The following is a 140,831-nucleotide window of genomic DNA, read 5'->3' as shown; positions in this document are numbered from 1 at the left end:
AATCCATTTAGGAGAAAAATACTTCAAAATCCCTTGCAGCAAAACTTACAGCTAACAATAGCAGAGCAATAGAAGCTAACACGGGACATCAGCCATCAGCCAAATAGAAATTGCCAAACATTCCTTAAGAACACAACACCCACATTGCACAAATCCCAGAACTTCAAAGTCACAAAAGTACATAAGAATCCTTCCACTCTCCATCTCCCTCCCTCCCTCCCTCCCCTGTGCCTCACCTCCAGCCATTGCTGCCTTTTTTCATTCCTCCTGGAGGGTGACCCCTCCCCACTGCATTTCTTGCCTGTTTGCTGCTGTCAGCACAGGTGGCTGCCACAACAGTTGTAGATTGGTTCATGGCCTGCCTGCTTCATCTCCTCCTTCTCCTTTCTCTTCGGTGCAGCTAGAGCTGACTCCACTTCCTCCCAAGGTTGCTTCTTTTTCTCTCTCTCCCTTCTCCAAACTGCCTCCTTTTATAGCCTCTCCTGTCTCCACCCCTCTCCTCCTTTCTCATGGGGAAGGGTGAGCCAGTAGTGAGCCTGGGGCCTTTGCAGCTCCAGAGGACCCTCTCACTGTAAGTCCTTGCCCGCACTATAGTGCCTCCCCCACTATACTTGGTTAGGCAGGGCTGTGTACCACCTGTCACTCATTAATGTACCACAAGTGGTATGTGTACCACCAGTTGAAAACCCCTGCCATAGATGGCATTGTAACATCAGGTACCACTTCACATCAGTATAAAAATGAAGGTGAAGGCAGGGTGTTTTTAACAGCCACATCTTCCCTTTCCCTGTTTTATTATTATTTCTTCTGGATTTTTAACTATTTGCTGGATGTATTTTCACATTCAAAAAAATTTATGCTATTTTGTAATCTCCTGTTTTCTGATAAGTATTATCTTAACATGGGTTTGGGAAACAAAGCAGAAGTAGGCAAGCTTTTGATAGCTCAGGCACTGTTTTTAATTTTGTGAGTGGAAAGGTGTCTAGAGATGGCAGAAGAATGGTTCCAAATAGATAATGCTGTATCATAGATATTGATTAATATTTGATTTTTGAGGGAGAGGGAGGCTAGAGGGGATCCTTCCTTCCTTCCTTCCTTCCTTCCTTCCTTCCTTCCTTCCTTCCTTCCTTCCTTCCTTCCTTCCTTTGCCATTTTTGTTGAGTTCCCCTCTGCTAGAAAACAGTGCCTCTGTCTTGGAGAGGGTATAATTGGAGTGTGATCCAGAGGCCTCAAATTGGAGCTTTGAGATCTCAGACAACTTTGAGATGATAAACTGTTCACTCCTGATATAAACAAAAGGGGAAAAAAACAAAAACCAAAATGTCTACTGCTGCTGTTGGAAATAGAACCTCTAGAGGCAGGGGTAGGCAACTTCGGCTCTTTTATGACTCATGGACTTCAACTCCCAGAATTCCTGAGTCTGGGATCGAAATCCATGAGTCATAAAAGAGCCGAGGTTGCCTACCCCTGCTCTAGACACTGTTTCTCAACTTTAAGTATGTTGGCTGGGGAATTCTGGGAGTTGACGTCCATGTATCTTGAATCTGCTGAGGTTGAGAAACACTGCTGTAAATGATACTGTATCTCCACCAGAAGTCAGAAGAGGATCAATTTCACAAAAAGATGTTGCTAAAGTTGGGCCGAAAAAAATGTGTGCAGGTAGGTCAATACACTTTCCCAGTTCCCATCACTTTACAACTTTAACCTCTCCCCCCTCCCCCTCCATTTCTTTAAACAATTAAAAAATTATTTGGTTCCATTTGTACCAATCATTGATATCAGAAAGAAATTGAATTACTGGAGAGATTTCATGAAGAAGAGAGGTTGATTTATTGTGTGGCTTGTGGCAGAAGACTGGTCAGAGACACACATGAAGAGTCAGGGAGTGGGACAGGAAAGCATTCAACTCAACACAAAACACAAGGAAAGAAAGGATGAGATGTAATCAGCAGCCACTTCTGTTGCCAGGGAGATTTTCAGATTGGGCTCCACATGCTGAGTTGATTCCCTTTTACTTCCAGCGACCACCAAGCCTGGTTTTTCCAGCACCCTTTTTGCTGTGGAGGAAAATACACACACGCACACATGCACACATGCACACGCACACACACACACACACACACACACACACATTACAGCGTGTGGTTATTAACAGCAAACATTTTTGCACAATATTCACACAAGAGATGTATAATTTTTGTGTGAAATTCAAACCAAAATTCTAATATATGAATATGCATTTATTCATGAAAGTTGTAGAACAGAAGATGGATTTGCATTTAAGATAATTGCCACACAAGAAAAGTAGAAGAAAAAACACATAAACGAAGAAAAAAAATATTTTGCAATACCTGGCTTCCCTGCCATGTTGAAACAGTAAATACATAAATAATTCAATTTATAAAAATAACTGATCCTTTATCTATATATCCTACTATTATATCTTATATATACTGTACAATAATCGATTTTCATACACTGCACGCACAAATGCAAGCATTCAAGTTTCCATTCTTTCTTTAGCAAAACAGAAGAGTGAAGGGACGGAGGGAGGAGAGGGAGCGAAGAAATAGTTATACTGAAAAGAAAAGGGAAATAAGAGAACAAGAGATGGAGAGGAGGCAAGAGGAATGGGTAAACCCATTTTAGCCATTATACTAAGGGTTAAAATTCACCAGGCAAACTGTGTCTCCCAAATCATTGATGACCACTAATTTGCAAAGAGACTCATATTCAAAATTATGTCTGCTGCCTTTTTCACCTCCACTTATTGGTGCTCACTTTTAATATTTTTTTTTCTTCTCAAAATATAATATTCTCTCATCCATACACAAATACTTGGAAGGGGAAAAACATCTTCCTATTGGATAAATAAAGATAAAGGAGTCCCTGAAGATTTTATTCTGCTAGTCCAGAGGTAGGTAACCTTGGCTCTTTTATGACTCGTGGACTGCAACTCCCAGAATTCCTGAGCCAGCATGGCTCAGCTTGGAAACCTCTCCCTTTTCCCTCAGCATGGCTGGCTCAGGAATTCTGGGAGTTGAAGTCCACGAGTCATAAAAGAGCCAAGGTTACCTACCCCTGTGCTAGTCAATACCAACTAAAGGGGAGCATTGCTCATCTCCATTTCAAGGCCATTGAACCAGCTCTGTCCAAAGACATTTCAGCACTCATGTGGCCAGCATGACATCCCAGAGAGCTGTTACCTTCTCACTGTGGTACCCATTTATCTACTCTCATTTGCATGTTTTCAAACTGCTAGGTTGGTAGGAGCTGGGACAAGGACAGGAGCTCACCCCATCATATGGAGCTCAGGTCTCAAACCTGGACTGCCTGCTTTCCAACCAACAAGCCCAGTATCTTAACTGCTGAGCTATGATAACGCTCTATTAGGTAAATGCAAAAATGCATATATAGTATTTAGTGGAGCTAATAGGGTGTATGACAGGAAAAATGCATTAGAATGGAGTCATCTCTCTTTTTTTAAACAGTAGAATGAAGCAAAATAACTTAATAACTCAAATGCAGCTTCATTCACATCTCCATGATGGGGATCTTGAAATTTAAACACCCATTTTACAAAAATTGAAATATCTGAATTAGAACAAAGTAATCAGTTCATTTTCCCCCCTGAACTTTAGGGCAAACTTTCCTAATTCAGTTTTATTCAATAGGTTGGAGTAAATTAAAGTTTCTCATCCTTGTTGGCATAAAGATGCATGGACTTCAACTCCCAGAATTTTCCAGTCAGCTTGAACCTGACAAGGTTGAGAAACGCTAGACTAAAGTAATACAGTCTTCAGCCAACATTAAGGGGAGGAACAATGTTTATTTAGAGCATCCAGCAATGTGACTTTGGAGGGGTAACCAAAAATACATTTTTTCTCATGCCCAAACAAATCAGAAGGAGGTTGGCAAGATGAGCTGGTAGGAAATTAAGTTTTCCTCCTGAGTTTTGTATAGGTAGCAGTTCTAAAAAGAACTTCATTTCCCACAAGTTTTAGAGTTAATAGGCTCTGTTATGCCTGTTTGTAGCTATGGAAAAAGTGCCATTGATTAGTCAGTAAGAAACATGGAAAGTAAAAAAAAAAAGTAAAAAAACAGAAAGCATAGCAATCAAAGCACATGGTAATCTAGAAATTCTGTAATTGAACAAAGATACACAGTTTATCTTGGGACACAACAGGCAGTGTCTAGTTTGGCTTATCTATTCCTACATTAGAAATATTGGCTTTCCACTGGTGAAAATGTATAAAAATAAGGGGAAGGGAACTTGAGTTAGAGAAGGGGTTGGATTAGTGTTGTTCCCAGTCACACACAGGTTACTCACAACTTCTGGGCGTGGCTGATGCGGCTATACAGAACATTGATCTGGAGGGGGAAGATAAAAATAAATAGAATTGAAATTACGTTAATATGATGTCAGCATCACAGAAGGCTCCATCTTTAAGAATAACTTTGGCTTTTAATGTTCCCTTTTTATATAAGCAACTATAAATAGTTCACCATGCTTACTCAGTAATGTGTCCAAGTAATTCATTTTTTTGACACAGCTTATGACAAATTTAGCTAAGACTGACATTAAGAACAGAAGCTGGATAGATAGTAATATGCTTGCAGATATCAAAAAGATTATTGGTATCATAATGGGCTGGCCAGGAGACAGGATACTTCCATATTTGGATACTTTGGTCCTTCTAGCACATGGACGATGGTGGTCTTGATTGTAGCCTTGACATACAACAGAGAGTAGTACAAGTAATCCTAGCGGTATGACCACAATTGAGTCCACAACAACAAATTTTTGGTGTTAAGTGAAACCTGTCAAGGTTCTGACAAATGTTACTCTTCAAAGAACTTTGAGGCATTGTTTACCTTAAAGAATCTTTATTCAAATAATATGGCATCAGCACATATATAGTTGAAGCCAAAATCTGAATTCCCCTCCCCTAAACACATAGTATCAAAGCACAATTCCCTCCTCCAATTAACAGTCATAAATCACATTCTCCAATTAGTTTGAAATGCAAACCTTCCCTCCAGTTCTGTAACTGCCATTCCTTATCATCTCTTATTTCAAACAACCTTGAAGAATACTCTACTGATGTTGTTATGGATATCTAATCCCCATACACATTCTTCCCCCTCCCCCCCAGCATCATCTAATTCTAACTCTAAAAGTAACACACAGGTTAAAGAGAAAATGGCTGCATCTTCATATATTGTTAAAGCAAGAACATCCGATGTTAGCAGCGTTGACAAAACCTTTGCTAAGTGATTTGTGCCCCATTTTACAACCTTTCTTGTCACAGTTGTTAAATGAATCCCTAAAGTCGTTAAGTTAATAACATGATTGTTAAGTGGATCTGGTTACCCAATGACTTTGCTTGCTAGAAAGTTACAAATGATTCTAGGACACTGTGACCATCATAAATATGAGTCAGTTGCTGAGTATCTGAATTTTGATCATGTGACCATGGGAATAAAGCAATGGTCACAAGTATGAAAAATGGTCATAAGTCACTTTTTTCAGGGCAGTTGTAACTTTGAATGGTCACTAAATGAACTATTGTAAGTCAAGAACTACCTGTAATTAGGTAGCCTGTTTGGCACAAAAGGAAGGCCAGAGTTTGACTTAAAAAATGGTTTTCTTTATGTGACCTCTAATGGAAGAGCTTTAAATCATACTTAATGGGATAAGGAGATTTTAAAAGATATCAATTGATGTAATATTCAGGATTTATATTTATAAGGGAAATAAATTAGTTACTAGAATAATAGTGTTGAATTATAACATAGAAGATGGATTCAGAGGATAAAAGTTATTTTATTAGTAAGCGATGAATAAACTAAGAATTTATTTGAATAAATAATAAGTCTATTTTAGAGATGATAACTATTCTGTAATGAACTAATGGAACTGTGAGCTATCCGAAATTTAAATACATTAAGCCAACTGGAATACTGTAATTGAAACCCGACAAAAGTTAAAAACAGGATTTGAAGGCATATAAATCAAAAGTTGTCGATAAATGTTTCAAATAATTGAGTTATAACTAGCAATGTATTAATCTGAAATTTGGTATAATAATTAAGGGAAACAGAGAGGAAAATTTTGATGATGTAAACAGACATATGTATGGAAAAACGTGTTATTGGATTATGTATTACCCAACCACCAAGTTGCTTCCTTAATACCTAAAGCTTTGTTAAAATGGAAAATTAATAAAACTTGTTTAAAAAAAAAAGAACTACCTGTATTTAGACTCTCTTTTGATTTTCTAAAACAGTTCCTTATTCTACGTGCTCTGTTCTCCAACAGGTCGTGTCTTTCTATATACAGGTAATCCTTGATTTACAACCATTTTTTAGTGACCGTTTGAAATTACAACAGCATAAAAACCCGAAACTTATGACCATTTTTCCTACTTATGACTATTGCAGCATCGCCTGGTCACATGCTTAAAATTCAGATGCTGGGCAACTGATTCATATTTATGACCGTTGTAGTGTGCCAAAGTCGTGTGATCACCTTTTGCAATCTTCTGACAAATAAAGTCAATGGGGAAGTCAGATTCACTTAACAACCATGTTAATTAATTTAACAACTGCAGTAATTCACTTGACACCAATGGCAAGAAAGATCATAAAATGGAGCAAAACTCACTTAACAACTATCTGGCTTAGCAATAGAAATTTTGGGCTCAATTGTGGTTGTTCGTTGAGGACTACTTGTACATCCTTTTATCCTAGAAACGCTCCAGTTACTTTATTCCATGGAAAGAGATTACAGGCAAAGAAGTGACATGTCTGAAACTTCTTACCATTTCAAAATTTCATTACATATATACCAGCACCAAAAAAGAAGATTTTTATAAGCAACAAATATCTTAAATATTTGGGATATTTATATCAGGATACCAGAAGGGTGTGATTAATCACTCTTTAAGAATGATTAACGAAATTTTACATTACGATTAAGAGGCCCAAAACATTGAATCCAGAAGATGCAGCATTGGAGAAAGGTAGAAATTAAAAGATGAGAAAGATTTCCCTTCTCTACCAAGAAATTCTATTAATGTGGGAGAAACTTATAACTTTCTAGCATTTCATGATGCCCCTCTGAAATATGTTGCTTCAGATCGACCAGCTTCTCCAAAACTGGAGGCCCACACTCCTTCCATCCTTCTACCCCCCCCCAACCCATTGTCTTCTTACCTCGTATTTTTGACATCTGAGTTTCTCCATCAGATCAAACTTCTCTGATTCTAGATGATGGATCCAATCATGGAGCTCCTTAGCCTTTTCCCTGGAGACACAGGAAAATGTGATCCTCTGTTATGCCACAGCAGCCTACAGCCTAGATCTCCTACCCACCCCACCCTAGGAAAGCAATCACACAAGAGTTCTCTTCTGGGTCCCACCTCAGCTGTTGCTCGCTTAGGTTATCTATGTTCAAAGGTTTTCGTCGCTCTGTTAAGATCCGGATCTTCATTTCTCGGCCAGTCTGCCGCTTTCCACGCTTTTGCTCTGCCTGAAAAAAATAAAATAACAGAGTAACAAGAGTTGGAAGGGACTTTGGAGGTCTTCTAGTCCAACTCTCTGCTCAAGCAGGAAACCCTGTACCATTTCAGTCAAATGATTGTCCAATCTCTTCTTAAAAACTTCCAGTGTTGGAGCATTCACAACTTCTGGAGGCAGGTTGTTCCACTGATTAATTGTTCTGTCAGGAAATTTCTCCCTAATTCTAGGTTGCTTGTCTCCTTGATTAGTTTTCATCTGTTGCTTCTTGTCCTGCCTTCAGGTGCTTTGGAGAATCGGTTGATGCCTTCTCCTTTGTGGCAGCCCCTGAGATACTGGAATGCTGCTATCATGTCACCCCTAGTCCTTCACTTCATTAAACTAGACACACCCAATTTCTGCAACTGTTCTTCATGTTTTAGCCTCCAGTCCCCTAATCGTCTTTATTGCTCTGCTCTACACTCTTTCTAGAGTCTCAACATCTTTTTTACATTGTAGTGACCAAAACTGGATGCAGTATTCCAGGTGGGACTTTACCAAGGCATTATAAAGTGGTATTAACACTTCACTTGATCTTGATTCTACCCCTCTGAAGAACAAAAAGGAACAAGCCAGAATGGTCCAGAATAATGCCGGGTTGGGTGGAATGCTGGACAGGCTACCTTTTAGTCAAGCAAGCCCCAGGGCCTCTGCCACCAACATCCTGAGGGGAGAGCAAACCAAGGCTAGACATGCACTTCTTCTTTCTCCTTCTACTTGCTGCCAGTGCCTGCCCACGGCTGCTAGTCTATTGTTCAAGATGGTGGTTGGGGCCCCCAATGAACTGAAGCGTAATGTAATCGCTTATGTAGAACTTTCTCTGAGATGCAGCTACTTGCCTTTTTAAAAAAAGATTATTAAATCTCATGTTGACATTCTCTCATAAGCTCATGCCAGAGTAGCCTTAGTACATAAGATCTCAGAAGTACCTTTGCCAAAAGTCACACAAAGGTGTCCATTTCTTGAAATGGTAGTTTACTTCTTAGACACTATTATAATATACATTACGTTGCATTACGTTTTTGTTGGGCACCAGGAGAATAAGATCAGGGTTCTATTCCCCATCGTATCATCTATCAAATCAAAACCACTTGATTATGCCCACCATAACAGCCAGAACATTTTTATGGGATTATATTTTGCAGTAAAGGGTTCACGTGCAGCTTCATCTTGATGCCTCATTCTGAAAGAATAAAATGAAGTTCTCCTCCCAAGTGAAACCACCACAAGCTTACCTTGATTAGGTATCCACCAAAGTGAGCTCCCATGTTGGAGAGCACTTTCTTCTTCTTAGCGTCATCTTCAGCTCTTTTCTTGGCCTCTTCTTCCTCTTTCCTCATCTTTTCTTCCTGCAAGGGAGGACACCATGGAGAACATTATCCCTGCTCCCTCTCGGGAGGAATCCCCAACGTGCCCCTTCTTTATTAAACAGAAAACTATGAAGACTCCAGGCTATGCGAGGATTTCCAAAAATCTTTAGTGTGGCCTTCCAAAACTTTCCTTAAATTGTCAGCAAGTGGGCCAGTCTTAACCCAGCAGATGGGAGAATGGTTTAAGACCAATAGTAACCATATTCACTGAATTGTATTTCATTGGTTTAATTACATTTAAATTAAAATTATATATTCTCCTGCTCTTTTCCATTTTTTAAATCTTATCTCAGTTACTAGATTGTAACAGGACATTGAAAAGCTAAGTGGGGCTCTTGTTTTGAAATGTTGCCATCAAGAATTTCAACTATTGTTGTCTTGTTAGGAATGTTTGAAGAATTTTAGCTTTGTAAATTCACATACAAAATGTCCAGATTCACACAGATTGGAGCACATGAATGTTTTCATATATTTTTGAGTGCAGAGAAGGGCATGCAAGTAGACATACAGGTGTGATACAGATGTCTGTGGGGACAGACTACTTCCTTCCTTCCAAAATAAAAGTGATTGGCCCTACACAAAAATGACAAAGTAAAACTGCAGCAACCAATTTTAAGGCTGTCTCCAACATATGGCACCGCTAAACAGCTGCTGTGGCCTTAGAGCCGTTCAAAACAACAGATTTCTCACAATGCATTTAGTGCAGCATTACGCACTGTAGGAAAACCGAAACAGATTGGGCCACTAAGAATCCACTCAAATGTGTAGCTGGCCCTTCCATTCAAGAGACCTCCACTGCCAGCCGAATACTAGGGAATGCTTCTAAGTTAGCTTTCAGATTCTGTTTCTCCCCTTCATTCAGTGAAATGTCTCATATGCTAAAATTTGTACCTTCTCGCTTCCTGGCTCCATCTTTTTTTTTTTAAAAAAAAAAACCACACACATTGTAAATAGTGAAATAAAAATATCGATAACGGAATAGTGAGGCCGCTTGTTAGAATTTTTGCCAGATTTTAGGTTTGATTCTCCAGGGCACTGAGCCTTGGAGGATAAGACCTCAGATCTCGTAAAAATGCTAGCCAACCCCATAGTTCTTGAGATTGTTCTCCCCATGGGGCAGAGGGAAAGCATGAGCCTCCCAACACACCCGGGGGGGCACACTGTCTCCCCAGCACTCCACTTAACGACTTCATTATTGCAACTGGGAGAGTCAGGATTGTGGTTAACTGAGTGAAGCCCAGTTGTGTTTGTAAGTGGAGGACTACATGTAGAGGTCTAAGAGAGCAACACCAGATCATATGTGTTAAAAAACTTTCAATTTCTTCCCTCACCAACATAAGAAATCTACTACTACAGATCTGGAATTATATTTTCCCATGAATTAATTTCATTTTTAAATCATAAGTAGGTTTCACCATTTTAAACACTAGAGAAAAAAAATAGATTGTCAGAGGAAAATCAGGTTTAGATTTCCGGGGGGTGGGAGTCAGCTGCTGGGAAGCTGGGGGGACCCGTGGCACCCCATAGATCAGGGGTGGGCAACTACGCCCACTTTACGACCCGTGGACACAACACCCAGAATTCTTGAGCCAGAAAAGGGAGAGGGTTGTATGAATGGAGGCAACAGGAAGGGGGGGGGTGTTTTCTTTTCTAATGGCATCCATAATCAATCAATCACTCAAGTCTTTATTACAGTCACAGACTAGGACGGAAAGCGAGCAATAATTTTAAAAGCTTCAAAATACAAGGTAATCCTCTATTGACGACCATGTTATGTGTTACACGTATGTTGTATATAGTATGTTTTAAATGTGTGTTATATATGTGTACACTTTGAGAGGAAGCAACTAAATTTCATTTTTAATGTGTGCCACTGTGCCCACAGGAAAAAATGACAATAAAGGTTATCTATCTATCTATCTATCTATCTATCTATCTATCTATCTATCTATCTATCTATCTATCTATCTAGACTGGTTGATTTTTTATCAAAATTGGATATTCTGATACTTTTTTCCATAGATCAAAAACAAAACCAATATACTACTAACTTTCACTTTACGTTTTCATATCTTATAAAATCAAACTCTTGGCTCCCATTCTAGTGCAGCGTCTTCTAAAGCAGGGGTCCCCAACATGAGTGGCAGTTGGGCACACACGTGCGCACACACAGCTCAACTTGCACGAGCGACAAGCTGGCATGCACCCATGCAACCCAACTTGTGCAAGGGGCAGGCTGGCGTACACACACATGCAAACCGGCCTGCCAATTGCACGGCCTGGTTCCCCTCTCCCCACCCGCCGGGCTGTCAAGCCGTAAAGGTTGGGGGCCACCAAGCCATAAAGTTTGGGGACCACAGTTCTAAAGAACATAAAATTACAGATACCTCCAAGTTTGCTAAGCATCTGGGCCGTACTGTTTAGTTAATACATTTGCATTACATTGTCAAACATGTATTAAAGGCAATTTAAACTCGGAAGACAATCTTTCAAAATCTTTAAAATAATTACTAAAAATCAAACAATTTAAAGTGTTAATTCCTTGTTTTAGGTGTTTCAATAAAATACCTTCCTGGCTATTTTCAGACTTCAGTTAGATCACAATGTCGACTTCTCATGTGATTCAGAGTCAAATTGCAGTTTCTCACTTATTGATCACAAAATATACTTAGCTGATTTAAAAGGAAGCTGAAAATGAAAAGCCTAAATTAATAAATTTAATATCTTAATACCTGTTGAGATTTCAAAGGTTTTACACTGTGGAGTTCTTGGTGTTCTCTGAGCTTGATTGTTTGCTTGTAGACCTCTCATTACCCAACTAGGTGACATCATCAGTGCATCGTCAACAGTTTTATACTCTCTCCTGCTTCATCTTAAACAGGACTCTTCAAACTTGGCCCTTTTATGACTTGTGGACTTCAACTCCCAGAATTCCTCAGCCAGGCATACTGGCTGAGGAATTCTGGGAGTTGAAATCCACAAGTTATAAAAGGGCCACGTTTGAAGACCCTTGTCCTAAAAAAATATGATACTTACAGCAAGCTTGGCCTGCCGCTCCCGTTCTTTCTCAGTGCGGACTCGTTGTTGTTCGGCACGCTCTGCCCTACGATGTTCCTGTCAAAGGACACAAACAATGACTCGGACTCTGTTGCATTCAGTCAGGTGAATTCACCAAAGCCAATTTCAGCCGAGGGCAAGAGGATATATTCCCCACTCTCTTCCTTTCAGAAAATGGCGGGACTCTATTGGCATATGAAAGCACGCTATGTACAGGCGGTCCTCTACTTAAGACTGTAATGGAGCCTGGAATGTCTGTCACAATGGGTCATAAGTCAAGGCATCTACGTGATTGAACTCAATGTTAGAATGTTTTGTGGTGATCATTAAGTGAATGTTTAGGTTCTTTAAGTGAATGTGGTCGTCATTAAGCAAATGTTGTAGTTGTTAAATGAATCAGTGTATTTCTAGGAGCATTTTTGGTGGAAAAAAAGGCCACAAACTGAGGGAAAAAAATCTTACACATCATGGTCATGTGATCGTAGAATGCTGCAAATGGTTGTAAAACTGAATCAGTGTCCTAGTGGTTAAAATGGGGTAATGTCAGTGGTGGGATTCAGCCAGTTCGGACCACTTCGGCAGAACCGGTAGCTAATTTTTTGTTGCCCAGGCTCAGAATGGACTTCCAGAAGCAGCATCCACACAGAGAACCGGTTGTTCACATATTTGAATCCCACCACTGAGTAATGTGACCACATGGGGGTGTACAGCTATCAGAACTCTGAAACCAGGTCATAAATAACTTTTGGGAAGTCTATTGTAACTTCAAATGGTCGCTAAGAGACCAGTTATTAAATAATTATCTATATTTGAGAATTTCTCACATCTAGGTTTTCTGGCATCAAAAGAACATGCTTCACAACATGCCATGGACATATGTTTTTTGGTTTTTGGAGACTTCTATCTGAGAAATGTAATTCCAAATAAATGCAGGTTTTGCTCACCCCATAATTTCAGGAATGATTACACTTAATTATCTGGGAATGCAACTACGGATAGTCCTTGATTTTCAACTATTTGTTTAGCAGCCATTTGAAAATACAACGGCATTGGAAAAAGTGGCTTCTGACTGTTCCTCACACTTATGACCAATGCAACCTCCTCGCGGCCATGTGATCAAAATTTGGGTGCCTGGCAACTAGAACATATTTACGACGGTTGCAATGTTTTGAGGTCATAAGATGGCCGTTTGCAACCTTTTCCAGCTGGCTTCTGACAGCAAAGCCAACGGAAGAAGCTGGATTCGCTTAATGACTATAGATAGTCCTTGACTTATGGCAGTTCGTTTAGTGACCGTTCAAAGTTACAAACAGCACTGAAAAATGTGATTTATGACCATTTTTCACAGTTATGATCTTTGCAGCATCCCCATAGTCCAGTGATCAAAATTCAGACACTTGGCAACTGGTTCATACTTATGACGGTTGCAGTGTCTCAGGGTCATGTGATCTTCTTTTGCAACTTTCTGATAAGCAGAGTCAGTAGGAAAGCCAGATTCACTTAACAACCGTGATTTATCAACTGCAGTGATTCACTTAACAACTATTGCAAGAAAGGTCATAAAATGGGGTAAAACTCTCTTAACAAATGTTTCCCTTAACAGAAAAATTGGGCTCAATTGTGGTCCTAAGGACTACCTGTATGTGATTCACTTAATAATTTGCTTAACAACCATTCAAAAAAGTTGTAAAATCGGTCATGGCTCACTTAACAACCAGTTTGCTTAGCAACAGAAATTCTGGTCCCAGTTGTGGTTGTAAGCCGAGGACTAACTGTATCTTATCTTTTGAATTCAACTTGCATCATGGTGCCTAATCAGCCACCAGGTGGCAGTGAAGAGCAACATTTTGTTCCCTTGGAAAATTTTCAACCAGTGATTTATTCAGACTCTGCAGGTCCAGTTTTAGACTGAGTGCTAGGACTCAAATTATATTTGACTGTTCCCAACTTCCCTGAGTGGAAAGGCAGTTACAAAGACAGTTCTACTTATTATAGTTGGCAGAGATGATGAAAAATTACAATAGAAAAAAAAAAACAAAACAGGAAATTAATCAGGTAATAGAGGTAGTCCTCAACTTACAACAGTTCGTTTAGTGACCATTCAAAGTTACAACAGCATGGAAAAGTGTGTGCAACCTCCTCACTAGCCAAGTCAGTGGGGAAGCCAGATTCACTTAACAAACTGGTTACTAAACTGCAGTGATTCACTTAACCACTGTGGCAAGAAAGGTCGTAAAACGGGGCAAAACTCACTTGACAAATCTTTCACCTAACAACAGAAAGTTTGGGCCCAATTGTGGTCGTAAGTTGAGGAGTACCTGTATACAAACCGAGAATAAATGGAAGAAAATAAATGGAGGCTAAACTGTAAAGGATAAGTGCAGAGATGAAGGCACCTGGCTAGAAACTGGGAGGCTGGGAGTTCTAATCCTGCCTTAAACAGAAAGTCGGTTGAGTGACTTTGGGCCAGTCATTCTCTCTCAACTCTAGGAAGGAGGCAATGGCAAACCTCTTTTGAAAAAAAAAATGATTCTAAGAAAAGTGCAAGGACTAGTCCAGGCAGTTGCCAAAAGTCAATGCTGCTGCTTTGAAGTCACAAATCAACCTAAAATATATTCTAAAAAAGGTTTCATGTAAATGAAAATATAAAAAAACCTACCCAAACGCACAACCCCCTCAACCCCCCCCCCAAAAAAAACACCGGGATAAAACCAGAGACAGTAATATAAGGCCATCTACTATAAACCTATAGAAAGCTTTCCTCCCACTAGCAATGCATTCAAAGAACAATGGCACCAGGAAAGAGAGAGATAAGCACCAAGTTCAGTGATGTGCAGTCTGGTTCACTTAGGGCAGGGGTAGGCAACCTTGGCTCTTTTATGACTCGTGGACTTCAACTCCCAGAATTCCTGAGCCAGCATGGCTCAGCTTGGAAACCTCCCCTTCCCCTCAGCATGGCTGGCTCAGGAATTCTGGGAATTGAAGTCCATGAGTCATAAAAGAGCCACGGTTGCCTACCCCTGATTTAAGGACCCCTCCGGAGTTAGACTGTATGGACCCTTGGGCTTGCCAGTAATTGAGCCATTTGGTGTAGCAGTTCAAGCCCTGGATTAGGAATGGGAGAAACCCCCAAGTGCTTAGCCCTGCTTTAAATAAAGAAGCTAGCTGGGAAATTGATGGTCACAAAATCACATGTAGTACCACTTTATAAATCCTTAGTAAAACTGGATGGAATACTGCATCCAGTTTTGGTCACCCCCTTGCAAAAAAGATGTTGAGACTTTGGAAAAAGTGCAAAGAAGAACAACTAGGATGATTAAGGGCCTGGAGACAAAAACATACAAAGAGAGGTTGCAGGAATTGGGAATGGCTAGTCTAGAGAAAAGAAGGACTAAGGGGGACATGATAGCAGTATTCCAGTATTTGAGGGGCTGCCCCAAAGAAGTGGGGGGGGGCTTATTTTCCAAAGCACCAGAAGGCAAGAAAAGAAACAATGAATGGAAACTAATCAAGGAGAGAAGCAACCTGGAATTAAAGAGAAACTTCCTAACAGTGAGAACAATTAACTAGTGGAACAAGCTTGTCTTCAGAAGTTGTGGGTGCTTCATCACTGGAGGTTTTTAAGAAGAGACTGGACCTGTCTGAAATGGTAGGGTCTCCTGCTTGAGCAGGGGGTTGGACTGGAAGACCTCCAAGGTCCCTTCCAGCACTATTCTGATTGATTGATTGACTAACTTGCTTTAAAGTACTCTGTGCTGCCTAGCCAAAAACGGAGGAAGGGAAGAAGGAAAGTCTGGTCAAAGGGAAGATTGAAACAATGGCAACAGGCAACCGAGATAGGGGTATTGGTGATGTAACAAGAGCTGGAAATGAACCAGCCACAGGGGAGGAGAAAGGAGGAAGATCGGGCTGGATTCTGGAAAGACCAGATAGGAAAAGGAAGTAGGAAGACTGGAGCTAGTTAGGAAGGAAGGAGTTAGGAAGTTTGCAGTGGGCTGCTGCGAATTATGGGTGGAAGGTTAAGAAGGGTGAGAGGATCCACTGGAAAAGGAGCAAAGAAAACTGAGTGGGGGGGGGAGGTGTCTTAGGGGACAGTATAAATTTGAGGGTTGTGTATGCAGGTAGTCCTCAACTTACAACCACTTGTTTAGTGACCTTCAAAGTTACATCAGCCCTGAAAAAAGTGGCTTATGATTGTTTTTCAGACTTATGACCATTGCAGCATCCCCATGATCCCGTGATCAAAAATCAGATGCTTGGCAACTGACACGTATTTATGACAGCTGCACTGCCCCAGGGTCATGGGAACCCCCATTTGTGACCTCCCCAGCTAGATTCCAACAAGCAGAGACAATGGAGGAAGCCAGATTCACTTTATGACTTCATAACTTCATGATTCACTTAACAACTGCAGAGATGTGTTTAAACGGCTGTGGAAAAAAAGGCCATAAAATGAGGCACAGCTCACCTCACAACTGCCTTGCTTAGCCTGTCATTGGTATAAAAGAGCCAATTTGGTGTAGTGGTTAAAGACATCAGGTTGTAAACTGGAAGACCATGTCCAGCTTAAGCACAAAGCCAGCTGGGTGATCTTAGGCCAGCCATTGTGCCTTAGCCCTAGGGCAGGGATAGGCAATCTTGGCTCTTTTATGACTCGTGGACTTCAACTCCCAGAATTCCTGAGCTAGTCATGCTGAGGGGAAAGAGAGAGGTTTCCATGCTGAGCCATGTTGGCTCAGGAATTCTAGGAGTTGAAGTCCACAAGTCATAAAAAAGCCAAGGTTGCCTACCCCTGCCCTAGAGAGAAGCGACAGCAAGCCTCCTCTGAAAATCTTGCCAAAAAAGCTGGCCATGTCCACATGGATGCCGGATCTTAACATTGACTCAAACACGGAAAACATAAAAGCTAACCTCACCCTGGAAGATCCTGTACCCTACGAGGTTAAATAAATAAAAGAATCAGGCTGGGATTATAATTCATGTAGCAATAGCTTTGTTAGCTTTTAAGGTGCCACAAGGCTTCTTCTTGCATAAATTAATGTGCCTTCGGTTCAATCTGTCTGCCAATATTTGATTTCTTTAATGCAAATTCAATACGTGATGTGCAAACACAGCTGGGATAGAGGCACATTTGGCAGGTGTGTGTGCGTGTGTGTGTGCGTGTGTGTGTGTGTGTCACACTTATGTGTCCATGGAGGGCCAGCCATGGAGGAACTCCAGGGGGTCGCACAGCTGTGCTGGGGATGCTGGAGTTAAGTAGGAGCAACATTATCATGGCACTGAATTGTCCCATTCTGTTCTAGAGGCCTATCTTCACTTGGAACTGGTTGGTTAAACTTCAGAGCCTAAAGGGTGCAGACAAGGAGTCCCGGGAGCTTGCTGGATCAGCTTCAAAGAGAATAGAAGCTTCAACACTCCGGGAATCACAGTCTCTAGGACTATCATCCCTAGATGCCCTTGCCTCTATCTTGGCTTTAAGCCTATCGAAGAGATGGATTAAGGGGACAGATGATAACTGTCTTCCAGTGCTTAGAAAAATGCTGCTACTGTCACAGAAAAGAGGGGATTGACTTATTCTCCAAGAAGCAAGAAGCAATGGGGGGAAGCTTGTTAAAGAGAAGTAAGGAGAAATGTTCTGACAGTGAGAACAGTTAATCAGTGGAATGCTCCATCACTGGAGGTTTTCAAAAATAGACTGGACAACCAGGATGGTATAAAATCACCTGCCTTGAGCAAGGGGTTGGACTAGAAGACCTCTGATATCCCTTCCAGCCCTATGAGTTTATGTTCTATGTTCTGCTTCCCCCTCCCCTTTCAAGGACTGGTCCAGCAGGCCATTACACCACCCTGCCCCGGGGCCTGCTGAAACAGTCAAGTCCTCAGGGCTTTGCAGAACCATGGTGGAGTCAGACTGTATGGACTACGAAGTTATGATAGTCTTAGAAAAAGTGAGTTATTATGACCCATCCTCGAAGTTATGACCATAGCATCATCCCTGTGATGGTGTGATCATAATTCAGGTGCTTAGCACTGAATTGCTCCCATTTATGAAGGTTGCAGCATCTTCTGGTCACATGATCGTGATTTGACACCTCTCCAGCCTCCTTCCAAAATGCAAAGTCAACTGGGGAACCCAAGTTGCTTAACAAATGCATGCTTCACTTAACAACATAAGACTTGCTTAACAAATGCGATAAAAATGGTAGTAAAGTCAAGTCTGGTCATGTAATGACTCGCTTAATGACACATCATTTCGTAACCAAAATTCTAGTCTCGGCTGTGGTCATAAATCAAAACTACCTGTACTTTTGTATGTATATAATTCTGTAACATATATATTTGGCCTGAGAGTGTAGATGTGAATATTCATGTATGAAAGAGCAAGGTTTGACAAGGAAATTACAGTAAACAATTGCAAATTTTACATAAATGATGAAAAGCTGGAGTACGTAGGCAGGATTAAGTTTTTATTCAAGAAAATTATGGATAGAGAAATTGAAAGATGTACAAACCCTGGTCAAAGAATAATGGATGATACATGATCTGTGTGAGCTGTGCTTATTTCTCAAACAATTATAAGGTGCTTCTTCCACTTTTTTACATGGAAGTACAAGGTGAACATATCAGGAGAAGTAGAAAAGAAAGCTGGCGTGGAGTTCTTAAGAGGTATGTGAAGTAGAACAAGAAGTAAAGTGAAGAATGAATAGGTGCTGAATTAACGTGGACTGGACAGAAAAATATCCAGTCCATATTAGTACAGAAAAAAATGAATATGAAAGAACTGTACTGATGTGGTTTGGTCACATAAAGACAATGAATAAGATTCAGATTGCAAACCAAGTACATGAAAGAACAGCAAATAGATTTTTTAAAAAAGGGAAGACTGAGAAAGTCATGACTGGATAAAATGATTTCATATTTATTAACACAAAAGATGAATTTAAAGAACAAAAGACAGTGTATAAATTGGAGCATAGATATGGTGGAAACAGGGATGATTTGCAAGGAGGGAATATTATGGTATTATGCAAAATCTTTTCACAGTTTGGATAATACTGATACAGTTTGTGTCTGCCTGTCTGTCTGACATATTTTAAGGCAGTGTTTCCCAACCTTGGCAACTTTAAGATAAGTGGACTTCAGCTCCCAGAATCCTCCAGTCAAGCATGGTCTCTAGACAAGACAGGAAGCTCTGGAAGACCGGTCTTTGGGTTTCTTTTGCTTACTCCTTGAAATATTTGCCAACTGCCAAGAAACCATTCAGAATTTTATCTAGTGGTAGGCAGCCCAGAAAAATCACCACTTTAGCATCAAGCGACACACAAAACTGTGCTGGCTAGAACTCACAATCCTTGACATGAGGCCCACAAGTTCTTCCTCTTCTTTTTTCCTCTGCTCAAAATGTACGTCAATGAGAGTTTGCAGTTCCAGGAGATCTTTCTCCATACGCTTGCGGTGGATGTCCTGTTTACCATTATCAGAAAGAAAAAGAGATTATAAATAGTGAAAAGTATACCCTTCTAATATTTCTGAAAGATATTGCTGCCTGTTTATGCTTGCCAAACTACTCCATCTGAAAGAATGACGTTCATTGGCAATAGTTGTAGATATGAAGGACTATGGAGAATGCCCATAAGCACACAAACGCATGTAAAAAAGATTATAATGATTAAGAAAATACTCACATCAAAATCCACTCTCTCTCCCTCGGGGATTTTTGGAGGAGCTAACTGTGGAACCATTGGCCTTTGTTTGAGAGAGCACAGACCAAGAAAGAAGAATATTGTTAAACTGAAGTGTTCTTTTGGGTATCAATCCCACCTCCCCAACTATAAAATCTTTAAATAAATTCTTTCTCAACAATTGTATTATATTGATTGGTGAACAGAATCAAGACAAGTTGAATTATATTGAACACAATCAAGGCAGGTTTTACAAAAAAGATACAACTATGCTTATTACAGGTGGTCTTCAGCTTAGCAACCATTTGTTTAGCGGCCATCTGAAGTTACAAGAGCGCAGAAAAAAAGTAATTTGTGACTGTTGTTCACACTCAGGACCATTGCGGTATCCCCATGGTCATGTGATCAAAATTCAGGTGCCTGGCAACTGGCATGTATTTATGCCAGTTGCAGCTGTTCCAGAGTCATGGGATCACCATTGTAACAAATGGTTGCAAGTGCTGTAATCACAACTTCTGATTGTAAGATAACACCACAGAGGAAAAGTGGGATTCCACTGTAGAAAGACATAGGAGTTGAGAAAGGTGGAGAAAAATGATTGCAAGTCTAATGGAGTGTAACCACTTACTCTTCCCCCTTCTTACCTTGGTCTGGGACGTTCTTCCTCTGTGAGAAACAGAAGATAGAAAGACAATTATTAGATGCAGAGAAAGAAGAAAACTTTGGATTGCGAAAGACTTGTCAGAGGTGATGCAGGAAACTGAAGGAAACTGAATTATGCATAACCCTAACAAGGGATAACATTCATTTCTACACATTTGTAAGTTAAGCGGCTGGTGATGTTGAATTTTCCTAGCTAGACCTATATTTCGATAAAGTGACTTTTCTGCATTGGTCTGAATTGTAGGGGTGTTCTGGTAACTGCTGAGATGTGTTTTATACCTGGGCTGGATAGGCAGTCTTCATATTATTGTCATCATCTGCTGGGCTTCTAATCTGGGCACCCAGTATTTTGACCAGTGCTAGGGTGGACAACCTATCACCTTCCAATTGTTGCAACAACACCTGTAAGCCCGAATAGGACAACGTGCCACCGCCAACTCACCACAACCAACTCACTGCAGCCCACTCACCCACGGCCAATTTGGCATGAGACATTTCAACAAATACAAAAGTTATACTAATTTCAATGGAACCATGGCCAATAATAATAAAATAAAAATAAATGTCAATCCAGAAATACAAGCATTACAATAATTTTGACAAAAATGAGGTTACCAATAACAAAAGTAACTGAATGAAACAATTAATACAGTGTTGACTTGTCCCATGGTGGGTTCTCCTGAACTGACTACAGCGAGTTGTCCGGTGGCAAGCTGGCCTTGGCCAGATGGCCCTGACAAGTTGTCCTAAAATCCCAGTAAGCCAGGACAGTGGTGAGGGTTACTGGAACTTATAGTTTAATGCAACCGGAGAGATCAAAATTGTCATCATCATTGGCCTTCTATAGGGCTGCTTACTTAAAGGGAAATTGTTCTGCCGTTTAAATTGCTACTGATATTTAACCTCTCTTTGCCTATAGCTCCCTCCTCTGTCCCCAAAAGTGGTTTGAAAACTCTGATTTGAAAACTGAGCCTAGAGATGAGCTGTAAATCTAACCCAAACCACAGAAGTTACTACATGGAGATAGATAGGTACCAAACAAAATACAGTTTTCATGATCTGACATTGGTTTGATCACAGCCATGTCTATAGGTACTGAAAAATATCTACTACCACCACTTGGGCTTTGATATGTTGCTTCCCTTATAGACATGGGAGGGTAATGCATGTTCTCAGATATATAGATACATAGTGAGAACACACTGCTACACACTACATGCATGTATCCAGAACATACATAGCACACAGACAGCATCAGAGGAGCACAGATGTATCTCTATAAAATATATCTTCCAGGCCTGTTCTTTTAGAAACCTGCATAAATCCTTTTCTTTTGGGGGTGTGGATGGGTGGGGAGGAGGAAATACAGGTAGTCCTTGACTTACAATCATTTTTTAGTGACCATTTAAAGTTATAACAGCACTGAAAAAAGTGACTTGTGACCATTTTTCACGCAACCGTTGCAACACCCCCTCTGTCATGTAATCAAGATTCAGACACTTGGCAGCTGGAATATATTTGTGATGTTTGCAGTAACATGGGGTCACGTGATGACCTTTTGTGACCTTCTGTCAAGCAAAGTCAATGGGGAAGCCAGATCATTTAACAACAGTGTTATTAACAACTGCAGTGATTCACTTAAGAACTATGGCAAGAAAGGTTGTAAAATGTACTGGAAAGGTGGTAAAATGTACTTTGCTTAGTACTGGAAATTTTGGGCTTAGTTGTGGTCATACGTCGAGGACTACCTGTACCTTGGAGGAGATGGAGTAAGAGCAGTGAGTGCATCTTTGGTGGACAAGGCCAAGAAGCCAATGGCTTTAGAATGGGCAGATGAAGGAAACAAGATGGTGGAGAGGAATGACATTTCAAATCCATTTAACACTTTACAATTTTCTTTACTACTGTGAATTCATTCACCCCTACGTCCATTTCTACAAGTCCCATTCTTCCCTCTGCCTCCAGTGCTACTTTCTATATGAGGAACTCTCCCTACTCCCTAGAGGCCACTAGCAATGGCAAATAAATTAGCACATTATAGATTTTGTTAGTTCTTATTTCAAGCAATGACCCCTTATGTAGAATTAAACTAGATTTTTTTCCTGGTATGCAAGCTTTTTACTTACAGGGAGGTGCTTATCTAGGGAGCATTAAAGATGCTGCCCAATCCGCTATGTAGACCTACATGAAGGTGTATAACCTTCTCTTATCACTTGCTTATATAGAGCGGACCACTATTGTTTGTCTCTTGGCTATGCTTGGAGATACTGTATATACTTACAAATAAATTGAGAATTTTAGGTGCCAAAACACACACACACCAAAATTGGGTTTGCCATAACTATAGATGGGTTTATCATTATATATGGTAATATTTTTAAAAAATACCCATATATCTTGCATATACTCATGTATAAGCCCTTCGATAGATAAGCAGATCCTCAATTTTTTAAACAAAATACCAAGAAAAATGGCTAATCCATAGATTGCCCACAGATAAGCCAATTATGAAAATTAAAATATACAAACATTTTCAGGGTTGCCTTATCTCTATGTTGTACATTTTTCAAGGTGTTATGGTTAAAAATTCAAAGGTCAGCCTATCTGCAAAGGGGCTTATATACAAGACTATATGGTACATTAGGACCATAAGTTTCCCAGGACAGGAATGCTACAAATATCAACCACCAATAGTCCCCCAGCCCAAAGCATGGGAAATATAAAGCAAGATTTTTGTTAAGCTCTAGAAAAGTCAGGAATAAAAGAAATCAGTTTTAAACCCAAGAACATGGAAGCCTTGGGTCTCAGCTGTCAAAAAGCAATCAGTATTTGAAGTTGCTTCAGTTGCAGTATCACAGTAAAGTTTGTGACTATGGTACCCTGAATTTGGATCAGCCAAGGAGAGCCCGTCAGCTGGTGCCTTCTATCCAGCCTGTCCGGTACCTGAGACCATGATTCATGGAATGGAGGAAAATGATTGTATCTTGGCCTCCCAAGGAGTTTTTCCCCACCCACCCCCTTCCCAAGAGGGAGTAAATATAGTGAAGGATAAATGTACCTGGCTCAGGAGCCTGGTCAGGTTCTTCGGCTACTGCAAACAACATAAATCGCAGAGACAAGAGGTTGGAAAACAAATATTGGGCAGGGAGAAGAGGAAGTAAGAAGAGAGAAGGAAGTGGTAGAGACCAAATCCAGGAGAAAAAGGAAGAGGTAGTTAGATCAATCCATCTGTAGGCCATTTTCCCCAAACTGGTGCACCCCAAATGGATCAGATTCAAGCTTCCCATTGAATTAAGAGCCAGAAAAGCTGAAGATGATGAAAGCTGGAGTCTGATCCATCTCAAGGACGCCAGGTTGGGAAAGACTTCATTTAAAGATGGATTAGCCGAAGGAAGGAAAGCCATCCATTGTATTATGGATAGAGATTTTACTGGGAGCAATCACGGATATTTTCTTCCCCACCATGACCATCCCTTTTGTTCTTTTACACTCCAAAGGCCTCAGATAAAATGCTGGGACCTTTTTTCGGGGGGGGGAGGGGCAGAATCAAGGAAGTGCTTATAGGAGTCTGAAAATTATGTTATCATTTAAGATAGGGTTTCCCAATCTTGTCAACTTTAAGACATGTGGACTTCAACTCCCAGAATTGGCTGGGGAATTCTGTGAATTGAAGTCCACACATCTTAAAGTTGACAAGGTTGGGAATCCTTGATTTAAGAAATCAAGCTTGTATTTCTTTGCAGATTTCAAATTGTCTGTTTTCAAACTTGACTGCTTTTTCAGGAAACCTTTCCATATCCCTAGTGGGACCAGAATATTATAAAGGAACTTGGACATTGGTTGTGAGCCCATAATTCACTTGGCCAAGGCAATGTGGCGCCATGTTCTGGTGCTGAGGCAATTGAAAAAGCCTTCCAGAACATTAAAAAGCATGACTGTGCTAATTCCACATTATAAAAGGAAAATAGAAGTAACAAACACACTAACTTCCATAACTGATTCCCCACCCCACCCCAGGTTACCCCAACATTCTCAGGACACAACTGCATAAACTTTCACATGTGCTGGACTCACAATCACATAAGCAGCAAATCACACCAGCTGGCTCAGCAAAGACTTTTGAGGAAAGCACATTCCTGAGAAAGGCAGAGCCTTTAAATGTGGGTATATATTTGTGGCTGTGTGTGTGTGTGTTTATGTGTGTATGTGTGTATGCGTATGTGAATGTGAAATGTTGCCTGAAAATTTCCCCAAACTGAATTCATGCTTCTTTTATCTGCTCCTGTCTTGGTGGCAGCTTTGATTTGAGACCATCTTACTTTGAATTAATGCCAGCCAATCAAATATCATACAGCAAAATGTAGCCAATCAGCATTGATTGTGCAATACTGTCACTAAGGGCAAATTGTCCTCCTTCAGAAAAGAGAAGAATAAAAAGATTGATTCAGTAACTTCTTCTCCTTGTTCAGATTGAAGGCATTAATTCGCCCTTTGAGATATTATCATATTACTTTCTACATTTACTTAATGCATTTTTGGATGCCCTCTCAAACATTAAAAAAGGACCCATTCCTTAAGGAATACAACAAATGTTTGTACATTTCTGAGCTCCTCACAGATTGAAAATGTTGTTCATTATTCAAAATGATCCCAGATTGCTCAAAATAACCCAAAGAGCACACTCAGATGTTGTTTCTGGATACCAAAAGGTGAAGAAAGACGTGTTGCAAAATAATCAGATGTTAGAATCTGTTAAATTGAAAGAGAAAAGCAAAAAGCAAAAAAAAAAAAAAAAGAAGAAAAAAAAGAAAGGAAAAATGTTTCAAGGGTAAATCAAACAGCTTCAAGCACATAAGTGAGGGAATACAGATCATAAAAACAATATTGGATTTTAAAATTTGTAGTTGATGGTACTATATTACAACCTTCCTCAATCTGAAAAACCTGGGAGACTGTTGTAATTCCAAATATTCCCCTTCAGTCCCATTGGAATGGAGCCCTATGTTCCAGATCTTATTTACTATGACTCACTCCCTTCAGGAAGAAAGAGAATTGGCAGGAAAAAAAGACCAGTTTAGAATTTGCCACTCCCATTAATGATCCTTATCGTTCCCCAGAATCTCTGTTTCCAGTCACTGGATTCTCTCCAAATAATATGTGACAAAGCCTGACACATCTTGGCACTGCCAGAATAAGGAGAAATTGTTACTTGAACAAATGGGCAACCTGTCTTACTCGGGATGAGATAAAGGCAACCTCAGGGGAATCAGTTGCGAAGGCATGAATGGGACAACCATGACCTGGATGACTGAGAATCTTCATAGATGTTTACTCCATGGTTAAGCACAACTGTGGACCTGATTGTTGTCTCACCTTCTTCTTCTTCTTCTTCTTCTCCAGCAGCATGTTCCTCTTCTTGATGAAAGAAAGAGAGTGAGACAGACATGGGAGATGTTCTTAAATTAGCAGATGAGGAAGAGATTTGGTGATCAACAAATATGGAGTATTTTGAGGTTGCTAATAATTACAACTTGGAAAAGATTTGGAAATAGCTATAGCCTATCCTTTAACACAGGGGCATAATATAGGTAGTTCTTGACTTACAACCATTTGTTTAACGACTGTTCAAAGTTATAACATCACGGAAAAAAGTGACTTATGATCTCATACTTACAAGTGTTGCAATAACCCTATGGTTAAAATTCAAAACTTGGTGTGTGACAATGGGCATATATCGGGGTGGGGAACCTATGGCACGCATGCCAGAGGCAGCACTCAGAGCCCTCTCTATGGACACCCGTGCCATTGCTCCAGCCCCGCCTCCCCCCTCTTCTCACTAGCAGCCCCCCCAGAGGAGAGTCGCCCCCGAGTGCGGCCTGTGCAGAGCAGCACAGCCAAGGACATGGCAGCTGGGCAGCGGGGACAAGACTCCGTCGTCATGCCTTGTTGCACACAGTTGATGCTGCGGGGCATGGGCAGAGAGGGGGCTGCCATGGCACTGCTGGGCTGCCTGGGTGATCTGCAGCAGGCCTTGGAGGCGATGGGTGGCCCTGTGGGCAGGTGTGGGGCGTGGGAACAAAGTGGGGGGGAACAGAGTGGGGGCGGGGCAGGCCCGGGTTTTGGGCACTCGGTCTCTAAAAAGTTCGCCATGACTGGCATATATGAACCATAGTGGTACACTGGTTAGAAAGTAGCATTGCAAGTTAACTCTGCATTCCACTGCCAGGAGTTCGATCCTCACCGGCTCAAGGTTGGGTCAGCCTTTCATCCTTCCGAGGTCAGTAAAATGAGGACCCAGATTGTTGGGGGGGGGGCAATAGGCTGACTCTATAAACCACTCAGAGAAGGCTGTAAACAACTGTGGAGCAGTATATCAGTCTAAGTGCTATTGCTATGTATTTACAACGGTTGCAGCATCCCAGGGTCAGATGATCACCATTTGCAACCTTCCCAGTCAGCTTCCAAAAAGCAAAGTCAATCCGGGAAATCGGATTAATCGAGAACCACATGATTCAATTAATAATTGCCGTGATTCACTTAAAAACCGTGGCAAAAAAGGCTGTAAAATTGGTCCAAGGGTGCTTTTTTTTCAAGGAAATGAAGAAGCTTCTCGGATGAGAAGGGAAACGTCTTCAAGAAAAAACAAAGAAAGTCCAGTTGCCTTTTGAAAAATCACCTTTGGGACACCCATAATCTGGAGGACTGGGAATCCCCATAGATGTTGTAAAGTTGGATGCAACTCACATAATTACTCCCTTGCTTAGCAACAGAAATTCTGATCCCAGTTGCAGTTATAAGTTGAGAACTACTTGTAACTTGCAGGACTACCTGTAACCGTAACATCACGTATGATCACATCGGTCCAAGGGGGAACGTGTGTTGCAAGTGAAACGTTTATCACAGTGGTTCTCAACCTGTGGGTCGGGACCCCATTTGGGGTCGAACGACCATTTCACGGGGGTCGCCAAACCACGCTGTCTGCCATTTTTTTCCCTTTTCCCTAGCTGTCCTACTCCCTGTTATTGGTGGCCACACCCACTTGGGGGTCACCACAACATGGGGAACTGTATTATGGGGTCACGGCATTAGAAAGGTTGAGAACCACTGGTTTATCACGATGTAAGCTTTGCCCCTTTAACTACTTGAATTTGATACTATGTTGCAAACATGAAAGAGCAAAGCTTTAACTGAGACATCACAACACCCATTACTTCCTTTTGGCATCAACATGGTTAGAGGCAGATGCTTAAGCATGAGACCTGTCAAAATCTCAAGGGTGGCCTTGGAACCTTTCCAAATTCACAGCTGCCTGTTAATTTTCAATGTGATAGATCTAGAAAATGTTTGGATGCAATGGAAAACTCTGCATTTAACATACTTAATTTATTTTAATAAGCTTTATATTAACTTAAATTAGATTTTTTGCTCTGGTTTTATTCATTTTCTGGTTTTGACCACTTGTAGGGAGTGTGGTCCTTGTTCCCCAAATGTTATGAACCCTTCTTTTACACTATTTTCTTCCCTGTCAGAGAAATAGAGTTCTTTATTGGTCAAGTGTGATTGGACACACAAGGAATCTGTCTCTGGTGCATAAGCTCTTACGTACATACAGCAACACGTGATAAATCATGATCATAATCATAATACAATCATCATGAATCATAAGACACAACGTTCAGTGATATTCATAAGATACTAAAAAAACAATCAGCATAAATCATGAGGTACAAACAAAAAAGTGATAGTCATAAGATGCTAAAGGAATAGGTAATAGAAAAGATGAGAAGGATAATAGTAATACAGCCCTATTACATGGTTTGATATCCGAGGGCATAAGACAGTGTTGTGGGAATTAGTTGTTTAGCAGAGTGATGGCATGGGGGAAAAAACTATTTTTGTGTCTAGTTGTTTATTTATTTATTTAAATCTGCTATAGATAGATAGATAGATAGATAGATAGATAGATAGATAGATAGATAGATAGAGGGTAAGAAATAAAAAAGATTTCCCTTTTTTCTTTTGCTCTAGCAAGAATGCTTTAAATTTTAAAGGGGTAGAAAAAAAAAAAGCAATATTGTCATGAATGCCTACAAACCAGCAACAGTTTTGCTTTATTTTTATTTATGCATAGGATTTATTAAGGGCAGCCAACTCCATTAAGATGCCAGCACTCTGAAGCTTTTCTCTAAAAGGAGTTGACCTTGTTATATAGCAACAGACAAAAATTCCACGAGGAAAATAAATAAGGAGATATTAAGGCTGGATTTCAGGATGAAAGGAGGTGAGTAAACTGGGCCATTGGTCTTCGTGTGGATATTCATTATTCTAAATTAATAACAATGACAGCTTTTTGATATTTGCTATACCTTTAAGAAAACCAGAGGAAAAACAGACTGTTATTACAACTATGATTTTTTTTTTAAAAAAAAGAAACTTCTAGCATTGGGGGAATGATAATGGGTGGATCAGAAATTTCTTACCTTCCTGCTGCTCCCTGGGAAGTAGAAATCACAGTTGGCAGAGAAAGAGACAAAGAGAATGAGAGAAATGGAGATAAATATGAGTAAATCCTTCATTTATAAAACTGTAGACACATTGACTGTAGATAACTAAAAAATGTTGAAATAACATTAGCACAACAATAGCATTTAGGCTTATATACTGCCCCACAGCGCTTTATAGCACTCTCTTGGTGATTACAATGTAGAAGCGTTGTTTGCATATTGCCCCCAACTATCTGGGTCTTCATTTCACCAACCGCCGAAAGATGCAAGGCTGAGTCAACCTTGAGCCCTGTCAGGATCGAACTCCAGGCCGTGGGCAGAGTTTACCTGCAATGCTGCACTTTAACCACAGCTCCTCTACATCTCATCAACAGAAATAGATATGAAGCTACTTTAATAGGTATAAGCAGTGCTTTTTTTTTATAAAAAAAAAAAAGTGCCGGAACTCTCACATAACTCTCATACAACCCGCCTTGCCTACTCCATAAGGTTCCATCCAAAAAAGATGCCGGAACTCCGTTCTGGGCGTTCTATGAGAAAAAAAGCCCTGGGTATGAGTTCCTCTCAGTTAGGTTATGAATGCAATTTTGTAAAGAGTGGAGAGTTTTAAGAGTTCCTAATCCTTTCAGAGAAGTCCTCCAGGCTGGTTGGAGACACGGGAAGGCTCAGATGTGGGTATCTGTGCAACATATTACAACAGGATTGAAAAAAGTAAATAACGGCCGGTCCTTGCACTTACAACCATTGCACCACCACATGATCACAATTGAGGCACTTGGCAACCAGCGTATATTTATAACAGCTGCAGTGCCCTGAGATCGCACGATTGCCCTTTTCAACCTTCCCAGCTAAATTTCGCCAAGCAAAGTCAATGGGGAAAACTGGATTAGCTTAATGACTGGACGGTTAACTTAAAAACTGGAGTTTTTAACAACTATAGCAAAAATCGTAAATTTAGGCACAATTTGCTTAACAATAGCTCTGCTTAGCAACAGAAATTCTGGTTCCAATTGTCTCGGACCAGCTATAGTTCAATTGTTGAGTCTTGCTTGCCCTATATATTTCTCTTCTATGCACAGCATCTAGCAATGCTCCCCAGAATAAGATGAATATAGATAGGAAGCTGAATGAAATGATGGTGAATGTTTGGGAAGGGAGGTAAAAAAAATGGAATGATATTTTTTTTTCTTTTCTTACATTTCCTTGTTTTGGGTGATAAGTAATTTGTTTAATTTATTTAATTAATTTACTTAAACAAAAAGTAATTTTGTTTAATTCTATAAAAACGTTTGCTGGGTATATATGCTGGAAAAAAATGAATAAGTAAAGCTGATTTCAAGGTCATTTCATTAAATAAACTTTTCAGCTTTTGTATCTACTTCATGTGTTTTTGGACAAATCAACAAGCTATTTGCAATTCATCAACCTGAAACACTAACAAATGCATATTTCAAAGTTTAAAGCTGCAGTTTCCAGTCAGCACACTTTAAAATACGAATCTCATTATTGATTCTGAAGGAGAATCTTATGTAAACTAAGCAAATGCCCCAATTCTTCTAAAAATCCCCAAATCCAATAATAAGCCCATCAGAGAGTGTCATTAATAAATCACAGAAGGAGAATTTATATGGGAGTACTTGAAAATGCCCCAAACTTTGTACATATTTAATTATACATTTGGGATTGGATGTTGATCTACTTACTCCTCATATTCAACTTCTTCATCAGACATGGTGGAAGTTATTAGGTTTTATCTAGAAAGAAATAGATAAGCCAAATGTTGTTGGTTTTTTTTGTTTCTTTTCAGGTAAGAAAGATTGTGGAATTAAATCTCAGATATTAGCTCTGACAAATGTCTATGGAAAGGCTATTAATAAACCACTTTCATTGCTATAATTATAATAATCACAGTCATCTCTATTTTTAGCATTGCTATTATGTTCACTTTAAGCACATTGTCTTAGTTTAAAGCAGACTTAACCACAGCAATAATGAAATAGTTAATAATGGCATGCTTAAACACCCCCCCCCCCCGTGCCTGTTGCTCATTCTAAATCCATGTGGAATCCTTTGGCCTTTTATGGTATGGATTGTAGTCAGAGCCAGTAACCAGACAAAGAAGGACTGTGATCAAAGACAGCAGGCTGTGTGTGTAGGAACAAGGTTAGGGAAGATAATAGTTTCCATCTCAATCTATTTTTAATGTCCCCCATTGCTGAGCTTGCTCAAAAGGGAGTACAAGTCCTTTCCAATGAAGGAACTAGCCAACCTAGAAAAGAGCAACAAAGATGATTAGGGGGGTGGAGGCTAAAACATATAAGGAATGGTTGCTAGAATTGGGTATGTCTAGTTTAATGAAGAGAAGGAGTAAGGGGGACATGATAGCAGTGTTTCAATATCTCAGGGCTGCCACAAAGAAGAGGGAGTCAAGCTATTCTCCAAAGTACCTGAAGGCAGAACAAAAAGCAACGGATGGAAACTAACCAAGGAGAGAAGCTACCTAGAACTAAGGAGAAATTTCCTGACAGTGAGAACAATTAACCAATGGAACAACTTGCCTCCAGAAGTTGTGAATGCTCCAACACTGGAAGTTTTTAAGAAGAGATTGGACAACCATTTGTCCAAGATGGTATAGGGTTTCCTGCCTGAGCAGGGGATTGGACTAGTAGACCTCCAAGGTCCCTTCCAACTCTGTTATTCTGTTATTCTGTAACATGAGCATAAGATTTATGGGAAGAGAAGACCAATATATCTGGAGGAAACCAGATTTTTGTTGGCTATTAGAATAGAATTGGATGCTTCGTAGGAGAGAATCTGGGAATGTAACTCCACCTTTCTTTTTATTGAATGGGGCTATTTTTTTTCATACAAGGCTTCCATTGCCCCTATTTTCATTTATATTTCACCCTTTCTTTACAGCAAAGGCGCATAACCATTTTTGGACCTGGGGCCACATTGAGCTTTTTAGTACAGTTCCAGGTTGGAGGCTAAAGTTCAAAATGAGGACTGACTCAGAACAAAAATAGCATATTTTATTTAAATTGAATGAGAATTTCATTGATATTGTACTTAATAGCTCCCTCTTTGTTGCATTAAAGATTACATTTTAAGAGCAGATTCTGAGCAGAGTTGTTATCTGAGAGAATGTTTGTGATAGAAATGAATGTATTGCCTAGCATATTTCTATTTCAAACAATACCTATTTTGATAACGGAGGTACAATTTAACTACTCACTCTGCTTTCCCCTTTTACCCTGCCAGCAAATGTTTGATGTAGATTAGACAGAAAAATAGGAATTGGCTCAAACCTAGCCAGCAAGTAATGCGGCCATGTTGAAATTTGAACCTGATTTCTTCCTAATAACTAGACTATGATGGCTATGTAGTGGAAAGGTTCCTCTTAGTTTACTTAGCGGAATCACACAATGTTCCATTACAAGATTAAAGGGCTTGTCAACCTGGCTTAATTTTCTTGGCCACCTTCCAACTAATAGCCTATCTTTTTAAACAGGCAAAATTTTAATTCTATTTGGTCTTCACCTTGCAGCCGAAGAAATGCAAGACAAGAGTTTATATCCTAGGCCTGTGGATACTTGGAAAATCCTTTGGAATAAATGATTTGGATCTCACGGAAGTGCAACACATCTACATTTTTTAAATGTGTTGCTATAATGATAGAGACCTGCTGGGTTTTTGCAAAGTGGAAAGCACGTAATGAGGCCTGCAAATCGTTCTTGCAAAGAATATCACTTTTTATACCAGAAAGAATGTACCGGTATACATAAAGAAACTTTTTACCAAATAATTATTGCAAACAAATGTTGCTAATATTGGAATAAAGAAGTATGTACTGTAATGTAAATTGTATCCCAAGTGTAAATATATTGAGAATCCATCCCAGTCTGTGTGGTTCAATTATCATAGATATCAATGACTCCGTAACAAAGTTTTAAATAAAATATAGTGTCTCTATAATATAGCAATATAATATGTAACAACTCTACCTAGAGAATAGACACTATTTATTGTACTAGAGTTAGCAGCTTCTGAACAATATCAAAACTTTTAGCAATATAAAAAAATTAAAATAGAAAAAGATTTAGAATACATACATTTTACTAGGAGGGCCTGAATTTGCTATGATTATCCAGGCAATGTTCACACAACACATCCATCCAAGGTTTACTGGGCTACAGTTTAGTGAGTTAATTGTCTGGGTTCCCATCATAAAGTAACCACTCCAGCTAGATTTTTAAATTCTAGCACCCAGCCACAAATAGCTGGCCCTTATTTAGCTTAATAGCCTAGGCCAGAGGTCTTCAAACTTGGCCCTTTTATGACTTGTGGATTTCAACTCCCAGAATTCCTCAGACAGCGTGCCTGGCTGAGGAATTCTGGGAGTTGAAGTCCACAAGTCATAAAAGGGCCAAGTTTGAAGATCCCTGGCCTAGGCAAATGAGGAACAACTTACGTAAACTTTGGGTCATAAATCTTTGGGTTCGGCAGCAGGGTCATCCAAAAGAAATTTCAACTGAGTATAGTAGGGGCTGAATGTAGTAGAAGAATGAATTTAGAATTTCAGTGTTCCGGTTAGGGCTGTCTTGGGGCCAGGGCAAAAGATCAATACAATACAAATAGGACAGGATTTCAAATGGATATTGGTAACTGCTGCATCTTTCCTTTCTTTGACCCTCTTCCTTGGATGCCCCCAATTACAATCAATAGTTAATAGCCAAGAAAATGAAAATAATAAAAACATTTAGCCAATATATAATTTCCTCATCTAAAAAAAGACAAAAGTTGTCTTTAAGAAAATAGAATGAAATATTGAAAAATCTACTAACTAAAGGACCAATGTTGTACATTTAAGCCCCAGGGAAAACGTTTAGATGGTAAGTTGTCCCTTTTCCAACTGATTATATATAAATAAAATTAAAGTTAAATTAGTTTCAATAGTTTTTTTTTTTAATGATATTGAATTGAAAAGTTGCTGGTTGGCTACCCTTCTGCAGTGTCCCAGGTCTCCTTAAAGAGGATCCATCCACATTCCCTCCTCCCCATTTACTTTGCATCTTAGTTTGTCGTGGAGGTACTGAGCCTGTCTTATATTAAGCTACAATTGTGGAAACCAAAAAAAGATGAAGGTCCAAGGTTAATCCAAAAGCATTATAATTGATCAGGGATTGAAACTTACAAGAGTTGTCCTAGATAGCATTCACACAGGAAATGTCATAAGTTATCTTTATTTGTCTTTTGACAGCTAAGTGATGGTTTGTATTTGCCACCACTCAAACTTCTATGTGCCTTCAGCCTTCAAACTCTGATCTGCCCTACTATTGAGCAAAGTTCTCTCAGTGCCTCGAGGAAGGATCCTACAGATTTTGGATTTGTACAAAAGAGCAGCTGGGGCCATCTTTCTCCACACTTCTCACACACCTTTTTGGACTTCATTTGACACAACCAAAGTGGGCGGGGCATTTTGTGCTCTCATTGGAAGCAGCTGTTGTAAAAGGTCAGACATACTTTGGAAGTGCTATTGTTTCTCAGTTTCCAGTTTGAATCTGCTTCCTCTCTGCTAGATCTTTAAATAACTTTGACCATGCTGGGGTGGCATCTGTATAAGTTCCAATCCAGAAGCATTGTCTCCTACTACTGTTTAGTCAACCCCTAAGATGGGGTTCAATAACTTGCCAAGTGAGTTGAACTATGTAATGGAGGCTTTTCTTAAAATAGTAATAGAATCGTAGAGTTGTAAGGGCTTAAATGGATCCTTGAAAAATCATGTCACATTTCTCTGATGCAGTGTTAAATACATTTTCTTCCTGAACTTAAGGGTGGGGTGGGGACTCTGAATTATTATTTACTTGTCTGGCAAAGGAACTAACAATCCAAATATATGTTGGATTGTCATAATGTATAAATGTAAGCAATTATCTCTCCTGCTGATTTCTTTTCGGACAAAGTTAGCCAAAAACGAAGCGAATTTGATTCTATTTTATAGTGTCTATACAATTCAGGGAATAGAAGGCGTCCAATTCAACTCTTAAACCTAATTTAGGTACACTGCAATGCTGAATTTGGCTTCTGAAAATTCAATGGCCGTCTTTTCCTGTAAATGCATAGATTTGCATCCTTATCTAGAGTAGGGTTCTACAAGAACTTGATGAGGTTAAGTGAGAAAGGGCAAAAAAACAACAATGAATTCACTCAAACACAGCCAATCTTCTACTATGACTTCACGTCTCTCTTTTTTCACCGACAGTCTGAAAAAGTATGAAAACCATGATCGAGAGGTCTTGCTCTCTTTTGCCTAACTACAGAAGAAATATGGCCCATTGATTCCTTCTCCTCTGCTATTTCCTTGTGATGGTGCTTTTATCACTTCCCTAATTTCCAAGTTTAATAGGCTTTCAATCCATGAATTCATTTTGCTGCATATTTTGAGCAAAGTATTTCATACATCACATTCAGATTTACTTTCTGTTTTTAAAATCATGATTCATTGGAACCTTAAAAGGAAGATCTGCACAGAAGGTCAAGCCATACCATGTCTGCCTTAATATATTGCATTACTGCCTGCAAATCAGTCAACCACAACTTGGCTTAGTGGTATATGAGAATCCAGCTATTACCTCGACAATGCCATCATATTAATGCTGAGAAAGGCTAGCTACTTCTCCTCGTGCAATGGAGAGGACTTTGGGGGTCACAAACATCCCCACTGTCACATAGCAACTATTAAGTCCTACAGTTCTGTGGCTAACATTGGCAGAAGATTGTTCAAGGTGTCTAATTAGTAAGCTTTTGCTTCAGCCTATAGTCAAATCCAGTCAATATGCTTAAGTTATGGTTTATATTGTGTAATGAGAAATTAAACATTTAATAAAGCCAAAATTCAATCAACCATGGATGGTATGGAGAGAAAAAAAATCAACCGGAGTTGGGATTCTATACATTCTGAGCTGGGAATGACCCTTATTGGCCTTTAAGTAGATAGACACTTTTCATCAATATGTGGAGATAAGCCTGATGCTAAGACCACTTAACACTTCACATATGAAAATTGAGGGATGTATTTATTTATTTCTTACATTTCTACAGTGCCCATCTCACCAAAGTGGCCCTAGGGAATGCTTCAATTTTTATGAGAAAAATCAGTGACTTAAATCAGTCCCCATGGACAGTAATCTAGCCTCCAAAATGTCATGACTGGGTTCAAACAACAGGGAAAACTAGGCTAAAAATGGAGCGATCGTATTGAAACCTAATTTAAAAAACCCACAATTAACCTTTTGTGTTAATATATATATATAGTGTGTGTGTGTGTGTGTGTGTTTGTGTGTGTGTGTATGGGGCAAATGCACAGAGAAAAAAGATATATATGAAGCACAAATTTCTGAAATTATGCTACTATTGCTCAAAATGTCTTTATGTATTTCAATGATCCTGCACTTTGAAAAAAAAAAGCTGTGCTGCAAAGAGTGTCTAATTTCTGTGCACGGATATTTCTCTGTACATATTCAGAATGACTTTAGTCTTTCATTATTCAGTTTGATTGTCCCCAGGACAATAATGAAAGAAAATCAAGAGGCAAAGAAATTCAGTTTGGAACATAATTCCTAACAAGCTTTGTGGGGGAGATAGGAATTTTAGGATTTTGGGTGGAATTTGAGAAGGAGGTTCAGCTGTGAACTATATTAGGCATTTTAACTGACCTGGACTGTCATTGAATGGAAAAGCACCTGCAGCAAATGTGGAGGCTACACGTTTGACCCCAGGCTCAGTCAAAAGGAATTTTGGGATTGCTGTGATACATTATACAAAAGGTTGAATTTTTGAAGGCCAGCTGTTGCAGTTAGTGCACTAGGCAAAATGAACTCAGGAACTGCAGGTATATGATGATAGTGTTTTTCTGTTTTTTACTGGCTCTTCATTTGTTTCTGGGTTTGATCCAAGCACTGGTTTTAACTTCTAAATCCATGTGTATTTAAAGCCCAGCTCTGCAGTTGGACAACTATGTGCTCCAACTATGTGCTCCAACATGTCCAGTCATAATGCTCTAGTCTAGGAGGTACCACAGTCAGTACCCTACTTGGTATTATTATTTACAGAGACATTTAGTGGAAGGAAGGAAGGAAGGAAGGAAGGAAGGAAGGAAGGAAGGAAGGAAGGAAGGAAGGAAGGAAGGAAGGAAGGAAGGAAGGAAGGAAGGAAGCTGAAGCACCAGCCTCAAGTTTAATGTGTTTTTCAGATAATGCCTTTGGATTTCAGGAAGACCTAGAAGAATTTTGTGGGGGAGGGGGAAACAAATGATGGTTGGTTGCATTCCTGTGGAAGTAGACCATTTGCTCAGGAAAAAAAATGAGATAATGGAAAATATCTTAGGCTGAGACACTGTGGGGAGGCTGTGAAAGCAATAGAAGAGAGAGAGGAAAAATGGGAGACTGAAGGCAGGTCCTTCTGGAAGAAGCATGTCAAGTCATTGATAGAAACTCAAATCTTGATGAGCTCCCTATAAATGAGGTTGGGAAATTCCTCAAACTGGTCCCAGATGAGTATAGAAAATCCATTCCTGAAATCTGCATTGCTCTTTCTTCCTTGATCTTTGTGAGGCTGGACACTAAAAAGCTGGAGAGCAACACCTGTACCAGTTGACTTCTGGTAAAACTGCTTAGGATTGTCCAGCTCTCATGCCAGCCATGTTGGGAGTGCCCATAACATGCTTGCCACATTCCAAGCTTGCCATTGCGCCTATACATTTGAGGGACCTCTTTTTCTAAATCAGGGGTATTCAATCATGCTGGCTGAAGAATTTTGGGAGTTGAAGTCCCCAAGTCTGAAAGCTGCCAATGTTGGACATTCCAGTTCTAAATCGTGGAGAAATTTTATCTGTTCTGTCCAGAAATTTCTCCTTAGTTCTAGTTTGTGTTCTTAGTTCTTGCCTTCACATTTGAGTGAGTTAATGATGAAAAGTCTTTTTCAGTGGCACATTCGTTGGAAACATGTAATGGAAAATACTCCTTAGAAATATGCACCAGGTGCCAAGCATTGTTTTCCTGCTGCCCCAGATTTTTTCACTTCGTTTTAATAATTTAATAAGAGGTTGTTAAGATTTTCCTCTATTTATGTTTTTTTATATATATATTATTGTTAATTATCTTATAATTTGTTTAATTAATGTATTTAGTATTTAGATTTATTCATGGTTTATATTTTTTTTAAGATTGTTTGAAGAAATTTCAATTAAGCCTATGTTCAGCTCTGGGAAGGTCGGGGGAGGGAATGGGAGGGTTGGGGAGGTTTGGGGATGGGTTGTTTTGTTTTTGTAAAATTTCAAAAATTTAATTAAAAAAAAAGATTTTCCTCTTTGACTTTATGGTAGGTGGTTTCCCTAGAGCAAGGCTTTTCAACCAGTGGTATGGGTACCACCTGTGGTACATTGGTACCGGGCAGGTGGTACGCGACCATCCTAGACAGGTGGTAGCGGGGGAGGGGAATGAGCTGAACCGGTGGTAACATCGCATAAGCCTGAGCAAGAGATGGCTGGAGCTGCAGGGCTGTCAGGGCTCAGCGGAAGCACCAAGATCAGGCTTCTTCACAGCTGTCAGGGCTCAGTGGAAGTGCCAGGTGGAGCTCGGCGCTGATCCTGGAACTTCTGAGCCCAGAAGAAGCGCCGATCAGCTGGAATGTTGCAGCATCTCCAGGGACTTGTGATTAACATTCAGATGCTTGGCAACTGATTCATATTTATGACAGTCACAGTGCCCCAGGGTCATGTGAAATGACTAAAACCTGCTGCAACTACCCAGCAAACAGGGGGAATAAAAAACAAACACCCCCCATCCCACCCCTGCTGCCAATTCTCAACTGAAATGCTCACAACAATGACAATCTCGGACAGGAGAAAGAGTGCGGCCAGGCGGGCAGGCAGGTGTCTTGCTTGGCTGTGGCTTTTTTCACTTTTTTCAGTGCCATTATAACATCGAACAGTCACTAAGCGAACTATTGTAAGTCAAGGACTACCTATACTTCATCACTTTTTCTCCTTCTTTTTGGATCATCAAGTTTTTGACACTTTGCTAGGTGACTGGTGGTACTCGGATATTACTATATCCTAAAAGGGTACAATGGGTGAAAAGGTTGAAAAGCCCCGCCCTAGAGCTGTGCTTAGTTATTTCCTGTGTTTCATTCCCTATATTGTTAGATTCAACGTTTAAATCAAATAACCCAATCATCTTTCACTCTCTTCTTAATTAAATGTGCACTTCCTGTAACTGTTGTTAATCATCTTGCATAATAAGTACACATTAGAAGGGCAGAGGTAGAAAAATGAAGGTGAATGTCTGTGCCTGGTCATTCTGTTTCATAGATTCTACATTGTAAACATTCTACACATTTAGTTGAGTAATGGCAGAAAATCCAGATTAATGAGTAGAAGAGACAGAACTGAACACTAAAATCAAATGCAGAGCAGCCAAGTAGCTACCTGTTGGAGAAGGAATGGAGACTGCAGCTGGGTGCTACTTAAATCTGAAAGGAAGGAAGGAAGAGGTCCAAGGTAGCCTAAGGCAATGTCTTGAGCTTATTATAAAGACCCACATTGTCTTTTTTCAAGTCCAAAGTTACATCTTCCCAAACCATCCCAGCATCTGTTCCTTCCAATTAGGTAGAGGTTCCTGCACCCCAAGCATGCAGATCAAATGTCACCCCACACAGGCACCCTAGAGGCATTGATAGGTCCCCACATTCCCCTCTCCATCCTCACCTGGAAGCAGAAAGGTCAAAGATCTCGCTGGCTCTCTGAGCAAGCACTGGCTTCTCCAGGAGCAGGGTAGCATGGCAGGTCGGGAGCCCTTATAATGAGGTAACCAGATACCTCTCTCTCTTCCTCCCCACTGGCCCCACACCCCTTGTGTGGGATGCTGTGATTTGTTGAGAGGAAAATGACAACGGGTGTGAGGTTGATCCCTGCATTCCCGGGACAGAATGTGCAGGATCGTAAAGGAACAAAAGAAGCTCCTGAAAACTGAGATTGTTCGCCTTGGAAGCAGGTGGCGGTAGGGGGGGGGGTGTTAGTTGTCTTCTCCTGCACCTCTATTAGAAACCCTTTTCAAATGCTCCAACATCCAAAGTTCTGCTACTTTTAAACATGGATATATTTACCAAATTTTTCTACCCACAGCTAATCCCCTGTTTAAGCAAGAAATAAGGTTGAGTTCTTAGTAGGGTTCTAGTTTTAATAGTTCTGCTTTTTATTTTCATGTTTTCACTGATGTTTGTTACAAAATACAAAGAAAACCAAAGATAATAAAAAATAGGGGAATGTGAAGAGGAAGGGAAAGGTGGGCAGGTTAAGCAAAAAAAAAAAAAAAAGCAATGACTTCCAACTTTTTTTAGGGCAGTTAAATACAAAATACAGGTAGTCCCACGATTTCACCCAGTGAGTGTTTGAAGTTACAATGGCACTGGAAAAAAAATGACATGACCATTTTTCACACTTATGACCATTGCAGCATCCCCATGGTCACGTGATTTACATTAGGATGCTTGACAACTGACTCACATTTATGACGGTTGCAGTGTTCCGAGGTCACGTGATCACTTTTTGCAATCTTCTGACAAGCAAAATCAATGGGGAAACGAGTTTCATTTAACGTCCGTGTTGCTAATTTAACCACTGCAGTGATTCACTTAACAAATGTGGCTGGAAAAGTCGTAAAATAGGAAAAAACTCACTTAACAAATTCCTCATGTAGCAACATAACTTTTGGGCTCAGTTGTGGTCGTACATTGAGGACTACCCATACAGTTACGACTTCAAAATTTTTTTCTTTCTTTTTCTCTACTTTATATAAGTGTGTGGAGGTTTTTATCTTCTTCTTTAAAACTTTCAATAAGAACTATATATAAGCAATTGATTTATGATGATTATAGATTACATATGGCTTCCAAGACTAATCTGAAGAGAAAAAAAAGGCAGTCTAAAGCTAAGTTCATTTTGCAACGGTCTAGAGGAAGAATAGAATAGAATAGAATAGAATAACAGAGTTGGAAGGGACCTTGTAGATCATCTAGTCCAACCCCCCACCCAAGCAGGAGACTCTCCACCATTTCTGACAGACGACAGTCCAGTCTCTTCTTGAAAGCCTCCAGTGATGAAGCTCCCACAACTTCTGAAGGCAAGCTGTTCCATTGGTTGATTGTTCTCATTGTCAGAAAATTTCTCCTTATTTCTAGGTTGACATATTTCTAGATATGTCAGTGTGTCTGGGAATTCTGGGAGTTGTGACTCAACACATCTGGAAACCACCATAGAGGAAGAAACAGGTAGTTCTCAACTTACAACAGTTACAATGGCACTGAAAAAAGTGACCTTTTTTCGCACTTACAACCAGTGTAGTGATCAACATTCAGATGTTTGATGATGGACACAAATTTATGAGGGTTGCAGGGGCCCAAGGTCACACAATCACCTTTTGCAACCTTCTGACAAGCAAAGTCAATGGGGAAGCCAGATTCACAGAACAACCGTATTACTAACTTAACAGCTGCAGCGATTCACTTAACAACTGTCTCAGCAATAGAATTTTTGGGCTCAGTTGTGGTCATAGGTCAAGGACTACCCATAGCTATAGAACTGGAATAGCTGGGTATATGAATGTTGGTACTTCTGCGTTTCGTATGTTGGTCAACTCAGTAATGTAGAGATATTTTTGTGCACGTTTCTCCAAATATGCACCCTTTTGTTTGAGGATTTGTTGAATGGACCCAGCTTTTGCAAATACTACTGACATAATGAATTATTATAAAAATGTTAATGAATGTATACATATTCTGTGCACATAGTTCTCCATTTTTCTTCAGAAAGTGACAAACAGCACTGCAAAGTGCAGAAATACACACAGGTAGTCCTTGACCTAAAACCAGAATTTTGGCTGCTAATCAAGACAGTTGTTAAGGGAATCATGCTTAATTTTTGCATCCTTTTTTTGCCACAATTGTTAAGCCACAATTGTTGAGGGAATCCACACGGTCATTATGCAAACCTGGCTTCTCCCATTGACTCTGCTTGTCAGAAATTGCTGGGAAAGTTGTGAGTGGTGATCACATGACCCAGCGCACATCCATTAGGTATGAACATCTAGTGGGAACATCATTATGATGGCGGCGGCAGCGGGGTGTATGTGCGGGCTGTTTGATTAATATTTTCAATAACTAGAATTTTCTTTGATGAATGTTTCTGGTTCTTTGAAGTAACAAAGCAGGTTCTCCATGAGGAATGTAGAGTCTGATAAAACTGGTTCAAGCCTGCCAAGAATAAGGATTATCATACATAGACTTGTATTTTAACAACTTTCAAACTCATTATAATGTGAGAAACTCACCTCTTGAATATGACAATGAGCATTAACAAGATCATTCTAAGAATATGACGGGATGCTATGAAATGTTACATGCCACATACTAAAGTTATTGATATATATATTAACTGGACATGACCCAGGGATGTTGCAACCATCATAAATACATGCCGGTTGCCAAATGCCCAAATTTTGATGATGTGACCGTGGGGATGCTGCGACAGTCGTTAATTGCAATACTGATTGTAAATCAGTTTTTTTTCAGTGCCGTTGTAATTTTGAATGGTCGCTAAATGAATGGTTAGGGTTAGGGCCAAGGACTAGAGTTTGAAGGCAAACTGCATAAACAGCTTTTAGCATATTATTAGTGTCTTGGTGTGTTGGCTCTAGCGATGTCCAAAATTGGACACTGAGGTCTAATCCTGGCTAGGATGCAGAGGGGGAAAAAAGAGAACTGTCTGAGGCAGTTTGCTTTCTTTAGCAGTATTCTTGCCTAATATATCACTGCCCTGCTGTGAATTGAAAGCTTATATTCAGAGGCCCTTGCAGGAAAGAGAATTGGCATCAGTGGCAAAGCAAAGAATAGAAATCCAGGCTCTCTACCTCCCACCCATTGTTCCTCTAGTGGGATGCCAACGTAACAAGAGACCTCCCAGCTGTTAGGAGAAAGATAAACTTAGCCTGCTGCATGTGTGAGAGTGTACATGTGTGTGTCAAAGGGAGAGAGATGGATAGGGCTCTGAATTTCTGGAGGTGGGGGGGGAGGCATTTTCTGATTAGAACAATGGCCACCAGGGACCAGTTCTGAGGAGAAATGTTTTTCAGCGGACTGGAGGGGGCGTGGCTTCACGTGCTGCCTACATCCCACGGATGGGGCTTCGCTTATTTGCGTGGCCCAGTTTCTGGCATGCTGCTGTCGGATGCTGGTCCATGGACCGGGGGTTGGGGACCTCTGGATTGAAAGACTGAGCATCCTTGAGATGAAAGGAGTAAGCAACAGTTGCAGATCTCCTTTGCTTTAGTACATGTAGTCCTCGACTTATGGCCACAATTGAGCCCAACATTTCTGTTGCTAAGTGAGACATTTGTTAAGTGAGTTTTGCCCCATTTTGCAACTTTCCTTGCCACAGTTGTTAAACAAATCACTGCAATTACTATGTTAGTAACATAGTTGTTAAATGAACCTGGCTTCCCCATTGATTTTCCATGTCAGAAGGCAACAAAAGGTGACCACGTGACCCTGGGAGACAGCAACCGTCATAAATATGTGTCAGTTGCCAAGTGTCTGGATTCTGATCACATGATCACGGGGCGCTGCAACGGTCATAAGTGTGAGAAAGAGTCATAGGTCACTTTTCTCAGTGCTGTCGTAACTTAGAACAGTCACTAGATGAACTGTTGTAAGTTGAGGACTGCCTGCATTGTTTTGTGTGTCTTCTCAGCTAATCTAGATGAGTTAATGGGATGGTTTTGAATGAGGGATTGGTAGATGATAACCACGGACCTGACAAAAGAGTTAATAGTTGTCCCTTTCTGAATAGAGTTGCCCACAGAGTCCTATGGAGGAAGAGGAAGATGAATGATGTAGAAGGCCTTTAGATGAGGACAGAAAGATACCACTTTGGAATTGGGTCTGTAACCAGGATGCAGTGCCTTGGGCATTGCCATCATTGCAGGATCCAATCTGGCTTAGTCACTGGTACCAGAGGTTTAGACTTCCAAGCTTTTGGACTCATGCTGGAGCCCATCCTGAGGGATCTTCTCTCTGCTGGAGTTTGAAAGATTAAACCTCTGGTTCTGGTGACTGACCCAGATTGGATCCTGCAACATTATTGAAAGGTGTGAAGCCAGTGCTGCTGTGAACAGAGTTATTGTAAGCCAGCTTCCGGTTCTTCACACAGCCACCATGGATGGTTGGGAGACTTGTTCTCTCTCCCCCGTTCAGTTTGGCATCGCCGGGGGGCCCTGAAAAGGGCCAAAAGTCACCCCAAAGAGGCGACCAGCAAGGAGGGGTTTTCGCTGGATCCCGGGAGAGCAGCAACTTTCCCGTCAGACCAGGTGATTCCTCCAAACCGGCGGACAAAAGGACTGGCTATAGAAATATGGCTCATCCCTAGGCTGCAAACAGCTGAAGTCCCACTACCATCTGGCAACTTCAAAGCAGCATGGACAGGACTGGGGAGGTTTGCCTCTCTTACATCCTAACCACTTAATTACCTGCATAAGCTGCTAAAGTACTTTCCCCCCTGTGGTGAGGGAAGGGGGATTCTAGCCCTCCCTCCAGAAACAGCGGCTATCAACCACTTGGGAGTTTAAAACATTGGAAAAATACTGAGATCTTAATTGGAATCCTATTTCCTAAAATTGGTGGATTATAAGATTTGCAACTTTCTGCTCTTATATATATATTTCTTCCTTGATTTTTATTCTAATTACTATTGAAGATTTGGGGGTTTTCCCCCTTAAAATAGAGGGAGGGAAAAACCTAAAAAGATCCAACTAACTCTAAGATGTAACCTGCTATTCTCTAAGAGACTTGTTGACAGCTTTGAAAATAGATAAGATACAAAATAACCTTGAAACACCATCTGTAAAATTCAGCTCAGCTCCCCATTTGGTGGACTTTCTGACTGTCAGTTTCTTTTTCTTGAGTTTAATATATTATAATGGAAGGAAAACAAGAAAGAATTTCTTTTACAGAGGAAGTACAGGAACAAATTCTTTGTATGTTAAAAGTGATGATCCAAACTCTACGTATGCAAGCTCTGGATATATAAACTCAAACTATGACTTCAATCAAAGAATTATCTATACAGAATTCTATAGAGAAAGTGAATCAACCAAATGTTATGACAGAAGACTTAGATACTCAACAAATATAGACAATAGAAAATACAAAAAAGAAATTGATAATAGAGAACAAGGAAAGGACATTTCTTATAAACCAGAAGGAATTTGAAGATAAACAAGAAAAACAGATGAAAGAGAAGATAAATACTTCGGGACAACTGCATCAAACTGGAAAAATAAAGAGACTACCAGCTAAATCAACTAGTCCTCTTAAGAAAACATCAACTGGACATTCTTATCAATATCAAACAATAGCCACAATAATACAAGGAGATATTTTTTTTTGATGATTTAAAGGCAAAAATATGAAAAATGACCTGGCAGAGGAAGAAAGCTAGAATAAGATTGAAAAAGATTGGGGTTCTGATCTATATATGAGATCTAAAATAGAATATATCTAAATAGATAGAATATGTATTCTGAACACAAGACATTGTAACAATTTGAGATAAAGAAAATTTTGGTCATATAAAATCTAGAAATATGTTGAAATAAGAATATTATATTGTCATTAGACGGGTAAGATAGATGGTAGAATTTATATATAAGGTGTGTATTTAAAATATTAGAATGTATGAGCAAATTGGGATAAAGGAATTGTGTTTAATTAAAAATTTGGAAAAATTAAATATTAAATATAATCTGAATGTCTATAAATAATTAGGATTTAAATTGAAGATATTGTTATGAGTTGAGACAAAGGTTAAGTAAAACTTAAAAGTATAAGTACTAATAATTAAATTTGTATATGGGTTTGTGGTATAAATGTTGGTAGTTTATTTTTAATTTTTTTTTCTCTTTCTGGAAAGGAAGGAAGTAGAAGGAAGAAAAAAAAAGAAAAATATTAGCTCCAAACATGAGATAGGAGACTTAGAAATTGGGATCATTGAAAACCTGGAAATGATAAAGATTAAACGTTAAACTTAAAGATCAATGGGAAATTAAAGTTAAGAAAAACTTACTGGGGCAGCCCTCCAAACTGGCGTACGAAAGACTGGGCATAGCAATATGTCTCGACACTAGGCTGCAGACAGCCAAAATCACACTTACCACCAGGCAATTATAAAGCAGCATGGACAAGACTGGGTGAGATTTATCTCTCTTAAATCCTAACTATTTTTTCCTGCATAAGCTGCTTAAAATACTCCCCCCCCCATGGAAAGGGAAGGGAGATTTTATACCTCCCTCTAGAAACAGCGGCAACTAACTATCCAGGGGAGTTTAAAATGTTGCAAGAATAACCTGATCCTAACTGGAATCTTATTTCTTAAAGTTTGTGGCCTAAAAGATTTTCTATTCTTACTGAAGATCTGGGTTTCTACTTACAAAAAAGAAGCAAAACTGAAAAGATTATAAAAACATTGGATTCAAAAGAAAACTTTAAATTAGTTGTGACATCTTTTGGCTAAACCTAATATTACAGTTTATTATTGCTTAAAAGAGACTTGGCCAGCAGCTGAGACAACAGATAACACCTATGTAACCTTGAGACATTAGCTGTGAAGCCGGCTGTGTTCCATACTCAGTGACAAAATTTTTTTTACCATGCATTCTCCGATTGTAAAAATTTTAACCTAATACACTACTAAGAGAATATGGATAAAGATCAGGAACAGATTCTCTTTATGTTGAAAACAATTCATCAAACTATTCTAACAGCTACTGATGAAATAAGAGCTTATCGAAAAGAACAAGATGTCAGTCCAGAGATACGAAAAACTTTGACTACAATTAGAAAATAACTACACAGAATATAAGAGAAAAAATGGAACAATTAAATATTATGACAGAAGACTCAACTGATCAACAAATACAGTCAATGGAAAATCCAGATAAGGGACTAACAATATGGAAAATGGAAAAGACTTTCTATACAAATCAGAAGAAACCTGAGGATTAAGAAGAAGAACAGATTGAAGAGAAGATAAATAGTTCAGGACAACCACGTCAAGATGGAAAAATAGAGAGATGATTTGTTAGTCCTCTCAAAAAAATGGCAACCGGATGGTTCTTTCTATGTCAAACAATATACATAACAATGCAGGGAGATTTATTTGACGATTCAAAAGCACAGACATGGAAGACAATTTGGCAAAGAAAGAAAGCTAGAATAAGACTGAAGAAAATTTGGGTTTTGACTTACTAGGAAGAATTAAAATAGAATATACTCAAATAGATAAGATGTGTATTTTGAATACTAGATATTGTTATGAGTGGAGATAAAGAAAACTTTAGTCATTTAAAACTTGGAAGTAGAAATATTAACAGTTGAATTTGAACAGTGATTTGTGCTTATAAATGTAAAGGTAATTAAGATATATATAAGCCAAAAATTTATCAATGAATGTAATAAATATGTTTTATTTAGTGGTAATAAAAAATATGAGATAGTAGATATTAAGAGAAGAAGAGAGGAAGTATTAAATGTTGAAATAAGAGAAACGTTGGTTACTAAATTTAAGATATTTGGAAATTACTAGAAAACAAGAATTTTATATTGTATTATTAATTGATTGATGTAACATGGTGAGAATTCAAATAGATAAGATGTGTATCCTGAACATTAGATTTTGTGATGAATTGTGATAAAGGGAATTGGGGTTATTTAAAACTTGGAAATTATAAATATTAAACGTTAAATTTAAATATTAACAGGAAACTAAAAATAGGGAAAAACTAATCAGGACATTGATTGTCTAAAAAGATTGAATGTTAAAACAACTAGGATATGTATAAACAAAAAATATTAATAAATATAAGAAGGTTATTTTTATTTAATCGATATAATAAGAATTGTATTAATTTAAATACGAGACAGTAAATACCAAGGGGAAAAGAGAAGAAATATTTAAGGTACTAGTCTGAGATCTGTATTAAAGATATTTGTATGTTATTGAATAATTGACTAACTCAGTTGCCACATTGCTTTTCAAGTATTTAAATGTGAAATTAGAAAAGCAATAAATGTTTTTTTAAAAAATGACAATAAAGGTTATCTTATCTTATCTTATCTTGTTACAAGACTTTCCCTTTGAATACAAAGAATTCTTGAGCAAGCTAAAGTGGGAGAATGATACATTGCAAGTAAATGGAGGATACATTAGCTTTTTGATCAGCATAATTTTAGGTTATCTCCGAACAAAGTACAGAGTGCAAACAAGAAAGAAGGAACAATGGCTGGGTTATACATAAAAGATTATATTTTGATTTCTTCATTCTTCCCTTTTTTTGGCAATAGAATGCTTCTTATTGCTGGACTAATAGTGTATAATCTTCAGGTACTGTCATCAGAGTAAGGACCTTAGCTGATTTATCTTGCTTTCCTGATGCTATAACTGTCACTCCAGAAATTGTGCTAGCAACTATTGATCTTATTAAAGGTATCAAGCAAGCAAATAACATTAATCCTCCAAAGGATAGAGCTATGAGGAACAAAGTCCTTTTCCAATCTCCAAACATTCCTCCAAACCATCCAACGGAATCCATAATTCCATCCCAGGTTTGGACAGGTACATGAGCAAGCTTCCTAATATGGTCTGTGATTTCTTCAATTGCCTTTCCATTATCATCGATCTGGATACAGCAGTTGGTTAAGTTAAATTTTCCTCAGACTCCCCCTTCTTTGCCTAGAAGATAATCTAAAGCTAAACGATTTTGGTAAATAGCAGTTCTCATTTGAGTGTTAGTTTTTGCCAGCAGATTAGAGGCGGAAGAACTTTCTTTTTTAAAAAAATATATTTTATTGATTTTTTAATATAAACACCTTGATATTTGGTAAACAGCATGTTGTCTGGGTTTATATTTACAAAGTAATCACTAATTGTTAGTTTCTACATTCCAAAATCCACATAATAGCTTTGCTTGATTTTCTCTTCTTCCAATAATATTCTCTTTGCAACCTTAAATTAATACAATTCTTATTAATTTGATAAGTAACAATTAAATATAAATTTTTTTCTAAAATTTCTACCAATAATAATCACATCAATATTATGCTTCTTTTCTATCTGGTCATCTTGGTTGCCTCATCATAAATCCTGTTTACAATTCTTATTTAAATTTATTGGATGATTGGATTTATTAAATGGAACATTTAAAGATTAAACATAGATTTAATTATGGGTAAAAAGAATAGAAAAAATTGGAAATAAGTGTATACTAGTTCAAGAAGGATATATATTTTAAGTAGTATATTGTTTTCTTATTTCTTTTCTCCTTTTTTCTCTCACGTCTTTTCTTTTTCTAGGTTTTTCTTTTGTATCTTTGTCTTACTTATTTTTTAAGACATGAAAATAGATTTAAATACTTTAAGGTAATTAATTCTGGGAAAATTTTAACCAGTAGAAATGTTTTGAACATTGTAGGGCGGAAGAAGTTTCATTAGTAATTATTTCCAAAACTGCCTCTAACCTAATGATTTTATTTAACATATAAATCGGGGTTTGATAACCCCAGCTACCATCATTGGCCCATACTGGACCAGCTACCATCATTGGCCCATACTGGACTGCTGGACCATACACCTGAATGATCCTTTCAGGAGGCCACTTTTTATCTCTTTCCCAATGACCTATACCACCAGGTATTTCTTTTTTTGCTCTTCCCAACTCATCATACACTGTGACCCTAAGTTTTTCTCCTTGTTTAAGGAGTAACAAGCTGGGTTTAACGGTTCCCAAAATATAAGCTCCAGTCCAGTTTAAAGGTAGCTGAGTATATGCCCGTCATCCACAAATCCAATACCAATGGTCAGGTGCGATCCATGGAAGGGAAGGATTTCCAGGATCATTCCATATTTGGTACAACAGTTCCTGTGTTGATGAGTTAAAAGGATTAGAACTTGACAAATTTTAGTTAGACCACCAGGAACAATTTGTAGGTTTGGTGTGGTTGCATAACCATTCAGAGTCACAGGCCAATTCTCCCATTAGTTCAAGATATGGGGAGCCAACTGTTCAAACAAAGCACCTTTGTCCTACTACAACACTTTGCAAAACCCATAGTGCTGGTTTTTGCCAGTCCTCCCATGTAAAACTATATGAAGACACGTTGGCAGTGGGTGTTTCTTTAGCTTCCCAAGGCCATTGCTCTCCCCTATTGTTTCCTCCACAAACATAACATTTTGTTACATTTAAGGCTATGCCAGTTCTTTCTGCCAAATCAACGAACAAATTTTTGGTAACTGGAGGTATTTCAATCTTTTGCTTCACAGTCTCCCAAAAGACACTATGAACTTGGTAAATTTTAGGTGGCTCTTGTACACAAACAGTTTTTATAATAATTATCCCATAAGGGTCCCTTCCTTTTCCTGAGATCCCTATTCCAAGAAGCTGAGATTTTGTGGGTGGATCTCTGAAATGTAGGCAAATAGAGGCACAGTCAGTCCTAGAAACACCTTCAGTCATGTTAAACCAAATTTGATCAGAATTAGGGTCAAGAGCAGCTGCAAGAATAGTATTCGCCCAATTTTGGAAAAATGAAAACCTACCATCATACCAGATTATAATTTTGAAAATCTTAGATTGTGCAGAAATGGATAGATTAACATTAGAGATGAAGGAGAAAGAGGATTCAATCTTCTATAAAACTTGGGGAAAATTTTATCAGTGGGTTGAAACATGTTAGAATAAGAAGAGATTTTAGAGCTTTATTATATTAAGTATTAAGCCTGATGATTGGAAATAGTTGCTATGCTATCAACTATGTTAATTATTTAAAGGAATATTACTGTTTTACCAAAAGTCAGTTGTAACTATACCGATTTATTCTTATAAATGTCTAGTATTATATAAACAATAATACTCAATATGAAGACCCGGACGACAGCTTGTTCGCTGAATCACGTATTTACTGTAACTATCCACACCCAGTCCCCTTTATCCCAATTTCCCTGTACCTGCTCTGACCCCACACTTTCCCCACCCATATAAAATCTAATAAAATATATTTTAAAAAAAAAGAGTTAAGGTCAAGAGTGGGACCTTTCTTCATCTTCATGTTAGATTGTACCAATAGACATACCGACTGGGTGAGACTCCAAAAGATCCGGGAGCTGGGCCATCACCTCTGGTGTCATATACATATTTATTTTCAGTAGAATATGACCTTTCCAAACCCAAAGAATCGTAACAGATTCCATAGTTGCCATCTTGTTCCTGTTCTTGATTTATTGCTTTACAATTAAACAGACATTTCTGGACTTTGGTCAAGTATAGTGTGGCTATAAGCCAGCTATTTGACATACTGCTTACCTCCCACATATGCATACACCCATCCTTTAGAGGTATACTTCACTCCCTTTGGAGTGTGACATACCACTTGGTTATTTCTGGAACAGGTGGCATATAGTATTTGGCTACATATACAGATGGATTTTATTCCCTGACAGGTGTAACTGGAATGGTAGACCAGAGTTCTAGTGATGTTGGCTCCTGTACAGGTGATTTTTATACATCTTTGACAGGATAAGTTGTCATCTGAGCTCATGCTTCTCCTTGCTCTATGAGAAACATGAAAATGTAAAGCACACTTGCCTATCCATCACACAGTCAGGTAGAGTGTGGATGGCGCTGTTTTTATACCTCCTGTTCCACACTCGAGGGGAAAGGGGAAGGCAGGTTGCATCTTTAGGAAAGGACAAACTCCTATCCTCAGAGTGCAAGCTGCCATCACACATAGGTATTTGGGTACTTGGACAAACAATCATTAATCGAGGTCTGTTCCCAGCGATTACATTTTCCTGGGTAACATGGATGTGTTTCCTGATTGACCAAACTTCTAGACCAGGGGTAGGCAATCTTGGCTCTTTTATGACTCGTGGACTTCAACTCCCAGAATTCCTGAGCCAGCCATGCTGAGGAAAAAGGGAGAAATTTCCAAGCTAAGCCATGCTGGCTCAGGAATTCTGGGAGTTGAAGTCCATGAGTCATAAAAGAGCCAAGGTTGCCTACCCCTGGTCTAGACCATTCCTCCTTGTTACTATCCATTACATATGAACATTTTCCCTTATAAGTTCTCACTCCCCAAGCTCTTAAAGGAAAATGAGACATGCCAGGTCTCCAAACACCAAGACTGAGAAGACAAAAGACATCGATGGAACCCTTCTCAGGAGTCGGGATGATCAACTTCAGGCTCAAGATCAGAATTTTTCATGCATAAAAAGGGGACTTTATTCCCTTCTAAGCATCAAATGCATAAGAGATCATTACATCAAGTGTATTTGGGCAATCTAATTTAAATCAGATAATATTCCATTTTTGGCCTGGTCCCCATGCCTTCTTTGCATCCTTGGCAGTGCGCGCACACACACACACACACACACACACACACACACACACACACAGAGAGAGAGAGAGAGAGAAAGAGAGAGAGAGAGAGCGAGCGAGAGAGAGACCACTTGTAAAGCCATGACATCAACTCTTTCTAGAATTTCAATATCTTTTTTACATTGTGGGGACCAAAACTGAATGCAGTATTCCAAGTGTGATCTTAACTAAGGCATTATAAAGTGGTATCAACACTTCATGTGATCTTGATTCTATCCCTCTGTTAATGCACCCTTGAACTATGTTGGCTTTTTTGGCAGCTGCAGCACACTGCTGGCTCATATTTATGTGATTGTCCACTAGGACTCTTACAGTTACTAGTTACTACTATTGAGCCAGATACCACCTATACTATACCTGTGCATTTGTTTTTTCTTGCCTAAATGTAGAACCTTACATTTTTCACCATTAAATTTCATTTTGTTAGATAGCACCCAATGTTCAGGTCTGTCAAGATCCTTCTGTATCTTAAGCCTATCTTCTGGAGTGTTGGCTATTCCTGCCAGCTTGGTATCATCTGCATATTTGATGAGTTCTCCATCTATCCCTTCATCCAAATAATTGATGAAGATGTTGAAGAGTACTGGGCCTAAAACAGAGTCTTGGAGAACCCCATTGCTTACTTCCCTCCATGTAAATTCAGTTCCATTGAGGATTACAGGTTGAATGCAGTTGGTCAGCCAATTATGAATCCATCTGGTAGTGTTGCTATCTAACCCACATTTTTCTATCTTATCAAGTAGTAGGTTGGACTTCAGCCTTACTGAAGTCCACATAAATTATATCCATAGCATTCCTCTTATCCACTAATTTTGTCACTTTGCCAAAGAATGCGATACGATTTGTTTGGCATGATCTGCTTTTGACAAACCTATGTTGGCTTTTGATTATGATTTGTTTGCCTCAGGGTGTTCACTTATGTGTTTCTTGATTATCTTTTCTTATTGACGTCAGACTGTTAGGTCCCTAGTTTCTTTTTTTTTTTTGTAATATATTTTATTGATTTTTTTAAAAAAACCATAAATCACTTAATAATTGCAGAACAGTGTGTTGTCTGGGTTACATTTGTAAAACAATCATTAACAACTGATTTCTATAATCCATAATCCACATAATTGTTTTAGTTGATTTCCTCTTTTCCCAAAATATCCTCTTTTGCAAACATTGAGTTAATATATATTCTTACTGTTTTGATAGATAACAATTAAATATATAATTTTTCCCAATATTCCTAAAAATAATAATCACATCAATATAATATTTCTTTTGTATCCAATCATTCTGGTTGCCTTATCTTATATCCTGTTACAGTCCTTATTTTAATTTGTTTCTCCCACCAAATTCTAGGTATTCTCACTGGTTAAGATTTTCTCAAAAATTAATTACATTTAAAAATTTAATTCTATTTTCCCATATGAACTATCTCACACTTTTACATTTCTTAAAGAATAGATAAAACAATGAAAAAAGAAAGAAGTAGAGCAAGAGTAAAGAAACATAAAAAAATAACATACTACTTAAAATATATATCCCTCCTAAGCTAATATATATTTATTTCCTAAATTTCTTATTCTTTTTAACCATAATTAAAAATATGTTTAATCTTTAAACATTCCATTTAATACATCTAGTCATCTAGTGCTTTAACTCTTATTCAAAACATTTTATATCTGTTATAATTTTCTTAAATACAATCACATTTCTTTTATCTAAGTCATTTCAACTTTTTTATCAAGAAAGAGAACAAAAAAAGGAAAAAAGCACACTATATTATTTAGGGAATTCATCCCTCTTGAATGATATATATATATATATGGAAAAGTGTAATGTCAAGGTGTATTCAATTAGACATCTGTCTGAAAAACTTCTTGCATATATATATATATATATTAGAAATAAAAGCAAAAATGCGACTCTTGGGAATATTCATATTGTCCAAATAATAATGATCACCAAGAGAATATCTATCAAAAATAGAATTTAATCCACCGAGCTTTCGTCAAATACACTTGACATCGTCAGGGTTAAAAGGCAAACGCCGGGGGGGGAGTCTTATATACAGTTGTTTAATGCCTGTTTCCGGCTCCTGGAGCACGTCATAGGCCCCAGCTGATCGGGTTGAGTCCTAAGCATACGCCCCACATCAGCATCTGTCCCCGTTCCATTGCTGGTTTGCGTTCGATTATATGTTGCTTCGCTAGCTGTTACCGGGTTGGGGGTCCAGATCCTTTTTCCTTCCCTGCTCATAACCCCTCCACCATCCCACACACAACTTCCCTTTGTGGGTGGGGGTGGGCAATTATCTGCACTGCTTTCAATATCCCTGCAAGCCTCAAGGCTGCTTTGATCTTGTTTTCCTATCCCTCGGGATTGGCATTAAACAACTGTATATAAGACTCCCCCCCGGCGTTTGCCTTTTAACCCTGACGATGTCAAGTGTATTTGACGAAAGCTCGGTGGATTAAATTCTATTTTTGATAGATATTCTCTTGGTGATCATTATTATTTGGACAATATATATATATATATATATATATATATATATATATATATATATATATATATATATATATATAAATGGAATGAATAAAGCGCGTTCACCAGGAGAGTTTAAAGTTAAAATACTTTAATTAAAGTATTTTACTATATTAAAAGGTTGCCAAGCTTTCGTTGGGAAAACTCCCCAACATCTTCAGGGCTGAGAGACCGTTTCTAACAAGGTGATTCAAACGGGTTCCATAGACGTCTGTGCGTCTTGTTAGAAACGGTCTCTCAGCCCTGAAGATGTTGGGGAGTTTTCCCAACGAAAGCTTGGCAACCTTTTAATATAGTAAAATACTTTAATTGAAGTATTTTAACTTTAAACTCTCCTGGTGAACGCGCTTTATTCAGTCCATTTATAATTATGCCCGGGAGTCGCATTTTCACCATCATTATTGAATATATATATATATATATATATATATATATATATATATATATATATATATATATATATATATATATATATTCAATGATGCAATCTTCGATCTCCGGGAAGAGTATACTCCAGTTATTTATTGTTAAAACCACATTTAAAACAATAAAAACAGTTATATACAAAAATTAAAACAACTTAGCTTTCGCTGTTTTAATTTTTGTATATAACTGTTTTTATTGTTTTAAATGTGGTTTTAACAATAAATAACTGGAGTATACTCTTCCCGGAGATCGAAGATTGCATCATTGAACAAATATGCCCGGGATTCGTATTTTTATAACCATTAAGGATATATATATATATATATATATATATATATATATATATATATATATATATATATATATTGATTTTTTAAAACATAAATCACTTAATAATTGGTGAACAGTGTGTTGTTGGGTTACATTTGTAAAACAATCACTAACAATTGATTTCTGTAATCCATAATCCACATAATAGTTTTAGTTGATTTCCTCTTTTCCCAAAATATCCTCTTTTGCAAACATTGAGTTAATACAATTCTTATTGTTGTGATAGATAACAATTAAATATATAATTTTCCCAATATTCCTAAAAATAATAATCACATCAATATAATATTTCTTTTCTATCCAATCATTCTGGTTGCCTTATCATAGATCCTGTACAGTCCTTATTTTAATTTCTTTCTCCCACCAAATTCTAGATATTCTTACTGGTTAAGATTTTCTCAAAAATTGATTACATTTAATTATTTAACTCTATTTTTCCATATGAACCATCTCACACTTTTACATTTCTTTAGAAATAGATAAAACAGTAGAAAAAAAGAAAGAAAAGCAAGGGTAAAGAAGCATAAAAAATAACATACTACTTAAAATATGTATCCCTCCTAAGCTAATATGTATTTATTTCCTAAATTTCTTATTCTTTTTTACCATAATTCAAAATATGTTTAATCTTTAAACATTCCATTTAATACATCTAGTCATTTAGTCCTTTAACTCTTATTCAAAACATTTTATCCGTTATAATTTTCTTAAACTCAATCACATTTAAATATCTAAAACATTTCCTTTATCTAAGTCCTTTTTCTATTACTCATATCAAGGAAGGGAACAAAAAAGGGAAAAAAGCATACTATATTATATTTAGAGAATTCATCCCTTTTAGAGTAACATATATATTCCAAAACTTTTCTATTTCTTTAACCATATTCAAACAAATGTTTCTTTTTTAAGTATTCTTATCTATTTTCAGCTTCCATTTTAGTCTTTTTCTTTTGCCCAGTGTCTTTCTTAATCAATGTATTTTGCCGAATCAAAAAGTTTTTCCATATGTTTGTAAATGTTGCTGTAGATATAAAAAATAAATCAGGAAAAGTGTCTTTGTATCGGACTTCTGCCTTTCCACGTTTGTTGAAAATCTTTTTCTTTTTCTTTCTCTCCGGTTCTCTTATCATTTCCTTTCTCTCCAATGTTCCTGATATCTCTACAGTCCATTTTATCCAATCTGTTTTCATGTCCTCAGATTTATTTTGCAGTGTTAAGAGATACATTGTTTTTTCCAGTTCTTGTGAATATTTCTCACTTGTTGTTGTTGTTGTTAATTGCGAAGTCGTGTCCGACCCATCGCGACCCCATGGACAATGTTCCTCCAGGTCTTCCTGTCCTCTACCATCTTCTGGAGTCCATTTAAATTCACACCTACTGCTTCAGTGACTCCATCCAGCCATCTCATTCTCTGTCGTCCCCTTCTTCTATTGCCCTCAATCTTTCCCAGCATTAGGCTCTTCTCCAGTGAGTCCTTCCTTCTCATTAGGTGGCCAAAGTATTTGAGTTTCAACTTCAGGATCTGGCCTTCTAAAGAGCAGTCGGGGTTGATCTCTTCTAGGACTGACCGGTTTGAACGCCTTGCAGTCCAAGGGACTCGCAGGAGTCTTCTCCAGCACCATAGTTCAAAGGCCTCAATTCTTTTGCGTTCAGCCTTTCTTATGGTCCAACTTTCACAACCATACATTGCAACTGGGAAAACCATGGCCTGGACTATACGCACTTTTGTTGGCAGGGTGATGTCTCTGCTTTTTAGTATGCTGTCTAGATTTGCCATAGCTTTCCTCCCCAGGAGCAAGCGTCTTTTAATTTCTTGGCTGCAGTCCCCATCTGAGGTGATCTTGGAGCCCAGAAAAATAAAATCTGTCACTACCTCCATTTCTTCCCCATCTATTTGCCAGGAATTGAGAGGGCCGGATGCCATGATTTTGGTTTTCTTAATGTTGAGTTTCAAGCCAACTTTTGCACTCTCCTTCTTCACCCGCATCAAGAGGCTCTTTAGTTCCTCTTCACTTTCTGCCATTAGAGTGGTATCATCTGCATATCTTAGGTTGTTGATATTTCTCCCGGCAATCTTAATTCCAACTTTTGATTCATCTAGTCCTGCCTTTCTCATGATGTGCTCTGCATATAAGTTAAATAGGCAGGGCGACAGTATACAGCCTTGCCGGACTCCTTTTCCAATTTTGAACCAATCAGTGGTTCCGTGTTCGGTTCTCACTGTTGCTTCTTGACCCGCATATAGGTTTCTCAAGAAACAAATGAGATGGTCTGGGTTAGGGTATTTCTCTATTTCTCACTAGGGTTAAATAATGTTTCCTTGTTTTGTTAAGTTCTATCTTTAAGTCTCTATTCTCAGTTCTATATCCATTTATCTGTTTTATCTGCTCCTTCTCTGTTGTTGTTTTCTGGAATTTTTTTTGTTGTAGAGTTAACTTGAAAATAGATTGATTTATATTTTCAAAATTGTTTTGATTTCTTTGTGGTTTAAAGTCGTAGTTGTTTGAATTAGTTGCAGTATACTATATATCTCCTCCTGTGACATATTTATGTTTTCTTGATATGTTCTTTCTACATATCTCTGATCCATGATGGCCAAGAATTTGAGTTTTCCTCTTCCTTTCTTTTCTCTGTAAATAGCTTTAGAGTCCCAATTAGGTAGATATTTATAATCCAAATAGTTCAAAAAATATTTTTTTCTGAAATTTATAATTCTCTCTGTGTCTACAGCCCAGATTATTTTCTTTTTTTGTCACAGCTGTTCTTTGTTGTTAAAACTTTGAAGGTCACAAACACAGATTAGGTTTCCCCAGGTTTTGCCAAGTCTTATATTAAAGTCATAGCTGTCATAGTCTTCATCTACTACTAGGTGTTAGCAACTATTTGTTTTTCAATTTCCAAAATAAACAATTATCTTTAAAATGAGAGTCTTGACCATTCAAACAATTTTAGATTTATCCAGATTTAAGTTTTAAAGTTCAGGTTTTATATTTATTTCACTTCCATATATTTTGATCCTCCATAAAAAGATTAATTCGCCGCTTCTGTTAGTATAAAGGTGAGGTGGAAATCCCCCTCCTTCCCTTTCGGAGGTATTTTGCTTCTTGGGGATTTTTTTCCAGGAAATTAAATGTAGAATAGAAAAGAGAACATCAAATTCCTCACCCAGTTTCAAGTACATTGTTCGCAGGTGTGCTGGTTAGTGCTTTTGTACTTCAATTGCTAATAGTTTGGGTTGGTCGATGCAATATGGCCAGCCTTTCTCCTGTCATGTTAGAAGGCTTTCCCCAAGTTGAATGGAATGGCCATTACCATTCCAGAATCGCTGGAGCACCGTTCTTTCTTCGTCGCCTCTCCAGGGCAACTTAGATCTATTTAGGGACCCCAGGCAGGGCAAAATTAGCTGCAGGGATGCGGAGAATCTGCAAGCCTGTAACTGGTTGCTACCGCGCAAAACCAGAAGTTCTGGGTCTCTAGTTTCCTGGATCTATTTTTTCCTTTTTTTTCCAGTACTCTGGTAGTTCCCCACTGCTCCAGGATCTTTGAAAAATATAGTTCAGTGGTTCTGAGATCATGTCTGACAGTTACTTCAGAACCTTGGGGTGTAATCCATCTGGTCCTGGTGATTTGAACTCATCTAAGGTGGACAGGTGCTCACTTACCATTTTCTTGCCTATTTTAGCTTTTATTCCTAATCTGTTTTTTACGGTACTGTTTTTGATAGGTTGGACTGTTGTTGTTTTTTTTTTTGCATAAAGATGGATGCAAAAAAAAAATGAGTTAAGCCATTCTGCTTCCTTCCTTCTTGCCATTTTCTCCCATTAATGGACCAATTGTTTCCTTGATTTTTTTTTCTTGTTTTGAAAGAAAGCTTTTTGTGTTATTTTTGACTTTTGTCAGAAGCCTTAGTTCATTTTGAGCCTTAGCTTTCCTCACCTCATCTTTGCAGGCTCGGGCTATTTGCTGATATTCTGCCTTAATTATGTGTTCATTTTTCACTTTTTATACTTGTCCTTTTTGTCTTTCAATTTATCAGAGTTCTTTATGCAACCATGTTGGTTTCTTTTGACAACTGTTACTTTTCTATTGGTATTGTGCTAGAGTGGGCTTTTATAATCTCACTTTTCAAAGCTTCCCAAGCTTCTTGGCTTGTTTTCCCCTTGAGGATTCTCATCCTTGGAATCCTTCCCAAACTCTCTAAGTTTATTAGCTCTCTTAAAGTCCAAGATTCTAGTTTGACTTTGTTCTATTGCTTGTGCTTGCATAATGTTGTAAGAGATAATTCACTAAATTCTGGAGCTGTTGTGATAATTCATCATCAAAATATTTATCATAAATCCCGGAAAGACTGTCTGGCTCAGGGTTTTTCCCTAATTTGATTTTTTTCTCTCTATAACTTGTGAAATTTCCATCATCGTAATTGGTCTCTCCATAAGACCTCTTTGCATATCTGTAAGATGTGGTAGGTTCTGTTTTTGGAAATAACCTTCTATTCCCCCCCCCAAATGTCAGACCCTTTGTATAAATCAGCATTGTAATGATAAAGGTTTTTTGTATTGCCAAATTATCTGTTATAACTACGTCACTCTCCTAAAGTTTAAAAATCATCTTCGTCTCTCTTTCCTTCTTTAATATCTACTGTATGCCAACCATCTTCCCAGCTTATTTGCATGTTCAGAGTTCCTTTCCTTAAAGAAATTCAATGTGTTCTCCAATTGTCTAACTTTATTCACAGATAATTGCTGTTGAATAAGTTTAATTTCATTTAGAATGTTTATCTTTGTAGATAGAAATTCTTCTTTATTTTTAGTTTCCTGTAAGATCTCATGGATTTTTTCCCCCTGCAAACAGAAGTTTTACAAAGACCTTGAATTTCTAGACAAGGCAGGTGAGCTGTTTACTTTTACTTTTTCAAATGTAGCTGAAACCATAACCATTTATTTAAGCCACAGGCATATTTGCTGACAATATAATCAGATTTAAAGTTGCTGGGAAATGAAGAGAACAATTAGTAATCATGTTACTAATTGCCAGCCAGAACATAAATAAACTTCAGGAAATGCATTAAAAAATGAATTCTCAACTAATTTTGATAACCGCTAAATAGCACTCTTTGTCTGATGATAAGATAAGATAAGGAACAGAGAGGAGAGGAAAGGAGAGGAGAGGAGAGGAGAGGAGAGGAGAGGAGAGGAGAGGAGAGGAGAGGAGAGGAAAGGAAAGGAAAGGAAAGGAAAGGAAGCACTTTGATGGCTTGGAGAGTATTGGGGCTACACATACTTCAAAAATGAGTCAGAAGCCAGCCTTAGAGTTTTGTTATACTATTCACTGAAACAGTTTGGTTCTTTTCAAACCTTTGCATGAACTGAAAAAAAGGTGTAACTCTTCTAAAGTCTGCCCTCCCCTAATTTATAGGGCAACCCATTTCACAGCTATTTCTCTGGGCAGTATACAAATTAAAAACTAACAATTAAAACGATCCAAATAATATATGCCCAAGGTTGCAAACAGAACAGTAGTATTACATGGGTATAATGAGGATTGCCAAAAACTGACAGGGCCACGTCATTCTGGACTAGCTGCAACTTTCAAATGCTGGTCCCATGTAAAGCACATTACAGTAATCCACACAGGTAGTAAATAAAGCAGGGGTCATTGTGAGTGAGGCCTCCTGGTTGAGGAATGGGTACTATTGGTGCATATAAAAGTCCTCCTGGCCATGCCTGGCACCTTCTCTTTGAGCAGCTATTATGAATGCAGGAGGATCCCAAATTGCATTCCCACTCCAGCTGGGAAAGTACAGCCCCACAAAGAATTTAAGATGAAGCATCCCCAAATTGGGGATGGGGTCTTAAAACCCACAGCCACTCAGTCTTGGCAGGATTCAGCCAAAGTCTATTCTTTCCCATCCAGATCGACAGAGTCTCCTGGCATTGGGAAAGAATCTAATGGCATCACTTGGTTAGCCCGTGACAAAGATGTATAGCTGGGTGTCATTGTTATACTGACCATTTTTGACCCACGTCCATGGATGACCTCAACTACAGCTTCATATAGATGATAAATAAGAGGAGGGGAAGAGAGGAGCCCTGAGGCAGAACATAAAGGAGGGACCTCCAGACTTGATCCTTCCCCTCTACCAACACTGACTGGAACCAGCCTGAAAGAAAGGAGGAGAACCATCACTGCACCATGACATCTTCTCCCAATTCCGGGGTCAGCCCAGAAGTATACCATGAAAGCCACTGAGAAATCAAGGAAGGCCAGGATGGATGCAGTGGTCATCAACAAGTAGTATCAATGTTGTTTCAGTAGTATGACCAGGTTTAAATCTAGACATAGAGGGAAACAGGTAATCCACTTGATCCAGAGTCCTTTCAATTTGTAAGCTGGCCACAACAACTTTTCCTAAAAAGGGAAGGTTAGAGGCTGGATGAGATTTGTTCAGATCCATTGGGTCCTGGATTAGCCTTTTGAGGAGAAGGTAGTATTTAGATGGAAGACCATAAAAATGCTCTTAACTATAAGTAGACTGAGAAGTAGAAAACAATCCCAGAAACCCCAAATGAAGAACAGCAGGTAGTAACTCTTCCACACTGAATTCTTTATTGTTTCACATCTATGGACAAATTTTTGCCAGACTGAACACTCCACTGTCTGTATCTACAATATGCTCAGTAAACTCTTAGGGAGGACCTGTCTTCACCCTTTTTTCCCCACACATGTGATAGCTGGGCTAAGCTACCTCTTATCCTCTGGGATGTAGCCCCCCCCCCTTCCTGGGGAATCCACTTTTACTACACTTCATCATAAAAAGAGACAATAAAAACAAAAGGATGTGAAAACAACACAATACAGAATAACTCTTCTGTATAGCATTGTTGCAAGGAAGCAATATTGTATGGCCCCAAAGTCAGTAAAAATAATGTTCAACCCAAAGGGGACTTCTTTAAAATGACTTTGGCCTTATCAGTGTCATTTACCAGTCCACACTTACAATTTCTGGGTGTTTTAGTATATCTAGATTCTATAATAGCAATTTCTGCATGACAAAAAAACAACAACAAAAAAAACAGGATGGTGGCCACACACACATCCAATTGAAGCCCACCTCTTTATACTAGTATGTGAGGTCGACATCCTTACAAAAGGGGAAGGACTTTTCCATGAGTCACAGCTACCTTCTTAATTTTTTGATCTTTTTCACTTATCAATGGGTCAAGCCCAAAAATCAAGAATGACACATGATGATTCTTCCAAGCTGAGTTCTTTATTGTTTCACACCTATCTTGCCTGACTAAGCAACTATCTGCATCTACCATGTACTCTGAGAACTACTAGGAAGACGCTCTAACACCCTCTTTCTCTAACACAAAATATTTTGACTGAGTTGCCTCTTATTCTTCTGGAATGTATGCCTGGGAGTCTATCTTCACACCCCTATTACTACTCATCACAGACTGCTTTCTGAAGCACCTTATCTGCCTTTTTGATATAATTCTAACTGTTCCTCTGCAGACTGCTGAGAAAATAACATTTTAACATCTAGTTTAGAAACAGGAATTGAGGCATCTTGGGCTAACATCTTGCCTTCACATGGTAGGCAATATCTGCTGGAATTGGTTTTCATACATGCCAGCAAAAGAATTTCATATTCATGGTGAAATTGGAAGAAAGCAATCTTGGATAATCCCCCAAAAGATGGTAGATTAAATAAATACCTATCTCCAGGAAAAAGTTCAGGAAATAGAAGAATTTCCTTGGCACAAGAAAGTTTTAGCTCTTTGGAAACTGAGGGTCCTTACTACTCTGCTCTGATGATTTGATCTTAGCCACAGAAATGTGTTCATTTAGTGCCTGCAAAAGTTGTCCTACTTGAAGGAATACTTATTATCGGGTTTAGATGGAACAGAAAATCATGCTTTTAGTCAGTAGAATTTTAATAAAACAATTTGTATTGTCTTTATTGATGTTCGTGTGGTTTTTCTGAGAATATTTCAAGCCAGCCAATATTGACTGATGACCAACCAAATGAAATGTTTGAATTTCTATTTGATTTTTCTTCAGGTTAAATAAAAGCATTGGGGAAGATGTCCAGAACCTTATTGAGGTTAGGGCAATATTTATTTTTTGGCTTAGAGGAATATTTATTCATTAATTTATAGGAGATTATGTCTGTCACATTGCAAGTGATCCATATGTTTTCTATTTGACCAGTGTGGAAGGGGGAAAAAAATACTAGATTTAGGAGTTAGTAGAACAGAAGATATTCTTACTTGTTCTGGATCAAGTTACAGCAAGATCCATGGGAAGAAAATAAAAAAATAATTTGAATATTTATAGGTTCTGCTCAAATAGCTAGGTGCTTTTAAAAGATTGAGTAGAGTTCAATGTTCCCAAGTTAATCTTTCACTATGAGCCACTGAAAAATGTTTGTGTGTTTTTTTTTTTAAATCACAACCGGGAACAAGCTGTTAGGAAAGTGTGAAGGCAAAATTAAATTAGCTGAATGAAAAAGAATGGACATTGTACTTTACAGAGAGAGCAGTGTTGGTTTATGATAGCATACATTAGAAGCAGACGGGTGGCACCTTATGACTAACAATGTCATTAGAAAGTATGTTTTAGTAGCTGCAGCAAATTTAATAAACGGGACAAAGAATACTGAGGATTCACTCAGACCCACAAAGCTTATGATAAATATATCTTGAGAAATTTGAAGCTGATGGTCACGAATATATGAAACCATGGTAGGAAAATGCTGGAGAAAAAGGTAAGGATTATGGGTATGGGGCTGGTGTGTGCATGTGTGTCAATCTGCATGTAGTGTGTCTATGTACCTGTGCCTACGGTGAAGAGATGGTGGACATTAGAGTAACTATAATAGATATCTTGAGATTTCAAAAAGGGGAAAGGAATACAAAGAATGGGACTGTTCAGATTTGCTAGTTAAGGATACCTTAAGTTAAGGCTACTGGAATTGGGTATGTCTAGTTTAATGAAGAGAAGGATGAGGGTGACATGATAGCAGGGTTCCAGTATCTAAGAGGTTGCCACAAAGAAGAGGGAGTCAAGCTATTCTCCAAAGCACCTGAAGGCAGGACAAGAAACAATGGATGGAAACTAATCAAGGAAAGAAGCAACCTAGAACTAAGGAGAAACTTCCTGACAGTTAGAACAATTAATCAGTAAAACAACCTGCCTCCAGAAGCGGTGAATGCTCCAACACTGGAAGTTTTTAAGAAGAGACTGAACAGCTATTTGTCTGAAATGGTATAGGGTTTCCTGCCTCAGCAGAGGTTTGGACTAGATGACCTCCAAGGTCCCTTCCAACTTCTTCTTCTTCTTCTTCTTCTTCTTCTTCTTCTTCTTCTTCTTCTTCTTCTTCTTCTTCTTCTTCTTATTATTATTATTATTATTATTATGGTGGATCATCGCACAGTCAGCCAGATGTTCAGACTGGATTTGGCATTTTGTCTACCTATCGAGTCCTTACCCAGGACCTGGGATAGGCAGATGTGGATGTTTGATGGTAGTACAGGTATCGTCGCAGGATGGAAGCAGTTCCTAATAAGGCCGCCTTTTGCAATTGACTAATAGCGAATTTGTCAATGCCAATGGTGTTCAAGTGGTGCTCCAGTTGTTTTGGGATTGCACCCAAGGAGCCTATTACTATTGGTACTACCCTTGCTTGCTTTTGCCACAGTCTTTCTATTTCGATTTGTAGGTCTTTGTATTTTGTTATCTTCTCCAGTTCTTTCTCGTCTATTCTGCTGTCTCCAGGCACTGCCACGTCCACTATCCAGACTTTTTTGTCTTTCTTATCGACAATTGTTAAGTCTGGGGTGTTATGTTGCAGGTGCTTGTCTGTTTGAATATTATTATTATTATTATTATTATTATTATTATTATTATTATTATTACTATACTACTACTACTACTACTACCACTACTACTACTACTACTACTACTACTACTACTACTACTACTACTGTTACCTGGAAAGCTAAGGATTCATAGTTAGATTCTGAAAAGAAGGATCGAAGCATTTAAAACACCCAGCTATTTCCCCATGAGAAAAGTCTTCATCTCCCAGTTTTGGTGACCTTCTCCTCTCCTTCAGAACCAAACTTCGCTTTCCACTAGAGCGGAAGCCACAAGATGCAATTCCCCCCAGTCCAATAATTGGGCAGACAAGCTGACATAGTGCCACCTGGCCAGAGACAAGGTACATCTGTGGTGTTAAGGAAGAGGAGAAGAAAGCTATGCTTTTGCTTGAAACCCTTTTGGTGAAAGATAAAGGCAAAGTCATGGCAATAGAGCAGGGGTCCTCAAATTGGCCACTTTAGGACCTGTGGACATCAACTCCCAGAATTTATGCTGGGGAATTCTGGAAGTTGAAGTCCACAGGTCTTAAAAATGGCCAGGTTTGAGACCTCTGCAAAAGAGAAAGCCAGGAGAGTTGGGACAAGAAGCAGAAGGAGGAACATTGCCCATGGCACTCTCCAACAAATGAGCCAGACTTCTCATGGGGTGAAAGATTACTAGGTTTTTTAAAATTATTATTATCATCTTCCAAAATAAGAACACTTCCACACCCCAATTTCTATCTGAATAATGGTATGGTCAAGCAATCTTAGCAACCAGCCAGGTGATTTCAAGCAGAACATTAAGATAAGAGATTTTGCTGAATCACAAAATCAGAAGGATACTAACAAACTGCATTAAAAGCTTATGCCTTGTAATCAATGTGTTAGTTATCAGACTCCTTTTGACTGGTGATTCTACAAACTAAATGTTTTAAAAGGCCTTGGTGTCCTCATTTTCTTCCATGGAACTCAGCGTGACACAATTTGGCATCTGGGACAAGCCACATTATACTTATTATTTATTAATAAGGGTGATAGGCTATTCCCAGCCAAGCCCAAAACAGCTGTAGACCTGTTTATGGATAGCATCATGAGCTTTCAGTTCTCTAAGTGGATATAAGTTAAGGTCAAGTTCCCAGCTTGTACTAAGCCATCATGTATTAGGTAAAGGGGCTGTGAAAATTAGCCATGATAATTTATCAGAATAACAGATTTGGAAGGGACCTTGGAGGTCATCTAGTCCAACCCCCTGCTCAGGCAGGAAATCCTGTACCATTTCAGACAAATTGTTGTCCAATCTCTTCTTAAAAACGTCCAGTGTCGACTATTGTTTATGGCAGGATGGGCACTCCATGGCTGATGTCTTATGTAAACTCTTCACATTGCAAGAATACACACTTCAAATTCAGTAGCAACTGGCAAATATTTGACAAAAATTACTTTTTTCCCCTTTCAAAAAGTAAGAATGAAGAGGAAAGACAAAGACAAACGGATCCTCTTTTCACCTTAAAAAAAAAAATCAATTTACCCAAACCAATCCAGGTCTCAAAACATGCAGGTGAAACTTGACCATTTTATACTGTTAAATTTAGCAAGAACTTTGTAGCTATCAGAGGAAGGGAGGCTGAAGGATATGATAAAGCAGACATGTCAAACTCGTGATGTCACATGACGTTGCGCAACGTATTGGGATGGTTTTGCCATTGCCAGCAATGAGGTGGGCGTGGCTTCTGGATGATGTGTCCAGCCCATGGGCTGGCAGTTTGACACCCCTGCCTTCCAGAAGTTTCTCTTTCCCATTTCCACCCTTATACCTAGAAAATGCCCCAAGTGGGCTGGAAAATGTCAGCCCTACCACTTCCTGTGGATACCATCAACATCAAGGTTGTTGTTTGGATGAGCCAGACATCAGTTCTTGAAACTGGAAGTGTTGTCCATCTCTGATGTACGTCCCAACAATCTGCATGTACTTTATTCAATAAACCAGAATGAAAAATTAACAAGGTTAAAATTGTTTTAAACATAATATAGTTTAGTTGTGCAAGTCCATTCTCTTTTCGTTTTAAGCAAATATCATGTTTGAACAAATGGATATTTATTAGAAGTAAATCCCATCAACATTAGTAGGTCTTACTTTTGAATAAATAAGTGTAGACTTGATCTGTCAAGAGTGTCAGTGTGATGTCGCACCTGAGTATTGAATTCAATTTACTTTTTCTTTAGGAATCTCTCTTTTGTTACAATTAAAGGTATATCCAGCCAATCCTCCATATTATATTTCCTCTACATTTTGGGGATCCTTTCTTTGTCCATGGTTTTTCATCTACCTAAGAAGATCTCTTACTACTACACATCCACTGGAACCATATTCAATTCTTCCTTGGTAAAAGAATTTCAATTCCAGCACACCACGCCTAACTATATCTTGTCCACTGAGGCTATAGATGCTGGTATCTGGACAGTGAACTCCATTGGGCGTCTTGGGAACCAGATGGGACAATATGCCACCCTTTATGCCTTAGCTAAGATCAATGGGTTTCAAGCCTACATCCATCCAGAAATGCATTCAGCTTTATCACCAATCTTCAAAATCACTTTGCCTGTGATCTCTGCTGAGGTGTTTAGGAAGATCCAGTGGAAGAAAGTTTATTTGCATGATTGGATGTCAGAGGACTATCGTCACATCGAAGGAAAATATGTCGAATTGGGGGGCTACCCTTGTTCTTACACCTTTTATCACCACCTCCGCCAGGAAATTCTAAAGGAGTTCACTTTCCATGACCACATCAAGAAAGAGGCCAATGACTACCTCCAAATCTTGCGGGCAGAACGCCATAATGTGACGTATGTTGGAGTGCATGTCCGAAGAGGGGATTATGTGAGGGTAATGCCCGAAACCTGGAAAGGTGTGGTGGCTGACAAAGGTTACTTGAAGAAAGCCATGGACTACTTTAGAAAGAAATACCTCAACCCCATCTTTGTGGTCACCAGCAATGGGATGGAGTGGTGCAGGAAGAACATTGATACTTCCAGGGGGGATGTTTATTTTGCTGGGGATGGGAAGGAAAACTATCCAGGAAAGGACTTTGCTCTCCTTGCTCATTGCAACCACACAATCATGACCATTGGGACTTTTGGCATCTGGGCTGCCTATCTAGTAGGTGGGGAGGCTGTTTATTTGGCCAATTATACCCTCCCAAACTCTCCATTTCTCAATGTCTTTAAGCCCTCTGCAGCCTTCTTACCTGAGTGGATTGGAATCCCAGCTGATCTTTCTCCGTTGCTGCCTAAATCAACTGTACAACCCTAAAATCCATAAGAATCTCCCCTCTCATAAGTTTGGGTAGAGCAGGCATGCTCCATGTCCTTTTCTGGAATATTGTCATCTAAGAGGCTCTAGGAAGCTGCTTTTCCATGGTGGTCCCTACCCTATATAACAACAACAACAACAACAATAATAATACATCTAACAATGAATCCTTATCTTTCCAGATGATGATGATGATGATGATGATGATGATGAAAGGGACCGTGGAGGTCTTCTAGTCCAACCTCCTGCTCAGGCAGGAAACCCTATACCATTTCAGACAAATGATTGTCCAGTCTCTTCTTAAAAACTTCCAGTTTTGGAGCATTCACCACTTCTGGAGGCAGGTTGTTCCACTGGTTAATTGTTCTAACTGTCAGGAAGTTTCTCCTTAGTTCTAGGTTGCTTCTCTCCTTGGTTAGTTTCCATCTGTTGCTTCTTGTCCTGCCTTCAAGCGCTTTGGAAAATAGTTTGACTCCCTCTTCTTTGTGGCAAGCCCTGACGTCCTTCCCCCATGAACTGGCAGACTGCTACCCTTTTAGCCTACTGCAGTGTTTCCCAAACTTGACAATTTTAAGGCATGAGGACTTCAACTCCCAGAATTCCACAGCCAGCAACGCTGGCTGTGGAATTCTGGGAGTTGAAGTCCACATGCCTTAAAATTGTCAAGTTTGGGAAACACTGGCCTACTGGAAGGCCATAAAGTGTTGGCTCTTTCCCCTGAGGCACTGGGGCAGACTGCAATGGGAGGTTGTGAATGGTCGCTGGAGCATCCCAGGAGGATGACTGAAGCACTGGATTTTAGTCTGCTTTTTATGGGTTTTATAGTTTTTTGAGGGGTGCTGTTGTTGTGAGCTACCCAGAGCCATACAAATTGGTCAGATAAATAAACTGGAACAAACAGTTGTGACTCACATTTAATCAGATACTACTAAAAAGATGCACTTACGACCAGTCACTTAGTGAAGTAAAGGCAGAATTCTCAAGGGCTATTTATGACTCTGTTACGAAGTTCTGACAGGTACACCCCCTCCCCTTTCCCACGGTCATGTGAACCGCATGTCAGAGGCAACAACCATCCTGCATTTACAGCTGTTTGCCGAATCCCTCAGTCACATGACTGAATTTTACCACATTTTTGCAGAAAATTGGCCAGATTTTTCAAAACTGGCCCATAGCCCTTAATAAAGTGGCTCAATGGGGGTCACTTTACACTTTAACGATGGCATTTACTTTATGGCTCTGGTGCTTGCTTTACAATTGTGACGTTCGTTTTATGACTGCGACAACCGCTACAAAGAAGATCATAAAATCACTTTGGTCCAATGGATGACTCATTTTACAACCACTGTAAGATAAAGTAACTTATGTAACTCTGAGTTCGATGTACAAGAGAGCTTCCTATTTAAATTCCTTATGCTTACTGCTTACTTGAAGCAAAGATCTACATTGTTTTATAAAAATCTCTGCCTAGATCATCCATTATGATTTGTACTATTGTACAGTATATAAATTACTCTTCTTTGTTGGGAAATGAACATTTAATTTTCTATTATCTTAGCCCTTGACTTTGGTTATTTGTTGGAATAAAAGGTTTCAGAATTCATTTAGTCTCTGGACTCAGCTTTCTTTTTTCCACTGAATTATGAAAGAATGGTAATCCCATTTATTTTGAGATTAGTTTCAATACCTGCACTAAATGCTTCAAAACATATACAGATAACATATGCAATAGTTTTGACCCTCTCACTCATAAAAAGTTTGTGTTATAGGATAACATTTTAGAAAAGCTGATAAATTCAGTTTCTTCTTTTTAAGCCAAGCCTCACATAAATATTATTTGGACCAAGTAAATACTGATGAATTAGGTTTAAAAACTTTTATATAACTGGAAGCTGAGATTGATTTATCCTAAGTGTTTCTTGATATTTTATTAAGCCTCTCAAATCTGCTCTATTTATTCTATTTCTCTTGCTATATTTGAGGTAACACACATTAGAGGTTTTGGAGAATGGAAAATGAGGCTTTTAGATGGAGGGATTGGGTGATACTAGTTAATTACTTGAGAAACTTCAAGTGAACGTAAAATTGTTCTGCTTGGATTCCCCAGTAGCAAAATAGATGCTGAATATCAAAAGATAGAGAATGAGAGACTGACGAAAAATGAATAACTTTCCAAGATTTGAATATTTATTTTATTTTATTTATTTATTTATGAGACTTATATACCGCTTTAAGTGCAAGCACTCTCTAAGCGGTGTACACCAGTAAGCAATGTATATATATATTTACATTGCCCCCAACAATCTGGGTCCTCATTTTACCTACCCTGGAAGGATGGAAGGCTGAGTCAACCTTGAGCCGGTGAGATTTGAACCGCTGACCTGCTGAACACAGTCAGCTAAAGTGGCCTGCAGTACTAAACCTAAAATTGTGCAGCATCCATTCTTTTTTCCAGTATTTAACTCACAATAGATGAACATCAACAGCAATTTGTGAGTTTTCCAAAGCAAAATTAATAACTGAAATAACTTTTGTCCAAAATGGAGCTGCTATTATACAAAACCATGTCCTATAATTTTCGTATTCAGTGACACTTCTAACAATCAGCAATCTTTTTTTTTCCTGAAAAAGGGGGCATTAATCTCAACAAAGTCATACTTTATTGAATTAATTCTGATTTTAAATGTAAATAGTCTTTTGTAGACATACAAGTATCAATAGTTGAAGCCTTTACTCTTTTCTTTCCTGTTTTTCTAATCAACTAATTTAGTATAGTATAAGAAACATAGCTTGATACAATAAAACATATTTATTGGCAGTCTCACTTGCAACATATGGGGTATAAGAGAGAGGGAGCATCAGCCTTGTGAGGCAGTCGCTAAAGGAAGCCAACCAGATGAACTAATTCTATTTTATTGCAAGATTGCACTAACAGAATCTCTCATTGCTTAGCTTTACAGATCAAGAAACTAGGAAGGATCCCTTCTGAGATATTTGCCATGCCCACAGATTCTGTTATTATACTCTATAACCGAAAGTAGAATTCCAGTATGAATGAAGGTGAATACAAGTGTCCCAAGATAATGTTGCAGGATCCAATATGGGTCAGTCACCGGGAAAAAGTTTTGTCTTCCGAGCTTTTGGACCCGTGCTGGAGCCCATCCTTTGGGAACTTCTCTCTAACAGAGTGTGTGCTGTTCTGTGTGTGTATTTACAGTGCCTGTTGTAAGTGGCTTTTCAAATATTGATTGGGGTATGTTGATAGCTGGCTTTTAAGTCGTTAACTGTCATTTGCTTGTGCTGCCCAGCCTTGGCCTGACTGACGAGGCTGGTGGCAAATCAGGACTCCTATTGAACAATGAACAAGGACACACATTCAGTTTTGCAGCTACTAAGATTGTTGGATGAGCAAGCACAAAAACAGCCAGGGAAGTGATTGAAGCCTGGAAAACAGGCCCCTCGTCAGTCAACAGGAGTGCTGATTTACCACCAGCCTATCAAAAGTACTTAGAAGGTGAGGGCTGGGCAGCACAAGCAAATGACAGCTAACATACCCCAATCAATGTATAAAAGGCCACTTACAACAGGCACTATAAATACACACTCTGGCTAGAGAGAAGTTCCCTGATGATGGGTTCCAGCATGAGTCCAAAAGCTCAGAAGACAAAGCTTCTTCTGGTCCTGGTGCTGACCCAGAATCCTAGTCTTGTTGTATCTGTTTTCCGACCTGGCCTATTCAAAGAATTGACAGGATTTGCTCTGAAAAACATAAATATAAGCCAAAATCTGAATTTGGGGGATCTATAAGTATTTTAGAGTCAGTGGTAGTAGTAGGTTAAACTAAATGAGATACCAGATGGAGCATTGCAATGAAAGTCTATGGAGATGCTCAATCATCCAGGTCATGGTTGCCCCAAAGCTGTTTTTTTTTTTTTCTCCAAAAAGCAACTGGAAACTGAGTTAGAACTGAAGGAGCTTCTTGAATGAGAAGCGAAATATTTTCAAAGGAAAAAACCAAGGAAGTCCAGTTGTTGGATCAATGTTGCATGTGGGTTCAAAAACAGCATAGCTTGCGCCATGACGCTCTATCAGTCATCTTGTCAGTGCTGATTTCCTTTCCTGAAGATCCCATTCTTGGGACTTGATGTTTCCTTAGACCAAAGACTATGGCCCTTTTATGACTTCTGGGCTTCAGCTCCCAGAATTCCTGAGCCAGTCAGGCTGAGAGCCATAGTTCCCAACCCCTGCCTTAGATAGTTGTGGTGTAAGAGTAGACTTTGGTTTACAGCATGAAAACTGTATGGTAAGATAAAATAAGATAAGATAAGATAACCTTTATTATCATTTTTTTACTATGGGCACAAGGGCACACATCAAAAATGAAATTTAGTTGCCCGCTCTCAAAGTGAAACACATACATGACATACACCTAAACATACTATGAACAACATATGTATAGACCCACATCCCTACACATAAGTAGCAATAAATATTAAACACTGTCCATCTTAAATATATAATGGAAGGAGGAAGCTTAAGAGTTTGCAAGGTTAATGTTGTATGGAATGAAACTCTGGCTGAATCTGGATGTTCTGCTACGGATACCACGAAGCCTTCTCCCAAGGTAATAAGGAAAACAGGTCATGAAGAGGATGTGTAGTGTCCCAAATAATCTTGCGGACCCTGCTCAAGCAACGCTTCTGTGCTCTGTCCGGTGCTATGGGAGGGAGGGAGCTGCCAATGATCTTTTTGGCCATTCTCACCACTCTCTGCACCGCCTTCCTGTCTGAAGCAGTGATGCCTCCAAGGCAGACTGTGATGCTGTATGACATGATGCTCTCGATCATCTCCCTGTAGAAAGTGGTCAGGACAGGGGAAGGAAGATGTGCTTTTCTCATGTGATGCAGAAAATGCAGGCACTGCTGTGCCTGCTTCACCAGTTTCTCACTTTGAGCGACCAAGTCAGCCTACTCGTTAGCTGCATACCCAGGAATTTGATGCTGGTAACCATCTCCACAGGTGAATCATTAATGATCTCTTTGGTTTTTCCGGTATTTAAAATTAGGCTGTTTTCCTTACACCAGTTCACCAACCCCTCAACCTCCTTGCGATAAGCTTCCACCTTGTCATCCTGAATAAGGCCCACTACTGTTGTATCATCTGCGAACTTCACAATATGATTGGTGGCAAACCTAGCACAACAGTTCTTCCTTAAAGTCAACTCCCCCTTCCAGCACTGATGATGTTACTTAGTAGGGTAATGAAACATTTGCAAGAAAACACCCACGTTCAGAGTAACTATCAAAAATGAGGGGGAGGAGCATCCCAAAGAAATGGGACGTTAGTCATAAACGTCAGCAGATCTATTAGCCTGGTGTGCCTTGCCCAAATAAAACCCAAGTTGGAAAAATAGATTAAAATCTCTTTATTCATTTACACAAGTAGAGAGAAGCATTCATGGAAAAGAGGTGGAGATTTATTTTATATACAGTTCAAACATATTGGGATTGGAATGAGTTATTTCATTGGTTAACATATTTACACATGCTGATGTAGCACACATGCTCAGTAACTTTAGTAGCAAGTTAACATTCCATAGTACCTACAATATTCTATATTCATATTAGTATTATGTTAATACTTATCTTCATATTCTGGAGGTGTGGTTCTCACACCTAAAGTTCAAGTTAATATACCGATGGGAGAAAATCCTCATCTTTGGCAAGTTTGAACCAGTTCTTATCAGACTCTATGTTCCTTATCGAGAGCTTGTTTTAGTTATTTCAAAAACATTTTAATCTACTGGTAGCATTAATCAAAGAAACTCCTAGTTACTGAAAATATTAATCAAGGAGGCTCCCCTTGGATGCTACCATCAAAACCAGACCTTTGGGAGCAAAACCTAACAGTAGCTTAATAGCAGCAATACTCGCATAACACTAAGGTTTGTTGAATAATCCACAGTGGCTGGAGAAACATTGATTGCCAAACCTTAAAACAGAAGTGCATAGTCTGAAATATCAATGGAGCAGGCAGTCCAGTAAAATCTCAGATGTGGCTTGTGAGAATCTTGAATCTAGTTCCTCTGTAGTTAATACCTGTTTTTTTTAACGTTTTATCCATGGTTACTTTATCCATCTTTGCTTTCAGGATCAGCACTTTTCTCACTTGGTTTGTTGAACTGCTTGCGTTATGATGCATTTTATTGCACCAGGTTGTTCCTTGCTTTATGGATTTTTTTTAAGAAGCTGTCTCGGGTGATTTTCAAGCTTAAGGACAGCATATAAAATTTCTAATAATAGCTGATGCAACAACATCATAATACCATTGAGTCCATCTAATGCAGGGGTCCGCAACCTGTGGACCATGGTCCAATAGTGGGCCGTGACAGGTTTGCAACCAGGCTGTGGAAACAGCTGGTGAGCGCACAGACATGCATCCTCACTTGCGCAAGCAGTGGGCGAGCACATGTGGGCACTCCATTTAAATGAGTGGCAGGCATTCATGCATGCCGCTTGTACAAATGGAGCTGCATGCATGGTTGCTGGCCGCTTGCGTGGAACCATCCTTTCTTCCCCCCACCCGCTGGTCCGCAGACCCAGAAATGTTGGGGAACTCTGACCTAATGGTTAACTGTGGAATGGTTTTGTGCCTTCTTTTTAATCCTGTTTTGTTTTTCTTTCTTTATGACTCAAGAATATAACTGCCTTTCTATATCAGCTTGTATTTGACCACAGGAAGTTTTTTCCTACAGATTGAGGGAGCTCCAATCAGCTTGGTATTAGGGCAGGATGGTAGATAAGGAAACATCCACTTCATTTATAATCTGTAAGCTCCAGTTAGTTTTATCTTTTTTAAAAAAAAATCTAATCAAGTATCTAAAAATTGTCTGAAAACTTTATAAATATAAAATAGCTCTGTAATATGTTTGAATATTAGTAGCTCACGTTGGTAGTTGGGCTGTTGGTTTGATATCCAAGCTTGGCGATTTGGCTGCAAATATTTTGTCTCCATTTAGGGCAGTGGTTCTCAACCTTTTTAATGCCACGACCCCCAACCGGTCGTAAGTCGAGGACTACTCAACTGGTCGTAAGTCGAGGACTACTCAACTGGTGCAGCACCGTTTGCAGAATGGGACTTTTGGCGGGCTCAGCAGGGCAGAGACAGCCTGGACAATTCCTATTGGCTTTTGAAAGCCAATAGAATTAGACTCTATTCAAGAGAGTCTATTCTATTGGCTTTCAAATGCCAATAGAATAAAAGGGAGTAGCACAGCTAAGGAAAAGGGGGAAAAAATGGCAGACTGCGTTGTTTGGCGACCCCCGTGAAATGGTCGTTCGACCCCAAATGGGGTTCCAACCCACAGGTTGAGAACCACTGATTTAGGGGGACATCTTCAGTGTGCTTTGAATTGTTCTCATCTGTCAGAGCGCTGGCCTTTAAATACCATTTTTGTGTGATGTAAATTGGTGTGTGTGTTATTTGTCCGGATATTGCTGAGTCATGGTGTGGTTTTGGGCTGTTTGATTGGCTGGTGTTGTTGCTGGGCCACAGTATTTGGTGTTTAAGTATCGTCTGTGTGATGTAAATGGTGTTTGTTCATTTGATTGCCTCTGAGTCATGGCCTGGTTTCAGGTTGTTTGGCTGGCTGGCTGTGGTTGTTGAGACGTGGTCCAGTTTCTTGTGGGGGGATTGTGATTTTTGTTGCTGTGTGATGGGGTGCCTGTTCGTTCATTTTAAATGCTGCCAAATATCTGCATTGTTATATAAAAACAGTAAGAGCTTGTCATCTATTGTCCCAAAACACACTGGAATAATACACATGTCTTTGGACAGCAAATTTCAGTTGAATGTTAGAATAAACATTTTTATAGTAATCAGTCAGTTTCCCCCTTTGTTGTTTCTCTTCAAGTAAAGTCTAGGCAGCCATCATTTAAGTATCCTTTAATCTAGATTGCAGCCCTGAGCAAAAGCAAAATAGCCCCTTAACAGCTCTGATTTCACCTGTGCACCTCTGCACTAACCAGGCCTGTAATTTTCATGAAGCCCAATCAGTTGGTTACCCTCAGGAGATGTGATGTTCTCTTGTGTAACTCAAGATGGGTCAATGAACATAAGGAAGGTCAATGTTGGAGTTGAGTGTGGCTTTAACTAGGGTGACCCTTTTCATTCTGAAAGTCACCCAGGAATAGGGAGGAAATTACAGTTGTAGCTGAACTCATAAAGAAAGGTGAGTTTAATTTCCAGAACAAAGCAACAACTGTAATATGGGACATTAGCTAGAATAATTTTCATAGTCTTCTTCAAACGTCTCATAGCTTTCTTCAAGAGTTCAGATGTGAGTTCATTTTAAAAAACTTGGGGGGGGGGAATCTCTTAGATGAAATTGAATGAGAACAGGTAGAGAAAAAATGCAGTATTATTATTTTGCCCAGCACAAAGAACAGTACTATGAGTTTTTAGAAGTTTGATCTAAGCAGACTGGTTAGTATAATTAAACATATTTGATTAGAAGTTTGTCTTTCAAATTGTTCTAGCTCAAAAAGGTGTTATGGAGAGAACAGAAAAGCTCCCTTATTCAATGTTCTGTGTTCTATTCAGAATGTGGGAATGGGAAGGATTTTTTTCAGAGGACTTTTTTTTTTTTACTTAGTCCATTTATTAACGTCATTCTCTTTCCCTCTCTTTCTTCTTTCTTCTTTCTTCCCTCTTCCCTGAACTAAAACTTCTAATACTGCATATAAAAACCCTCCAAAAAATAACGCTGGTTTTTAGATCTGGTACATTCATTCGTTTTCTTATGAAGTATCCTGAATCCTTACAGAATGTCTGAATATGTGTGTAATAGCTTACAAGAAATATGGAAAGCTGTTCCTGGGCCATCAGTCACCAAGATGTAAATCACGGACACGATGAAAAAAATATGCTCTGTAAAGCTACAGATTTTATTATATTTTTCTGTTCTCCATTCAATCATACATGATTCATTGCTCAGCTACACATTTAGGGTTAAATGTATTTATATATTTGAGTTATTTAAAGGCACAGCTTTCTGGTGAGAGCTCAGTGTAGGGCTTTTAAAGACTTGTTATCTGTGCAGAAATTAGATTTGGCATCCCCATGGCTGATTTATTTTTAATGAGCTGTTGAAGTGATATTCTGCTTATAAATCTTTATGTGGCATACATCTGTTTGATATCTAAGACTCCAGATATGCAAATCACTATAAGCCCTGATTCAATTTTTTTTGTTTATTTTATTGAAAACATATTTGTTCTTTTTGGGGCACAGTTTTCAGAAGAAGATATTTTTTAAACATATTCTAGGAGCCGTGGTGGCGCAGTGGTTAGAATGCAGTATTGCAGGCTAACTCTGCCCACAGCCAGGAATTCAATCCTGGCAGCGTTCAAGGTTGACTCAGCCTTTCACCTTTCCTAGGTCAGCAGAGTGAGAATCCAGATTGTTGTTGGGGGCAATATGCTAATGTTTGTAAATTGCTCAGAGAGTGCTGTAAAGCACTATGGAGTGGTATATAAATCTAAATGCTATTGCTATTCTACCACAACAACTTTTTGAGCTGATTTTGGATGAGATAAAGCATGATGCTAATGAGCTACATCTTGTGCTGCTCTGTGTGTCAAACTTTTGTGTCAAAAGATCTCTTGTAAAAGATCTCTTGTAAAATAATGTGGTGCTGGGGTGGAGCCAGCTGTCAGAGTGGGCAGCGGTGTGAATGGTCTCTCTGGCACCGCCAAACGCTCATCCTAGGTCTGTGGGGCTCATCCGAGCTGAAAGAAGCTTCATGGGGGTGACGGAAGGTGTGGGCGATCTGCTGCTCTGCTGTCAGTGGCGACTGGCGAAGGGTAGCAGATAAACCTGGTACCAAGCGGATCGGGAAGAAGACGGCCAAAAATAGCTGCTAAAGCTGACAGCTGGACGGAGTAAGCGAGGAAATAGCGGAAATTAGATTTGACAAAATTGACTTTTTCCCAAAGCTTTGTGAGCAGTTTTCGTAGACGCATCAAAGAGAATGCGGAAAGGGGAAGCCTAGAAAAAGAGAAGCTGAAGGAGTGGAAAGATAGCGGTGAGTGAAAGTGGCAGGAAGAACGCCAGGAAGAGCCTGATGTGGAAGAGCCAGGCTGCACTGATTAAAGACCTAGCATTTTAAAAGCCACACAAAAGGACAGGAATCAACCTTCATTTAAGCTAAGAACCGTGTCTTATGGCCTCTGGCTATTGCCTTTGTCTGCTGAGTGGATTGGCCGATGGAAAGATGTCTGTTCTCTTTCTTTTAGTGGTTTTTTTTTCTTCTCCCAGGAAAGAGATAGAGATTGCATGATAGAAGGAACTGGAACGATATAGAGACTGACAACTTTGGAAAGCGTTGTTGAGGAGATAGCAGGTGACTATATGGACGTATAATATGGTATGGTGTGAGACAGAAGAAAGAAGAAAAGAGAAAGGATATTAAAGAGAGATTGAAGGGTTTATTGGATTATATAAAGAAAAAAGGAAAACACGAGGAAAGCTTAAAGTTAACAGCTGAGATTAAACTATTAGAACCTATACTAGTATTAGTATTATATTGATAGAGTTATATAGATGGAATATACCAGCGATATTGTTGTTGTTTAAACACCTGGAAGGGGAATAATGTAAAGGGGGAGAAAGTGGAAGAACGAAAAGAGGGAAGTGGAAAGTAGATATTTTGGAAGAAGAGTAAGTTGTGGGAAAGTTTATTTAAAATGGCAAGCAATCCAAATTTAGCTAAGATTGGTGGGGGGAAGAAAAACGTAACACAAGGTTCCAGCCCTATGAGCCAAAGATCGTTATATGACATGCTTCAAAGAGATGTTCCAATCCACTTAAAAAATTGCAGGCAATGATGCAGGCAATCCAGGAAGTCATGATGAAGAACCATGAGGAAATCAAAACGGAATTAGAAGTAGTTAGGAATGTTACTGGAGAAATGAGAGAGAAGATTCAGGCAGTGGATGGAAGATTTGAAGCTTTTCAGCAGCAAATCACAAAAAATGAACAGAAGTTGCTGGCAGTAGAGCAAAGATTGGATAATGAATCTAGAAGTTTTCAACGCCATATTAACCGATGCTAAAATACCTAAGTCCTGGTCAGAGGCAAATATAATATTGATTCCAAAAGAAGAAGTGGAAAAAAATTTCGGATCAAATGGGTTTTTACCGAACAGACAGACTAAGTGGAATATAAGAACAATCTTAGACATTCTTGAAGTTTATGAATCGCATAATGATCATCAAGTGGCACTTCTGTTCCTTGATGCACAGAAGGCTTTTGACAATGTCAATTGGCAATTTATGATCCAACAACTATAATTAATGGTCGTTGAGAAAAAAAATTAAACGTGATAACCGCAATATATTCTGAACGAAAGGCCCAGATCATAATAAATGGAGAGGCCACTGATAAATTCAACATACGGAAAGGCACAAGGCAAGGATGTCCTCTCTTGCCATTGCTATTTATATATACATTAGAAATTCTTGCCAGAGTAGTAAGACAAGAAGAGCAGATTAAAGGACTTAAGATTAAGAAAGAAACATACAAACTTCAAGCTTATGCAGACAACTTAGCATTTATATTAGAAGACCCAGAACAATCAGGGCAGAAACTATTGGAAATATTGGAAGAGTATAGGGATCTGGCAGGTTTGAAAATAAATAGAAACAAAACAAAGATTATTACAAAAATCATGATTATTGTTGATATTGTTGATATTTCTCCCGGCAATCTTAATTCCAACTTTTGATTCATCTAGCCCTACCTTTCTCATGATGTGCTCTGCATATAAGTTAAATAGGCAGGGCGACAGTATACAGCCTTGCCGGACTCCTTTTCCAATTTTGAACCAATCAGTGGTTCCGTGTCCAGTTCTCGCTGTTGCTTCTTGACCTGCATATAGGTTTCTCAAGAGACAAATAAGATGGTCTGGTATTCCCATCTCTTTAAGAACTTGCCATAATTTGTTGTGATCCACACAATCAAAGGCTTTAGCATAGTCAATGAAGCAGAAGTAGATGTTTTTCTGGAACTCCCTAGCTTTCTCTATGATCCAGCATATGTTGGCAATTTGATCTCTAGTTCCTCTGCCTCTTCGAAATTCTGCCTGAACTTCTGGTAGTTCTCGATCTACATATTGCTGGGGTCTAGCTTGTAGGATTTTAAGCATAACTTTACTAGCATGTGAAATGAGTGCAATGGTGCGATAGTTTCAACATTCTTTGGCATTGCCTTTCTTTGGAATTGGAATGTAAACTGACCTTTTCCAATCCTGTGGCCACTGTTGAGTTTTCCAAATTTGCTGGCAAATTGAGTGTAGAACTTTACTGCATCATCTTTTAAGATTTTGAATAGCTCAGCTGGAATACTGTCACCTCCACTAGCTTTGTTGTTGCTCAGATTTTCTAAGGCCCATTTCACTTCACATTCTAGGATGTCTGGTTCGAGGTCAGTGACCATCTCATTGTGGTTATCTGGGATGTTAAGCTCATTCTTGTATAGTTCTTCTGTGTAGTTTTGCCATCTCTTCTTAATCTCTTCTGCCTCTGTTAGGTCTCTGCCATTTTGGTCCTTTATCATGCCCATCTTTGCATGAAACGTTCCCTTCATATCTCCAATTTTCTTGAAGAGATCTCTGGTCCTCCCTATTCTGTTGTTTTCTTCTATTTCTTTGCACTGTTCATTTAAGAAGGCATTCTTATCTCTTCTAGCTACTCTCTGGAATTCTGCATTCAATTGGGTGTATCTTTCTCTTTCTCCTTTGTCTTTCACTTCCCTTCTTTCCTAAGCTATTTGCAAAGCTTCCTCAGATAGCCATTTTGCTTTCTTGCATTTCTTTTTCTTTGGGATGGTTTTAGTTGCTACCTATTGTACAATGTTGCGAACTTCCATCCATAGTTCTTCAGGCACTCTGTCTATAGATCTAATTCCTTAAATCTATTTGTCACTTCTACTGTATATTCATCAGGAATATGATTTAGTTCATACCTGAGTGGCCTAGTACTTTTCCCTACTTTTTTCAATTTAAGCCTAAATTTTGCAACGAGAAGCTCATGATCTGAGCCACAGTCAGCTCCTGGTCTTGTTTTTATTGACTGTATAGAGCTTCTCCATCTTTGGCTGCAGAGCACATAGTCAATCTGATTTCTATGTTGACCATCTGGTGATGTCCATGTGTAGAGACGTCTCTTGGGTTGTTGGAAAAGAGTGTTTGTTATGACCATCGTATTCTCTTGACAAAATTCTATCAACCTGTGCCCTGCTTCATTTTGTACTCCAAGGCCAAACTTGCCTGTTATTCCGGTTATCTTTTGGCTTCCTTAGCATTCCAATCCCCCATGATGATAAGGACATCCTTTTTTGGTGTTAATTCTATAAGGTGCTGTAGGGCTTCATAGAACTGGTCAATTTCATCCTCTTCAGCACCAGTGGTTGGGGCATAGATTTGGATTATTGTGATATTGAATGGTTTGCCTTGGATTCGAATTGAGATCATTCTGTCATTTTGGGGATTGTATCCCAGTATTGCTTTTCCTATTCTTTTATTGACTATGAAGGCTACTCCATTTCTTCTGAGGGATTCTTGCCCACAGTAGTATACCTGATGGTCATCTGAGTTAAATTCACCCATTCCTATCCATTTTAGTTCGCTGATTCCTAAGATGTCGATGTTCAGTCTTGTCATCTCTTTTTTGACTACGTCTAGCTTGCCTTGATTCATGGATCTTACATTCCAGGTTCTTATGGAGAAAAAATCTTTACAGCATCGGACTTTCCTTTCACCACCAGATATATCCACAGCTGAGCGTCCTTTCGGCTTTGGCCCAGTCGCTTCATTCTTTCTGGCGCTACTAGTGCTAGCCCTCTGCTCTTCCCCAGTAGCCTACTGGATACCTTCCGACCTGAGGGGCTCATCTTCCAGCGTCATATCTTTTTGCCTTTTAGTACTGTCCATGGAGTTTTCATGGCAAAGATACTGGAGTGGTTTGCCATTTCCTTCTCCAGTGGATCACATTTTGTCAGAACTCTCTCCTATGACCTGTCCATCTTGGGTGGCCTTGCACGGCATAGCTTATAGCTTCATTGAGTTACACAAGCCCCTTCGCCACGACAAGGCAGTAATCCATAAAGGGGGTTATGAGCTTTACAAATCCTTAATTCTGGTCTTGGAGAGCATACTCTCTGAAATATATTTCTTTTCTATGAAGACTCCTACTCAATGAGGCTTGGAGTCCAATCTTGTAATTTACAGTATATGTCAACTGGAATCCAGTTTCTTGTTCTTTCAAGCCAGTGGTTTAATCTATGCTGCCAATCTGTTAGACAGATTAAAAAAGATGAAAGGGTGGAGGTCTCAGAAGACAATTTAATCCAAGTATGTAGTGATATGGGCTGGGGGTGTCTTTTTTATACCATATCATGAGCAAAACCTGTGATGCTTGCAAGAGCTTCCTCTCCTTTAGAATTCAGAGCATGAAAACATGTTGATGAAGTAATAAGCACATTATACAGCCTGAGCGCACCCAAATGAAACAACATGTCTCAGAGCACACTAAAAAAAAAACAAACCTAAAAACTTTGAGTGATAATTTTTTTTCTTAAATCCAATTTTAATCCATCTTCCTTACAGAAGAAGGTCATGGGGGATAATAATAATAAAACCTTAAGCAAGAATAAGGTCAAAAGGAAGGCACGCTTATTTCACTGTTGGACCTGGAGGCATTATTTCTTTATTTAATTTAACTTACTTATTACCTGGGCCTATTTCAGTTTGGTTTCCGACCAGGATACTATACAGAGAAAGTATTATCTTTGTAGTAGATTGTAGTAGATAGTATCCCCGGTTAGTTTAATGTATTAATTTATTTCCTTAATAAAAAATAAAAAAATTAAAAAGAAGACAAGCATATTTCAGAGCCAAGAGCAAAGCTGCAACAACTTGAATTGGAATTCAAAGTGCAATTGGACTCAACTCATAAAGTCACAGAGACTTACGGTGGAAGAAACTTTAGCTCAATACTTTTGAGATTCTTCTTCATAGTAAAGTCCATGTTCACCCTGGTACATTTTATTTGGCTGTTGGCCTCTGTCAGAGTGATAGCAAAAGATCATGAGAAATTTTATTCATCAGGTCATAGTTACCACTTTTTTTTCTTGTTTTATCCCACAAAATGAAAAATAGCAGGAAGAGACAGAGCAGAACTGCGCATATTCCTAGGACTGTAGAAAGGATTTGGTTACCTTGACAATCATCTAAAAAAAGGGAAGGACGGAAGAGAAAAATAAACTGAGAATAACTGTAGAATGGGTTTGTCATAGTTTGCTTGGTTACTGTTTCAAGCTTGTAGGTGGGACTCGTTGTATAGACATATAGTATCTCTCAATGACATCTATGGAAAGAGCAAGGTGCTAATCCCAAAGGTGCTTTTCCAAGAGGCAACTGGACTTTCTTGTTTTTTCTTTGAAGACATTTCGCTTCTCATCTAAGAAGCTTCTTCAGTTCTGACTGAATGGTGGGGAATGGAAAGATTTATATTCCTTGCAGTCATCTGGTCGTTAGTTCTCTTTCTGAGGTCATTGAGGCCACTTGGAGGTTTATCTGTGCCCTCAGGGACACCTGAGTCCTTTCAGAGTTCCCAAAAGGTTCCAAATCCACTTGCACTATTTAGGTAACCCTGAGGGCAGAGATAAACCTCCAAGTGGCCTCAGTGACTTTCAAAAAGAGGGAGAAAGGAGCAAACCTTCCTCATGGAAAAACAAAGAAAATTCAGTTGTCTCTTGAAAAAGAGGGAAAACCTTGACCTGAATGACTGGGACTCTCCATAGACATTTAGCAGGGTGCCAGAGTGATTCAAACAGTGTTTTGACGTGATGCAAACTCTGCCCCTTTTCCATTCCATGATGATGTCACACACATACGACACCCCAAATCAGGGGAATTTGTAGTGTGACATTGTTTTGGTCATATTGATGAAAGCAGGGAGAACTTGTAGTCACTACTGGTCATGTCATTCCAAAAACAGAAACTTAACCAGTGACTAGTCATCCTAACTTTTTTACTACACAAGGAATCAATTGATCCATGGCACTAATGAAGGGAATTAATTCTGGGTTATTTTTCAGGAAATGCACTGCTGTGAAATCTTTTGTTTAATTCCTTTTGCTTAATTCTTCTTTTGTTTAATTCCTTGTACCAAGGCTATTTATGTGAAACAATAAACCGAAGGGATGTACAAATAGTTCTTGACTTACAACCATTTGTTTAGTAACTGAAGTTACAACGGCACTGAAAAAAGTGACTTATGACCATTTTTCACACTTATGACCGTTGCAGCATTCCCATGGTCATGTGATCAAAATTCAGACACTTGGCAACTGGCTCATATTTATGACAGTTGCAGTGTCCTGGGGTCATGGGATCACCTTTTATGACCTTCTAACATGCAAAGTCAGGTTAATTTAACAATGTTACTAACTTAAGAACTACAATGATTCACTTTACATCTATGGCAAGAAAGGTCATAAAATAGGGTCAAACTTTCTTAACAACTGTCTCACTTACCAATAGAAATTTTGGAGTCAATTGTGGTTATAAGTCAAGGACTACCTTACAGCATTTTCTGGACCAATCATCACACTAGTTCTTTGGTTGGGGTGGCAGAGAATCACTCTCCAAATAGTTGCAAGTGGAAATGTTATTAAGTATAATTGATTTACAGGTAACTCTCAATTTATGGCTACAGTTATGACCGGAATCTTGGTCTTTTGGCGAAGTAATCATTAAAGAAGACATCATACGACTGCTTTCCTCAATGACCATAATCCTGGCTTTTCCAGTCCCATACAAAACTGGCACCAGATACGAGTCAAGAGGGTTTGGACTTGGAAAACTTGTGGCAATGTAACGATTCTAGACTGATTACTTGCTTAACTCTGCCCCCCCCCCACCCCAGCTCTGCCTGCTCTCCTCCTATACATTTAAGTGATAGAACTGCACATATAAACCAATCTTCAATTTTTCCTTCTAAACACTTTCTAACTTAATTTTCTAAAGTTTTTGTATTTATTAATAAACAGAGCATTTCCATAAGCAGATTGCTCCCAAGGAGGCCTGGCATAGCCTTCTATTTTTAATAGTTTACCAAAATTGGCAAATAGATTCATTCACACATGGAAAAGTAAAACTTCTGTAAGAGCTAAACTAGGCTGATTGTGGGAGAAAGTGATAACAGGCAGTGTATCCAGCTTGCCAGCAGGCTTTGAATGTAAGTCTTTTTTAAAAGAAATATTTTTATTGAATAACAAAAATTAAAAATATTGAACATGGTAAATCAGATTTGACATACATCACAGTTCATATTCACAATTAACTTCTAATATAAGAAAAAAAAACCTTTACAATAACATCACTCTAATCTCAATCTTAACTTATCTCATTACAATGACTACCATATTTTTTCCCCCACCATCTATAAAATTTATTCCAAATTTGGTAAAAATCCGTTTCATCCTGATTTTTGAGTCTCTTACCGTAAATGCCGGCGCATAAGACAACTTCCGCGAGCGCTGAAATCGGCGCCAAAGACGGGGGTCGTCTTATACGCCGGGTCATCTTATACGCCGGAAATACTGGTAGTTTCCGGCGTATAAGACGACGTTCTAGGAATGCGGCCCAGCTATAAAGATGGGGGTCGTCTTATACGCCGGGTCGCCTTGTACGCCGGCATTTACGGTAGTTAACCTATCTAATTCTGCGCAGTGCATAATTTTTGAATTAAGATTTCCTCACTAGGTATAGCTGTAGCTTTCCAATTTTGAGCGAATACAATTCTTGCCGCTGTAACCACATGAGTGAATAAATATATATATTCTTTACTAACATTATTTTCAAGAATTCCTAACAATAATGTCTCAGGCTTATACTGGATGTTTTGCATACTCATTTCTGTTACCCATTCCCAAACCATACGCCAATATTTCTGTGCTTCCTTACATAGCCACCAAACATGAAAATATATGCCCTTTTCTTTTTTACATTTCCAACATAATGATGAGTATCCTTTGTACATTTTGGCTAATCTTGCTGGAGGGAGATGCCATCTGCAAATCATCTTATACAAATTTTCTTTGTATGATGACGCCAATGTAATTTTATTATTTCGCATCCACACCTGCTGCCATTGATCCAAATTGATATTGTGTCCTAAATCTATCGCCCATTTATTTATTTATTTATGAGACTTATATACCGCTTTAAGTGCAAGCACTCTCTAAGCGGTGTACACCAGTAAGCAATGTATATATATATTTACATTGCCCCCAACAATCTGGGTCCTCATTTTACCTACCCCGGAAGGATGGAAGGCTGAGTCAACCTTGAGCCGGTGAGATTTGAACCGCTGACCTGCTGAACACAGTCAGCTAAAGTGGCCTGCAGTACTGCACTCTAACTGCTGCGCCACCTCGGCTCAGTTACCATTGTTACCATTGTTTCTTTAACCTGTTCTTCAAATAACCTGTACTCCAATAGGTGTTTATAAATATTCCTTATTTGGTTTTTTTTTTTTGGACCAAGCAAAATTTTATCTAGACCTGTATCTTGTCTATAAATACCCCATTCATGTTTATCTTTCAGATATCTTGCTTGGATCTGGAGATAGGACCACCATTCTATCTCTATTCCATATTGTCTTAACTCTTGCTTAGATTTTAAAAGACCCTCTTCTGTCAAAATGTCTTTGTACCTAATAACCTTATCTTTCCTGAACAAATTTGGGTATATAACTGCCTCCAATGGCGATAACCAAGTCGGAATCTTTGTGTAGTATTGAGATTTGACAGTATTCCAATTTTTAATTAACCTTTGCCGAACCTTGTGTTTTAAAAAATATTGATAATTCCTATTTTGCCCCTTCCACATATGAGCATGCCATCCCTGCTGAAGATCATAACCCTCTAACTGAATACATCTTTGATTCTTTAAGGTTATCCAATCACTAATCCAAGATAGGGCCGCGGCCAGGTAATATAATTCCCAATCAGGAAAGCCTAAACCACCCCTTTCCTTGGCATCCTGTAAAGCCAGAAAAACATCTACTTCTGTTTCATTGACTATGCAAAAGCCTTTGATTGTGTGGATCACAACAAATTGTGGCAAGTTCTTAAAGAGATGGGAGTACCAGACCATCTCATTTGTTTCTTGAGAAACTTATATGCAGGTCAAGAAGCAACAGTGAGAATTGGACACGGAACCACTGATTGGTTCAAAATTGGAAAAGGAGTCTGGCAAGGCTGTATACTGTCGCCCTGCCTATTTAACTTATATGCAGAGCACATCATGAGAAAGGCAGGGCTAGATGAATCAAAAGTTGGAATTAAGATTGCCGGGAGAAATATCAACAACCTAAGATATGCAGATGATACCACTCTAATAGCAGAAAGTGAAGAGGAACTAAAGAGCCTCTTGATGCGGGTGAAGAAGGAGAGTGCAAAAGTTGGCTTGAAACTCAACATTAAGAAAACCAAAATCATGGCATCCGGCCCTCTCAATTCTTGGCAAATAGATGGGAAGAAATGGAGGTAGTGACAGATTTTATTTTTCTGGGCTCCAAGATCACCTCAGATGGGGACTGCAGCCAAGAAATTAAAAGACGCTTGCTCCTGGGGAGGAAAGCTATGGCAAATCTAGACAGCATACTAAAAAGCAGAGACATCACCCTGCCAACAAAAGTGCGAAAAATCCAGGCCATGGTTTTCCCAGTTGCAATGTATGGCTGTGAAAGTTGGACCATAAGAAAGGCTGAGCGCAAAAGAATTGAGGCCTTTGAACTATGGTGCTGGAGAAGACTCCTGCGAGTCCCTTGGACTGCAAGGCGTTCAAACCGGTCAGTCCTAGAAGAGATCAACCCCGACTGCTCTTTAGAAGGCCAGATCCTGAAGTTGAAACTCAAGTACTTTGGCCACCTAATGAGAAGGAAGGACTCACTGGAAAAGAGCCTAATGCTGGGAAAGATTGAGGGCAATAGAAGAAGGGGACGACAGAGAATGAGATGGCTGGATGGAGTCACTGAAGCAGTAGGTGTGAACTTAAATGGACTCCAGAAGATGGTAGAGGACAGGAAGACCTGGAGGAACGTTGTCCATGGGGTCGCGATGGGTCGGACACGACTTCGCGATTAACAACAACAACAAAGTCTTTAATTTTATTCTAACCTTTTTACCAGCCCATACAAATTCTAACGTTATTTTATTTAACTCCTTAAAGAAATTTTTATCCAAGAAAATTGGAATATTCTGAAACAAAAAAATCAATTTGGGTAGGATATTCATTTTTACAGCAGCAATTCTCCCAAGTAACGAGAGGTATAAATTTTTCCAATGTTCTAGATCAACTTTATTTTTTTGCATTAATTTAACATAATTATCTTCTTCAAGTGATGAACAACGTGCAGAAATGATTGTCCCTAAGTATTTAAATTTAGAGACTACTTGTATATCTAATTTAACCTCGAGGAATCTTTTTTGAATATCAGTCATATTTTTAGTGATAATCTTTGTTTTATTTTTGTTTATTTTTAAACCTGCATAATCTCCGTAATCTTCTAAAATTTCAAATAATTTCTGCCCAGAGTGTTCTGGGTCTTCCAGAATAAATGCTAGATCATCTGCATAAGCCTGAAGTTTATATTCTTCTTTCTTAATCTTGAGTCCTCTAATCTGTTCTTCTTGCTTACCGCTCTAACAAGAATTTCTAGAGTATAAATAAACAGCAATGGCGAGAGAGGGCATCCCTGTCTAGTGCCTTTCTGTATGTTAAATCTATCTGTTGCCACCCCGTTTATTATGATCTGCGCGTATTGTTTGGAATATATTGCAGTTATAACGTTTAAGAAATTCCCTTCGGCTTCCATTAATTTTAATTGTTGTATCATAAATTGCCAATTGACATTATCGAAAGCCTTTTGAGCATCCAAAAACAGAAGTGCCACTTGCCGATCATTGTGTGATTCATAAAATTCTAGGATATCTAAGATTGTTCTCATATTCTGTTTAATCTGTCTATTTGGTAAGAAGCCGTTTTGATCCGGGTGTATAAAATCTATTAAATATTTTTTAAATCTCTCCGCCATTATTGAAGCAAAAATTTTGTAATCTGTTCTATGAGGGGGAAAAAAGCCCTGCAAATTAGTCTTCAAAAATCGAAAAGGAGGACACTTTTTGAGGGATGACAGAACTTAAAAGGAGGACTGTCTTCCCTAAAGGAGGATGGTTGGTCACCTTACTTACTAAGTGGACTACTCGCACAAGTGGACCTTGGCGTGCAAGTGCCCGCCACTTATGTCAGTGGAATTAGGCACTAGTATGCTCACTGTAAGGAATAAAATTTTAGAATAAAAAGTGAAGTTAAGTGACACGTACTCTGTAAAATTTCTATATGTAGACTAAGATTTCTACACAAAAATTTCTACATGTAGGCTGTAAGATTTCTACACGTACACGTACCTTGTAAGGTTTCTACACGTAGGCTATAGGATTTCCACACTAAGCTGTAGGATTTCATGCTAAAATACATATAAGGGAATAGGTGAAGCAAAATAATAAGGGGCAGGGATAATGTATTTTGTTTAGGCGATCCTGATAAGATTGTAACCTTTAAAGCTCAGCCAATGAAGTCACAGAGGAGGGGCCAAGGCATCGGGATAGAATGCATATAATGTGTGTCTTTCTTGTGACTAGGTGTGGCTCAAATATTTATTTGGAGTCCACCACGCTTTGCAAACTGTTGTATCTAATAAATCTCTGTCTAATTTCAACTTGCTGTTTGGTGTTATTTAGTGGGCTAGAATTTCTACCAACATCACCACTTGCATGGCCCAGTTCCGAATGGGCTATAGCCCGGTAGTGGGCCACGGCACAGGAGTTTGGGACCCCAGATCTACAATACAGGTAGTTCTTGACTTATGACACAATAGAGCCCAAAATTTCTGTTGCTAAGTGAGACATTTGCTAAGTGAGTTTTGCCCTATTTTATGATCTTTCTTTCCATGTTTATGAAGCGAATCATTGCAGTTGTTAAGTTAGTAACACGGTTGTTAAGTGAATCTGGCTTCCCCATTAACTTTGATTGTCAGAAGGGGATCCCATGACCCTGGGACACTGCAACGGTCATAAATATGAGTCTGTTGCCAAGCATCTGAATTTTGATCACAGGAGCATGGGGATGCTGCAAGGCTTGTAAGTGTGAAAAAGGCCATAAGTCATTTTTTTTCAGTGCCATTATAACTTCGAACAGTCACTAAGCAAACTGCTGTAATTCGAGGTCTTCCTGTATATATTCTATAAACTGTTAGGCATGGGCTGTTTTCACTCTCTTTCTCTCACACAAAATATCTGGACTAAGCTATCTCTTACTCCTCTGGAAGGCAGCCCCTACCTCCTGGGGATCCATCTCCTTATTATATCCCACCACAGAGCCCTTTCCCTTAACAATAGAGTATTCTCACATTCATTACTATCCCCATTTGAATAAAGGCTTGAGCCTTATTCTCAATTATTTAAAAATCAAAACAAAACAAAGCACTACATTTTGCACTTTGAATGTCTTTGTTCCTCTGGCAAGCTCTGATCTTTAAAAAATGAGAAGGCAGGCCTCAGCAGGAAATAGTTCTATTCACTGTGAATTTATTTTCTATGTGCCTCCAGGTTACAACTAAAACAAGGGTAGGCAACCTTGGCTCTTTTATGATTCGTGGACTTCAACTCCCAGAATTCCTCAGGAATTCTGGGAGTTGAAGTCCACAAGTCATAAAAGAGCCAAGGTTGTCTACTCCTGAATTAGAACTACATAAAATTGACAGATGCCTAAGGTCCAAAATCTTTGATCCAGTTACAACTCAGGTGATCCAATTACAACTCCAATTACAACTCAGATAGCCATGCATGCAAACAATAAGCCGAGCTTATATTATTACAAAACAGCGCAACACATAGAGAGAACATATTGACAATGAGGAAAAAAACCAGGTCTAAACTGGAAGACATCCACTGCAGAACTCTTTTTATGAATGAATCAGACAGAGAGGCCAATGATTTTGGCTCATTTGTCTTCCATTGAACAGACAACAAAAAGAATATCTGATGGCTTGTCTTGCTGAATCATGAAGAATAGGTACTTGGGGGGATATTTGAGAATCACTGGAATGTAGCAGATTTTCTACCCAGGGGTTCCCACTACCTATTTGGAACTAGACCGTGAAAGCGGCAGGTGAGCACACACATATGTGTGTGCAAAGCTCCATTTGCACAAGTGGTGGGTTCACATGCCCACCACTCACGCAAATGGAACTACGCATGTGCTCAATCACTGTTTACATGGAACCATTCTCTCTCCCCCTCCCCATCAGTTTGGGGGGCTGCTGTTCTACAATATCTGTATAAGAAAATGACTGTATGCCTTTTTTTTTTTTTTTTTGCTTGTTAATGCAAGGAAAATCCATCCAGGTTTCTTTGAGTCCTAACTAAAGGATCTTGCTGGAAAGAAATAAACACTATGTTACAGTGTGGGAAGTCAGTCCCCCAGAGAAGGAAATATTAAAAGGGCAGGAAAACATATTTCTTCAAAGGATCTTAAAGAGGCAGAAAAGCATGCCCAGTTTTTCTTAATAGCCTCAAGTCTCCCTTCCCCAGGCAGAAACCAACTCTAGAGAAATGCAGATGTAAACCATCAGGAAGGTTGAAGCTAGAAGCTTAGGAAGACAAAGACATCTAAAATCTACATACCCCACCCAAACTCTAAGACAGGACATAATAGGATTAACCCACAGATGCCAAAGGGCACACTCAGACTCAGGTCAGAATACATGACACAGGAAATAGCCTCAAACAGGAACAAAAGGCTCCAGAGGGTATAAAAACCAACTCCCTACATGTGCTCTCGCTCTTTTTTCCAGAGCCATCTTCCTATCTGGCTCTCCTCTTCAATAAACTGCAACCTTCTTTCTAAAGCAGTCACCATGTTTATTCCCAGCTTGAACTGAACCACGATAAAGATATTTCTTTCAATAACAGTATTTGCAATAGCTGCAAGATGACCTGGCCCTAAATATTAAACACATGCTTTAAAAAAACAGGTTACTTTTTCTTACACAAATGGGAGTAGAATCTTAATGTTGTGTTCTCCGTTCGCATGCAAATGATGATGACACATGATGGCAACTAACAATGCTTTTATTCTCCTACTCCAACTCCAAGCACAGAAGCAAAAGGCACACAGGCCTTTTATAGGGCTCGAACCCCAGACAGAGTGAACCAATAAGAGTTCTTCTTTCTTCGCGCCTTGCGCATGCGCACAAAGCTGGCACTGCTCTGTCTGGTGCCGGGCAGCTTTTAGAATGCCCAGGACCATTTGCAACAATTCTGGGCCTGCTGAGTTTCCTCATCAGGCCCAGGACACAACACCCCTCCCCCCTGGATAGAATACACAATTCCACTTCTTTACAATCATAATAAAATAAATCAAAAGAAAATAATAGTCTGCTCACATGCAGACACCCTTCTTCTACTAACATAGTTAGCCAACCAACCCTCTTTCTAATGTGGACTGCACGTGTCTATCTTTTTTACCCCGCACAGGTCCCATCTCCTCAACTAGACATGTAAAGTCCCTTGTACTGACAAGAACCTCACATATTTGCCTAGATGTTTGGGAGGGGCCTTAGCCCGTTGTGACCTACGCAAGGTTAGGGAGGGTGCCTGGCCTGTCAGCTCACCTGCCCAGCTAGGCAGACCAGGATTTGTTCTTAAGGGCGCCTGGCCTACCGGCCCGTCTGTTACACTCGCTAGACCAGGACTTTTATGCATAAGTTTTGCAGGTGACCCCTGGTGAGGTGTGCTGGCAGAATTGCCAGAGCTCTCCCCAGGCTCCATGAGAGCAGCTGAAATTCCCCAACCCTCTGAGTTAGCTGAGGATTCCCCAACTACTCTGGATGGCTCCAGGGAACTTAGTCCCTCGAGCCCGAGGCCAGTCTTGGATGTGACCTGCGTTGCAGGTGTGCCCCAATACTCCCAGTCCCCAGTGGCCGAGGTGCCAGAGTCAGGACTCGCCTCAATGGCAAACCCCGGCTCAGGTGAATTCCTGTTTGGAGCTCTTGCAGATATGCATGACTCCCTGTTCGGTGCAATAGCTGAACTCTGAGAATGTCCTAGTACCTCCCCTGGGAAGTCCCTAGCGACCTGCGGTACGTCCCAGGAACAGTGAGGTTGTGTCTCATAAAGTGGACCTGAAGTGTGAGATTGTGTCTCAGGAGGTTGACCTGAAGTGCGACTTAATTCCTGGGCCCCCTCCCCCCCCAGGGCGGACACAGGGGTGGAATCCATAGGGGACAACCACCAATGCAGTTGATCGATGTGACGCCACAGGATGCGGCCATCTCCCAAGGTCACTTCGTATGATAGAGGTTCAGAGATCTTACAGATGACAGCAGGAACCCACAGAGGACCAGGAGCATAGTTCCTAGCCCAGACCAGATCACCCAACTGCAGTCTCCTTGGTGCCCGTGGATGTGACACCTGTGAAGCCACCCAGTCTGGGTGCAACCTGTCCAATTTAGTGATGAGTCTGCGACCCCAGCGGAGTTCAGCTGGGCTCTTCCCTGTGGTCGTGCAAGGTGTGGTGTGATGTGCAAGAAAAAAAATCAGCTAACCTGTGATGCCAGTTACCATAAGTCAGTTTCTTGAGGGCATCTTTGGTGGTGCACACCATTCTCTCTGCCATTCCGTTGGAGGATGGGTGGAAGGGAGCTGATGTTGCATGCCATATCAGATTGGCCTGAAGAAAAGCCTGGAACTCAGAAGAGGTAAATTGAGGGCCATTATCTGAAACCAGAACATCTGGAAGGCCGTGTGATGCAAAAATTCCTCTCAGCACCTGGATGGTCCTGGCAGTAGTAGTGGAGGCAACAGGAACAACCTATAGCCAATTGGAATGGCTATCAACCACAACCAGGAAGAATTGCCCCTGAAAGGGCCCAGCGTAATCTATATGCACCGTAGACCATGGGGTTTGAGTTTCCTCCCACCTATGTACTGGTGCCTGAGGCATTTCAGGACGAGACTGTTGGCACACTTGCACCGATGCACCTGGGCCTCGATGGCTTTATCGAGTCCAGGCCACCAAAGATGGCTGCGCGCAAGCGCTTTCATCCTGACTATCCCAGGATGTCCCTCATGCAGAGAGATCAAGATTCTAGACCTCAATGGGGCTGGGAATGACTACCCTGCTACCCCATAAAAGGCATTCATTAAAGGTAGACAGTGCATGTCTCCTTTGCCAAAAACTTTGAAATGTCACATCTGGACATGAGTCAGGCCATCCTGACAACACCCATGTCAGCACGCATGTGAGCGTGTGATCAGTGGCAGTTTCAGCAGCCACGTCCCTAGCATTGAGGGGAGATTCAGGCAACTCCTGAATGGAAAGAATATTTATGGCAGGAGCAAGGTCTGCTTCTACCTGAGTTAAAGGCTTAGGCCATCTGCACGGCCCATTTCTTTTCCAGGTTTGTGAACTAGAGTGTAGTCATATGCTGACAGGAAAATGGACCATCTCAGCATACGAGGAGAAATGATATGTGGTGTCTGTTTGCTAGTAGTAAACAACCCTAACAAAGGCTTATGGTCTGTATAGACTGTGAAATGGTGGCCATATAAGAAATCATGAAATTTCTTTATGCCAGCCACTATGGCCAAGGCTTCTCTGTCAATCTGAGCGTAATTCTGCTCTGCAGATGACAGAGTCCTTGAATATTAGGCCACAGGGACTTGAGTCCCATCAGCCTTCAAATGGCTAAGTACTGCTCCCACTCCATAAGGAGATGCATCACATGCGATGCACACAGGCAGTTGCTCATTGAAATGTGCTAAAACAGCATTAGAACATCTGGGCCTAAGCAAGGCCTTAACCCAGTGGTTCTCAACCTTTTTAATGCCGCTACCCCCCAACCGGTCGTAAGTCGAGGACTACTCAACCGGTCGTAAGTCAAGGACTAATCAACTGGTGCAGCACTGTTTGCAGAATGGGACTTTTGGCGGACTCAGCAGGGCAGAGACAGCCTGGACAATTCCTATTGGCTTTTGAAAGCCAATAGAATTAGACTCTATTCAAGAGAGTCTATTCTATTGGCTTTCCAAAGCCAATAGAATAAAAGGGAGTAGCACAGCTAAGGAAAAGGGGGAAAAAATGGCGGACTGCGTTGTTTGGCGACCCCCGTGAAATGGTCGTTCGACCCCAAATAGGGTCCCAACCCACAGGTTGAGAACCACTGCCTTAACCTCATTGAAATTCTTGTCATGGACTTTAGTCCACTGCCAAGGAGCCTGCTTGTCTAAGAGGCTATGTAACGGCTCTGCCACTGCAGCCTTATGTGGGAGAAATGCATGGTAAAAATTTAAGAGCCCCAAGAAGGCTTGCAGCTCACTCTTGGACTTGGGGCTTGGGGCCTGTTGAATAGCTTGTAGTTTAGCTTCAGCAGGGTGAATGCCTTGGGCATTAGTCCTGAAACCTAAGAAGTCAGTGGAAGTGACTCCTATTTGCACTTATCCTGCTTTAGCTTAAGGCCTGCTTTTCGAAAACAAAGTAAGACAGCTTTTAATCTTTCTGCTAAATTTTGAGATGACTCCCCAGCAATGAGGACATCATCGAAATAGGGACAGACCCCAGGAATACCTCAAAGTGTGCTTTCCATGACACTTTGGAATATGCCAGGAGCTACATTTACCTCAAATTGCAGTCTTTTGACCTTGAAGCCCTCCCTGTGAGTTACAATAGTCTGGGCCTCTGCAGCTGCCTCATCAACAGGTAGCTGTTGATAGGCTTGTGCCAGGTCAAGCTTCACAAAAATGTGCTCCCCTTGAGGGAGGCCAGGATGTGGCTTACAACAGGGACTGGATAAGCGTGTTGTTGCAGCACCTTATTCAGCATATACTTGTAGTCTGCACATATACAGACTTCTCCATTAGCCTTTAGAGGCGTTACTATGGGGTTTCCCATGGACTAGAATCTACAGGTTCTAAAATGCCCTGCTGGAGCAATTTCTCCAGTTCAGCATCTATCTTACCTTTGAGGGCAAAGGGTACCCTCCTAGGCTTAACCCTGATAAGCATGATGGTTGGATCTAACCGTAGCGAAATGGGAGGCCCCTTGTAGGATCCTAGCTCTGAACTAAACACATCCGCAAACTCCTTGCAAACCTCTGCAAGGCCCAGCGTTTGCAAACTGTGCAGCCCAGTTACCTGGATTCCCAGGGCCTCGAACCAATTGAGTCCAATAAGACTTGTACGACCACCCCCAACAACAACCACATCTAGGGAACCTTCAAAATCCTTACACTGTACCTTAAGGGTGGCCTCCCCCTTAACACACACTATAGAATTTTGAAAGTCCGTGAGTATTAGATTCGATGGCCTGAGTTTAACTCGAAGGCCACTACTGCTGCAAATCCTTTTAAAGGTGTTAATTGAAACAATGGAAAAGAGCAGACCCTGTGCCCAACTCCATTAGTAATGGAACCCCTTGCAACATCACGTTAAGGGAAAGTTTCTTTTTAAGGGGCTTGTATGTTCCTGTTCTTAGAATGCTCCTGCACGATGCGCAGAAGCCCACCCTGTTTTGGCTGGGGACCCTGGTACCTTTCTGAAGCAATTCTTCCCGAGGTTGAACCTTCTGGCGACCCAAACAGATGGATGCAATGTGGCCCTTCCTGCCACACGCCCTGCAGATGGCGGACCGAAACCTACAGTCAGCTCGCTTGTGACGTCCTCCGTACCCAAAGCATTGAAATGATCCTATGGCTTTTACCAGTCGTCCCTTCTGCCTCCTTTCAGCTGGCTGGTGAAGTAATTCTCCACCCATGCTACGTAGGAATTCCATCTCTCCGGGTGGGAGACATCGAAATCAGTCAAGTGACCAATCTTCGACATCGTAAGTTTACGATCTTCACCACTCGTTTCCTCTGCAAGCTGCTGTTCAGGGAAAGGATCTTTTCGTCGAGCTCACCCTCCAGCGACGCTATACTGGCAGGCTGGGACGCTGATTCAGACGCCAACTTCCCCTCTTCAGGACTTCCTAAGTAAGTCCTTAAATCTTTTTCTTTAGCTTGCAAAGGATCCCACCTTCGTCGCCAGTGTTGTGTTCTCCATTCGCGTGCGAATGATGATGACACATGATGGCAACTAACAATGCTTTTATTCTCCTACTTCAACTCCAAGCACAGAAGCAAAAGGCACACAGGCCTTTCATAGGGCTCGAACCCCAGACAGAGTGAATCGATAAGAGTTCTTCTTTCTTCGTGCCTTGCGCATGTGCACAAAGGTGGCGCTGCTCTGTCTGGTCCTAGACAGCTTTTAGAATGCCCAGGACTATTTGCAACAATTCTGGGCCTGCTGAATTTCCTCATCAGGCCCAGGACATAACACTTAACAAATAGGAAACCTTAAACATTCTTGTCTGATCTCTGGAGCTAATCAAGATCAGCCCTGTTTAGTACCAGGATGAAAATAGGAGCACCTGTAAGTTTCAGCACTGTTGGCTGAAAAGCGTTCCTGGAAGAAGACAATGACATTCCATAATGCCAAAACTCTTCCATAGCACATCCCAGAAAGCAGCATATAGAAAGTCCTAAACATACGACTGCAACCAAGCCCAAAATTTCTGTCGTTAAATGAGTTTTGCCCCGTTTTATGACTTTTCCTATTAAGTAAGTCACTAGAGTTGTGAAGTTAGTGCCATGATTGTTAAGTGAATCTGGCTTGTTCATTGACTTTGCTCATCAGGAAGACACAAAAGGTAATCACATGACTCTGGGACTCTGCAACTGTCATAAATATGAGCCAGTTGATCATGTGACCAGGGGGAGGCTGCAATGGTCATTAAGTGCAAAAGACAGTCATAAGTCACTTTTTTCAGTGTAGCTTTGAATGGTCACTAAACAAATGATTGTAAGTCAAGGACCAAGAGCCTCTTCAAAATGGATGGTGTCTTAACTTAATGGAAAAATACATTATTGAAGGAAAGATATCTTTCAGGCTATTTGTTTTACAGGTTTTCTTTTAATGTTGGTTATAATAATTACATAAAAGGAAAGCAGGCCGTCAAAGAACATGATGGCTGGATACTATCAAAGCTGACACCAGCCAGAGCATAGAAAAACTCAAAGAAGCCATGCAAGATCAGAAGATGTGGAGAGAGACCCGGCCCATAGAATCGCCAAGAGTCAGGCTCAGTTGAATGGATAACTTGATCATCATTGTCACAATAATTACAGGGATAAGAGATGAACATCTGCTCCAATCTATACCTAGGGCTGATTTAGCTTGCCAGAAGGCAGGAAGTTGCCTGGATAAACATGAATTTTATAAACCCATAATTTCTGGTTGCTCTGCTCTCAAGGATTAACACCTGCTGCTTCGTGAAAAGGTATAGCCAGATTCAATATTTGTGAAATAGGACTTCCTGAAAACATTTACTGTATTTCAGGTCTGTTGAACATCGTGCTAAAACAAAGGCAGCCTTGGGATTTTGTAGACACTTAGATCCTCAGCATAATCTCAGTTATGGAAAATGAGCAGCTTTGAATGTCAGCTGGATCATCACTCTCTGCTAACATTCCCTTGCTAGGGATTATCTGTCATTTTTCATTCTCCCTTTTAATAAATACTGAGCATCTACATGAGCAAGTTAATTCTCCATTTTCACCATAAGGGGGAGCCGTTGGCTTAGGAATGAGACCGCTGGTCATTATGGGAATCCCATTCTCAATTTCTAAGTGAACTTGGCCTTTGCTGTTGCAACCAAGATAAGTATTCCTCACATGAGGAAAAAAGAAGATGCACAAATATAAACCAAAATAAAAAAATGGCTGTTATTTGAATTGTTACAAGTTCCATACAATGCAAAGAAAAAAAGAAATTCTATCAGCAAAATATAAATAGAGAGGGGGAAAAAACAAGAATGTTAGGTTTTTGCAAAAGTGTGGCAAAATTTGCCCTGTGGTTTAATAGGATCAGGATGGGAATGTAAATTCCCCAATAAAATATAAAATTTGCTTTTCCACAAGGAAGGTATATCACAAAAAAGAGAAGCTGGAATGTTTTTTTTATTCTGCTTAAAATATCTTCAGCCTTACATGTACAAAATACATGAAATATTCTCTGCTTTTGATTTTCAAGTACCAATTAGCCATTTTATTTCAGTGGAGATTTTTTTTGAATATCCCCCTTTTAAAAATCCTCTAAGATGGATTCCTTCTCCTATTTCCCCCTCTCCCCCAGTTACACAGTCTTCCTGGATTGATCACTCAGTCATCACATAGAATTTGCATAGTGTCATGATGCTAAACCATCAAGTGGATTTGGCTATGCAATGATGTCACCAATAGTAATTTAAAATAAGGCTAAATCAATATCCATTTGCTCTTATGAAGTTGCCCCAAAACTAGAAAATAAAAGTGTTTTGGCACTGCCAAAAATGTTCACAAAAGCACCAGGTTGATTTGGCTATCCTTGGTTGATCTTATGATCATTCATTCTTAACATAAGGAACGTTTGTCCAGTAAATCTCAAGAACAAGCAGCTTTTGACTAACAAGCTATATCATCCATTGTGCTATTATTGATTGGTAGCTGTCAACATTTATTAAGATACATGGCTGATCGTTCACAATCAGCCTGAATGTCCAAGTTCAATCTTCTACAGCCCTAGATATCTCCCAACATCTTTAATAATTCATCATGTCTTGAGTAAATGCTGACGTTTAATCATTTATTGAATGCAGGGTGTGGTTTTTAAGAGTTATCAGAAAGCCTGTTGGGCATCAAGTCAGTGGCTTGCTTTGGATGTTTACCAACATGTCTTGGCAAGTGATAACATTCAACAGTAAATAACAAAATGAACCATAAAGGGATTCTTTATTTATTATGCCTTTCATATACAGTATTTTGCAGATAGGGAGGGGTCACTGCAGCAGGAAAGGCTACCCTACAGATTTGAATCTTGGATGCCCAAAGTCTGATCCCCCCTTGGAGCATTTTCCATGCATCGATTTACAAGCCATACCATTTTATTGCTATGTCTGGGAAGAGAAAAATAAAGAAATGGAGGTTTGGAGGAACAGAAACAATGAAAAACTTAATGGAATAATTAATTCAAGAGAGATGTGAAATCCACAAAAATAAAAAAAAATCATATCTTTATACATTTATTTTCTGGGGTTTTTCCCCCCTCATCTGTCTGCCTCTGTCTTTCCAGCTGCCCAAAGCACAGTTGGAGAGGGACACTCAAGATCAGCCAATCCCAAAAGGGCAGGGGAGGGACTAGTTCTTGCCTCCTTTTCAACTCATGGTAAGTTGCAAAGACCCCAGGGATTTGCTGGGATCTTCATTCCTAGCCACTGATTTGGGAATAATTGAGTGGGAAAGAGGAAGGAGAAGGAAGAGAAGGGGGAAAAGGAGGAGGGAGAGAAGAAGGAGCTGGAGATATCTTGACCTTTCAACATCCAGGAGACAAAAGAGAGGGGCGGAAAAGGAAGCTAGCAAGTGAGAAGGAACAAACTAACAATTTTTTTTTAAAAAAAAGATGCAGAGATGCCCAGTTGCAATGTGGTAAGTCGTTTCTTTGCAAAGTCGTGTCAAGAGCAATGTGTGATGCCACAGAGTTTGACAGCAACTTGCAGAGCACCATTGGATATGGTGTCCCACCCAAATGGGCCAAAGTTGAAAATCTGGATATACTAATAATGTAATAATAAGGCATAAAAGCAGTTTGGAGTTAGGAAAGAAACAGTGTTAAAAGAATGAATAGAAAGCATCGATTTTAGTAGACAGATGCTCCAGATAATAGGATGAAACGGTGAGATAGAAGTCAAAATAAATTTATCTTTATTAGGTGAAATGTTATGAGAGTGGTTGAAGAAAAAATAATCAATGTAAGGTAGAGCCTACAGAGTTGACTGGATGAAATGCAGCAGTATAATAAACTTTATTTGAGGAAGAGGAGTGCTCCTCTGATTGGGAACTTGGAGGGGCCCCAAAGACAAAACGTTTTAATGTTGTTAGCGCTTAATTTTAAGATGTAATTGGTCATTTATTGCTAATAGGTTTATAGGAGCTAATTTATTATTTTTATTGTAAAGTGATCACCTGTCAGTTAGAGTTGCCTAGTCTTTTAATGTTTCTGTTTTGTATGTTGCTCTGTTCTAATTGAATTTATATTTTATCACTATTTTGTGCTTGGTTCGAAATATGATATAAACATTAATAATGGCATATTATTAGCTATTATGGTTAATTGCACAGTCAGCCAGATATTTAGAGTGGATGTGACATTTTTATCCATCTTCCCATGTTCTTCCCAAGGACCTGGGATAGGCAGATGTTGTTTGATGGGGCTAAAGATGTCATCACAGAATTAATGTTATTAATAACTATTATTATCTGTATAATCTATAAGCATAATAATTAATGATTAATAGTTAATATCAATCATTAAATATAAAATAATAATTCATTATAATTAATTTTATAATGATTACTATTAGAATTAGAGTAAATCAGAAAGTATCAAAATCTGAAAACTCAGGTTGAAAGATTATGGCATAAACCAGTTGCAGTGCTCCCAGTGGTTATTGGCAAACTGGGTACCACACCAAAATATCTTGGATAAGACTTTGAAAAATCTGTGCATTTACAAAATTTCCATCAGTCAACTGCAAACGGTCATATTACTTGGTTCCTTAGTATGCCATACCAATTTATTACAACTTCCTAAGTTCTTGAGAAGAATTCAGTGCATATGAAGGCCAACACTAGGTAAAGAACAGGTAGCTGTGATTTCATTGTTGTGAACAGATAATAATAATAATAAAAACATTTAGAGATGGATATTTCTGAGTTAATTATGTAATTGGGAAGGGGACAGAGAAATACAATTCAGGGAGGGAGGGGGAGAGAGAGAGAGGGAAGAAAGAAGGAGAGAAAGCAACAGTGAGTTGCATTTCAGAATAACAGAATAGCAGAGTTGGAAGGAATCTTGGAGGTCATCTAGTCCAACCCCCTGCTCAGGCAGGAAACTCTATGCCATGTCAGACAAATGGCTGCCCAATCTCTTCTTAAAAACCTCCAGTGTTGGAGCACCCATTTCATTCTGGTTTACAAAGATTAAGAGAAATTTGCACCCATTGCATTGCCATTGACGCGTTCCCACCTTAGTTTGTTTTTATCTTCTATATTCTTATGTTGTGAGGTGGAATGTTATCTAAAGCCTCATAAAAATGTTTTTGAAATTGTCCTTGATATTAACTGGAGACTTCCGTTATGGTGGCATGGTGTACAAATTGCCAGATAATGTTGCTAATATTATCGCTCTTGCTGTCATTTAATTTCTTAGCACAAGACAATCGTATTTAATCGTATGAGAAATGTTATCCCATCTTTTTGATGCCTATTCATTACTCATTCTATTAATATTGGTATCTTAGTTCCTGCCTTTAACCCTTACATCTCCAAGAGTTTAATCCTTCTGTATTCAAAGCCCTGCTTTCTCCTACATGAATCTTTCCAAAATACTGGATTATTCCTTCTCCATGCTCTTCCAAAGTTTGAAGTGTGACAGATGGCAATTGTCTCCTGTTTTGACACTCCATGCTCTCTCTGTGAAATTTCAGCTGGCATTGGCTTTTTGATGCTAATTGCAGAACAGTTTCATTGCCCAGGCCATTAAGTTAATTAAAAAAAATTCTTTCAAGGCTGAGATTTCTCTGATGCTGCAATTGTCATGCGTTGGGTGTTAGCCAGACTCTGTTTAAATTGCCACAGTTCTGACTAAAGAGAATGATAAAGAAATGTTTTTAATTCAGAAATGCAGTGACAACAAAGATCACCAGCATTTTGTATTCTAATCTATGGTCTACTTTCAGACTCTTGGTGCTAGCTACAATCCTGAATACAGGCAGAATATTAGGAGTCTTTTAGGCCCAGGATCTTTTGGGAGTAAAGCTTGATGTACACTTGTAGCTAGGGGTCAGACATGTCGTTTTCCTGCCCAGGCACAAAAAACTAAGCTACCATGTGACTCTCAGATGTCAGATTTGATTCTTAGTTGTGACTAACTAGAATAGTGAAGCATTGCTTATTGCCGTTGGGTTGATAAGAATCACACAACCAGGGAGAAGAAAACTGAGAAGATGGTCTTGATCTCATGTTAGATTTTGTTGCTGTGAAGAAAGGTTTTACTTCCTTGGGTTTATGGGAGTGAATTCCTAGATGGTTGGAAGTTGCTGTAAGAACTTGTGTCTCTGTTTATTTACTTAAGTCTTCTGGGTTTATTTACAGTCTGAATAGTGTTCAATCCATGGTTCATCTAAGTCAGGGGTCTTCAAAGTTGGCCCTTTTATGACTTGTGGACTTCAACTCCCAAAATTCCTCAGCCAGCATGCCTGTCATAAAGGGCCAAGTTTGAAGACCCCTGATTTAAGTAAAGAGCTAGGAAGAACTAATAGGTGAATAAAGAAGCTGTGTTTGGTCAAGAGAATTAATAGAATCAAATTGGATGACATTTGGATCTTCCCTGAATAAGAATTCACAGAGATTTCGCACAAACTAGAATATTTGTCAAGCCGATGCTTTAAATCAGCTAAAAGTTGCTTGTTTTCAACATAAAACACATCTATTCATTTTAGACTTTCTTGAAGTAGGCTTATGGATCTATTGATCGGCAACATATGTTTTGGCATTTGTTCACATCAGGTTTCAGTGTGTGGGATCAGTCAATGGCCAATCAAAGACCAGTTTCCTTAAATTTTATTTCCAATTCTTTGTAAGAAAGTTTGGATTAGTTGTTTTGGAATACCAATAGGCTCACTGATTGATCACAGAGATATTTTCCATTCTGTCATCACTCACTGACTTTCCATCATGGTCATTGAAAAGATCAAATGATACTGTGAGATCTCTAGATTTGAAGTTTGAATTCCACTAAATACCTGCTTCTAAATCGAGGAAATAATTTTGTCGTGGTCTGTCAACTTGCTAAAGGCATCTAACTGACCTAGCCACTGTGAGAAAAATGATCCTGCACTATTTAGAACTTTGATATGACCCCTGGTTTGTGGACCGGCACTGGTCTGTGGCATGCTAGCAACCAAGCTGTGCAAACAAGCAAAGCTCCATCCCTGATATGTAGCCGACACACAAAACCACATCCTCTCCCATCCACAGAAAAAACTTTCTCCATGGAACTGATCCCTGGTACCCAAAAAGGTTGGGGGCCACTGATGTAGGGTCTTCTGATGTTTGGGATGGCATATATGACTAAGATCTTTGGAGAAACAAAGCAACATGTGATGGATGGATGGATGGATGTATTGACCAGTAAGGTGAAGGATCATGTTTACAGTTCCAATTACAGATTACAGATTTCAACTTTGGAAGAACTGAAGGGCTAGGCTGAGGTCATATTATCCTGGAGAAGGGCTATCTATGTGGTGGTTAAGAGTGCTCCATTTTTTTAATGAACAGGGATGCCATCTGCTAATGCACCATGGTAATTTAGAATTTGTCTTTGCTCTGGTAAGGTTTTTGGACTGACCTTTGTTATTTAGTTATCTACTTGTTGATTTTTGCATTGATACTCTCACGGAGAAAAATAGATAGTTGTCAGACAATTATTTACTATTTTTGTTTGTTCCATTCTATTTCACCTAGCTAATAATCTTTTCCTGACATTCAATATAATTATTAAAAGCGAGCAGATTTAAGAGCAGGAATTCCAAAATACCAAGGAGCACAAAGGACATTCTTGAAATACTTCCCATTGACCCTAGTCTCATTTGCTCCCCAAGATTTTAGTCAAAAATATTTTCACTGAATACATCTAATGACCTTGGCTTACCCTAATCACAAATTTTCTCCTCTGACCCCAAGTTAATTTTTCTGATAATTTCTCAAGGTAGCTTGTCCCAGAAATGCTTGTATTTACTGGAAAAGTAATAATTTCTCTGACTGGTCAGAAATGTTGTAGGCATAAAAATGAATTGATGAGGTTTCAAATAAATGGGATGACTCCAGGGAATAGACTTTAGTTGGGCTATTGTCCAGGCATTCCCTGCTCCTCTTAAAAATGTCCTCCATTCATCCTTGAATCAGTAGAAGACAATCCCAGCATAATCTTTGCTGCCCTTTGGTTGATCCCTGTCCTGCCTCCACTGCCTCTATTCTGGCTTGTGGCCAGTTGGTGGTGTCCTTCTGATGCATCCACAGAATTGGTTAAATGAAATAATTGGTTTAACCTTCTGGTCTTGCTGCCCTCCTTTTGAATGTCACCAACCAGCAGGAAAACATCTAGTAAGCACAACAACAATTCTGGGAAGAGACCTGTTTGCATGTCTGAAGTCTGACATCTTCAAGCTTTTATGCCCTTTTCCCCAACAGATGAAGGCTAAACTCTGAATGTGGACCATATTCACAAAAGTATCAGAGTTGCACAACATATACAATCCCATAGATATCCAAAACACACAAATATAGACTTCCTTTCACACTCTGGGCAAGGGATTCATTTGCCCAACCACTAGCAAAACTTGGCCATCATCTCAGGCATCATATGCTGGAATGAATGGGTTAGGACAGAAGTGTTAGTCTCCCCAACTATTCTTCTTGAGATTCATTCACTGATCCTATACAGAGACCTCTCTGTATTAACTCATCTTCTATGTGCTCTCTGTGATAGATTGATGTTCTCCAGTATGAAATAGTATAAGATTCAACTTCCAGTGAGGTGACAAGGATGCCATCTTCTTATTTTCCAGCAGTGAAATGACCTGGGCAATCCCAAATAGAGGAGTTCTTAGAGCTCAACCCGAGTTTTATGAAGGAGGTGAAACTCAAGCTTCTCCCTCATAGCATCCCCTCATAAGTCTTACTGGACCAAGAATACTACACTAGTATCATTGATAAACTTTGTTGTCATAAAAAGAGGTGATGGCCACTGCTTTAGATGGGATTAGACCAGGGACGGCCAATCTTGGTGACTTTAAGAACTGTGGACTTCAACTCCCAGAATTCCCCAGCCAGCTATGAATTAGACAAATTCACAGAAATCTGTTAATAGTTGTTGTTGGCGAGCAAACAACCAAGGGTGGCTATGACTTTTTTTCCTTTTTTTGAAAAAAAATTGATTTGCTTTTTTGATAAACAAAGCCAATTCCCCAAAATAATATTACCAGATCCAAGAAAAACATGATCATTGGTATAGGCCTTACTGAAGAAGCACAAGAAATTAAGCTCCATACACGGGACTCTTTAGTTATTTGCTCTCACATAACAGCCAATGAAATATCAAACCAGCCTCCTTGGGCTTCTCATTATTTTGCATTTTGAAAGGATAATGATGGTAAACACAACAGTATTACAGGGCAGAGTATAGCCACCCACTCTATCAGGTATTTGGCTCACTTTTAGAACCGTAATCTAGGTAGCAAACTGGGGTACCATGCTTAGGGGGCAGCACTACATCCATGTGTAAATATCACCTTCGCACAAGCAGTATTAATTGAGCATTGCTATCTGGATTTGGAAATTTTGGAAACTGCAACTGTTGGAGGAGCAGCAAGACACTGCAGAGTGAAATGCAGTACAGGTAGTCACTGATCTACAACCATTTGTTTAGTCACTGTTTGAAGTTACAACAACATTGGAAAAAAGTGACTTATGATGAGTTTTCACATTTATGACCATTGCAGCATCCCCATGGTGATGTGATCAAAATTTGGTTGCTTGGCAACTGGCATGTATTTATGACAGTTGCACTCTTCTGGGGCTATGTGATCACCATTTGTAACCTTTCCAGCCAGATTCCAAAAAACAAAGTCAATGGGGGAAGCCAGATTTGCTTAGCAGCCACATGATTCACTCAATGGCAGTGATTCACTTGACAACTGTGGCAAGAAAAGATTGTAAAATGGGTGTCAAGGGTGAAACTTTTGCAGTTACATGCTTCTGCATTTCAACTTGCCTTTAGAATAAAGGGGGGGGAGGTATTACTTTCAAGTGGATGAGAAAGAGAAACGAAACTTCTTCAATTCAGCTGAAGACCATGGGAGCATTGAAGCCTTGTCAAAGACACCAGAACAGGTGTGGATTTGAAGCAGACAGTTCCCATAACAAAGTGAACATGTTGATATGGACTATGTAAAACATTGGGGGTTTGGTTGGGAAAATTATTGTTTAAATTTATAAATTGTTGTTGGAACCTTACAGTTAGTTGTATTTCGACATAACCATGCAGCATATCCAATAAACATAAACTTTTGGGAAACGAAATGAAACAAGTTTTATCTGGATTCTTGAGCTGGATGTTGACAATGCGGCATAACTCTTGTTTAGTAATAGAAATGTTGGATTCAATTGTTATTGTAAGTTGGGTACTATCTGTAACTACTTAGGCATTATTGCAAACTTGCCTGATCCAAAAAGCTAAGGATGGGTGATTCTGCTAACTACCTGGATATGACTCCCATGGTAGGATGTCAGTCTAGAAGAAACAAAAGCAAATTATGTCCCAAAGGTGCTTTTTCACGAGGCAACTGGACTTTCCTTGTTTTTCTTTGAAGACATGAGAAGCGAAACATCCTCAAAGAAAAACAAAGAAAGTCCAGTTGCCTCGTGAAAAAGCACTTTGGGGGCAACCATGACCTGGATGACTGAGAATCTCCATAGACAAAAGCAAATTAGATAATCCTCGATTTACAATAGTTCATTCAGTGATCGTTCAAAATTATAATGACACTGAAAAAAGCGAATTATGACCATTTTTCACACTTACAATCTTTTCAGCATCCCTGTTTTCATGTGATCAAAATTCAGGCTCTTTGTAACTGGCTCATATTTATGACCGTTGCAGCATCCCAGGGTCATGGAATCACCTTTTGCCACCTTCTGACAGGCAAAGTCAATGGGGAAGCTAGATTCATTTAGTAACTAGGTTACTAACTTATCAGCTGCAGTGATCCACTTAACAACTGTGGCAAGAAACATTGTAAAATGGGGCAAAATTCACAACAAATTCTCACTTAAGAACAGAAATTTTGGGCTCAATTGTGGTTGTAAATCGAGGACTATCTGTATGTCTGTAGTGCTGCCAAAAAAGCTATACAAATGGATCCATGAACTCACCAAGAATTCATCTCAACTCAAGCGAAACTTTATCTTCATTCGAAATCCAGGGCTATTAAATTGAGCTCGGTTTCTAAAATATCCTTGATTTGATTTGGGGAAAGCCAGTTTTAACTCTTGATGAAATGCCCCTTCAGATAACCAAACATCTCTTCCAAGTGCTAATTCATCTTAATGACTACCAACAGGGGAAGCACTGAACAGTACAAAAATAGATTCATTCAGCTCAAATGAAAGTTGTTCTAATTTGAGAAATAAATGCATTTTCGCGTGCTGCAGACTACAAATGGTTCAAACATGCAAATCGTGAACTGCAAAAACCATTAAAAAGATAAAGAAATCTTGAGCAAGACAGAGATGGCTGGCCAGATACCTTCTGGCTATTTGCACTAACCTGCCAATTCTCTCTTCCAGTCTACTAAGCCTTCCTACTATTACTATTAAAGACCCCCCCCCTTCTGGATTGATGGTATCATCCATATTTCTGGACTTTGCAGAAGAACCTGTTGACCACTAATCCTGGACTTTGTTCAGCTACAAGAGACTTTGTGATACTTTTATTCTGACACACAAAGTTGCTTGTCCTAAAGCTAAAGACAACCATGGGTCTGGCCAGGAGAGTCCATCTATTTTGCATTTAGCAAAAGCGGTAGTGTATTAGCAGTAGTTTTTCCTTAGTTAAATGGCTACTTGAACTGATATTTTTGACCAGTGAATGAACTACCTCAAGAAAATTCAGAGCCAGTTTTTTGTCATAAGGATACTTATCAAAAGTGCAGACATTAAGGTTCTACCTAAAAGGAATGCCTTCTGCCACAGAACAATGGGGCTTCTTCATATGCAAATGTATGGAAATCAGGTCATCCTCCACTTAACGACCACAACTGAGCCAAAAATTTCTGTTGCAAACTGAGACATATATTGAATTTTGCCTCGTTTTACAATTTTTCTTGCCCCTCTTGTTAAGCGAATCACTGCAATTGTTAAGTTAGTAACACAGTTATTAAGTGAATCTGGCTTTCCCATTGACTTTGCTTGTCATATGACCCTGGGATACTGCAACCATCATAAATATGAGTCAGTCGCCAAGAGTTCGAATTTTGATCACGTGGCTATGGTCATAAGAATGAAAAATGATCATGTCACTTTTTTCAGTGCCATTGCAACTTGAATGGTCATTAAATGAACTGCTGTAAGTTGAGGACTCCCTGTATAATATAAATAAGCTGCCTAAAATGCATTTTGTAACACAACTTTTAAAACTAGTTTTGTCCAGTGCAGGGGTAGGGAACCTTGGCTCTTTTATGACTTGTGGACTTGTGGCTGGCTCAGGAATTCTGGGAGTTGAAGTCCACAAGTCGTAAAAGAGCCAAGGTTCCCCACGCCTGGTCTAGTCTAGTGGATAAGGAGCCAGGTTAGAAACTGGGAGGTTGTGAGTTCTAGTCCCACTTTAGCCGTGAAAACCAACTGGTAACTTTGGGCCAGTCACTCTCTCTCAACTCACCTCACAGAGTTGTTGTTGTGAGGCAAATAGGAAGAAGAAGAAGAAGTTTTAGGTATGTTCACTACTTTGAGTTGTTTATAAAAAAAAATAAAATAAAGTGGAATATAAATAAATAAATGGTGACCGCTTAGTAATTTTGCTTCTTTGGATATTGTAGGAGACAGATTGATATTAAATATCTTGGTGGTATTTGTTATGATCTTTTCTCTGAAATGAAATCCCCAAACTTTACAGAGGTTCACAAACTAAATGCAGTTACAAGTGAAAGTGGTACAGCAGCCTGCAGACTGCCAGGCTCATAAAAGCATCAGGAGCATGGCAAAAAAAACCTCACTCCACTCTAACTATACAGAAGTTCTGGAATGAGATGGAGCAGTCTTTGCCTTTGGGGTGTGTGTGGACTTTGTTGTAAGTTGCGTTGATGCTAGAATCTCTTCTTCCAGATTCAGTTTTTCCTCTACTAATGCTAGGAGTTAAAATTTAAGTCAGATTCATGCAACTTTTTTCTGGGCAAGAATATTCTTTTTCCTCTTTTTTTTTCTTCTAGATTGGATCTCCTTTAAGAAAAAAAATAATAGCAGCTGAATGTTAATGCGAATAGAATAGAATAGAATAGAATAGAATAGAATAGAATAGAGCTGGAAGGGACCTTGGAGGTTTTCTAGTCCAGCCCCCTGCTCAAGCAGGACAACTCTATTTTGCTTGCTATTGCTTAAAAAAAAACCAGTGGAAACTTATGCCACAGAATTTTGGCAATCTCCTATCAATATTCTCAGGGTAGGGGTCTTGGGGAAAACAAATCCTAAAGGAGGTAGATGGATGGGGAATCACAAATGCCCCCCTCTGCTTTAGGTGACGGGAGTTCCGTCTTGCTCCAGTTTATTTGTTTGTTTGTTTCTTGCCTTTATTTTTATAAATAGCACAAGGAAGTGAACGTTATCTAATACTCTGTCCTTCTCATATTTTCTCCTATAACAACAACCTGTGATGTGTGTTGGGCTGAGAGTGACTGGCCCAAAGGCATCCAGCTGGCTTTCGTAGCTAAAGCAAGACTAGAACTCACAGTCTCCTGGTAAATGGCCCAGCTCACAATCTCTTGGTGATTTACTAAAGGTCACCTAGTCAGCATTCATGCCTAAGGTGAGACTAGAACGCATGTATTTAGATGCTCGTACATGAAAATGAAGGCACTAGAACTGCTAGGTATATTTTGAACAGCAGAACAGCAATCCCAGGCTTGGCCCCTTCTTCAAAAGGAAAAACATCATTTGGTTGCTTAAATCTAGGTAGAGCAAATTAACGTAGCTGCCGAATGGAAAGTATAAGTAGTCCTCGACTTACAACAGATTTTTTAGTGACCGTTCAAAGTTACAATGGCACTGAAAAGAGTGACTCATGACCATCTTTCACACTTTGTAGCACCCATATGTTCACATGATCAAAATTCAGCTTCTTGGCAACTGTTTCATACTTATGTGTCCCAAGGTCATGTGATTACCTCTTGCAACTTTTCGACAAGCAAAGTCAATGGGGAAGCCCAATTCACTTAACCGTGTTACTAAATTATCAACTGCAATGATTCACTTAACAGCTGTGGCAAAAAAGGTCGTAAAATGGGGCAAAAGTCATTTAACAAATGTCTCACTTAACAACTAGAAATTTGGGGGTCATTTGTGGCTGTAAGTCGAGGACCACCAGGTATAATAGCGCAGGAAATGAGGGAAGTCGGGAGATCATCCTTGAGTAAGTAGCCTGGATGAGGATGCTTGAAGCGTTTTCTTATTTCCCTCATTTCTTGGTTAAGCACAGCCTTCTGGGCTGAGATGGAGTCTGCTCCTGTGTTTCTCTGACTGGGGACCGATACTCACAGCATGCAAGAAGTGCTCAGCTGAGCAGGTGTCTCAATGCACAACAGCTGCTGGGCAAGAGGCTGCAGACTTGACAAGGATCAGAGGTTGGAAATTTAGGATTGGCACAAGAGCAGAAGTCACTGTGGCCCGTTATCAGCCTCCTAAGGATTCTAAAGCAAATTAATCCCCTCTTAAGAAGTTGAGCATGGTCCCCTGTGGGTTTGGTTTTTTAAATCTTTTATTGTTAAGACAGACAGGAAAAGAAATAGAAAAAAGAAATGAAAGAGAGAAATACACAATCACACACAGACATGTGTGTTGTGTGTGTGTGTGTATGTAAGAGAGAGGAGGGGTTGGGGATTGGGGTGTGTGTGTGTGAAGGATTGCCCAAATAAAAGGATTAGATGAGAATTTACTAGATACTCAAAGAAATAATTTTTAAAAAATCACCATTATTCTTTCAAGGAAAATTGAACCAAATGAAATTCATAATTTAGTGCTTTAAGAGCTAAGATGAAAATCAGAAATCGACAAAAACAGTCACAGTCATCAGAATGATCAATCATCCTCAGAATTATCAGACAAATTAATAAGAATATGATATAAATGAGCAAGAAATTCTAAATAATCTGAAGCTGTACCTTTATGGCTAATAGAGCAGAACGTAATATTTTAAAAATTTATGTCAAAAGAAATTCAAATTCTGTATGTGACAGAAATCTGTGGAATTATAGTCCATATATGGTTTCCAAATTATATTAAAGTTAGCATCAAACCTATTTTTTGATAAGAAGTAACTTTTGAAATGGATTCATACTCCCAAAGATTAATGTGTCATCTTCTAATGAGGAAACTGATCAGCAGGGCGTGTAGCATATTCCACAGCTATTATGCATAAAATCAACTCAGTATATTTAATAGGCAGGCAAGGCTTGGTGATAATATATTTAACAGAAAAATAAGCATCTATCAAGAATGAGAAGTCAATATTTAAATTTTGTTTATTGCTCTGATGAATCATATTCCACAATTGTTGAACTTTGTAATATTGCCATCGGATGTAAGAATAATCCAAATGAATTACAGGTAGTCCTCAACTTACAAGTTTGTTTAGTGATCGTTCAAAGTTACTGAAAAAAGTGACTTTTGACTGTTTTTCACACTTATGACTCTTGCAGCATCCCCATAATCTGGTGATTAAAATTCGGGTGTTTGGCAACTGATTCATATTTATGACGGTTGCAGTCTCCCAGGCTCATATGATCACTTTTTGTAACCTTGTGACAAGCAAAGTAAATGGGGAAGCAAGATTCACTTAACAAATGGTTTACTAACTCCACAACTGCAATGATTCACTTAACAACTGTGGCAAGAAAAGTCATAAAATGGGACAAAACAAATATCTCACTTAGCAACATAAGATTTGGGCTCAATTGTGGTTGTAAGTCAAGGATTATCTTTATAATATTTCTGAAGATTTCTAGAATATTTCATATCCATTTTGGCAATCAACCTTGCAATTAAATTCCAACAATAAAGCTTATATCAGTTTTCTTAGAATATAATATTTATATTGAGTGTTATTGTCTTCCAGTGATATTCCTATTCTTGTATATCAATTGTCCTGTTGATTTTTTTTCTGCATTCATTCAAACATGCAGTTTTTCATTTATTCAGTTTCTGAATCAGATTTAATCAACAATGTATATAGAAGCCCTAACAAATGTTCTGTGTTTTGTGTTATATGCATTTCAAATTCAGCCAAATTTCTAAGTACTGTTTACCACTTATTTCAAGGTACCGAAACCAATTAATTGTTTCTAACCATTTCAAGAAAAGAATCTAAAATATTTCATCTTTGTTTTATTAATGGATAAATCTACACAAGCTATTGTTTCTCTACTGATTAAACTGTGTAGTATGTTCACTTTCATGAAATTAAATATTATATTCAAGGAAGAGGCAAGATACTAATTCTTTTTTATATTTAGTCCATTGTTTATACAAGTGATTTGTATCTGAATGGCTTCTTATGCCCTAAACATTTCTATAAGAATCACAATAGAGATATTTATGAAAGTCTTCTGAGAATCTTGCTTCCATAGAAGTAAAGGAACTGTGCTATGATATTATCTAACTGGTGATCCAGATAAAAGAAAAACAGTTTAACAGTATACAGCACCCTACAATTTGGTACAGGCAATCCAATTTTAAGTTTTACCCTCAAACATTTGTTAGACTTAAGTTATTTGCCTTTGCCATCCATTCATCTTTTTTTTTTCATTTCTTTTTATGATTGTTTAGAATTATTTCAAAAAATGATTCCTCTGGAATTATTTAAAGAATTGATTCTGCCAATATTCCTCCCAGCCAAGATAGCTTTTTCTATTTAAAAATATCAGCCTTTATATTTTGCCATATCTATAAATAATAATTTTGGAATAAGTTTTCAATGTTTCAACTTCTTCAAGCACATGGTTGATATGACACAAATATTAAACCTCGTTGTTGCTTCAAATTCTGTTTGTCCCTCATCAATTACAAACAACTGAGTACTCTAATACTACCTACCGTATACTGCTCTATATGTTCCACTGTCGATTCTAAGAAATCCTTCAAATGAGTGCTTGCTACATCTTTCTTGTTAATGGTCCTACTTCTAATCAGAAGAGAGAAGGAAAGGATAATCTTGACTTGTCCCTTCCATAATGCCCCCCCCTTTTTTTGGCAAACCCCCTTTCTTCTTCTTCTTCTTCTTCTTCTTCTTCTTCTTCTTCTTCTTCTTCTTCTTCTTCTTCTTCTTCTTCTTCTTCTTCTTCTTCTTCTTCTTCTCCTCCTTCGTCTTCGTCTTCTCTTCCCCCTCCTTCATTATAAATACTCTTTTCCCTGGTAGAAAATCTGAATTGCAGTTCATCTGCTTCAAGGTCATGAATATGAATATATCAAGCTATCAAAAGCTTCCTCCAGGTCAAGAAAAATTATAAGTGCTTTCTTATTTTTCTGATCAATGTTGTCAGTGACATTCAAAATATATTTGATATTATCTCTTATGTATTAGACCAGGGGTCTTCAAACTTGGCCCTTTTATGACTTGTGGACTTCAACTCCCAGAACTCCCAGGGTGTCTGGCTGAGGAATTCTGGGAGTTGAAGTCCACAAGTCATAAAAGGGCCAGGTTTGAAGACCCCGTGTTAGACAAATCCAGTCAGATCAGGGTGAAGAGATTAGTTAGCCTCTTTGCAAGAATAGCCCTAAAAAGCTCCTCACCTAAATTCAAAATGCCTCCACCTTGATGAGTTGAGCCACTCCCTTCCTTATAAATCAAAGAAATGAATGCTTCTTGTCATGAAGAAAAAGTACTTGATTTCATTATACAGTATCTCATTCATTACCTGACTTAATGGTTTTGTGAACATTCCTTTGAAATTCTGCCTCTGGAGATTTGTTCGGTCTTAACTTCTGCCTTCATTTCATCTTTTGCAAAGATCTTATTATTCATTTGTTATTTAAAGGACTTATTTGATCACGCATCTTTAGAAACATAACCCTGGGCATTTCACAACAGTGATAAAAATAGTAAAGTGAAAAACCTGGTGTCTCAATCATCCTTTTCCCAATATTCAACACCACCATGCCTGGGCTTTAACCTCACCCAAGCCCAATATCTGGAGCATGACCAAGCTTTTTATAGGCTAAAGAGTGCAAACTTTCCAGATCCCAGTGGGATCCACACAGTAAGGGCTGCTGTGGAAAAGGCATGCAGGTAGTCCTTGACTTAGAACAGTTCATTTAGTGGCTGTTCAAAGTTACAATAGCACTGAAGAAAGTGACCTAGGACCATTTTTCACACTTATGACCTTTGTAGCATTCCTATGATCATGTAATCAAAACTCAGATGCTTGGGAACTGGTTCATATTTATGATAGTTGCAGTGTCCCGGGGTCGTGTGATCCCCTTTTGCAACCTTCTAACAAGCAAAATCAATGGGGAAGCCAGATTCACGTAATAACTGTGTGACTAACTTAACAGCTGCAGTGAAACACTGAAGAACGCAGGCAAGAATGGGTCATAAAATAAGGCAAAACTGACTTAAGAAACATCTCACCAACAGAAATTTTGGGCTCAATTGTGGTCGTAAGTCGAGGACTACCTGTATTTCCTAGGTCCCACTAGAAGGCAACATTCAAAGGGAAGGGACCAAGAGCATGCTCATTTTATCTGACCGGGTGGAATATACTCAGGGAGATCTATAAGGCTCCAGATATGATAACCAGCACCTCGAATTGCACCCAGAAGGAGATTTAGTTATGATGGTTACAATGTATCAAGATCACATGATCACTTTTGGCAACTTTCAGACTAGCAAAATCAATGGGGAAGCCAGATTCACTTAACAACCATGTTACTAGTTTAACAACTGCAGTGATTCACTTAACAACTGTGGCAAGAATGTTTGTAAAACAGGGCAAAATTCACTTAACACGTCTCACTTGGCTCCAGAAATTTTGGGCTCCACTGTGGCCGTAAGTCCAGGACTACCTATAAAATGGGTGAACTGAGGGGTGCCCAACATGGTCCATGCCCCACATTTTCTAACCAGTTAATTGAAGTGATAATTACCTCCTCCCCCATTTTTAAAATCTAATTGGTAGAAGCAGGATCATAAGAGTAAGTCTATAGAGAGAGGATCAGAACTTATAGAATATTTATACTTATCTAGCAGAAGAGATAAGGTGAGCTCATCCACTACACTCTGGGCCTGCTTATCCCTGTGAGTTCCCCAAATGTAGGAAACTCAGCTGGATAATTTACGGTAGTGTAGCCTGCTTTTAATTAAATGGTTTGATTGTGAACTGCCCAGAATCATTTTGGTGTGGTGGTTGGTGTAGACTAGGGGTAGGCAACCTTGGCTCTTTTATGATTCGTGGACTTCAACTCCCAGAATTCCTGAGCCAGCCAGCTCAGGAATTCTGGGAGTTGAAGTCCACGAGTCATAAAAGAGCGAAGGTTGCCTACCCCTGGTGTAGACATTTGATAAATAAACAAACTTCAGCAGAATGAACAAATGACATTTTGAAGAAAGACCCCTTCCTTGGGGAACTTCCGTCTACCAGAAGGTGGACCACATCTTCTCTGACTTGGTGGAATAGACTCTTTTGGTACCACATTCTGGTGAGAGAGAAGTTCCCTGAGGATGGGCTCCATCACGAGTCCAAAAGCTCAGGAGACTAAACTTCCGGTCTCAGTGACCAACCCAGATTGGATCCTGGAACATTATCCTGGGACACGTATGTTTGCCTTCATTCATGAAGACCCCTTCTCCCATTAATCACTGAAGAATTAACTTAGCTGTGCCTTGATTTGAGGAAGTGAGCACTGCTGTATATTCAGAATTCTTGGTGCGTACTATCCGTGAGTTCTCTAAAATAGCTGCATATGATCTTCTTTCTGTTCTTTGCTGGAGACTGAGGAACTACAACAGATAGGATATTTGTCACATAGTATGGAATGGAGTGGAGACTGAGGAACTACAACAGATAGGATATTTGTCACATAGTATGGAATGGAGTCAAGAACGAAGGGGAAGTCACACTGCTAGCTGGCATCATCTTCCATGTCATTGTTGTGTAGACAAACATGCGAATTATACCATCATCTATAATGGATGATAATGCCAATGTTGACGCAGCGGGATTAAAGAGAGGTCCAAAATCAGCTGCTATTCATTCTTGTCTATTAAAGTGAGCAAAAGGTAAAATTGTTGACAGGATAATAACAATTGGCTTCAAATAAGAGGTTACAAAAGAGTCAATACACGTGTAAGACTCTTAATCAGGTGCATGTTAGGGCAAATTAAAATAGCTAAAAGGGCAGGGGAGGATGCCAGGAAAAAGAAAAAAGCACGAACAGTGTCATGGGGCACAGAATAATTTTAGAAATGTAGACAAGGTCATTTCGCCATTCATACCGAATGCAGGTTGTATAAATAGCATGAAAATGTTGGCCAGAAAGCAAAAGATCCGTGGGTTCTGTCTTTTCACCACCACTTCAGCTTCTTAAACCCTATTGCCTCCTGGCTGGTTTTTCTTTTCTTTTTATTTATTTATTTTTGATCTGCCCAAAGGCCATCTCTCAAAAGCAGCAATTTGTTTCTGAAAAGAGATCTTGGAATTCAAGCCTCACCTGTTAATCTGGAAATCGTGCCCTGAAGTTTTGCTGCCTCCCAATTAGAAAACTCTGCATCAGCCATTGTTCTTTCATTACCTGAAGAGACCAACCTGCTCCCAATTACAGTTCAACACTTTTTGAGCTCCATCCTTTCAATCCCAAGCTTTGAGGTCCAATTTGCAGATGACATTTTTTGATGTGAGATTTTGGAAATGCCTGGTTTTTTTTATTTTTTTGCATTTAAATTACTTTTATAAAGAAGGGTACAAATTTTCTTACCAGACTTGAGTTACCCTGCAAATGTAACACCTTTCAAACAACGGTGTCAGGTAACGTGAGCTTAAAGCTATAATGCAGGAGTCTTCAAACTTGGCAACTTTAAGACTTGTGGACTTCAACTCCCAGAATTCCACAGCCAGCCCTGGCTGGCTGAGGAATTCTGGGAGTTGAAATCCACAAGTCTTAAAGTTACCAAGTTTGAAGACCCCTGCTATAATGCATAATGGAGACTCTAAATAAATCAATTCCTTTGAGTCAGGCTCAACTTCTGATGACTGCATGACTACAATCTTGCAGTTTTCTTGGTAGGTTGCTTTGTTCTGGGATGTTTAACTTTCTAGTCTATTCTATAAACCTAATATTTTTGGAGGAATCCCACCCAAGTACTGTCTGGCTTGACTCAATGTAGCTTCTGGGCTTAGCTAAGGACTGGAAGAGACTATTACCAAATATGATGTTTTCTTTTAAATCTGATACTGACCACTACAAGTAAGCATTTTTCTGTAGTTTTCAAGGTTTTGAAAATATTGTTTGAATAGGGATCTATTTCCCTGGGGATCCTGGTTGTTTATTCCTGAAAGAATGATAATTCAACCCCAGAACCTGATCTATTAGTATATGTAGGATATACTAATATATCTTAGTATATCCTACAACAGAGAAGCTATTGCAGATTCTGAATTACCTCCACTTTTGAAAAGATGGATACTCTATCACAGTGGTGGCGAACGTATGGCACGGGTGCCAGAGGCGGCACTCGGAGCCCTCTCTGTGGGCACGCGCACCGTTGTCCCAGTCCTAGGCCTTCAGCTGGGTTTTATAAAACCTTTTCACTTTAGGTCTCTGCCGCTGTGTGCAAAAAAAAAAAAAAAAGGTTCAATCAATCAATCAATTTCAACTTCTCAGATCTTGCAAAGTTGGAATTGATTGATTGAACTTTTTAGTCCCACTCAATCTGCCGTTACCACCACAGCCACATCCACCCAATGGGCCACACCTCAATTGGCCATACCCAGCCAATGTGCCACACCCACCCGGCACCCGACGATGCAAAGGTGGGTTTTGGGATGCAGTTTGGGCACTCGGTCTCTAAAAGGTTCGCCATCACCACTCTATCAGATTCTGACCTTGAAAAGAATAGTTTTCCTAAGCTTAAACAATGTATTCAGAGGCAATTTAAAACTTCCAATAGTAATTTGCTTTCCACTTCTGTGGATTAATAACAGATTAAAACATGGATTTAAAGATCAACTTGGGGTTTACCTGCATAGGGAAGTCAGCATACTCTGTATTAATTTGGCAAGGGATTTGCTATAGGCGCTCAACTCTGTACTCGAAGCAAAATTGCAAAACAATGTGTGCTTCCAAATGCGGAGAGAAGGGAAAAGGAAAGGTCACAGCCAGATGGTCCGGTTGAAATGCTTTCATCCTCTCTGGGAGCCAGCTAAAAAGCACATAAGCATTATAGTGCTGCTTTCATTGCCAAGCACTATTTTGCCAAGAAATGGTGCTACCCTAGTGCTTTAAGGAAAGACAAGTTGATGAAAGTGATTGACAGATTCCCTTGGCTTTCTTTCCCTCTTACCAAGTGTCACTACCAACAGGAAAACAAATCTTCATTTGGCCTTCTTAACGTGTGGCACGATGAGGCTGGGCAAAGAAGCATAGAAGAGATGGGTTGTCCACCTATTAGTGTCCAGAAATATTGCTTTAGTTTAGCAAGATTTCTCTCTATGGTGAGAAATTACAGCGGCAAGGTTGTTGATAGGACAATATTGGAAGCAGGAATTTTTGCCTACCTTGGAGGAATGGTTTTTTAAAGTTTCTTATTTATCTGAAATGGCAAAAATTTCTGCTTATTTGAAAGATCAATCCCAAGAGAAACACCTTTTGGTGTGGAAAAGATGGATAAATTTTATACAGTATAAGGATGATATTAAAAGATATTATTTAGCTTTTGAATAATTTATGTTTAAAGTTTAAGACAATAAGTATTTTTTATTATATATATATATTGGACCTTTTTATTATATATATATATTGGATTTTTTTAATCTAATTTTTGTTTTAGGTTTACTTAAGTTTAAATGTTTTGTATTTTCAGTTCTTGTTAATCCTGTATTCAGCTCTGGGAAGAGGGGGGGGAGGATTTTTGGGAGGGCTGGGAGGTAGTGGGTGAGGGATATTATTGTAAAATTGTAAAACTTTTAATTAAAAAAAAAGAAGAGATGGGTTGTCCACCTATTAGTGTCCAGAAATATTGCTTTAGTTTAGCAAGATTTCTCTCTATGGGTGAGGAACAGCTCAGAACAGAGTAGAGGGGATACTTCGCCAGGAGTGGCATGCAAGGGTTCGCACGCAGTTCCATTTGCGCAAGTGGCAGGCTTGTGTACCTGCCACTCTTGCAAATGGAACGCATAAGCAGGCGCTCATCCACTGATCATGCAAATGGGGATGCACATGCCTGCTGCTTCCGCAGCCCAGTTCGAAATGGCTCACAGCCCAGTAGTGGGCCATGGATCAGGGATTGGGGACCCCTGGCTTAGAATCAACTCTTCATGTATTTCTTTGTTTTTGGAGCCTGACACTGTTTGTGTGAGTGCATGACATGCATGTGTCACTCTCTCTCTCTCTCTTTCACACACACACACACACACACACACACACACACACACAAAAATGACGGAGTACATTTTAAAGAGTCACAGGTGAAAATGTAGATCAACTCCATTGGGGAAAAAAAACACTAGGGATAGATGCTATAAAAGCCTTTCCTGCAAAATCAGCAAGACTGCAGTGTCTATCCAAAAGATCAATTATAATGGGAAATATTTTTACTGACTCAAAAAGGTGCCCCTGATTAATCAGTGCACAGATATTTATATATTTACATGCAGACACATCTAAGCATGAGATTTGTCAGTAAATAGGCTGAAAGTAAATAGAGATAGTCCCCAACATATAACCACGATTAAGCCCAAAATTTTCATCACTAAGCAAGGCAGTGGTTAAGTGAGCTGGGCCCCATTTTACAACCTTTTTTGCCATGGTTGTTAAGCAAAATCACTAGTTATTAAGTGAACCGTGTGGTCATTAAACAAATCTGGATTCCCCCGTTGACTTAGCTTGTCAGAAGCTCCCTGGGAAGGTTACAAATGATAACCCCAGAACCCCAGGATATTGCCACCATTATAAATAACATGTTGGTTGCCAAGCACCTGAAGTTTGATCACGTGACTGTGGTGAAGATACGACAGTCATAAGTGCAAGGAATCACTTTTTTTCTGTGCCATTGTAACTTTGAACAACCATTAAATGAACGGTTGTAAATCGAGGACTATCTGTAATTGGTCCAGTCCTGGGAATGAATTGAACCAGATTCTGTCTACCACAGCACAATTGTATCTAGTAGTTTTCATATCTTACTGGCCCTCATTAGTTTAACAATCAGCTACATCTTAAGGGGGGGAGAGATATGACCTTCACACCTTGAAATGTGGATGCCGAATTTCACTGAAGATCTCTGCTTGCTGCATTCAGCCCAATCCTCACCCTTCCTATACACTGTAGCTCTAAATTTTAGATCCAGCACAGATCACAATGGTGTCCTCTGCGCAGCTGAACAAGGGCAGCTGGTCTCTGGCACCAGCAACAAGGTTTTACTCCAGCTTTCTGGCCCCCGTTATCAATCAAAACAGGAGCTTGTCATTAGGAGATAGACAGATGGTTCTCCCTCTTTCACACAGATACACAGTGCAGAGCCATCAAGCAGATAAAATGCATTTCAATTAGCTTGAATTATAGGGTGGGAGAAATCCATAAAATCCTGTGTTTAGGATAGCTCTCGTTTCCAGATTTTATATCTGGAATATAAAAAGATATGCCGGTACAGTCAGAAAGATGTGCATGTACTGTGCATCAGATTGCTTGTCTTTCAGTTATTTATTAAAATCATTTCCTTTGGATGTTGGGGGGGGGGGGAGAAACTTTCTGAAATGAAAGTAAGTACAGTCAGCAAAAAAAAAAAAAACCTAGCAAATATAGAAAGATGTTAATCAGAAAAAAACAGATCTTCAGAAAGGTCCAAAGGTAACCAGGGAGACCATAAGGACAATTACATATACCACAGAGGTCCCCCCCCCAAAAGAATAACTGATATAGATAATAACGTATTTAAGAGCAAAATCCAGCTAAACATAAGTATCTTAAAATCTCATGAAATAGAAAAGACTGCAATATGCTTCCAAGGTGATTTCATAGATAAAAAACTGTGCACGTTAACATTAAGATCCAGCCAGCAATAAATAGTTGACATACAAGTTGATCTTATTAGATCTTGATGAATAGAGAAACAACTGTTTGACTGAAACGCAACTAAAATGAATGGAGAGGCCCAATGCACAACATTTTAGGCTGTAATGTATGCATTACTCAATATGAATTTTTGTATACTGCACTATTTGGCAGAAAGATTTTTTTTTCTTCCAGATGGAAAGATTTTAGTGTTACCAACCAAAAGGCACCACTAATCCAGATTTTCCTTCTAACCCTTTCTGAAAAAGAAATGCAAGTCCAAGGCAGTACAGGTAGTCCTCGACTTACAACATTTTGTTTAGTGACCATTCAAAGTTACAACAGCACTGAAAGAAGTGACTGATGTCCATTTTTCACACTTCGCAGCATTCCCCCCCCCATGGTCATGTGATTTACATTCAGATGCTTGGCAACTGATTCCTAGTTATGACGGTCGCAGTGTCCCGGGATTATGCGATCCCTTTTGTGGCCTTCTGACAAGCAAAGTCACTGGGGAAGCTGGATTCACTTAGTAATTGTGTTACTAATTTTACTGTGGCAAGGGAGGTCGTGAAATGGGGCAAAACTCACTGAACAAATGTCTCACTTAGCAACATAAATTTGGGGCTCCCTTGTGGTGTAAGTCAAGGACTATCTGTAAAAAACAAGAGACTTATTTATTTATTTGTATCCCACCACCATTATTTTTATAAATAATTGAAGATGGTGAAAATACCGGATACTCCTTCTCCCTCCAGTTTCCCCCACAATAATAGCCCTATGAGGTGGGTTGGGCTGAGAGAAAGTGACTGGGCCCAAAGTCACCCATGTCTAAGACAAAGAACTCATAACTTCCTGGTTTCTAGCCTGATGCCTTAACCACTAAACCAGGGGTAGGCAACCTTGGCTCTTTTATAACTCGTGGCCTTCAACTCCCAGAATTCCTGAGCCAGCATAGTCCACGAGTCATAAAAGAGCCAAGGTTGCCTACCCCTGTACTAAACCAAACTGGCTATAGGTGCTGATGTCTGGATTCTCCCCAAGTTCAGTGAATGTCTGCAGTCTAAACCTCATCTAGAAGGACTGTCAATTTCTCATGGATATTGGACATGGAGAAGAAACTCCTAAGATATTAAAATATGGCAAGGTTCAGATGTTCTGGGAAATAACTGGTTGGGCTACCTACCCATGAAAGTTTAATTGGCTATTTACCCTATTTTCACTAGCTCTACAAACACAAGCTAGGCACAGAAGAGAAGCAAGAAGCGCTGGGCCCTTAGATACTCTGTAGAATCCATAGGTCATCTGGATTCAACTTGTTTTGCCCAAGTGTAATCTCACCTCCTGACTGAGGTTCTGGCAACATATCGATAGAATATTTTGTCTTTGAGATGTCCAGAGGAAAGTATGCAATCAGGATGTCTTACAAAAGGTGGACATTTGCATTATATATACACTCTTACAGGTAGATCTTGACTTACAACCACAACTGAGCCCAGAATTGATGTTGTTGAGTGAGAAATTTGTTAAGTGAGTCTTGCCCATTTTGTGACTTTTCTTGTCACATTTGCTAAGTGAATCACTTCAGGTGTTAAATTAGTAACACAGTTGTTAAATGAATCTGGCTTCCTCATTGACTTTACTTGTCAAGAAGGTCACAAAAGGGGATCACACGACCCTGGGATGCGGCAACTGTCATAAATATGAACCAGTTGCCAAGCATCTAAATGTAAATCACGTGACGACGGGGAATGCTGCAACGGTCATAAGTGTGAAAAATAGTCATAAGTCACTTTTTTCAGTGCTGTTGTAACTTTGAGTAGTCCCTAAATGAACTGTTGTAAGTACAGGATCACCTGTATATATCTCACTTTTTAAGCTATTGCAAACTTTAGCTTACACAATTATTTCAGATTATGAGTTTTATTAATAAGAATTTTGTGTCATCAGTGTTGATTCCTGGTAACAGCCTGGACAAGTCCCTGCAGTTTTCTTGGGAATGTTTTTGCAAGTGGTTTGCCATTGCCTTCTTCTTGGAGCTGAGGAAGAGGAACCGGCTCAAAGTCACCCAGCTGCTTTGTGCCTTAGGTGGGACTTCTGCTTTCCAGCATGGTGTCCTTAATCACAAAGCTTTGACTGTTAAATTTAAAAATCCAAATCCAAATTTCCAAAGATCTGCCAGCTATCTCAAGGATCTGGGAATTACGTTGGGATCAAAGAGTTAAGCAGCCAAAGCTTTGGGTTTTGATCCTGGTATTACAAGAAGCCATTCTTTAAACAAAAGAAAAACCTAGACCAAAAAGAGTAAGTTCTCATCTGACAGATATTAATAGTCCAAATTTACCTTGGACAGCCTTAAATGCTCAGCATGCCTGGGGAAGACTTCTTGCCATTTGTAGATGGAGGGACTGTGATTAGAGGCTCTCTTTGTCTATTTTTTTTTCTCACACTCTTGCACGTAGGCACACCTGGGGCAAAACCCTCATCTGTTCAGAAGTCAATCAGATTTCTGACAGATGTGCCTTTGTTCTTTATCTCCTTAGGAGTGAACAATGAACAAAAAAAATGTAGACCTTACAATATTCTACCCCAGAGCTCTGCACGTTGGCCGGTCTCAAAAGGAGGGATAATGTCCACCTGATCTCAGTCGAGGCAGAAGAAACTGGAATCTGAAGAAAGAACAATAATAGGCAGAATACAGAATACAAAATAACAGAGTTGGGTCCTTGGAGATCCTCTAGTCCAACCCCCTGCTCGGGCAGGAAACCCTATACCATTTCAGACAAATGGCTGTCCAGTCTCTTCTTAAAAACTTTCCTTGGAGTTTGAAAAATAGCAGGGACAGTTGGGTGTTATAAGCTACTTCTGTTGAGCCTTGAATGACTTCATGTGGTTTGGATCCAAGGGAACATTGCACATTTGGACAAATACTTCCAATTTCCCTGTTCCTCATTCTATATGATTCTAGAATAATGAATAATAGGTTGTATGGGCTGCAGTGGGTGAGAAATCTAAGGTTTTGTGATCTTCTCCAGATCCTCATTCCCAAAACCAAGTTTCAAATCTTCACTGTAAATGCATAACATCTGAATTGAATGTGACATGTGGGTAAATTGTGGAGGAAATGCCTAAATGAGTGTTTCTCAACACTGGCAACTTTAAGATGTGTGGACTTCAACTCCCAACTATTCCTGGCTGGGGAATCCTGGGAATTGAACTTCACACAAGTTAAATTTGCCAAACCTGAGAAACATTGGTCTAAATGCATTCCATTTTCAATTTTCCTCAGTTAAACTCTAATACATGTACAGGGCTAATTTGATCCTTAGAAAACATTCTTCAACATTGGATGGGGATAGAAAAAGAAAGCCCTAAATCACGGGTGTCAAATTTACTGCGTCACATGACGTGTTGCAACGTGTCGTGGCTTTTTTTGCATTGCTGGAGCTAGGGTGGGCTCGGCCTCCACATGATGCAACCAGCTAGCGGGCCAGCAGTTTGACACCCCTGCCCTAAATGTTGTCAAAAAATGCTATGCTGTTGGTGAGGTTTGGTTAATATTTTGCAGTTCACATTTTAAAAGGCAGTGTTTGAATTACAAAAACACATTCCAGTTAGGATTAAGACTCTGTCCAAACACAGAGGCCTGCAGACAAAGGAGGATCCTGTCTAAAATCCATGTACTACATCTCTGTGTAGTTTTCATAATATGAGCTTTTTTATACTATTCAAATACCTGCAAATACAAAGACAAGAGAGTAAAGCTGTATTTACAATACTTCCAGTTGCTCATCTGCTAGTCAAACCAAGAGTCTTTCAAATGTATTGTGAATACAACCCGCAGTATTCCTAGGTAAAAAAAGTACCAGTGGTTGCATTCACAATGTGTCTGCAGTATAGCAACCTGTTGCAATTCAACTCAGCTCTAAAACACCACAAATGCACACAACCTTCAAGAATGCTGGCTTCCTGCAAAAGTCATTCCTCTCTGACTCCAAATGAATCATGGAGAAAGAATGAGCCATCCTCATCCTCTCTCAAACTCTCTTCTCTGTCTGATCCAAACTCTCTTCTCTGTCTGATCCATCCTGATTTGCAGTCTTCTGCAGCTCTTCTGCATAGTAATACTGAATTGTGCTCCAGCTAATAAGCTCTTTTTTTGATGACATCAGAACACTTCAGTGTATTTGAGGTCTTTAGCCATTAACTCAGGTTCCACCAACTCTTAAAACTAGGATTTTTTTTTTATTTCAGTGCTATAATGGGGGCAATTATGCTAATTATAACATGTTCTAAGGATTGAATTGGTCCTGTTGTGAAATATGACTTGATAAGCTGGTCATATCTATATTTTCATCTCCAGCTAATCTTTCCTAGCTATCATTACTTTAATCAGTCAGCTTTTCCTATTCTTGTTGGATATGTTTATCTCCATACATCAAGTTATCTTTATGTGTAAAACTAAAAAGCACAAGGTGTTTCCTTCTTGACAATCAAACAGTTCTTTGTGCCTCAGGCCAAAGGGCTATAATAGTATGAAAGCTGTGTGCATATGTGCTTTCTCTCCGACACTATATTTTTCACCCATTCCCAAATCTTACGCTTTTTGTAATGTTGCAAGAAATACATATAGTTCTGAGTGTAGATCTATTTTCTTTTATCAGGAGCTTGATTGCATTCATAAGGTGACCAACTTTTTTACAATGAAAAGGAGGTCACAAATAAATTGAAGAAAAAAATATCATAAACAAAAGAAACATTTTATTCATTGCAACAATAATACAGACAACTTACATGTGCAAGGTTTGCCAGCCAGGTGTTTTGGCGCACTCAGCAGCAATTCCTATTGGCTTTCAAAAGCCAATAGTGGGAGTAGCACAGCTCATGCAAAAGGTGAAAAAAAAACCATCAAAAAAAGGTGCCGGAACGCTGTTCTGAGCGTTCTATGAGGGGGAAAAGAAGCCATGCAGATTAGTCTTCAAATATCGAAAAGGAGGACATGAAGGAGGACACTTTTTGAGGGAGGCCAGAACTTACAAAAGGAGGACTGTCCTCCCTAAAGGAGGACAATTGGTCACCTTAGCATTCAGCCAGTAGTCCCAAAGTTGCTTTTTCCAATAGGCAACTGGAGTTTCTTTTTTTTTTTTTTTTCTTTGAAAACATTTTGCTTCTCATCCAAGAAGCTTTTTGGATAAGAAGTGAAACATTTTCAAAGAAAAAAATCAAGAAAGTACAGTTGCCTTTTGGAAAAAGTCCCTTTGGAGCAGCCATGACCTGGATCAGGGGTGTCAAACTGCTGGCCCGCAGGCCAGTTGCATCATATGGAGGCTGCACTCACCCCAGCTCCAGCAATGCAAAAAAAGTTGCGATATGTCACGACATGTCATGTGACGTGGCGAGTTTGACACCCGTGACCTGGACGATTGAGAATCTCCATAGATCAGAGGTGGGAAACTATGGCTCTTTTATGACTTGTGGACTTCAACTCCCAGAAACTCAGGAATTCTGGAAGTCCACAAGGCATAAAAGGGCCATAGTTCCTCACCCCTGCCATAGATAGATATCCAGCCAGCAAATAATAAAAGAGGGGAGGGAGGGAGGAAGAGTGAAAGAGACAGAAATTGAGTTGTAGGACAGAAATCTCGCCCAAGATTATATATTGACTTTGTTGTGAAGTTCTAGTTATTTAAGCACTAAGCCCAGCATTGGCTACTTCTGGAAGCATAAGCTTTCCATATGTGTGTGGGTTGTCTGCAAGGAAAAACAAGGCAAGGTGCTCAGTGGAGCAGAAGCTGAAAGTTATAATGGAGGTCTTGGAAGTCTTTTTCTCAAGTTATGTGAAGGTCATCTTCAAGGGTCATTTCACAGAAGTATGCTTAGTCACAGTATTAATAGGCCAGGGGTAGGCAACCTTGGCTCTTTTATGACTCGTGGACTTCAACTCCCAGAATTCCTGAGCCAGCCATGCTGGCTCAGGAATTCTGGGAGTTGAAGTCCACGAGTCATAAAAGAGCCAAAATTGCCTACTCTGTAATAGGCAAATCTGTCCATCCATCCAAGTATCAGTCAAAAGTTATGACTGAAAAGAGATAGATCACAACCATTTTGAAAAGAGACAGAACACATCCATATTGATATGGATGTTTCTAGTTACTACAGAGACTCCTTGACTTATGATCAGTTGCTTAATAACCGTTTGAAAATACAATGGGCCTGGATGGGTGCTTTACAGCCTGAAACATTTCTGGCTGTTGTAAAATGTCATAGCACCTCCCCCTCTCATGCAACATTTCAGGCATTTGGCAACTGGCTCGACCAGTTGCAGCATCCCTCAGTCACACGACCATAATTTGTGACATTTTTTTGCCGGTTTCCAGCAGAAAATGCCCAATTGGAAGAATGGGTTCATACTTACGATTGTGGCGTTCACTGAACAATCACAATGACTTGCTTAACAACCACCACAAAAATTGGGTCCAGTCATGGGGGCCTCGACATACAACTGTAACGACTTACAACCATAAATCTAGTCCCATTTGCAATCATAAATCGAAGACTATCTGTAATCCAGCAAGAATACCGGACAGTTCATCAGTAGGTGAATGTTATGAAATGATGGTCTCCTAACAATTAAAAACTGCTTTTTTAAAAAAAAAAAAAAAATCCCATCAATGGAGAGAACAAAAATACACACTTTACCTGAAGATGAGGCAATGCATTTTTTTTAGCTTACCTTTATACTCCTTTTACCCCATCTCATACACAAAGGTAGTTACATTGGTTGCTACAAGAGTTGTACTAGAGAAATTAAGATGTTTAATTAATTAATTAATTAGCCTGAAGACTAAAACATATGAACATACAGTTGCAGGAATTGGGTATGGCCAGTCTAGAGAAAAGAAGGGCTAGGGGTGACATGACAACAGTGTTCCAGTATTTGAGGGGCTGCCACAAAGAAGAGGGGCGTCAACTTATTTTCCAAAGCACCAGAAGGCAGGACAAGAAACAACAGATGGAAACTAATCAAGGAGAGAAGCAACCTGGAATTAAGGAGAAACTTTCTAACAGTGAGAACAATTAACCAGTGGAATAAGATTGTTTTTAGAGGTTGTGCGTGCTCCATCACTGGAAGTCTTGAAGAAGAGATTGGACAGCCACTTGTCTGAAATGGTATAGGATCTCCTGCTTGAGCAGGGGGCGGGGTTACTATAAGACCTCCAAAGTCCCTTCCAATTCTCTTCTGATTGATTTATATAGCAAATGGATTTGATATAAAGGAGAAGGGAAGCATCACTCATTGGAAAAAGAGAAAGCTTTGTGGTGATTACCCAGTGCATACATTCATGTATTCTTGGCAGTGATACAGAAGTGATTTGCCACTGTCTAGTCTCAATATTTGTTTTACTTTTCACTCTAGCTATCAACTAGCCTGCAATCCTGGGATTTCCATATAGTGAATTCATGCCATCAGTGTGCATGACACTTGATAAGGCAGCCCCAAGCTGTTTTCAAGGAAATTAAGACAGATGAAATCAGGGACAGAGTGAAAATCCACATTCAACTGTATGAGATTTTTACCCTGCTCTTCTTCAGAATCGCAACTCATTATATAATCAACAGAAGAACATTCTAGCTTCAAATAGTAAGAATGGGCCACTTTAAAACTGTGGATTATCCATACATCGATTTGGTTTTCATAGGATATTGTTTCCAAAATCTGATCTGGGGAGATTTCGATCTGTCTGACTTTTAGAGGGAGATTTGTAACTTTCAGGAAATAAATATTCCAGAATTGGAAATGGCAAAATAAATATTAGAATGTACAAAGTGAACATTGAAATGGCTTTTCTTGCTCAGAACAGAGATTTTTTTTAATGCAACAAAAATAGAGATGCAAATATACAAATTCCTTTAGATCATCAAATCTTCCAAGATTTATATCTTCTCATACATTTCAATCATTTTGAGAAATTCAAAATTGACTTATTTCTGGGATCCAAGAAGCATCTAAGAGGGGTCTTCTGAGCCATGGCACCCCCCAAGTGATACATAGCTTATATAGTAGTTCTCAAAAGTTTTCCAAGGACAAATTAACATTTCCATAAAGTAAAAAGTTGGCTCTGATATTGCAGAGGCAGAATTGTAAGGAGTTGTTCAAATGCTTCACAGAAAAGGGAGGGTTAAGGAAAGATAGCAAGGCAGATTTTAAGAGGTCAGGAAGGCAGATCCGTGCAAGAGAGACAGTGAGGGAACAAGATGGAACTGATGACATTTGAACCAGCAAGTCAGAATATGAGAAGCAAAGGTCATGCAATCACAAAGAACTATTGGGATAAGAACAATAGAGGCATTCGAGGGCACAGTAAGAACTGAATATCAATGAAATACAGGGCTACACATTAGATTTTTAAAAACGTTGGATCCAGCCTACCTTAACAGGACAATCTTTCTGTTCCTTTCTTGAAAAAGAAAAAAGAGCTTTTTAGGAAGATGAAATAGGCCATTTTTTTCTAAGTGCACAGGTAGTTCTCAATTTACAACCATTCATTCAATGACTTGTTTCAAAATGACAACAGCGCTGAAAAAAGTCACTTATGACTTCTCCTCACACTTGTGACCACCACAGCATCTGGTGTCGTGATCAGAATTCGGGCATTTGGAAACCAGCATGTATTTACAATTGTCCCTGGTTCATGCAATCACCATTTGTGACCTTTCCAGCCAAGCAAAGTTAATGGGAAAAGTAAGGACTGTATGGTTCACTTAACTCCCATCTTGGTTAAACACAGAAATTCTGGTCCTAACTGAGGCTACCTGCACTCAGGATTTCTCCCAGACAAATTTTTTATTGATTTGCAACCTTAGTTCCAATGGGTAAAATAACCATGATGTAACTCTGTTTAGGAGAGACACATACATCACAGCAGCCACTGTATTCCAGCGAGAGGTTTACTGTTCTGTGAATGAACAAAATGAGAATATATTTTCTACCACTTTCTCGCCATTGCATAAACTTTTTATTCAAAGTTTTACTGATTACCAAATCAAGCAGCCATGCCACAGTAATAGAATTACATGATTCAAAATTAAGCACTGGATTGTCATGTTGCAGTGAAAATGAATGATCAGAGTGCACATTGGCCAAGAGGCCACATTTTAATATTCCAGTACCACAGAAAACGTTGCTGCTCTAATTATAACAGATTTATCTCAAGTAGAAGATTAAAATATTACTAAGACACAATTAATTATTTTAAAAATGCTACCCCACCATCATGATTTTTATTGGAATTCTGCCTTTAGTTCCCCATAGACGTGGAGCAGGATAGAGCAGGTTGTTTCCCTGAATGGAGCCAGTAGCATTTCTGCTTCCCTTTGATAATTCTCTATCTTCTGAAGGAAATCAGCTTGGTTTTCCTCCTTCCTGTTGCATTCTTCTTCCCTTGGGGTGCTGAATGTGGCTTTGGCTGGTTTCTTTGCCCTGAAGGATTAACAATTCATCTTGAAAGGCTGTTGGCTGGAAAGACTTTGAAGGCCTCACTCTTGAGGAAGAAGCCAATCCTGTTGATGGCTCTGGCCACACCCTGGGCTTCCAGATAAATAAGCACAATATCCCCCACTTAACGTAGGCCACACTTTCTAGGCACATATCTTGTGCCTGCAACAGGAGCCGGATAAAAGTCATTCCTTGGGGGCTTGAAGGCTTTCTGTTGCTAATGCCATCTTTCCAAGAAAGGGGGAGAAGCTTACGAGGAGAAATCAAGAAATCCCAGGTACAGCAGGTGAGTCTTGTAGAGGAGGGAGGTGACAAAAGATTAAGAAAGTGACTTCCTGTCAAAATTATCTGGGTATAATAGTAAAAAAAAAAAAAAAGCAGAAGGGAAAAAGGAGTGAGAGCAATGGGGTTGCTACCTTTTTCAGAGTTAGACCTCTGGACTCTACGAAATACTGAATTCTCTGCTAGCTGGTACAGTCAGGCAGATGGTTGTCCCAATACTCTCCAGAGATGCTGAACCTGGAACCTAACTGAACATAAAGCACATACTCCACTCCAAAAGTATGCTCTCTGCTCAAGGGAGATGGTATTTCTGGACAAATCAGTTTTCTGGATACAGTGGAGAACCCATTGAAGGGAAGGTAGTATAAAGAATCAGAATTGTAAAGTTGTGAGGGGTCGTCCAATCTAATCTCTGGGTCAGTACAGGAATCTGAATTAATCCATCCTGGAATGATGGCTCTCTGGCTTTTGCTTGATCCTATCCAATGAAAGGAAGTCCCCACCATCTCTCTTGAGTAGTTAATGCCACTGACAAACTGCTTTTATTGTTAGGAAAGTTGTTTCTTAGTTGGAATATTTAATGTGAGAAGAGAACCAACTCTTTTTACACGTATTGTGTTCTTTTCCATTGTTTAGTTTATGGTGCTACTATTTTACTTCTATTCTGTTTACACTCCTTTCTTTTTCTTCCTTTTAATATTGTAAGCTGCCTAGAATAGCCCCACAGTAAGACAGGCAGCAAATACATTTAACAAGCAAAAAAATAAATATTATTTTTTCCTCCATGCCTGCACTCTCAAGAATTAATTGGGGCAGGTTTCTATAGGAGAAACTTCATCATTTCAACAGCAGGCCAAAATAATAATAACTTTCCCAGATTATATTCTGTAGCTCTTGAAGGGGATGTGTGTGTGTTGCGTATTGGGCTTTCAAATCAAGGTTGATTCCTGGTGACTACCTAGGGATGTCCTTGCAGTTTTCTTGACTTTTACAGAAGTGTTTTATCTTTCCTCCTTTCCTAGGGCTGAAAGAGAGCGATTGGCCCAAGGTCACCCAACTGGCTTTGTACATAAGGCAAGACTAGAACTCATGGTCTACAAGTTTCTTGCCTGGTGCCTTAACCAAATTGATAGAGAAGCTTTATTAGAGAGAAAAAATAGCATTTTTTTTCACCAAAAGGTAATTCAGTTGAATAAGAATAAGAATGGAAAGTGAAAAGAGGTTGAAAATCATATTATGGTTAAGTTGTCAGCATCAGGAGGAATGGGGAGGTGGTCTTCTTTGCCTTTAACAGCTATAGAAATGTGGAGCATTCAGATATTGAGGGGAAGGAATGGTGAATGCACTATTTTCTGATTTCCCCCCCCCCCCAATACTTAATAGAAAACAATTGAAGGTATAAATTAGAGATAGTCAAGCTGTTTGGCCAGAGGAAAACATAACTGCATAGAAGGATAATATATTTGGAAGAACTGGAGAGCAAGCTTGCAAGTTCCACAAAATCATTCAAGAACATAGATGTTGAACAAAGAAGACTAGGAGCTGACAGGAAGGAAATTCAAAAGTAACATTAGAAAGTATTTCTTCACAAAAAGAGCAATTATTATTTATTAAATTTATCGGCCGCCCAGCTTACCACAGGTAACGGAAGCCTGCAACCAACTTTCAGTTGAGGTCATCATCAGTAACTAAGTTTAAACATGCTTGGGATACACACATGTCTATCGGTGAACAAAATTTAAAAATAAATAAATAACAAAATAAAATAAATAAAAATGTCTAAATAAATAAGTAAAAATTAAATAAATAAAAAATTTAAAAAATTAAAAAGAAAAAAAACAAATTCAAAGGGCAGATTCAATGGACCACTGAGGTTTTTTTTTTCTGCTGTCAGTTTTCTGTTTCTAAGGGCTCAGGGTAGAGAATCGAGGAAAGAAAAGCATATTTTATTCTTGGACCTAATGAATCCTCAATACCTCACTTGTGACAGTTCTAAAATCAAATGAAAACAATATTGGGAAGACTTTTGCTTTGATCCTATCTCATTCACTCTCGGTGATTTATGGGGTTTATCCTCAGGCCAACATGCAGAAAATTGCAGCCTTAATGAGGTCAGCCCATGACAGCCATAGACAGAAAAAAAGCACATTTTTTTTTTGTCTTTAGTGCTAACTGGGACTAACAAGAGTGAAAATTAATAAAAACAAGACTATTGTTATATTAGCAAAGCTAGAGATTGATTTTAAGTGATACACTGACAGGAGAATCAATAGAAGACCAGATGGGAAATGGCAGAGGGCATATTGATTGTCCAATAGGCAGTCACTCTCATTAAGTGCTGGAAAACCATCTTTCTGACTCCTAGCATTCTATTCTTACAGGTTCAAAAAGATTGTTAAAACAAGGTGAATGATGTCCACCTGAAAAGAAGCAGGATACAGTAAGCCAGTAAACTTAATTTGAGTGTTCTCTAAAACAGATTTAAAATTGCAAGTACTATATCTGGGCATGGAGACAAAAATCCTCAAATCACAACAGCATAATATTTGTATCAAAGCATTTTAAAGGTCACAAAGCAATCAGGGTTTTTCACAGAGGCTCATTTGCCAGTTTAAAATATATTTATATATCGTATTAGGGCCAGTTCAAAAGTAGCTTTGGCCGTTCAGTACTGCAATCTCATTTTGTGCCATAGCTTCAGCCTAGCACATGGCTGAATGCACTTTGTGTTCTACTCTCTACCCTTAATAGTTCCATTCTTACCCTGAGGCTCACAGTAATGTAGGCTTCTAGTTAAGGTTTGACTTCTGTCCTCTCTCTTTTTAGAAATTAGGGTTGGAATCACAATAAGCCCCAATAAAATTCTGCAAATTTTGAGACGTTCAAAGAAAGCAGGTTCTTACTCTGTAAAAAAAAAAAAAAACTGTCTAGTTTGAGATCCTGTAGGAAAGCAAAGTATCTTCTAACATTAGAAGTATTTTGCAAGCTGAGAAAATACACCTTTCTAAAAAATATGTTGAGTGACTCTAAAATGTTGAACAAATTTCTGCCTTTCCGTTTAGTTCAGCTTCCCTCCATTCCTTTGAAAAAAATCAATCATTGAACTTTTTTTGCAATTAGCGCCATATATTAAGCCGATTGTATGTTTTGTTCTCCTTTTTCCAATTCCAGGTTGACAAAAACTTATAAAGAGCTCCTGCACCATAGTCTCTCTTGTTAACACCTCCCCAGGATTAGCTTGTTTTGCACAGCATCCAGGCTGGGCCATCAATTTCCTCTAGTTGACCTCACCTTGGCCAGGACAACTCCCCATACCTCAGAGATGGGGGTGGCCAAAGTCATCCGGCACTTCAGTGGGGGTGACGGGGCAGGAGAACTCCAAGAAGATGGGTCAGTGGAATCCCCCCAAAACTGCCACAACGGCAAGCTCGTCACCATCCAGCCACGCAGCCGTTTTGTGAAGAAGGATGGCCACTGCAACGTGCAGTTTGTCAACATGAGTGAAAAGGGTCAGCGGTATCTTACTGATATGTTCACCACCTGTGTGGATATCCGCTGGCGCTGGATGTTTCTCATCTTCTGCCTTTCTTTTGTGCTCTCCTGGCTTCTCTTTGGCTTCACTTTCTGGCTCATTGCTGTACTTCACGGAGATCTTGCACCTGAGCACCCTCCCAACTCAAGGCCTTGCTTCTCCGAGGTCACCAGTTTCATGGCTGCCTTCCTCTTCTCCTTGGAGACCCAGACGTCCATTGGATATGGCTTCCGTAGCGTGACAGAGGAATGCCCCTCGGCTGTCCTAGCTGTGGTCTTGCAGTGCATTCTGGGATGCATCATTGATGCCTTCATCATTGGTGCCATTATGGCCAAGATAGCCAAGCCAAAGAAACGCAATGAGACCCTTGTTTTTAGCGAGATTGCTGTGGTGGCCATGCGAGATGGAAAGCTCTGCCTTATGTGGCGTGTAGCTAACCTGCGGAAGAGCCACCTGGTAGAGGCCCATGTCCGGGCCCAGCTGCTGCAGGTAAGGAGAATATTGGTGAGAAACCTATCAGTAACAGACAAAAAAGCAGCCAGACATTTGGAGAAATTTTAAGATATATTCTAGAATTACTGAAGGGGTACAGGAAAGGATAAAAAAAAATCTGGATTGGGAAGAGGATGAGACAGCAAGTTGGAGAAAATTTGGAGGAGACAAATCTGGCTGGAACATTGAGAACAACAGCTACAGGAATATTAATACAGAATGGATGGATGGATGGATGATGGATAAATGGGTTTAAGAAGTGAGAAGTTGAATTATGTGGATCTGGAAGGAATGATGAATACAAGGTTGGTTTCTGAATGGCGTAGAGCATGTTCACAATACAGATAGGCTGTTTAAGCCCTTCATACCATGTGACAATCATGCAATGAAACCTTGGTGTGATCTAGGCCAGAGGTCCCCAACCTTTTGGGCACCGGGGACCGGTTCCGTGGAGAGAGATTTTTCTGTGGACCGGAGGGGGCATGGTTTTGTGTGCTGCCTGCATCCCACAGATGGGGCTTTGCTTGTTTGTGCTGCAGCCCGGTACTGGTCCACAAACTGGTGGTTGGGGACCCCTGATCTAGGCTTTACACTGAGAGAGCCAACAACTTCAATCTCTTTTTCAACCATCAGAAATGACTATTGGCTCCACAGGATGGATTTTATACCTTGTCTTATATAAAAAGCCTAATATATAATCTCTCTTCTTTCCTTTGTCTCCTTTTCACACAGCCTCGTGTGACCCCTGAAGGCGAGTACATTCCCCTGGATCACAGTGATATTAATGTGGGCTTTGATAGTGGCACTGACCGCATTTTTCTGGTCTCCCCTGTGACCATTGTGCATGAGATTGATGCAGAAAGCCCTCTTTATGAGTATGGTCCTATGGAGCTGGCCAACGCTGACTTTGAACTGGTAGTCATTTTGGAAGGTATGGTAGAAGCTACTGCCATGACCACTCAATGCCGTAGTTCCTATCTGCCAAGTGAACTGCGCTGGGGACATCGCTTTGAACCTGTACTCTTTGAGCGGCGTGGGCACTATGAGGTTGATTACCAGCACTTCCATCGTACATATGAGGTGCCTGGAACCCCAGCATGCAGTGCCAAGGAACTCAGCCAACGTAAATACAGGGTCTCCCCCATTGGAACCACTGCTGCTCGTTCTTCCTTCTGCTATGAGAATGAAGTGGCACTTACAACCTGTCATGAGGAAGAGGAGGAGGAAGAAAGCCAGGGAAAACACCGAGTGAGTATGGAGAATGAAACAACCACTATCACATGACGTGATTCTTGTCCCTCAACTGAGGAGAGCTGAGGAAAGAAGAGGTAGTAGCACCCATATCAGATTTCACATAGTTGGGCTATTAAAACAATTGGCCAAAGTACCACATTTTCATACTTTGACTGACTGTACTCCCAAATCAAACACCTCAACTTGGTCATTGCTAGAAGAAATAGCATGGAATGAACGGAAGACTTTTCTAGATCATTTGTCTCTGAGGAGAGTTAAGGGGTTACAGATATACACTATGTCTATGTGAGGGGAAAGGGGAAGTTTTAGCCCAGGCAAACTTGCGAGAAAGAATATCCATTTCATGGACTTCAAAACAGCCCATGTATAACCTGATGTTTGTAGTAATACAAATTAAGATAACACTAATTAGGTGGAAGTCTGATGGATCAACAATATGTTTACTGTAAGGAGCTTGAAAACTCTGTAAGAAGATGCTTGATGACGCTGTACTAGTGGCTGCCCCATCGTAGCTGTCTCATGTCTGAAGCTTCAGGAAACAAATGGAGCAGCAACATTCTGTGAACAATGGAAATGGTGGTTTAGGTGAAATTCTACAGAACTAGAATATGTCTGGTCTATAATGAAGCAGTTCTGCCAAGTTTAAAGATGTGCATTTATTTTCAGAGATAGAAATGATATATCCACAGGGCAATAACCTAATCGTACACCCCAGGAATACCACTTTTTCAAACGCAGATGAGGAACCCTTTCCTAATTAGTCCTGCAAAATTAACTGGAAATTCTTAACAAGTACACATGCTGAGAAGTTTATTATTGTGGTCTGATAATACTTGGAATAAAGGAGTCTTTATAAGAATGGGTAATGTAGTGTACTGCATAACATACACATGGAACTACAAAACAAGTGTTTGCATTAAAAATGCAACTTAACCTGTGATAGCCGTATCATTTTTTTCATGCTTGTGGGAATACATACATATAAACTTTCATATTAACAGGGATATGAAAGGCTGCCTACTCTAAAATTAATTTTTGAAAGGCAAACAAAGAGAACTATAGATTTAGAGCTAAATCTGTTCTCTTCTGCTCTTTTCCCCATGTTGTACATGAGTGATAACAAAAATGGTCAATATTTCATCTTCTGCTGATGTACTCCATTGATTTCAGGGACACAGATGAAAGCTTGTTAAGTAGTTATGGCACCTGGATCAGAACTTTTAAACTTGTATTTTGCTGAGCTCAGTGCCTCTCATCCCTCCACTTGCTCTATGGCTAACTTTGAGGAATGGCCGGAAAAGAAGGATAGATTGGGGAGGAAGGAAAGAAAGATTATCCTAGCATCACATTAAAAATCTTAGTCTAATCATCTGCTCCCCAAAGCTTGATGCATATTAGAGCTGTGAAAAATCCTGACACAAACAGCTGCTACCCAAGCTGGTGGATGGTAGCAACATAGGCTGAAGGTCAAAGAGGTGATAGCGGAGATTGGATTTGCCGCTGGGAGCTCAGATTAATATGACACAGTTCCATCATTAATCTTGTTTTATGACAGCAACACGGGCGGGTAGAGGCAAACACATTGGGTTGTACCCTCTTCACAGTTTTCATTCCTCTCCTATCACCCTGGACCTCAAAGCACTGGCACCCAGTGTTCATTTGGGTGCCAATAATGTGACAGAACGTCAAGAACTTCTCGCCACCAACATAAGCAAATGACAAATTCAAGTGATAAAGCATTCTCCTTAAACTTAAAATATCCTCTCATGGGTCTCTAATCTCTAGGCCACGGGCATATTTTAGATTGACATGTGAAGGTTACCTCCAGATTGGGGCAGAGGTCAAATACACATTGTTTTGTCATGCTTCTTTACTGAGTGACTTGTGTCTGCCTATGGCTACTTCCATATTGTTGATGTTCTCTATCTTAACCAGCCAACCTTGGTCTAGGTCTAGGATCTCACTCCAATGTTGCTTCTGGTGTGTCTAGAAAGAAAATAATAACTATCTGTACTTCATTCACCTTTAACATCCAGCTTATTCCCTTTCTTCTTCCATGGATAGGAATATTTGGTATACCTTGACAAGCAAATTTCTGAGATACAATTATACAAATATAAGTTTTCAGTCATCATCATCATATTACATTTTTATATATGTGAGGAAGAATCCTACCTGTATTTGTTTTCTGATACTTCAGATTTGGGCTATCTCTTACGCCAATAACTGGCTATGAATTATTATTCTTTAAGAAGTTCAAGGCTCATAGATATATGAAAATCTTCCCTCCTTCCATCACACATTTTATTATCGCATCAACCTTGACTGAAGATTGGCTGAAAGAAAGCAAGTGGCTCTTTAAGGAAACTTAATAAAGGTCTTCTCAATCCTATTGTGTTTTGATCCATATGCTAGTATATGTCCTAAGTTTCTTGGGGAAAATTGGGTCCCAGATCTTTGTCCTTCAATATACAAGAAGGGTCCTGGTTTATTTCTTGATTGAAGTCATGTCCCCCTCTAATTTCAGCTCTGAAACCAGTGTGCAGTATAAAAACTACTTAAATGTCACAAATGAACATGCACAAG

The 140,831-nt window shown here is 39.4% G+C and overlaps 3 protein-coding genes and 1 pseudogene across 13 annotated transcripts; 3 read left to right on the top strand and 1 right to left on the bottom strand.

The window, feature by feature from the left end:
• Positions 1–1,802: 1,802 nt before the first annotated feature.
• Positions 1,803–39,659, bottom strand: TNNT1 (troponin T1, slow skeletal type). Of its 6 annotated transcripts, none has more exons than XM_039335133.1 (14): positions 39,602–39,657; positions 30,540–30,590; positions 28,813–28,826; positions 25,706–25,747; positions 23,391–23,423; positions 20,314–20,335; positions 19,673–19,733; positions 19,335–19,451; positions 11,967–12,044; positions 8,796–8,909; positions 7,425–7,534; positions 7,219–7,309; positions 4,331–4,371; positions 1,803–2,057 (listed from the first exon to the last, which is right to left on the bottom strand). In XM_039335133.1, exons 2-14 carry the CDS (start codon positions 30,566–30,568, stop codon positions 2,012–2,014), a joined length of 798 nt encoding a protein of 265 aa, XP_039191067.1. In that variant the 5' UTR covers positions 30,569–30,590; positions 39,602–39,657; the 3' UTR covers positions 1,803–2,011. The 6 variants fall into 6 exon arrangements, with proteins under 6 accessions (XP_039191067.1, XP_039191070.1, XP_039191072.1 ...); XM_039335136.1 differs by having other exon boundaries at positions 23,391–23,420; XM_039335138.1 differs by lacking the exon at positions 23,391–23,423 and having other exon boundaries at positions 39,602–39,653.
• Positions 39,660–64,298: 24,639 nt separating this feature from the next.
• On the top strand, positions 64,299–69,141 carry FUT2 (fucosyltransferase 2). Its single transcript, XM_039335132.1, has 2 exons — positions 64,299–64,436; positions 67,756–69,141. Exons 1-2 carry the CDS (start codon positions 64,411–64,413, stop codon positions 68,840–68,842), a joined length of 1,113 nt encoding a protein of 370 aa, XP_039191066.1. The 5' UTR covers positions 64,299–64,410; the 3' UTR covers positions 68,843–69,141.
• Positions 64,329–139,185, top strand: KCNJ14 (potassium inwardly rectifying channel subfamily J member 14). 6 transcript variants are annotated; one of them, XM_039335126.1, is made up of 4 exons: positions 64,329–64,436; positions 101,177–101,529; positions 136,139–136,988; positions 137,724–139,185. In XM_039335126.1, exons 3-4 carry the CDS (start codon positions 136,290–136,292, stop codon positions 138,273–138,275), a joined length of 1,251 nt encoding a protein of 416 aa, XP_039191060.1. In that variant the 5' UTR covers positions 64,329–64,436; positions 101,177–101,529; positions 136,139–136,289; the 3' UTR covers positions 138,276–139,185. The 6 variants fall into 6 exon arrangements, with proteins under 6 accessions (XP_039191060.1, XP_039191064.1, XP_039191065.1 ...); XM_039335127.1 differs by lacking the exons at positions 64,329–64,436; positions 101,177–101,529 and adding exons at positions 132,994–134,146; positions 135,349–135,407; XM_039335130.1 differs by lacking the exon at positions 101,177–101,529 and having other exon boundaries at positions 64,337–64,436.
• On the top strand, positions 117,158–117,280 carry LOC120304582 (annotated as a pseudogene).
• Positions 139,186–140,831: the final 1,646 nt, after the last annotated feature.

Source organism: Crotalus tigris, unplaced genomic scaffold, assembly GCF_016545835.1.
Source record: "Crotalus tigris isolate CLP2741 ecotype Arizona unplaced genomic scaffold, ASM1654583v1 scf7180000017639.5415321, whole genome shotgun sequence".
Taxonomy (NCBI): domain Eukaryota; kingdom Metazoa; phylum Chordata; class Lepidosauria; order Squamata; family Viperidae; genus Crotalus; species Crotalus tigris.
The sequence above is the reverse complement of the archived record's forward strand: the minus strand, read 5'-3'. Positions and strand labels throughout refer to the sequence as shown.

Bases quoted from the DNA above. Each gene is read 5' to 3' on its own strand.
- TNNT1 (XM_039335133.1), bottom strand. From the start codon at position 30,568: ATGTCTGATGAAGAAGTTGAATATGAGGA. The intron at 23,424-25,705 runs GTGAGACAACAA...TGTTGTTTGCAG, and splicing joins AGAAGAAGAAGAAGAAGAAG to TAGCCGAAGAACCTGACCAG. The intron at 2,058-4,330 runs GTGAGTAACCTG...TTTCCTCCACAG, and splicing joins ATCAGCCACGCCCAGAAGTT to CAAAAAGGGTGCTGGAAAAA.
- FUT2 (XM_039335132.1), top strand. From the start codon at position 64,411: ATGGTAGGAAAATGCTGGAGAAAAAG. The intron at 64,437-67,755 runs GTAAGGATTATG...CTTTTTCTTTAG, and splicing joins GGAAAATGCTGGAGAAAAAG to GAATCTCTCTTTTGTTACAA.
- KCNJ14 (XM_039335126.1), top strand. From the start codon at position 136,290: ATGGGGGTGGCCAAAGTCATCCGGCACTTCAGTGGGGGTGACGGGGCA. The intron at 136,989-137,723 runs GTAAGGAGAATA...CTTTTCACACAG, and splicing joins TCCGGGCCCAGCTGCTGCAG to CCTCGTGTGACCCCTGAAGG.